Below are 140,317 nucleotides of genomic sequence, written 5' to 3'. Positions count from 1 at the left end.
AGGCGAGGTCCAGCCTGACCCTCGGCTGGAGAGCCGCCTTCGCGTTTGGACGCTGAGCTTTACCTCGTGCGTCTTCGGCGGAGGGGAGAGATGGTCAGATCGGGGTGAAGACAGAGGACAGACGGACCTCCGGCAGGAGGGGGTGACCCGCACCCTGCTACTGCTGGGTCGGGAGCCGGCCTCGCGTGGAGGTGGCCATGGGCGTGGAGAAGGACGGGCGGGACAGCGGCAGCCCCCAGGGCCCGCTCCCCGAGGGAGCCTGGACGGCCCAGGGCAGAGACCGCCTCGCTCTCTCGCCTGTGGAAGTGGAGGTCGGGCGCAGAGCAGACTTAGAGCCTGAACCTTAGGCCCTCCTCTGAAAACGTTTTTAATTTAAATGAAGAGGAGTGCTGAGTAACAGGCAATGGAAGCTGCTATTACAGGGAAGTTTGGGACGGTCTCCAGGCCAGTGACCTGCGTGAACAAGGGACCTTCTGGAGCCTGGGGTGGGGCCAGGGCCACACACCCGTGGGCGGGCACCAGACGGCGGGACAGCAGGCCCGCCCGTCTCAGCCTCCAACCTGCGGCCCAGCCGGCCTTTGCTTGGCTGGAGTTTTTATTGCCGAGTTGTTGTAAAGGTTTCTTTTCCTCCCTTGCTCCTGCAAAATTGATGGTCTTGCCCTCCAGACGGGCTTCAGGCAGAGAGCTGCGTCTGGGGGCGGGGGTGGCTCTGCGGCTGCCTGTTTGCCTCCCCGAGGAGAAGTCACAGGAGCTCAGCTGCGATAACAGAGGCAGGAGACGCGGGAAACACAGCAGCTGTATGCTCCTGAAGCACGTGCCCGGCTTCCCTGGCGGCTCAGACTGTAGAGTCTGCCTGCAATGTGGGAGACCTGGGTTCGATCCCTGGGTTGGGAAGAACCCCTGGAGGAGGGAAAGGCAACCCACTCCAGTATTCTTGCCTGGAGAATCCCACAGACAGAGGAGCCCAGCGGGCTACAGTCCATGGGCTCACAGAGTTGGACACAACTGAGCGACCAACACTTACTTTGGGACTGAGGCCTCTCCTCTCTGCCCAGCGCTGCCCCTTTACAGAGGGTCACCCCCTCCACCCGCCCCCTCCCTCAAAGCCAGATGCTGACTCTCCTCCAGCCAAGCCCGGGGTACCCTGGCATATGAGTGCAGGCCCATCTCTTCCCCAGCTCCCCACCAGCCGTAGCCACTGACCACAGCCTCCGTCCCGCCTCTACCCAACTCCACCAGCAGGCCCAGCCCAGCAGAGCCCTCCAGAGGTGGATGCCCAGTGGATGGACACGGCACTCAGCCCAGCTCCGAGGACACCGCTGCTGGGTCAGCCCCCATCACCCTGGCTCATAGCCACGTGCTAAGCCAAAACCTCTATGCCAGAGGAGGGGGCTCCTCTTTTATCCCCATTTGACGGACAAGGACACTGAGGCCGGGAAACCCAGGGACATGCCTGAGGTCAGGCGGCCAGAGGTGAAACGCATGTCCCTCTCTCTGAACACACATAAATAGCCTGCACAGGCCCCCAGGGCCCATTTAGCTCAGGACAGACGGCAGACAGGGAGACCTGGGTCCTGGCTCAACTCAGACACAAACAGAACCCGTCCTGCATATCAGACACGGGCTCCCGTCGAGGAGAAGAGCCAGGTGATTGAGGAAAGCAGCCTCAGGATGGTCCCCCAAGGGCCCTTGAGGAAAAGGACCAGGGCTGGGACCTGGCTGAGTCGAGGGGCCACTCGAGGGCCCGGTGACCAGGAGGACCCCGAGGAGTGAGTGTGTGACCCCTCAGGGGTCCGGGGACCAGGAAGACCCTGTGGAGTGAGTGTGTGACCCCTCGGGGGCCCAGGGACCGGGAGGATGCCATGGAGTGACTGTGTGACCCCTCGGGGGTCTGGAGACCGGGAGGATACCGTGGAATGGCTGCATGATCCCGGCCATGGCCACACACAAGGGGAAGCCAGCCGCCCTCATCTCCCCAGCAGGACTCTGAACACCGGCACTTGACCCTCAGGTGACCAAGACGCTGTCTGAGTCCTGTCAATGCGAGGATGTGAGGGGAAGCTCTGGCCGCGGCCCCCACACTTCCAAGAGACGTCCAGGAGGCCCGGGGTGCTTGCGGTATCGGCCAGCAGGGTCCCAACCAGGAACACCCCAAACAGCCACCAGGCAGAGTGCAGGGGGCCCGCGAGGAGGCAGGCAGCTGGCCACAGGACGCCCAGGACAGCTGTGCAGTGTGTCTGCGGTCAGACCCAGGACCTTCTGGAGGGTGAGCCCGGCGAGGGACGCCATCCTTCACTGCGCTCTGCAAGCTTCTTCCCCCCACATGCATGCACCTGTCCACACAGGCATCGAGACGCAATGCCCTGCCCCGGCCGCAGACCGGCAGATGGAGCTGCGGCTGACGCCTGCCCTCCTCTGGGCCTCAGGGTCCCCTTTGGTGCCCAGCAGGCCTCACGGGACCAGGCCCCCAGGAGCTGGTGTCAAAGCTCCTGCAGCAGGAGCCCACCTGGCCCCAGTGCCCCAGGCCAGGACCGCAGGGGCCAGGCCTCCAGCGGTGAGGACTGCGGAGTCGGGAGGGAAGGGCCCATCACAGCAGCAGCCCAGGGGCAGGCCCACGTGCAGGGCACTCAGGCAGGCCTCATAGAATCCTCTTGACTCCCCCACCAGATGGATGCTCACATCAGAGATGAGTAGAAATGCTTGATGACAGAGAATTGCAGAGAACCAGGGCAAGCTTCCTGGAGGAGGCCACACCTGAGCTGGTCCCAACCCCACTTGACTCAGGACGGGGCTTCTTTCTCTAAGCCAGGGGTTCTCAAATGGGGGCATTTTGTCCCCCCCTCAAGGAACACTTGGCAATGGCTGGAGACATTTGTGGCTGTCATAGCTGGGGTGGAAAAAAAAACCTTACCAGAGTGAGCTGCCTGGAGCTCCCAGAGCTTAGATGAGGGGCTGGGGTGGGCAGCCCAGGAGGGCCTCCTGGAGGAGGCTGAAGGAGGAGGCACTCAGCTGGAGAGGAAGGCGCATGGTCTGGGAATTCTGAGTCCAGGGTCCCCTCAGCCTGGTCCACCCTAGGGGTCCCCGACCTCTCCAGGTGCCAGACCCTGGGCTGGGTGCTCACGGCTGTCAGGCCCTTAGATCCTTCCAGTAACCTGAGGAGGCCAGCGCTGCTAAGATCCCATTTCACAGAAGGAGAGACTGAGGCTCAGAGCTATGGGAGGCCTGCTCAGGGCCCTAGAGGTCACGGTGGCGTAGCTGAAAAGCAGGTGCCCTCTCGGGGCCCCCAGGCCTGGCACTACCTCCCCTTGGTCAACACAGCCAGCGTTTGTGGAGAGCCCTGCACCAGCCAAGCCTTGGGCCGGGGCCCTGCCCCTGGCTCTCCCAAGAGACAAGACTTCTGTTTGTAAAACAGCGAAAGACCCTAAGGTCAGACTGCAGGGTCCATGTGCTGAACCCAGCAGAATCCAAAGGAGCAAGAAGCTCAGGAGGGCTTCCTGGAGGAAAGGGTGGGGTCAGGAATGGCCTCAGACTGCTCCCTGTGGAAGCCCCCGTCCCACGTTGCTGAGGCCACTTGGGGATAATGCAATCGGGATCTACCCCAGGCTGCACTCACATCCAGCCAGGAGGCCCCCATGCAGGCCGCCCCAGATGGCCCTGCCCCTCCCGCCAAGCTGGGGACAGAGCTGCATCCCGAGTCCACCTCAGGCCAGGCGCACCGAGCCTTCACTATCCTGGCGGACCCCTTGGCCCCTGGCGAGGCCCCTCTGTTGGTGCGTGGTTCTTGGGCTCCCAGGGTGCCTGTGTTTCCCGTGGGGGGATGAGTCCTTCAAGGGGCTCCGAGGAGGGTTTCTGATTAACTAGTTGGCGTCCTGTGTCACCCAGGGGCGAGCCAGCCTTGGTGCCCACCCAGGCAGAGAGACGCCTCAGCACCAGTGCCGTGGAGGGGTTTCGGGGTACCCGCTCCCAAGATCAGGAGCTTCAGTAAATACTCCAGCATCTGCCACATCAGCTGCCCCCCACCAAGAGGACAGTTCACCTCCTGTACCTCCTTGCCGCCCCCCAGCTTCCCCCAAAGAGCTAACGCAGGAATCGGGTCTGTCACCCTGCAGCCAGACCCTGATGGTCATTATCTCATCCCCCCTCTCAGACCCGAGGTCGCACAGGGCAGCGCCTTCTGGGGACTGACCAGGCAGCAGGACTGCCCGACTGACCCCTTCCCGGTGCTCCCACCCCAGCCCAGACCACGGAAAGTCCAGCAGGGAGGCTCGGCCCGACGAGCGGGCAGCCCACTGCCAAAGGCCCGGCCGGCGGCGGGAGGGGGCAGAGAGCTCCCTGCTCAGCAGAACGCTAGCAGCTACTTTCCATGGAAAAAATGTCTTCAGACCCCCAGAGGCCGGGAGGCCCCAGCGCATGAGTCAAGGCTCTGCTGCACCACGGCTGAACCGCGGCCCAGACAGGCAGCCCCGCCCCGCCCCCACCCCGTCCTGAGCCAGGCTGTGCCCCACTCCAGTCACAGCATGGGTCCCCTCCAGGCTGAGCCCCACCCCCGGGCACTGTGGCCCCTGGGCCTCCAGACCGCCCAGCCCCAGCGCCCCGTGCAAGTCCCCCGCACCCCAGGATGCCCACCTCCTCCCCGCAAAGTGGGCCCCTCAGAGTGGGGCTGCTCGGGGGCGACCTGGAGGCTGGCCGCGGGCCCTGGGCCCTTGCCCTCGGGCTTGGCACCGTCGGCTGCCAGCAAATGCGGGTCGATTGGAATCTGCCTTCCTCCAGCCGGCGTCCGCCCAGCCTCACCGTCACCAGGCTTCCCTGCAAGGTTTCTTTCAAAACGCACTTGGGAGAGCAAATGCGGAGACGACAGCTAAGCCAGGCCACCGTGCAGACCCCGGCGGACTCGTGGGGGCCAGGGCATGTGCCCCTGGGGCTCTGCAAGTGGTGGGAGGCCCTTCCTCCCTGGGGGGCCCCACCTCTAGGGACCAAGGGCTCTGAGGCTGCGGCGACCTTGTCCTGAGGCCCAGGTTCTGTCAGGGTTGGGGAGTGTCCACGGAGCCCCTAGAATTGTGGAGAAGGGGGCCTTGTACCCTCTCTTGTGGAACCAGGGCCACATCAGCTCCTGCCGTGTTCCGGGACCCCTGGAGCCCCATCTGGAGGGGCAGGGCTCTCACCGGAGCAGCCCCAAGCAGGAGGGACGGGGTGGGTCTTCCTCACTCCCCCTCCAGTGCCCACGGTAGCTGGGAGTGGCGGACAGACACCGTGAGGGTCCCAGACGTCGGCCCCAAGCTGCAAGGCTGACTTTGCAAAGTGCGGGGGCCTGGGCTTGTCCGGGGGGGAGGGCCCTGAGGCCCAGGACACCCCCACAGCCCAGGGGACACTCCCGACATCGAGGCTGGAGGCCAGCAATGCCAGGATGTTTCTCCGTCCCGGGCCAGCAGCCCTCCACTCTGGGCAGGGCTGAGACACACCGAACTGTTCCAAAGGGGCCCAGGGCCGTGTCACGCGGGCAGTCCCGTGTCCAGAGGTCCCTGGACGTCTTCAGATGCGGGACACTGTGCAGGGCTCCCTCTGACCTTGACCTCTCTCCCATTCACGGTCTCACTATGCCCTCCTCCTGCTCCCCTCCCGTCCCCCCGGGTCAGGCCACGGAGCTGAGGCCGGACAGCCCGGGACGCCCAGAGCGGCGGACCTCGGCCCCTGCCCCTGCGGCTCCTGCCTTTCTGCAAAGACCCCCGTGGGCCATCCGCTGTCCTGGCTCGCGGGCTGGGGGCTTGCTGGGACCGACTTCATGTGGTGTGTGTCCCAGAACCAGGGCGAGCTTCATTTTTTCCCACTGACGTCACCCGGCACGGTTTGAATCCGAAGTGACTTCGAAACCCTCGGAGACATAACTGCAGTTGTCTTTGCAAAGTGGAATCAGATGGTTTTTCCAAACCTCCCCAGCCCCTGCCTCCTCCCCAACTCCCTCTCACCCTCTCTCTCTTTTATTATGTTCCTTGGACGGCGGCCAGATGTTTCCTGCAACAGCAGCCCTCCAAAACGTTACAGAAAGAGCGCGCGGCTTCCTGCCGCTGGGGTGGAAGCAGCGACGTGGCAGGGCGGGGGCGGTGGCCAGGCTGCAGGCTGGGGGGAGGCGTCAGTCTCCAGCCAGGCCCCGGGTCCCAACCCACAGGGCACCGGGGGCAGCGCCCATCCCCGGACGTAGGGCCTGGGCCAGGGCGGGGGCCAAGTGCAGGCCTCGGCCTGGGAAAGAGCAGGGCGCTAAGACCAGGCTCTGGGCAGAGGCTGACCCAGGGGCGCTCCCAGCTCCATGTCTCCATGGCGCACGGGGACCTTCCTGCCCAGCAGCCTCTCCCAGGGCGGGCATCAGGGCCGGCCGCACCTGGACCAGCTCACCTGAACACAGGCGCACAGGCCCATGGGGCGGGCGGTGGGGCCTGGCAGGAGAGCCAGCGTCTGTCCCAGATGGAGGCAGAGGCCGAAAAGCATGGGAGCAGCAGCCTGGACGGATCCAGCGTTGGGGCCTGAGGCACGTCTGGGGGAACTGGCACACAGGGGCCCCCGGAGGGAAGGTCGGGCCTCCCTGATCTTCAGGCCGCCACCAGAGCCTTAGCACGGGCAGCTCAGAGCTTCCCCTGAGCTGGGAGGGCACCCAGAGGCGCAGCCCCGCTCAGCCCCCACCCCAGACAAGGCAGAACGCACACTTGTGCGCGCACACACACACACGGAAACCCGCACACACACGCGTGCACACACACACACAGAAACCCGCACACACACGCGCACACACACATGGAAACCCGCACACACACATACACACGGAAACCCACACACACACACACACACGGAAATCCGCACACACACACACAGACACACACGGAAACCCGCACACACACATGGAAACCCGCACACACACACACACACACACGGAAACCCGCACACACACACACACACACACGGAAACCCGCACACACACACACACACACAGAAACCCGCATACACACACACACACACACACACACGGAAATCCGCACACACACACACAGACACACACGGAAACCCGCACACACACGCGTGCGCACACACACACAGAAACCCGCACACACACGCGCACACACACGGAAACCCGCACACACACACACACACACACACGGAAACCCGCACACACACACACACACACGGAAACCCGCACACACACACACACACACACGGAAACCCGCACACACACCCACACACACACGGAAACCCGCACACACACACACACACACACGGAAATCCGCACACACACACACAGACACACACGGAAACCCGCACACACACGCGTGCGCGCACACACACACAGAAACCCGCACACACACGCGCACACACACACGGAAACCCGCACACACACACACACACACACGGAAATCCGCACACACACACACAGACACACACGGAAACCCGCACACATGTGTGCATGCACACACACACACGGAAACCCACACACACACAGAAACCCGCACACGCACACACAGACAAACACGGAAACCCGCACATATTTGTGCGTGCACACATACATGGAAACCCGCACACATGTGCGCACGCACACACACACACACAGAAACCCGCACACACACACATGCATACACACATGGAAACCCACACACACGCATGTGAGCACACACACACACGGAAACCCACACACACGCACACACATACACACAGAAACCCGCACACGCGCACACACACACGGAAATCCACACACACACACACACGGAAACCCGCACACACACACACAGAAACCCGCACACGCACACACAGACACACATGGAAACCCGCACACACGTGTGCGTGTGCACACACACGGAAACCTGCACACACGCGCGTGCACACACATGGAAGCCTGCACACACATGTGCACACACACACGCGGAAACCCGCACACGCACACACACACATGGAAACCCGCACACACACATGGAAACCCGCACGTGCACACACACACACACGGAAACACGCACGCGTGCACACACACACGGAAACCCACACACGCACACACAGACACACACGGAAACCCGCACACACAGGCGCGGGCTCACACACACGGAAACCCGCACACACGGCGCGTGCAAACACACATGGAAACCCGCACACATGTGCGCGCACACACACACACGGAAACCCGCACATACGTGCGTGTGTACACACACACACACGGAAACCCACACACACACACACATGCACACACATGGAAACCCGCACACAATCGTGCGCACACACACGGAAACCAGCACAAGCACATGCATGCACACGTGTGCATGGAAACCCGCACACACATGCACGTGTACACAAACGGAAACCCCACACAGACACACACGGAAACCAGCACACACATGCGCGTGTACACACACGGAACCCCCCCACACACACACGGAAACCTGCACACACATGCGCATGTACGCACACACATGTGCACACACACACACACGGAAACCCGCACACACGTGCACACACACTGAAACCCACACACGCGTGCACACACACTGAAACCTGCACACACATGCACGTGTACACACACACGGAAACACATACACACACGGAAACCCGCACACACATGCACATGTACACACACACAGAAAGCCGCACACGCACGCATGTGCACACACACACACACACATGGAGCCCGTCTTCTCTGCAGCCCCCCGTCATCCTAGGTGCCTCCAGGTTCAGAATGGGGGGGTGTCAAGGCTGTGCCCCCACCCCAGTCAGCAGGATCCGCACCCAGGGAGGATCCCCCGCCACCAGAAACAGTTCGGTTCTCCCTGGGGAATGTAGGATGCCATGTGGATGCCCAGTGGGCAGAGCTGAGAGCATGGACAGGAGAGAGGAGTCAAGGTCAAAGGTCGAAGAGCCCCAACGTCTGAAGACGTCCTGCTGGGGCCTCTGGACACAAGACTGCCCACGTGACCCGGACGGGACAGGGGCCCCACCTGCCTCAGGGCCAGTCAACAGGGTGGCTGACCCTGCCCCCCAGGGCTCCAGACCACCCTAGGCTCCCAGGAGCCGCTGGAGGGACTCGCAGAACTCAGCCAGGCTGCCGTGCTCATGGTTAAGGGTTATTAGCCCAAACGGACAGAGAAAAACCAGCCCAGGGAGGGTCCGCATGGGGCAGGTGCCAGGGACACCAGGCACCAGCCCCTCCCAGGGGACGTGTGACATCATGGGAGGGGTGCCAGCCAGGGAAGCCCCCCTGAACTTTGGTGCCCCGGTTCTCCTTGCAGGTGGGTCACGAAGACAAGCCTGGCTGTCCACGTAGGTGACTTTAGCTTCCAGCCCCTACAGAGGTCCGGTTGATACCGGGGACCCTGATGCACCCCCCCATAAACCCCATCATTTCACAGACTCCCTGGCGTGGCCTGGAGCAGGTAGACAAAGATGCTTTTATCAGCAGGACGTCCCGAATGTCCAGAGGTCCCTCCCGGGAGCTGAGCCAGGGCCTGGCCTCCCTTGGGCATGCAGGGTGTGGGCAACCTGAGTCTGCTAAGTCTCAGCTCTTTACTGCACAGCGACCGTGACCCACCACGTGCCACCCGGGGAGGCAGTGTGCCCAAATGAGCCCAAGCTGAGGAGACGGAAAGGGAAAAAACCCGCCAGACACAGCAGGTGTGAGGGCAAGGATGTGCTACTGAAACCTCATCTCCCGGGTGAAAATGAACCAGTGAAGTCGCTCAATCATGTCCGACTCTTTGCGATTCCATGGACTGTGGCTACCAATTTCCTCCATCCATGGAATTTTCCAGGCAAGAGCACTGGAGTGGGTTGCCATTTCCTTCTCCAGGGGATCTTCCCAATCCCGGGATCGAACCTGGGTCTCCCGCATTGCTGGCAGACGCTTTACCGTCTGAGCCACTCAGGTGACAGGACAGAGGCAAATCCAGGCTCCCACGCAGCCCACCTCTCAGCAGAGGACCCGGGCCCATGTCTCAGGGGCCACATAAGAGGCCAGGGTTGACCACCCACAGGTTTTTCCCTCAACTTCCCGTGCCAGGAGCACCCTTCACAGTGGTCCCTGCCCCAACCACCCCAGGACCCCCGAGGAGAACGACAGGGACCGCTTCAGTGCCGGAACATGCACTGAGCCTCTGTGAGGGCGAAGGGTGATGCTCAAAAGCCCCAGGACGAAGCCCAGAAGCTCGATTCCAGACAACACAGGAGGGAGGCTTCAGGAAACGGGGGCCTTTCTGCTCCCCCCATCAAGTGGAGCCACAGAGCATCACCCCAGTGGACCCCCTCTCCCTACAGGAAGGAGAGCAGGGGGAATGTGGCTCTGTTCCCACAGAGCTGCCCCACACCGGTCACCTCTCCAGAGATCCCCCCATGAAGGCTCAATCTTTTGACTCTTTGCAGACACATTTGGAAGATTCACTTCTAAAGGTTTTCACGAACACGGCAGCTCTCCAGGCTGGTCCCTGGGGATAGCTGTGGGAGAGGCGGACTCAGAGCAGTCCTGCAAAGCAGCCTCAAAGGGACCCCAACAACAGCAAGAGAGATTTCAGTTAGACCTAAGGAAGACTGCCCGAGTGGGACCCAGGGTTGGCACCTGGTTAGCCAAGTTTCAGGAATCCCCACCTGCATCTCCTTCCCTGTGTGAAGCAAGAGGCACGTGCACCATGGCTCCATAAAGCAGAGGGAGGGCCAGGTAACACCGTCTCAGTGGCCACTGCTGTCTAAGACCTAGATAAGATTTATGTCTGGCCTATTACCCACCCTGGCTTCCCAGGTGACGCAGTAGTGAAGAATCTGCCTGTCTGTGCAGGAGACACAGGTTCCATCCCTGGGTGGGGAAGATCCCCTGGAGGAAATGGCTACCCACTCCAGTGTTCTTGCCTGGAGAATTCCATGGACAGAGGAGCCTGGGGAGCTGCAGCCCATGGGGTTGGAAAGGGCCAGACGCGACTGAGCACACAAGCCTCCTAGTAGCTGAAGCTCTAGGCCTCAGGGTTTGTTACTAGAATATGGAAAAATATCTGCACTGGCCCAGGGGCAGAAAGAAGCGGATTTTTGTTTAATGTTTATTTATTTGGGTCTTAGCTGCACAGTGCAGGGTCTTGGTCCCTGATGAGGGACTGAACCCGGCGCCCTGCACTGGGAACATGGACTTACCCACCGGACCACCAGGGAAGTCCTGAAGTAAGAGGGTGTAAATCAGTGGTTCCTTTAGGAGAATCTGCTGGGAAGTCATTGAAAGTCCTTGATTTCTTCAGACCGTATCTGGGGAACCAGGAACGAAATTAGAAGATTCTTTCCCCTCCTTTGTACATGAAGAACTCCTCTTTACCCTCCCATGCCCAGCCCCAATGCCTCCTCCTCCTGGGAGTCCTCCAAGCCCCTCCCCACTGGCTGTTCCTCCCTCTGAGTTCCCACAGTCCTGTGACCCCTTCCTGGCACAGATCAGCCCTCACTGGCTGCCTGCATGCAGCCCCAGAGCGTGTTCTGGACTCCACTCTCCAGTACGCCAGCCTGGCTGCTTCTGGCTTTTGAGAGCTTGATGTCTGACTTACACAAGCGGGAAAGTGCTGAAAGTGTAAAATACCTACCAAATCTCAGACTTGATAGTAAATGAGTGTAAGATAGCTCATTAATAATTTTTAGATGGCTCGCATGTTGATATGATAATAGGTTGACACACCAGGTTAAATAAAATATATTAAATTTATAAAATTCACAGTTTTTAATGTGGCTACTAGAAAATTTCCAGCCACGTGTTACATTGTATGGGGCAGATGCCGCCCTCCCCAAGCCAGTCCAGGGCAGCGACTGCCGAGCAAATGAACAGATGGATGGGTACTCGGGGCTGACCGCCATTGCCTTTGCCCTGGAGTCTCATGACCCAGGGACCCATGACCATCCTGTCGAAATACAGGCGCCGTGAGAAGACTACTGAATCACAGCTCCCCTCTCTGGAGTCTGCACCCAACCCCGGGTCACATGATGGGCCCCACTGGGCACCTGGCCCTGCACTGGGGTCGCGGGGCACCCCGGGCAGAAGAGGGGGCGCTCCAGGGAGCAAGGCCCATCTGAGGTCTGCAAGCTCGCCCTCCGCCATTCTCACAGGCAGCCCAGCGGGCGGTGCAGGCACAGGGAAGGCTGGGTGCCCGCCTCCCGCTCGGGGTGCGCGTCGTCCAGGCCAAGCTGGCCAGGGAAGCAGGAGGCCGGGCTGTCCTTCCCCAACTTCTCACCGAGGTCCGCCCTGACCGCGCCGTCCAGACAGGCTCCCCACCCACCCCTCACCCTGACTCCTCAGAGCCAGCTGAGACCCATGGCCCTGACCCCCAACCCGATGCAGGTGCTCGACCCCTTCTATGGCTCCTGCGTATCCGTGGCCTCCCTTCTCCCTCTGACTCACTCTGAACTGGGAAGGTGCCCACCTGAGCCTTTCTACAGGCCTCCGGGGACGAGCCTGGGGTGTCATGTTGGGGTCCAAGGTGGTCAAAATTCATCATCACTTCCCGCTGCACAGTCTGGTCACAGAGGGGCTCCCACTGGACAAGGTTCGGAAGCAGCTGGGGTCCCAAACACGCGTGGTCTTCTGCCCGTGGTCCCTGCACTCTGCACCCCCACTCCTCGCCAGCCAAGGCCCCCTCCCCAGCCCACTCCCCTCCACGGGCTGTGAGGGGATCGCTGCCTTTGCACCTGGCCCTGAAATCTCCCTCTCCAGAACAGGAGGTGGGGAAGGCAAGCATTTGGGGGAAAGGAGGGCCCCTCGGCCAAGAGGAAATCAGAGATGCTGTTACTGGGCCCCGGCTGCGTCCAGCACAGTCCATTCGGGCAGCTCCGCTGGCTCAGGCACAGGGAGAGAGAGCAGAGCGGCGGCCCCTGTCCATCACAGAGCAGCGCTCTGCCGGATGCGCGCCGGAAGAGGGAGGGCTGGAGACGGTTGCCAGGGAGACGGCAGGGCTTAGCCAATCAGCCCCGGCCAACAGGCTTGGCGGTGGAGGGCGCTCGGTGGGGCAATGCTGCCCTCTGGTGGTGGACGGGGAAGATGATGGCCCGGCCCCATCTCGGCCATCAAGCCAGCTGGAGGCGCCGGTGATGTTTCCCCTTCATTCCAGGTAAATGAAAGGCATCCAGGCCTTTGATGAAATGCATCTTTCCTTGATTCTGACTTAATTCAAAGTTACAATCCACAAAGTTCTGTGCACAAATAAAGGCATTACTGAACTTGATCAATCAGTAAGTCATTTTGGTTTGATAAATGCTCAAGTTGCAGAATCGAGGAATTTTCCAAAATTGCTGCAGACGGTGACTGCAGCCATGAAGTTAAAAGATGCTTGCTCCTTGGAAAGAAAGCTATGACAAACCTAGACAGCCTATTAAAAAGCAGAGACATCATTTTGCCAACAAAGATCCACATAGCCAAAGCTGTGGTTTTTCCAGTAGTTATGCATGGATGTGAGAGTTGGACTGTAAAGAAAGCTGAGCACCGAAGAATTGATTTGGTGTTGGAGAAGACTCGAGGGAGTCCCTTGGACTGCAGAGATGAAACCAGTCAATCCTAAAGGAAATCAGTTCTGAATATTCATTGGAAGGACTGATGCTGAAGCTAAAACTCCAGTACTTAGGCCACCTGCTGCAAAGAGCCAACTCATTGGAAAAGACCCTGATGCTGGGAAAGATTGAAGGCAGGAGGAGAAGGGGGTGGCAGAGGATGAGATGGTTGGATGGCATCACCGATTCAGTGGACATGAGTTTGAGCAAGTTCCGGGAGAAAGGGAAGGGCAGGGAAGCCTGGCGTGCTGTGATCCATGGAGTTGCAGAGTCTACACAGCTCAGCGACTGTTCAACTACCTGGAATAGTTAGAGAGTGCCACCCACTGTTGACTCAGAGAGCTGCAACCCAGCTTTACCAGCGGTTGTAACTCTTCAAACAGAGGGGCCAGGGGTTTGGCGGGAGTGACTAGAGGAGTAGCAGAGGGTGTCCAAGAACTGGTGGGATTTCTAGAGCCCTAAGAGGTCCTGGTGGGTCCAACAGAAAGAAACCACCAAAGTCGGAGGGAGAGCAGCTGCAGCCAGCCAGCCCCACTCACACACGCTCCGCTGACCCGCTGATGCAGCTACACAGAGGCGGCTCTACCTGGCTGGTGGCCGCGCGGGCTCCAGGCTCCTAAAGCCGCGGCAGAACCAACACTTCACGCCTCTGAATCCTCAGCACGCGCCCCAGGCAGCGTCCACCGTTGGCTGCAGAGGACACACAGCTGGCCCTGGAGAGGAGCCGCTCAGAACAGACCGTCCATCAACTATCTGCTCTGAACTCATTTTCAGTTTTGTCTTGGCTTTTCTTTTAATCAATTTCTTTTTCTTTTAATCAAAGTGTCACTTATTTCTTATACCCAAAGGTCACCGAGTTTGAGCTCACTGGCAAATTCCTAGACCTTTTCCTTCAAACTGTCCTACCCAAGGCCCTCTAAGGCCTCAGGCTCCTCCAGAACCCGATATCCTGGACTTCTACACCCTGGATGGCCACCTGCAGCCCAGGAGGGCCCCACCTTCCATGCCCCCCAGGACATTCTGCTCGGGGGGCAGGGGTGAGGGGGAGCTGATGTGTGTGACTCCAGGGCCCACATTTGTATTCCCAGGGGTGGGGTAGGGGGAAAATAAGGCCCCAGACTGAGTTCCCCGGCTACACCAGCAGCAGGGCACCGGTCTCCTGGCCCCTGGCCTCACGCTGAGACTCTGATAGAGGCTCTGAAGACCCCACTACGGGTTCCATAAGGATACTCCAAGCTCCCCTCTCACACACAGCCCCATCCAGCCCTAGACATATCAGGAAACCTCACCTCTCTATTGGGAAAGTCTCTGGTCCTGAGACCTCCAGCCTGGGTCCTGCTGACCTAGAACTTGCTGGGGAGGGGTGGGGGTGATCTACTGGAAACCTGGAGCTCAGCCCACAAGGGGTAACACACAGTGGGGCCTGGGGGTGCCAAGCTGAGCACCCGCCATCCCCCACGTGTCCACAAACGCCAGGCCACCGGCCACCCGGCGAGCATCGGCTATGAGACAAGACTGGCCTCCGCCGCGGCCCAGCCCTCACCCAAGGTATCCAGGCTGCTCCTCTGTCAGCTGGCTTTGGGGCCTTTCTAATCAAAATACAAAAGCTGAGCTACCGGACGAAAACCTGCCCATGAGGCTCTGTAACTGGGGTCAGGCCCAACTCTGGGGGGCTCTCATTCCTGGGGAAGGGGCTCAGGCAGTACAACAGGGGCCTAGAGAGACCTTGGTGGGGCGGGGAGAGGTGGGAGAGACAGTCAGCCTCCAGGCCAGCCCTTCAGCCCCACCTCAACCCACCGCGGCCCCGCTAGGCTCCCCTCCCCTCCCGCCCTCCCTCGCTCCCCCCATCTCTCCTGAAAACGGGATGTTCAAGACAGGCTGCATGTGCAATCTCTTTAGAAAAGAGCGTCCTATTCACCACAGCTGGGCCATCTCACAAGAGGCCTTCAGTAAACACACTGGTTTCCAAAAGTTAGTGTTCATGCCACAGCTTGCGACATTTTTTTCTTTTTACATATCCATGCTGCTTTAATTTTCTCCATAAACTCTTTTATTTCAGAATCATATTAGATTTACCAGATTTGCAAAGATAGCACAGGGAGTTCCCACAGACCCCTCAGCTAGCTCTCCCCAGTGCTAACATCTTACATTCATCTGGTATGTGTCGTGACTAAGGAACCAGTATGAAAACGTCATCATTAAAGGCAACAGTTCAGAGGCACAGCAGGGACGGCAGGGACGGCAGGTATGGCAGGGACGGCAGGGACGGCAGGGACAGCAGGGACGGCAGGGACGGCAGGTATGGCAGGGACGGCAGGGACGGCAGGTACGGCAGGGACAGCAGGGACAGCAGGCACGAAAGGGACGGCAGGGACGGCAGGGACAGCAGGGACAGCAGGCACGAAAGGGACGGCAGGGACGGCAGGGACAGCAGGCACGAAAGGGACGGCAGGCACGGCAGGGACGGCAGGGACAGCAGGGACAGCAGGGACAGCAGGCACGAAAGGGACGGCAGGGATGGCAGGGACGGCAGGCACGAAAGGGACAGCAGGTACAGCAGGGACAGCAGGGACGGCAGGGACGGCAGGGACAGCAGGCACGAAAGGGACGGCAGGGACGGCAGGGACGGCAGGGGCAGCAGGGACGGCAGGGACGGCAGGGACGGCAGGGACGGCAGGGGCAGCAGGGACGGCAGGGGCAGCAGGGACAGCAGGGACGGCAGGGACGGCAGGGACGGCAGGCACGGCAGGCACGGCAGGGGCAGCAGGGACGGCAGGTCGGCTCCAGGGCACCGCAGTACGTATCACAGGAAAGCCACTCACAGGAGAGTTTTGGTTCCCAGGGCGATAACGGTTCTGTTTACACGGCGCTGTAGTCGATCGGGGCTTCCCTGCTGGCTACAATAGTGTTATGTCTAAGGAAACAATGTACAAATCTCAATTTAAAATATTTCACTGCGAAAACATGCAAACCGCACCTGAGCCGCTGGTGGGACCCCATCTCCTCGCTGGTGGAGGCTGTTCCCTCTACACCGAGCGTCTGCCGTCTAGCGTGGCTCCCCCACGGATGACCTGCTGCGGCTCCTGCGTCAGCATCGCTGCTTCGCCTGCACTTGCTCGTTATGAGACGGCTTCTCCCCCGAACCCTCACGAGCCAACCCTGCCGGGTTCAGAGTTTCCTTCTGCAGCCCCCTCACCCCGCTCAGTCTTCACAGAATTGAAGAGATTAGGGCCCTCCTCTGGATGAGGCTTTGGCTTAAGGGAGTGTTGGGCCGGTTTGATCCTCTATCCAGACCACCCGAACTTTCTCCGTACCAGCAGGAAGGCTGTCTCTCTTTCTTACCATCCGTGTGATCCCTGGAGCAGCACTGTTAATTTCCTTCAAGAGCGCTCTTTGCCTTCACACCTTGGGTAGCTGTTTGGTGCAAGAGGCCTGGCTCCAGGCCCGTCTCAGCTCTGACACGCCTTCCTCACTGAGCTCCACCATTTCTAGCTTTGATTTAAAGTGACAGACGAGCGGCTCTTCCTTTCCCTTGAACACTCGGGGGTCATGGTAGGTTCTTAATCGACCAAATGCCACTGCTCTTGCGTCTCGGGGAAAAGGGAGGCCGGATGAGAGGGGAGAGGCGGGGGATCGGCCGGTCGGTGGAGGCGTCAGAACACACGTTTGTCAGTTCAGTTCACCGTCTTACGGGGGTGCAGCTCGTGGCTTCTCAGATAATGACAAGAGTAACACCAGAGGCCACAGGTCACCACAACGGATCTAACAATGATGAAAATGTTTGAAACACTGGGACAATTCCCAAAATGCAGCACAGACACACAAAACGAGCAACCGCTGTTGGGGAACAGGCACCAAGAGATTCGCTAGACTCGGGTCGCCACTGACCTGCGGTTTGTGAGAAGCACAGCTTCGGCAACAAAGGGAAGACAACAAAACGCGCTCTGCCTGTTCATGTCCACGACGTGAAAGGGTCAGTCACTCAGGCGTGTCCGGCTCTTTGCAGCCCCAGGGACTGGAGCCCGCCAGGCTCCTCTGTCCGTGGGATTCTGGCAAGAACACTGGAGCGGGTTGCCATTTCCTCCTCCAGGGGATCTTCCTGACTCCGGGATCGAACCCAGGTCTCCCACATGGCAGGCAGTGTCTCTACCAGCTGAGCCACCAGGGAAGCCTGATTTGTTCCACTCATCCTGCTTTCCCCCCAACATCCTCCTCTGACCCGGGACCCCACCCAACCCTGAGTTCTCACATCTCCGTGGGCTCCTCTGGGCCACAGTTTCTCAGACTTCCTGTGCTTTGATGACCTTGACAATTCTGAGGAGGATTGCTCAGGGATTCTGTGGAAGGTCCCTCAGCTGGGATTTCTCTGGTGGTTTTCTCATGGTGGGCCTTGATGGGGGGGTTTGGGAGGAAGACCCTGAGGGAGGTGCCCTATTCATGCCACTGTGCCAGGGGTGCAGGCCGGCACCAGGACGCATCACCGCTGGCGCTGGCCTTGAGCCCTGGCCGAGGTCGGGTTTGCCAGGCCGCACCCCTCCCCTGGACCGTTCCTCTCTGTCTCCCTCCCCCGGCAGCCTTCTTTACAAGGTGGTCACTGGGCACAGCTCGCATTCGAGGATGAGGGCTCGGGTTCCAGCTCGTGGAGGGGAGCACACACACAAACCCTCAGGGACTCTTCTGCAGGGAGAGTCGTCTCTCATCCACCACGTGTTTATTTATGCAGTCGTGTGTTTATGCGAGAACAGGCTCACGGGTATTCATGTTGTCCTTGGAGTCATACTCCAATCCGACGTTATTGTTTCTGTCCCAGCCCCGGGTGTCCCGGCCTCGTCCGCGGGGACCGTGCTGGTCACACCCTCTGTCCCCAATGACTGCTGGCGTGCTCCTGTGGTTAATGCATCCCTTCACTTTCACTTTCTAGCACAAGAAGATGCTCCTGGCTCATTCCGGCCGTGTCCGCCCAGCCCTGGCATGGTCCCCCGCAGGACCCCTGGTCCTTGCCTTCGAGAACGGTGTTAGAAACCAAGATCTGGGTGCTGGGGTGCTCAGGGAGCAATCCGGCACTCGCAGTGTCTCCCGGCTGACAAAGCAAGGAAACCGCGTGCACGCCACACGGGCTGTCACACGTGATCCCACGTGTTGCCACGCAGCCGTCTGTACTGAGCTAAACCTGAGTGCACGCTGGGTCTCCAGCTCTCATCCACCACCACGTGGGTCCCTCTCAGCCCAGCAGCGACACGCCAGGGCCCTCCACCCAGCTGCATGGTCGTCTCAGTGAAGACGAGCAGCACCAGAGAGCAGAGCCGTCCGCCTGCAACCCCAGAAACAGCTTCATCACCCCAGGAACAGGCTCCCACGGCAGCACCCTTCACGGCCAGTTTTACAGACCCCAAAGCTGCTAGCTCAGCCGCTGTTGCCTCCACTCCCTCAGGAAGGTTGCCCTGCCAGTCTGCAGGCCACCCTGGGATTCTCCTGACCTCCCAAGTAACTCTCTTTGCAGACAGTAAGGCTCACTGAGCAGAAAGGCCATGTGGTTTGGACAAGTACAGCGTCAGGCTCCCGCCAGAAGAGTTTCACTGCCCTAAAAGCCCTGCATCTCCCCCACTCGCAGCCCACCGGAACCGCAGACTTGTTTACCATCTCCAGAGTGACACCTTTTCCAGAATGCTGCATAAATGGAATCGTGTAGTTTCTCTCTCAGGCTTTTTCACTTAGCGATATGCATTTGTGATTCATCCGTGTCTTTTCGTGGCTGACAGCTCATTTCTTTTTATTGCTAAGAGTGTTCCACTGTCTGGAGGAACCTCAGTCTGCTTATCTATTCAGTTACTGAAGGACATCTTGGTTGCTTCCCATTGTCAGCAGTTACGAATAAAGCTGCTATAAAGGTCCGTGTGCCAGGTTGGGGGCGGACATACATTTTCAAATTGGCTGTATCAACACCTATAGCTGCGGTCACCAGGTGCTGCTGAACTTTGTAAGAAACTGCTTCCCAGAACATGCGACCTCCACTCTCAGGGTGCAAGGGAGGCCCCCCCATCTTGAGAGCCCTGTTGCGGCAGCCTCTCCCCATTCTGCACTCTCCAAGGGCCTTGGCAGCTAAGAGAAGAGCATGGGCCCCTCGCCTAGCCCGGGCCCTACCCCGCCTCCTGAGGGCTTGGCAACGGACGGAAGGGAAGTCCACAGGCACCTCCACCAGTCCCCACCAGCCCCTGGGGCCCCACCTGTCCTACTGGGCAGCCTGGAATCCAGGCAGGCGTCCGGGTGGGCTCACACCTGGCCCTCCCCGGCAGGCACCCGGGCCAGCTCAGGCAGGAGCGCCACCCGGACTTCAGGGGCCTGAGTCCCACTGCTGGAGCTGAAGGTGGGCCGCCACCTCTTCCCCTGGCCTGTTTCCTCCCCGAACAACGGGGCTGCTCATCGTCGGTGATCACGGCTCTGTTCCGCGCCTTCATGGCCCATACTCACTGTGGCTGTCCCCCGTCTGCAGAGGTGAGGCTGAGGCCCAGGAGGGAAACGCTCTGTCCACCCACGTCCAGCTGGGGGCGGACTCCGGGCCCAGTCTCCCGAGCCTCGGGCCTCCCAGATGGCCCCGGCAACCGCTGCACCGAGAGGAATAGGAGGACGGAGGCCCGACCTGGGGGGCAGCTCAGAGACCTTGGGCGCCCCAGGCAGAGTGGGCTTCCGAAGCTGGGTGGGCCCTAACCCGGGGGCAGGGGACCCAGCAAAGCCAAGCCCGGTGATCGTGCCCCTGCCTCCGCAACGAGCCCCTCGGGGCCGTGGGCCAGGATTCCCTAGACGCTCCTGACCCACGTGTGTCTCGGAAGCATGAGAACCAACAGCACTCCTCTGGCGGGACTGGGTTTTTTCCAGCCTCGCTCGTTGGGTGCCGAGCGCCGGTTCCCAGGCTGAGTTGGAGTCTGCAGCCAGCCCCCAGGTTAGGTCAGGGCCCAGGGGCCCTGGTGGGATAGAGAGCCCCTCAGGGTGGAGCTGAGGAAAATGACCCAGGAAGTGGCGACCTCAGGGTCTTTTCTGGATGACTGAGGTCTCGCCCACCTCGGGACAACAGCCCTGGGAGGTGGGGGTGTCTGTCCCTGCCGGGGGAACGGGGAAACTGAGGTCCAGAGAGGACAGGCCCGTAAGTGTGGTCCGTGAGTGTCCGTGAATGAATGAGGAACCAAGGCCCCCACAGCCCGGGATTCCCACCCCCACTGGAGGCTCTGACCTCCCTGGGACTTTCACCGTTAAGGGCATGAAACGCTGACCCTCCTGGTCCCCCGGCCTGGAACTGGCCCACAGCCCCGACCTCCTCCAGATGTGGCCCCAGACTAGAGGTGGAGGGCTCCAGACCCCACGCCTGCCAGGCCTGTTCCCCAGGTGACGGCCTTGTCGTCCCTGGAAAATGACCCAGGAAGTGGCGACCTCAGGGTCTTTTCTGGATGACTGAGGTCTCGCCCACCTCGGGACAACAGCCCTGGGAGGTGGGGGTGTCTGTCCCTGCCGGGGACGGGGAAACTGAGGTCCAGAGAGGACAGGGCCCGCCCACTCCCAGTCCGGGCTCAGCGCGCAGTGGGCTCGGCTGCCCAGCGGGGTGGCCCCACTCCGCCCCAACCCCGACCCTCTGACGTAATCGGACGGGGGCGTGGCCTGGGCCGCGGAGTTCCGAGGCTCCCGGCATTCCGGGGGCCGGGAGTGGGGCACCTGCCCGGCGGGACGCACCCGCGCGGCCTCTGCCCTGCGCGTCCAGCAGGGGGCACTGCTGCCTCGCACCGGGGGCCACCTGCGCGGACACGTCTGTTCCCCGAGCTCCTCCAAACGGGGGTCGGGGGCTGGGCCGGCCCTGCTTCGGGCCCTGCCGTCCATCCGTCCTTCCGTCTCAGGACTCCTCCCCGGGGGTGCGGCCCCTCCAAGCTGCTCTGGGGCCCCCGCATCCTCAGATGGCTTCTGAGGCTGGAGGGCAGCTGGGTAAAATGGCCAGTCCACTCCAACTCTCTGAGCCCTCGAGATCGTCCCCGCCCAGGGACAGGAGGGATGGGAAGTCCGCGTCCAGCCAGGCCGGAGGGCAGCAGCAGCCCGCATTTCAGCTGGGGGTCAGCCCTCGGCACAGCAGAGGAGCCCCAAGCGCGGAGGCAGAGGAGACTGCGTGGGTATTAGGGGGCAGAGGACGAGAATTGCCCTGTGCTCCGTTTCCTGACGCCCTCCACGCTCCAGCCCTTCCTGCCTGAGGTCTCAGCCCCGCTGGCCGCCTCTGCTCAGTTCTCATCACTTGCTGCTGCCGGGCTCAGGCCCAGTGATGACCCCCTGCTTCTGCCCTCTGCGTCCCCTGCTGGGTGTCAGGGCCTCTCTGGGGGCTCACCCCCTCTTCCTAGGACTCCCTCCATTTCCCACACAGGCCCTTTCTCCAACCACACCACTTGCCTGGCAACAGCAGGGCCCACTCTCTCCTGTCACCAGGCCCCAGCACCCAGCTTGGAACCTGCCATACGGGGATGCCTTGCACAGTCCCGTCCAAATGCCCAACCTCGCCTCTGAGGTACCCCAGCCCTGCTCGCTCAGCCCGTCATCACCGGATCCTGAGGCAGATAAACTTATCAAGCCCAGCATCTGTGGTCCAGGGGGACTGCCCTGGGCCGGGGTCACCATGGCAACTGAAGCAGCAGGGGGGCCAGGAGCCAGATTGCCTGGCAGTGGCCGTGGGCAGCTCAGGGCCTCCGCATGACTGGGGCCCTCCAGGGGCACAGCGCTTGGCAAGAGGTCGGGTGTGAGCCCTGCGCCCCGGACTCCTCCTCCTCTCGGACCCCTGCCCACTGGCTCCTCTGCTCTGCTCTTCCAGGATCGGCGCTCCAGCCCAGGGGTGCTACCTCGGGCCTGCATCCTGGACAACATGTGGGGGGCCCTCAGCCTGGGGAGGTCGTCTCAGCCATGGCCCTGCCCTGGTCTTCCCCAGAGACTCCAACAGCCCCTCAGGCCCTGCAGCCATCAGAGGCAGCCCTCCTCGGGGTCCACTTACTCCTGCCAGACGCCCCTGCAGGGTCTGCCCATGGAGACTGTGTCCAGAGCTGGGCCAGGGCCTGCTGAGGCCGGGGTCAATGGCCAGGGAGCCCCTGGGCCAGGGTCCCTCACTGGCGAGGCGACCGTCTGGTTCTCCAGGCCCCCGGGGCTGACTACACTTCCTAGACCAGAAGGGGTCCCCACAGTGGTTATGTTTCGATTTTTATGACAGGAAACCAGAATGGGCTGGTCGCAGAGGTTCGTGGGGGTCTGTCTCCTATGCCCACCCTTCCAGGAGGTACAGGCTGAGCTTCGTGGGCAAGGCCACGCCTGACTCCGCGGGCAGCAGGCCGTGAGGGCTGGGTGTCAGCACCCCGGGCACCGCCTGCAGCCAGCCAGGGCCGGGACAACTGAGTTCGGGTGAGGCCGTGCGTGTCACACGTGCAGGGGCACATTTGTATGTGTGTAAACATGCAAGTCCCGTGCGTACTGTACGCCCACATACAGCGAGTCTTCTGGGGGGCCTGGCTCTCGGGCCGCAGGACTCATCAGGTTCACGCCCGCCCCCGGGAGCCACCTCCGCCCTCAGTACGACATGTCCGTCGCCACCAGGCAGGGCTGTGGGCCTCAGGGCTTCCAGCCCCAGGATGCCCCGGGCCCCAAGACGGTGCCGGCTGGACGGAGGTGCAGGAGAGGGTTCGGGCACCGCAGGCACGCTGCGGCCAGGCCCCGTCTAGCCCCCAGATGGCATGGAGACAAGTGGGAGCAGGTGGGTGCCACTACCTGCCCGTTAATGGGGCAGCCGGATGACACCACTCATCCTGGGGCCATGCGAACCTCCTGCCCGTCTGGGCTGATGCGGACCCAAGGGCCGAGCTCAGCCCACGCCCAGCGCCGAGAGGGCTGAGGGCACCCCTCTTGGGGGGCTTCTGGATGGAGCCCAGGCACGGAGGGGGTGAGTCACCCAAGAGCCCTGAGATGCAGAGCAGACCAGGAGGACGGGCCCAGGAGCCCCAGGTCAGGGTCCTGCTGCCGGTGCCTGGCCGCCACCAGAGTCGGAGGGCAGCTGGGGCGCCTGCTGCGGCCCTCAGGGTGGGGTGAAGGCGGCAGGCCCACCCCCTCCAGGGAAGCCGGAAGCCCCCCGCGTGGCCGGCTTCCAGCCCCGTACAGGAAAGCCCCCCGAACAAAGGCAAGCTGAGGGGGTGTTTTTAAACGCTCATGTTTTGCTTGTTTCTCCTCTCACGTTTTGCTCCGAGTCTCTTCTCCACAATTCTGACACCATTGTTCGCCCGGCACCTGCGGCCGCGATGTTTTGAGAACAGTCCGTGGGGGGAAGTAATTTCACAGTCAGTCCCGGGAAGGCCAGCTGGCCACGGAGAGAGCGCAGAGCGAGGCGTGAACGTTACTCGGAAGGGGAGGAAAACCCTCGAGAGTTCCAGGCCCACCTTCCCGCCCGCAGCAGTGTTGTCCGAGGCCCGCGCGCCCGTCCGAAGTCCGAATGTCGACTCAGAGAGCCTCCACCTCTAGAAGCAGAAACAAAACAAGTCCCCCCTCCCCGCCACATCCTCCAAGTTATACATGAGGGATAAAATTACATTTGTACAAAAATAGATTTTTTTTCTACCTTTCCCGATGCTTTAAATGTCTCCTCTTTTTCTCCGTATGTCATCTCTGTGAGCTACACGTCCCGGCTAAGGCATTGCTAAGGACTGGCAACGGCTAAAGCTGTTTGCTCCAAAGCATCTTAAAATAGATGCGTCTCCTTGCCTCAAGGTATTCATTCGAACCCGGATTTCACCAAAGAAGGGGTCCTTACATACTTGCTTACAACAAGCAAATTTATAGGAAAATGGGGTCGGGGGGAGTCTTGATTAAAAATAAACAGAAAACGCTGGTAACTGGTCTGTGTGTCTGGATGGCGAGCAGGTCTGTGCACGCGGGGTCTCTACAGCACAGGTGTTGTCCACACACACCTGCGTGGGCAGGGACCAAATTCCATGGCGGGAGCAACATCAGCCCGTCACGCTCCGGCTGGACGTTCCGTCTGGCCCCAACCAGGGCCTCCGCGGAGCAGGGAGTGCAGCGTGGTCTCCAGCACTTGCCCCGGGGGGTCTGCCAGCCCAAACCCTCCTGGGACGCCCAGGGCCGGGGGCCGTCCTCCCCCCGGGGTGATGAGGGCCAGCGGCTGACGCGGGTGCCCTCTGCACGGACGTCCCCGAGTAGGCCAGCTTCCAAGGAAACGCCCAGTGGGGGACAAGCCAGAGGCTGGCCTGGCCAACAACTTCCGAACCTGAAAGGCAGTCGTCTTCGCTCCTTGGCCTCGGGAGCCCTGCCTGATGACCGAGCGGGAGGTGATGCTGGGGGGGGCGGGGGGGCGCGTGCCGGAAGCATCCAGTGAGTGGGGACGGCACAGGATGGCCAACGAGCTGACGTTAGTGCTATCTTTAGAAAATTAAAGACTGTCCCACCAAAATAATAATTACCAAAAAAATCACCTTAATTGAACCAGATTGGTCTACTGAAGGTCTGGTTAAAGAAAATGTCTATCTACCGAATAACGTGCCATGTCCCCACCATCACCTTTTCAAACACAGCAAGGACGTTACGATGACAGCACCCGAGGAGAAGGGGGGCTTGGCCCCAGGACGCCACGGGCCTGGCGACGGAGGAGGCCGGGGGCGGGTGCTGGGGGCCCCGAGGCCAGACCCCACAGGGCCCCCTCCTGGGCTCCAGAGCGGTTCAGGGCAGCGGGGCGGGCTGGGCATGGACGGGGTGTGTCCAGCTGCAGAAGGCACTGGGTGCGGGGTGGGGGGCAGACCTACAAACCCACCACCAGGGGGACCCCAGGGGGAGGACCACCAGGGTGCCTGCGTCACTCTGCTGACACCACCATGCCCCCAAAGGCGGCCAAGACTTCCGGGGGCACTGGGCAGGCCCCAGCTCGCCCCACCTCTGCCACAGAGGGCGGATGGGGCAGGTGCCGCGGCGGCTGGGGACGCATCTCCTGGGGGCGGGAATGGGGGGCCCCCAGAGAAAGGAGATGTCTGTGGCATCCTCCACACGGTTGGCCCAGGTGCCTCACGCTCAGCCTGGGCTGGACCCTGGAGGGCAAAGAATGGACACCCTCTTCCCCACAGAGGCCGGAAGGCCGGCCTGTCCTCACCCAGCCTTGGGGGCACCCCCGCACCCCCCCAGGGAGACAGGCTTGGGGGAGCAGCCACAACGCCGACCCCCGACTCCTGCTCCGGGGCCGCTGACGGGGGCGGCAGGACCCCACGCACCCAGTTCCAGCCCCCCCAGCCGACAAACGCCGGGTTTCGGGGCGTGAGACGGAAAAACGGACCGGAGGGAGCGCGCGACGGTGCAGAGGCCTTCACCCTGAGAGACCCGGCCCAGGACCAGAGCGGATGCGGACGGACACACGATGACAGCCCCACCTCAGGGGCCCACGAGACGCCTGCCACCCAAGGGGCCTCCCTGCCCACAGTGCTGCAGGCCCCGGCCAGCTGTCCGCTCCCCGCAGCAGACTGCCCACAGGTCCCGCCAGCTCTGGACCCCGCCTGCCTCCCTCAGCGTGCACGGCCGATTGAGGACCCTCCTCCCCTCCCGTCACCGTGGGCCTCCTGGGTGGGCAGCAGGCCTCCGGTCCACTAGAGATGGGGCGCGCCCTGCAGGAGTGGGGGCCAGCCTCAGCCCTCTGCACAGGCTGGAAGGTTTGGAGGCGGCCTGGACAGGACCACGTGGGACAGGAGCTGAAACCAGGACAACGCAAAGACAGCACGCAGGTGGGGTGGGGTGCGCGGGTGTCCCTGCAGCCTTAGGCGACCCCCAAACCCAGCACAAAGGTCGGCTCCCAATCTGACCGGCCTGGGGAGCAGGTTGAAAGTCATCTTTGGAAAAAGGGGCTGCTCACCCTTCACTCTGAGGGACCAGAGCCCCTCCCGTCCTCCCAGGAGGCGGGTGGGGGTCTTTGGCAGCCCCCCCCCCCACCTGTCCCCTCCTCCCAATCGCGGGTGTTGGGCGGGCAGGGCGCCAGCCAACACAGGAGGCAGAGGGATCCGTGCAAACAGAGGACCTCGCACGGGAGATTTCCAAACCCAGCGACCACAGAACGTGACGGAGCCCAGCCGCCCTCTGAACGCTGCGGCTCCAGGGGCGGCAGCGTGTACCCCGTGAGCCCGCCCGGGTTCCCCCCTCCCGGGGCTCACACCGGCTCCTGCCGCTCTGGCGGCCGCCCCGGGATGCCCGCTGCCGGGTCCAGACGAGTCGTGTGGAAAACGAGGAGGGCGGCCTGCAGCACAGACTCCGCAGCGGCGGGCCACGCCCCCAGGGCCAGGCGGGCAGAGGGCGGGGCGGGCCGGAACCGCGGGCCTAAGTCATCTGGTGTGGGGCCTCCAGCATCTCCATGAGGAAGGTGTCGATGGGCGTGTCCCCGATGAGCTTGAAGAAGAAGAGGTGCTCCAGGCACTTGAGGCCAATGGAGCGCAGGGCGGGCAGGCGCAGCAGCAGCTTGGCGAACCTGCGGATGGAGCCACGTGAGCGCCCGCGGCGCTCCCCAACCCGAGCCCCGTGGCCTGACCGCCTCACCGCCCCAGCCCCCGAGGCTGCCACGGCAGGGGACCTGCCTGAGCCGGGGCCCTTGAACGGGGAGGGGCCAGGGCCCAGGGGCAGAAGACCCCCAAGAGGACACCCCCAGGGCAGAGATTCAGAATAAAGGGCCGGTGGCCGGGCAGGGGCAGGGTGATCAGGGCTTCGAGGGGGACTTTAAAAGGCGGGGCAGGCTTTCTCCAAGGGCAGCAGGAGTCGCAGCAGGATTTTACGCGGGAAGAAAGGCTCTGAAGGCAGATCTGAGCACCAGCAAAGCCCCTGGCCACCGGGCGACCCTCCCTGGGGATGAAGCCGCTCCTGAGCTGGGGGGCAAGTCTGAGCTCCAAGAGGCCTCCAGGGGGGCTCACGCCAGCACCCACCTCGCCCGGAAAGAGCTGCAGCACAGCAGCCCGATGTCGAACAGGGCGGGTGCAGGGAGGGGGAGGGGCTCCGCGGGCTGCGCCTGCCCCACTGCAGAGTCTCTGGGAAGGACGCTGGGCAGCAGAGGAGCAGGGGAGACTTGGTGGGGGGGGCGCCTGGAGCAGGGATGCCAGGCTCCTGCACTCTGTGCCAAGGACAGCTGCCGTGTGGGGACAGGGCCCAATGCCCCACCCGGACGTCCACATCCACCCCTCCCTGGACCCCAGTCCCCACCCCGGGTGCTTCCAGGCCTTCTCCACACGACCCTCGGGGGACCCTGGGACCTCACTAATTATTAACAATGTCTTATTTCAGGGGGAAAGCCCCGGGCTTGGCTGCAACACAACCCACGTTTTAAAGGCAAAAATGCAGCTCAGAGGCTGGAGCGGGGCCAAAGAACGCGCTGTTTTCTGCTGAGCTGGCGAGATGGGCCAGGGCGGGGAGCCAGGAAAAACAGGCGGGCCTGCCACCCCTCCTCCGGGAAGTTTCACTTTAAACCAGATGAGGCTGGTCAGACACTTAACCGTGTGTGTGCCGGCTGGCGAGGCAGGCGAGGGCAGAGCCAGGCCTGGGGTCCTGGGGCCCCACCCGCTCCGGGCAGACAGAGGCCGGTCCCGGAAGAGAGGAGGCAGGAACCTGGACAGCCGGTCTGCAGGCACCTTCTCCCAGAAATCCACTGTGCACCCGGCTCGGGGGACCCGGCAAGGAGGCAAAGCCAGCCCTCCCAGGCCCACGGTCGGCAGGGAGAGAGCCAGGCAGACTGTGCTCAGATCACAGCCATCTGCTCCGCACACGTTTGTAAAGCACCTACTATGTGCTGGCTTTCGTCCCTGCCGGGCAGAGCACAGCAGGGCCCTGCCTCGAGTGGTTTCCTCTGGCGGCAGAGGAAAGCACCGCCTTGGTTTACGCGCTCTAGAGCCACGCGTGCCTACTGTGCGGCAGCATAGGGCCCATCTGTCTGGTGGGGCTGCAGGGAACTGTGAGTGCGCGCCTGCTAGGGTGGAAGAGTGCCTGGGTCCCCCGCTGCCCTGGGTGGGGGAGGGCAGCTGCCCTCTAACCCACAGGAGTGTCTGAAGGGCTGGGGCAGGCCTGCCGCAGCCCCCGAGGCCCACCTTCCTGGCTGCTCGGGGTACTTGTGTTTGCAGTACGCCTCCAGGGACGCATAGACCTTCTCGCGAAGCGCCTCCACCTCGGCTGGGTTTGAGAGCCCCTTGGAGTCTGCAGGGGAGAAGGGGCCACAGGTCAGAGCCCGGCCCTGGGAAGTGGGGACCCAGAGCCCCGGCCCGGATGAGGCGGCCCCGTGCACGCACCCTGCCTGCTGCGTACCGGCCACTCGACCTTGGGCCTGTCCCCTAACCTCTCGCCACCCCACTACCCCATCAGGAAGGTGGAACAGGCCTGCTTCCCCCACCCCTGGTTACCACAGCAACCACGTCACCTCCAGAGGCCTCAGTGCACTGGGTCTCAGCCCCTCTGAGCCAATGTAGGCGCCAAACCTTCTCCTGTCTGAAACAGCCAAACCCACGCTGTGGGGGCCGAAGCCACCCTGAGCCCTGGGACCCTGGCAGCAGCAGCCTGGTCTGGAAGGGGCTCTGCCTGTGGACAGAGATGCCTGGGACCAGGGCCACCAAAACCCCAGGGCCCAGGGGTGAGGACTGAGGCGCACGGGCTGCCCTGGGTCATCTGGGCAGCAGTCACAGGCCTCCCTGAGGCAGTGAGAGCTCTCCAGTCGGGCAAAGCTAAGCCCCTCTCTGCTCCTTCGTCTTCGAAGTCACCCCGCAAACTGACACCTGACAAGCCTCTCTCCACTGACCCCCAACAGCAGCCCCCTTTGGGCACTGGGATTCGGGTCCCTGCCCTGAGTGCGGCCCCAGACAGGCATGGTCCACCCTGATGGTTTAGGGGGCAGAGGCTGGAGCCCTCCTGCTGCCCATCTGAAGCCAGGGCAGCCCTGGGGACAGGCCTGCTCTTGGGTGGCCTCTGAGCTCCAGGCCAGGGGCCCCCACACCAGCCCTGCCCCGGCTGTCTGACATGCCAGCAGGGGCACCGTGCCCAGCGTGAATGCCACAGTGGCCTGGGGTCCTGGGCACCTCGGGAAATGCAGACTCCTCTGCAGCTGGGCCCCCGGTCCCCCTATACCTGGGCCTGTGCCAGCTCTGGCCACCTCCCTTCTGCCCCTGGCAATCCCAAGTCTGGGCCCCAGCAGGTAAAGCAGTGCCGGCAGTCAAGTCACGCTCGACTTCAAGGGGCCCCACCGGGCAGGGCTGTGTTGCCAGGGTCATGGGCTCATGCACAGGCCTGGGGACAAATGCCCCTGGAAACGGGCTGTCTCCACTAGGGGACCCCATCTTCACCCCAGCCTGACCCTCAGCACTGGAGCCTACGGAGGGTAAGGACTCAGGAGCCCTGCCGCTGCCCCGCCCTCCCACCGCTAGCACTTCCCCAAGAAGGCTCAGAGCCCGCCCCTGCCCCGGTGCTCCCCCAGCACCCCCAGACCAGCCGGGCTCCAAATCTCTGGCAGCGGAGCCCATTGCAAGGGAGAGAGGCAGGCTCAGAGGAGGAGCAGGGGGCCGACACCGCCCTATCAGTGGGATGTGGGGCTGCGGTGGGCGCCCCGCTGCCTTGGCCCCTTGGGGGGCAGACACCAGGCCTGGACGGCAGGCAGTACCGGGGTTGAAGAGGACGATGGCGCGCAGGCAGCCCAGCTCCGTCTTGTCCATCTGCATGTCCCGCATCTTGGACACCAGCTCCGTCAGCACCCTGTGTGCGTGGGGGGAGGGGGGCAGGCAAACATCAACATCCAAGCCAGACCGTGCCCTTCCCGGGGCCCCCCAGAAACACCCCCAAAGGACTCTGTGCAGGCCTGGAGGGCAGCTGAGAAGGGTAAGGCGATTCAGATCGGGTAGGACAGTCCCTGCGCCCAGCCAGTCCCCTCCAGCCCCTAGCGGGGAGGGGGCTCCTCTCCTCCAGCTCCAGGAGCTCAGCGTTGTGGGATTTTATTCCAGGAACCCGGAGACTAAAGGGGCACCGCGTGACAGCAGAGTGAGCCAGGGTCCTGGACGTCAGGGGCGAAGTCCACCGGCACACGTCCCTGCTTGGCTGCAGACCAGGCCAAGGCCCGGACGCGCATCCCTGCCACTCCCTACGTCCGCGGAAAGGCGCCTCCCCAGCTCTTGGCTTTCCTGCTCCTGGCTCGCTGCCAGAGGGGGCTCCGTGCCACTTCCCATCACCAGGCACCTCCCGAGCACCTGGGCCCCCGGAGCTGTCAGCTGGGCGCAAGGCCGGGGAGGGACAGGCTTGCTAAAGAAGCCATCTGTGAGCAATACGATCCTCTGGAGAAGGAAATGGCAACCCACTCCAGTATTCCTGCCTGGAGAACCCCACAGACAGGGGAGCCTGGCGGGCTACAGTCCATGGGGTTGCACAGAGTCGGACACGGCTGAGCAGCTAAGTATGTAAGCAATAAACCCAGCACCCCACAGCCCCCTCTCCGAGTTTACTGAACAAAGACACGCCCTACACTGTCTGCATCAGGGCCTGCCCAGGGTGCCTGGTGCAGGCGGGTGGGGTGGAGCAGTCAGGAGCCGCCCCAGTTCTTCCTGCGCTGTCCCACGTCCCACGTGGCAGCACGCTCCGCATTTGTCCCCAGGGGGCTACAGTAGGGGTCTCTGCTGCTCCCCTCCCTCCCACTGTAAGGCTCTTGTACTCAGGGGCTCGGGCTTCCCCGGTGGCTCAGTTGGAAAAGAATCCGCCTGCAACGTGGGAGACCTGGGTTCGATCCCTGGGCTGGGAAGATTCCTGGAGAAGAGAAAGGCTCCCCACTCCAGTATTCTGGCCTGGAGAATTCCATAGACCGTATACAGTCCATGGAGTCGCGGAGTCAGACACAACTGAGCGACTCTCTTCACTCAGGGGCTCACCTGGGACCCTACCCATTGCCTCCCCTCCCTGGGGTCCACTCACCCTGTGCTGAAGCCCCCCCTGCCCAAGGGACCCCCCCACAGCCCTCCCCAGCCCCTTCAGCTCTGGCTGGCTGAGCTGACACCCCGGTCTCCAGAAGGCCCAGGTGCTCTGACCTGGGCTCACAGGCAAAGCCAGCCAGGGATGGGAACAGGCATCCCAGTGACCCTGCCAGTGGAGACTTGACAAGTCGTGATTTTGGAGCCTGAGAAGAGTCGCCTGACCACCGCCCAGCACCGGCCGCCTGGGTGTGTGCCGAGAGAGGCGGGAGCAGAGAGCAGTGTCCCCATCGGGGACAGCCCGGAGCGGTGCTGGGACGTGGCCATGCGCCCGGGGCCAGGCCGCACGCAGGTTCATGGAACCACAACACGTAAGAGGAGTCCTCGCCAGCTCCCATGGAACAGCACCACCGTCTACTTCTGCTTTAAAGATGGGGCCACTTTCCTTCCCACACACGGATGTGGAGGGAAAGACACCGCAGTGGGAGCTGGGGTACACGGGCGGCCCCAGGGATTTTAATCTTAAGGAAGTTGCTTAGTTGTTGTCCGACTCTTAGCGACCTCATGGACTGTAGCCCACCAGGCTCCTCCGTCCATGGGATTCTCCAGGCAAGAATACTGCAATGGGTTGCCATTCCCTTCTCCAGGGGATCTTCCCGACCCAGGGATCGAACCCGGGTCTCCCGTGCTGCGGGCATACACTTTACCCTCTGAGCCACCCGGGACTTAGTCCTGGGGCCCTTCTGCTGTCTCCACAAGCGTAACCTCCATGCACAGCACAGAGGCCACGCGGGGGGCCCCACCTGTCGAAAATGGCGCCCACGCCCGCGCTGTGGGCACTGTTGCGGTGTACGTGCAGCCCGGTGGCCAGGAGGATGCCATCCTTCACGGCGATGGAGCGGTGCGAGAAGGAGGCGATGAGCAGCTCGTTCCAGCCTGCGGGGGCGGGGGCACGGGGTCACCGTGGTCTCCAGGCCCCGCCCGCCTCCTCACCCCTAGGACCACCCCCCCCCACTGAGCAGGAGCAGGGACTCGTCCACCTGCAGGGCTCTGGGGCCCTACCCCACCCCACCCCGCCCCGCCCCGACCCCCACCAGGCCCCCCCGGAGGCAGCTCGCACCCTCTCAAGGCAGGGCCTCCATGGAACCCCGAGCCCGTGACCCTGCCACAGAAGGGTGGTTCCCGAGCACTGACCCTAAAGTCCTGCACAGAGCAGCTCCTGCAGCTGCTTCACCCGGGCCCTCCACACTCAGGTGCCCGGGAAGTCCCTCTCTCTACGCCACTGGTGCCAAAGAGTGCGAGGGAGCCCCCAGACCCTCTTGGGCAGCCCCCAATGCAGACTCCCAGAGCTGACGTTTTGGGGGTGCCACAAAACAGTACATGATGGAACCCAGGAGTGTTGGAGCCAAAGGGAGACTGCCACTCTCTCTCTGAGAGTCCCTGGCACCCGCGGCATGGGCGCAGGGCTGAGGGAGGGCAGAGAAAAGACCCCGTGCGCATGCACTCCTGCAAACCGGACGCGCGAGCCATCTCCAGAGCGTCGCTAGCGACCGTCTCAGACCCCAGCCCGGAGCCCACGGAGCACTCGGCAGTGGTGGCTGTGGCCGTCACCGCTGCCCCAGAGGCTCCGGGCTGGTGGCTGTGACCGTGTCACAACGGTGATCCTGTTCAGTCATGACTCAACCCCAGGAAGCTCGTATTGGCCTCACTTTACGCAGAGGAAAACTGAGAGCCCGGGAGACAAAAGGGCTGCCCGCTCAGCGCGAGGACCCAGGGCCCCGCCCCACCCCGCAGGTCGGCATCTTTTCCTGTCGGCTCTGGGGTTGAAGTCTGTGCCCCAGTCAGAGTGAAAGCTCTTCCAGGGACCGTCTCCCCTACCCCTGGGCCCATCGTGGACCGACACCCGCTGGCCAGACACCAGGGCTCAGGAGGCTGAGGAGGAGACCTCATCAAGGGGCAGAACCGGGCCCCCAGCAAGACTGCCCTCCTCTGAGGCCCCGTCCCCAGCCCTGTGTCCCCAGGCCTTCTCCCCAGCAGCCCCCCGGCCCTTCCCCAGCAGGGCCCCCCACCCCCCTCCCTATGCCCCGTGCCCCGTGCCCCGTGCCTCTAGGACCCCACTGAGCAAGAGCAGGGCCCCGCCCTCGCCCCGCCCCTCGCCCCGCCCCGCCCCTCAGGCCCCGCCCATCGCCCCTGCCCACCCCTCGCCCCGCCCCCACCAGGCCCGCCGCTCACCTGCTCGCAGCAGGATGACCTGGTCGTCCAGGGGCAGCTCGGAGAAGTGCGGGATCCGCTTGGCCCACTCCACCAGCGTGAAGAGCTGCTTGTCAGCTGCTTGGCAGATGTTGGTGACGGGGTCGTTGGGCTGGGGAGGGGCACCGTGGTGAGCACCGTGCATTGAACAGAGCCCCTGATCAGGCCCCCACACGCCCGACCCAGCAGCGGGGGCTGACCAACGCCCCCACGACCCCCACGATCTCAGCCCCCGAACCCCAGCACAAAGGAATCGGCGAGCACGGCTGAGTGAAGGGTTCTGATGGGAGGTGACCCTGGAAGGTGTGGGTGGGCCCGGGGTCATCACAGAGCCCCTGCTGGGGGGGAGGACATGAGGGCCGAGGCCAAGGTCAAGGAGGGAAGAGCTGCCGGCAGACGTGGAAGAAGGGCCGGAGCCGGGGCCCGGGGCGCCGCCCCCACCCCCACGCCTCCGAGGGCCAGCCCTGCCGGTGCCCTGACTTAGCCCAGGGGCACAGATCTCAGACTTGGGCCTCGAGAAGCGTGAGGTGGTGAGATCTGGGCTGTTTTAGGCCCTCCGTTTGCTGTCACCGTGTCATGACCCATTCGGTCCCCACCGCGGCCCTTGGGCCAATGCCGGGTGACCTCGTGTTGCGGACCAGGCGTGGGGAGGGCGTGGGCAGTGCCAGCTCCTCTGGTGGTGGTGCTTCCTCCCAAATTTGGACGTGGCAACACACGAGGGAGCACCCGAAGCCCTTCTGGAAAGTTCCGGTCAGAAGGGGCGTGCGTGCGTGCTCACTCATGTAGTCGTGTCTGGCTCTTGAGACCCCATGGGCTGTAGCCCACCAGGCTCTTCTGTCCATGGGATTCTCCAGGCAAGAACACTGGAGTGGGTTGCCATTTCCTCCTCCAGGGCATCTTTCTGACCCAGGGATCGAACCCATGTCTTCTGCAGTGCAGGCGGATTCATTACCACTAAGCCACCTGGGAAGCCCCTAGCCAGAAGGGGACGCCCAGGCATCCTCACAAACGGGGGAACCCCGGGCAGCCTCAGTGGCTCCAGGCTCCAGCCCACGGGGCTCCGATGGAGAACCAGGCCCTGGGGGGTGGGGCCGAGGCAGCGTAAGCGGAAGCGCCTCATTCCAGGAACCACGTGGGCCAGGCATTCCCCACCCCCCCCACCGACGGCGTGGGGAGGCTGGAGGAGCTTCCCTGATAGAAACCATGTGCCCTCCTGCGGCGCGCAGTCTAAACAATCCAGCCGTGAAGGGCCGGCTGAGGGCTCTCTTGGGAGGCCTGTGACAGAGGGGCATGGAGGCCGGCGTGCAGAAGGAGTACCTGGGGCCGCGGGAGAAGCGGCTTCCAGGGCGCACAGCCAGTCAGGGGAAAGGGGTGGAAGGCACCAGCGCCCAGACGCCCCCAAAGTCACCGTCACACCGAGGCCCCAGGGGGCCAGCCCCACAGCATTCCCGCCTCCACCCAGGAGCACTCACCAGAAGCCCAGCACTCAGGGCGCCCAGACGCCACGTGCCCAAGCCCAGCACACCCTCTGGGCATCGCACACCCATCCCGGCCGCCGGATGACCGCAGCCACGAGCAGAGCCAGCCTGCACCGGGGACCCGGCTCACCCGAGCGACACACCCAGCGCCTAGCGAGCCAGAGCCTGGGGCCAGGCTCCAGTCCTCAGGGACTTTGCTCCGAGCCCTTCCAGCCCACAGCTGGGAGGCCAAGCTTGACGGCGGGGGTCCGGGGAGCTGCACTGAGGGGGGCAGAAGGCGTGGGGAAGACCGACAAGTCCCGGGCTGAAGCCCCAGAGGTCGGGCCTTCTCTAGTCACTAGCGGGAGCCCCCCCAAGCCCCCAAGGGGCCCAGCGCAGGCCTGGTGGAGTGGGCCAGGGCCTCGGAGGCAGGTGCCGGGTCATACCTAATAAGCTGGAGGCAAAGGTTACCTGCACCAGAGGTGCGGTGCTGGCCTGGAGGGAGGGGGTTCCCCCGGGGGAGGAGCTCGAACTCTACCAGGCTCCATCCTCTGAGCCTCATTCCCACAAAAAGACAAAACAGGCCTCATTCAACAGCAGTTTCCTGAGCTCTGGCCCCTTGCCGGAGAGGGCAGAGCCTTCCCTGTCCTAGGAATGGACCGCAGGGCCCCCAGGCTGGGACCTGAGGCTCCCCCGGGACAGACAGGTGTCCCTGGTCTGGGGGAAGGGGCTGAACGAGCCAGCCCCAGAGGGGGACCCAGGCCAATCCACCAGGAGCGGCCACAGCAGGGCAGAGCCCCCGCCAGCCAGCCCACCAGCCTGTCCCCTAAATCGCCCGCCTGTTCTGCATTCCCGGAGCACGCAGAGGGCAGACTCGTTTCCTCCCAGATGGTGTCCTCACTGGACAAGAGTAAAACCTGGCAGATGGTTGTCGATCCCTGACTTTTCCTTCAGGGTTTCTGCTCAATCGTGAGGCCCTTGCTGCCACTCTGGCTCCCCACTGGGACTAGAGAAGCCATCAGGTGGGGTCGGGCCACAGACCAGAGGGACTGTCGAGGGTCAAACTGGCGGCGGGCGGGGGGTGGTCACTGCACACAAGAGGCAACACGGCGGGGCAGCCAGCGTGGGGGTCTGAGAGGGGCTGCAGCCTGGGGTGCTCCATTGCAGGGGGACAAGGAAGCAGGGTGTCCTGAGACCGCAGGCAGGACGGGACCCCCACGCTCTGAGACTGGGGGGCCGTGAACAAGCACCTACGGGCGGCAGGGTCCTGTCCCTGACCGCAGCCGGGCACGGGGAACCGTCCGACGGCCAGGATGGAGAACAAACCACCACACTCGCCGCGCAGTGACCCCCAAGCGTCAGGGGCGCTGAGCCCCCATGATGGGGGCACAAGGCAGTCGAGAGGGAAAGGGCTCCCTGAGGAAAGCACACTTTGCAAGGCTGAAGCCGGAAGAGGAACGGTGGAAACCAAACGAGCAAGGGCCCTGGGGCGGGGGTGGGCGGGGCGTCCGGGCCACGTGAGGCAGGGACAGAACGGAGGGGAAAAGCCAGGAGGACCCCCGGGCCGCCCTGAACCCACACGGGAGACACAGATCATGCTAAGACCCAGTGTTGCCCACAGGCCTGGCTGCACGATGGGCCAGAGGTAACAGGAAGCTGGAAGGGAGCCGTAAAGTCCTGGGCTTTGAGCCCAACAACCGAAAACTCGCCCACCTGACTGGCAGCAGAGCCTCATGGAGGTGCAGGGGCATGGGCGGGTGACAGGGTCCCCCTCCAGGCAGGGGTGTGATGACGGGGCCCCTCCCAGGCGTGCTCCCAGGGCCTCCGTCCCCAGAGCAGAGCAGATGGACATGGGCGGGGGCGCTCACCGAGCTGGGGTTCAGCCCCACGTTCGCCTCCACGTAGGTCTCGGTCTTGGGCTCGACGGCCAGCTCGGCCTCCAGGATCTTCTCCACTGGCATGTCCTCGTTGGCGCTGCTGGTGGACTCCACCTCGCTCTCGCCCCGGTCCTTGCCCCGCTGCCGCTCCTCCTGCACGGCTGAGGCGGGGTAGGGGGTCACTGGTCAGCCCGCAGCTCCCGCGGCAGCCTCTGCCCCCGGGACCCAAGCAGCGCGCCTGCCAGCCAGCCAGGGCCAGGGAGAGCGAGGCTGCTCGGGGCCGGCCAGACCGCAGCCCCGTCTCTGCCCCAAGCCTGGCCTCCCGCTCCCGGGGCGGGGCTGTGCACTCTGAGAACAGAGCGCGCCGCCTCTCGCTAATTCATTCAACCACGGTTCACACCAGGACCACCCAGGGCCAAGGCAGACAGGGCCCCGCTCTCAGGAAGCCAACGGCTCAGCAGGGATCCCGAAGTGGAGTGAGAAGGGCTTTCATGGGCTATGGACGCAGGCACAGCCAGGATGGCTTCCCGGAAGAAGCGGCAGTGCAGTTGAAGAGACAGAAAGGCAGGGACGGCAGCTCAGGCAGGGGCAGGGCACGTGCCGAGGCAGAGGGGGTGTCCAGCATGAGGCTGGAGGACTGGGCAGATGGGGGCAGCATGGTCTCTGGGAACCAGGGAGAGAGGGAAGGGTTTATTTCAACACGCCCCAAGGAGACCCACGCGGAGGAAGGCCGAGGGGACCAGGCACCCCACGCTGGGCGTTCACAGACCCTCGATCTCAGAGCCCATGTAGCTCAGGCCGCCCTCTCCTAAGAGGGGCTGAGACCTCCCTGAGGTCACCCCGCAGGCCAATGGGACACTGAGCCACAGCCCAGCTGTGGACCCCACCCAGAGCCCCGCAAAGCCCCGAGGGGCTCCTGCAGTCCTGGGCTGACCCCACCACCCCAACTCTGCTGGGGACAGCAAGGACCCCGGACCAGAGCAGCAGGGGGAGTCCCCAGCGGGGAGAAGCCTAGTCCAAGGCCAGAGGGGCTGCCACAGAGCCCAGCACCCTCACAGCGGAGCCCTGGGCGTATCGGGCAGAGCCCCACGGACGGCCAGACAGCCCTGGGGGACAGCAGGAGCACCAGGACTGGGCGGCACCCCCGCCCGCCAGCCCCATCCCACCCTCCCGTGGTCCTGCCCTGCTGAGCCAGAGCGGGCCCAGGCATCCCCTTGACACCCCAGGTGCCCTCAGCACCCACCTCAGACAGAGCTTCACAGGGGCCCTGGGGACCCCAGCACAGGGGGGAGCTTGTGCAAGCCCACTCCCGGGCGCCGTGGTGCACACATGGCCGCCGCGCTGTGCGGAAGGGCCTGCTCGCAGCCCCTCACCCCAGGGGCCAGGGGAGCCTCCGTTCTCGAGCCTGGGGTCCCCGGGCCCCACACAGCTCCGTAACAGCCCACGTCGAGCCCTCTCCACCACGCCGACCCCTCTCCACCACACCAGCCCCACCGACGACCGTTCGGAGATGCCAGGACCCAGCGGTGCCCTTCTCCGGGCCATGGGGCGTCCTGAGGGCCAGCCTGACCTCCTTCCTGCCTCCACAGACGGCTGCTCACAGCTGCCCCCCCGCCAGGGGCTTCACTCTCCGAGCCCAAATGCTGACTCAAGTGAGGGACTTTCCGTTGGTGCAGCCGGACTCCAGACGGGCCGGCCGACGCTGCGGACCGGACCAGCTGGGCCACGGAGCCAGGCAGAAGGCTTCGGGCCAGAGCTTTTGCAAGCCTGGCGCTTCTGCAAAGTCTGACAGCTGGTGGGGCTGGGTGGGAAGCTCAAGCTGGCTGGCCTGGTCCCCGCTACCCCCACCCACAGCGGATGCTGGGCTGGGCCGGGCACCTCCTCAGGTCACCATCTGTGCAGGAGACTGGATCACAGGCCAGAAGGGTGGACCCAGAGCGAGGCAGCCACACGGGCCCATCTGGACCACAGCCAAGTGATGGGAACTCAGAACCCTGGTGAGCAGTGTCCCCGAGACCCTGAGAGTAGGGTCCCTGGGGTCTGTGCTCTAGACAGAGCTGAGAGGCCCATTTTACCAAGTGGGGAAACTGAGGCCCAGAGCACCCCTCATGGCTGAGCCCTCAGGAGAGCAGGCAGCTCAGGAGTCAGACCTGCTCTGCCTCGGGTGAGCCCCAAGCCTCTCTGGGCCCCAGCACCGCCCCCCACCCGCAGTGAGACTGACGACACCCGCCTCCTGGGGGTCCACAGGCACTGTCCTCCATCTGCTCATGACTCCCGCCCCACGCCCCCCACGCCGTGGCCCAGTTACAGGGATGCCCGCACTCGAGAAGGCCCTGGGCACAGGGGTGCCGACCGGGGGGCCTTGGGTGTGGGGCGGGGGGGGCAGAATTAAGTAGCAAAGCTCTGTGAGCACCCTCACTATAAATATTATGGTTTTACTTACAGACAGCGGCGGGAGGGGGGTGGCTAGGACTCTTGCTGGACCAGGTCAGCCGTCGTTTACACGTGGTTGGCGGGAGGCCTCAGGCAGGAGGGGCAGCCAAGACAGGGCCTTGTCCTCCTCCCAGCCCAGGGTGGGGGCGGGGGGCTGCATGGCGGGGGGTGGGGGGACGTTGCCATGAGAGCAGAGCTGGCAGGCCGCCTGCTGGGATCCCCAGGAAAACCCTGGGGCCAGCGCTCCCCAGCAGTCAAGCCAGCGCCTGGAGGGGCGCTAAACACCCCAACACGGCCAGGGTCCCCGCAGTCAGCGACTCCGGCCTGGGACCCCTCTCTGGCACGGTGCTTGCTGCCGGCCCCCTGGGGAGCCGAGAGGTCGGAGGGGGCATCTGGGTAGGGGAACCCAGGCCTGCTGCCTCCTTCGCTTTGGGCACTTCCCCTGTCCCTTGCAGGACCCGAGGGGCAGGAAGGATGGGATTTCACCAGCAGCCCTGGCCCGGCTGCCCCTTCTCAAGGGCAGAGGGGGATTCCCTGCCAGAGGCCACAGGGCAAGTTAGGTGCCTCCAGCTCAGAGGACCCGGCCCTCCTTCCCCTCAGTCTGCACACGAGAACGGTTATGTGCATATAATCACACATGCACACAGGCTCACACCCATACATGCACATCAGCACTCACATAGACTCACACGCACACACACACACGCACACACACACACATGTGCACACAGGCTCACACAAAGACGCACACATGTGCACACAGGCTCACATGCACACCAGTACTCACACACACACACTCACATGCACCCACACAGGCACAAAAGCTCACACCCACACATGCACACACTCACACATGCACCCACACGGGCACACAGGCTCACACACAGGCGCACACACACATGCACACAGGCCTACACCCACGCACCCGCACCAGCACAGACTCACACGCACACACACACACATACACACACACACATGCACGCACACACACGTGTACACAGATGCACACACACATGCACACAGGTTCACACCCACACATGCACACCAGCACTCACACAGACTCACATGCACACACACGCACACACACACACGTGCACACAGGCTCACACACAGACGCACACACACGTGCACACAGGCCTACACCCACGCACCCACACCAGCACTCACACAGACTCACATGCACACTCACAGACACACCCACACGTGTACACAGGCTCACATGCACACCAGCACACACGTGCACACACAGATTCACACACACGTGCACACAGGCTTGCACCCACACATGCACACCAGCACTCACACAGACTCACGTACACTCACACACTCACACACACACAGACGCACACACACACGTACCCATCTTGTGGCCGCCAGTTTCTCCCCCGCCCCCCATGCCCCCCACCACATCCCTCCCTTGGGGGAGCTTGCCAACACCCCCATGCACAGGTGAGGACACCGAGGCTGGGAGAAGCGAGGCCACGCGCCCCAGGGGACGGGGTGGGGGCCCGGCTGGGGCTCTCTCCGCAGTGACACCTGGTGCCACGCCCGCCTGCACACACACGTGCGCGCACACACACACCAGGCACCGTCTCCACACCCCTCGCTCAGAGCCAGCAAAGGGACGCAGGCAGGAAGCAGGGAGAGGCCTTCCCAAGGGAGGGGGCCGAGCAGGGAGGTGGGGCAGCGGGGCGGCCCCTGCAGCCTGGGGCTCTCACCCCAGACGGGGGCCGCGTCTCCCCCTCAGTCCGCGAAGCCCCGCGCACTGGCCTGTGCCCTCTTCAGACGGAAGTGCCCACAGGCCCTCGAGGGCGGCTGCACACCCAGCGGACAGGCCCAGCCCAGCTGGGGAGGCCTAGCCCGCGGGCACTTCCCACCCGGGGCCCCGGCCCTGCGGGCCCGACACGAAGCCGTCACCTGCCGCGTCACTCGCTAGCCAGCCCTCCCTGCGGTCAGCCAGTCAGGTGCCAGCCCCGAGCCTGCATCCCCACTGCACCAGAAGCGACCAGAAGCCTCTCACGTGGGTCGTGTCGTGTGGGGCCGGCTGGCATGGCTGCCCACCACCGGGCAGCACCTAGGAGGGCTCGGGCTGGCCCTGGGGGCCTACAGCGTACACGCTCCTGGACAGGGCTGGGGTGGCACGCTGGGCCCCCATCGCAGGGCACTGCACTGCCCCAAGTCATGCTGCTAAAGCCCTGCCCCCGCTGGGGAGCCCTCCTGGCAGGGCTCACACCCCGGGGTGGGGGCAGAGAGGAAGGAGCCTGGCGTGCACCTCGCTGACCCATAGAGCCCTCTGCAGGGCCGGCACCGTGGCCACACAGGGTCTACCACTCACCCCTCCGGAGGGCAAGGCGGTGGGGCTGCCCCCGCAGCAGCGGGGGGCCAGACGACGCTGCACCCGCGGCCAGACGGAGCCGCCTCCCACCGCCCCGCGGCTCTCAGGCCAGCGAAGAGTTCAACGTTGTGTTGGGAGCACGAGGGGACCGTGTAGGAGGGTTTTTACTGCCTGCTCGTGACTTATAAATCCAGCAGGAGGCGAGGGGAGGTGGGTCCTGATGGAATCAGGTATTTATCTAATGGCCCATAAATCAGGCCTCGAGGGCCGCGGTGCCTCAGGACGGCGCCCAACGCTCCAGACTCATGCATCAGATGGAGAGCGCGGGCATACGGCCCTGCAGGCTCGGCCCCTGAGGCCTCCTCCCTGCCCCCGAGCCCCCTCCCTGGCCACCAGGCCCGCTTCCTACCCCCAAGGCCTCCTCCCTCCCTGGGGGAGCTGTGCGGACAGTCATGGCACCACGGGTGGGTGAGTGTACGTGACCAGCAGGGACCCCAAAGAGGCTCCGGGCACAGCAGGCACCCCTAACAGCCACTAGTGGGCAAGCGCAGGGGGGTCAGAGCCGCTGGCCCCAGACCGGAGGCTGCAGCTGCATTGGGACAGGAGGCGCTGTCCCCACTCTCCCCAGACCTTGGGGGTCAGATCACTGGGGTGTCCCCCAGGCCCACAAGCAGAAAGCCTGAGACGACCTTAGGAGAAGGCCAGTGTTTACTGGACTGGACAGCCCTGGGGACCTGTGTTCGGTCACTCTGTGGGGCCCCCAGGTCTCGGCCTCTGCACATGCTGTCCCTGCCATCCAGACACGTGGTCTGCTGAACACCCCTCCACTCTTCAGGGGTCAGCTGGACACCTGTCCACCAAGTGCTGTCCAATGCCCACAGCAGGGCCGGGGCCTCCTCTGGGTTCCCACAGGCCCCAGGCTTCCCCAAAGGCCACACTGACCACTCCCAGGGGGCCCTTCCTGGCTGTGAGATGGTCACTTTCAATGGGCAGATGGCCACGGCTCACTGACCCACACCAAAGTGCAGACTGATCTGCCCACCACGTGCTTGCCCCCGCTCAAGTTTCCATCCTTCAGGAACAACACTGCACTCATCACCTCCAGGAAGCCCACCCTGACTACATGGGGCAGCCAGAGGAACTGGGGCCGGACACAGGCCTCCCCACACCAGGCATATGCTTCCTCTGGCCTCCTGCTGGCCTTGAGGAAGAAGGTCAGCACTGGAAGCCAGAGCCCGGTTCCAGCCCAACATGTGACTGTGGCCGAGCCCCAGACCCTCTGGGCCTCAGCTTCTCCACCCGCACACAGAAGGGGGGGCCAATGTCTCTATAGAACATGCGCCCTCATCAGGAAGGCTGGGTGGGCAGACCAAGGCCTAGGCCGGCCCCCCAGCTCACGCTGGAGCCCAGGAGGCACCGCTCTGCGGGGTCCATGGGCACACTGCCCCTCGCCAGCGCCGAAACTCCCAGCCCATCACTGCCTCTTGGCCTCAAGGCACAGATCCTGCAGGACCACTGGCCCAGCTGAGGTCTCGGGTTGTCAGCAAGAAGGCCTGGGGCCCAGGAGATAAACGAAGGAGATGGAGATTGCAGACTCCACAAGAGGGCAGTCCCCAGGGACGAGACAGCTGCCGGCTCCCCCATGGGATGGTGTGGGGGAGGGTGCGCACACACCAGCCTGTGGGGGCCATGGAGCAGATACAGTGCAGGAGGGACATGCAGACCCTCACCCCAGGGACAGAACCTCCCAGCCAGGAGCCCCCAAGCCTGGGCCAGGGAAACCAAGGCCCAAAGACAGCACGGGGCTGTGAGGAGCCCGCCCCAAGCCCAGGCCCTGGCCAGCGGGACAGTTTCAGTGACCCCCTGGGAGCAGCCTTCCATGTTCCCTGCCCCACCGCCCGACACACACCTGCTGTCAACGAAACCCGGCCCCAGTCCCAAGGCCGAGAGGCCTGCAGCCCAAGTCTCTCTACTGTGAGGATCTGGGTCGCGAGGCACCCCCACCCCATCTGCGGGAGGAAGCAGAGCCCAGGACAACCCAGCGCCCAGCATGCTTCAGTTGTCCTGATGGTCTCCAGAGCTCCTTACCCGCGCCCCCCCAGCCCCAGGTCTCCTGGACCGTCCTACTGAGCCGCAACAAGCAGGCCCCAGGACCGGCCTGTACACTCCCTGGGGTTCGTTCCAGGTGGAGCCCCCACCTCCCACCGCAGCCCCCAAGAGCCCACGTGCTCAGCAGGGCCCACCAGGACCTCGGAGAGGTTCTGATGGATGCCTGTCGCCAGTGGGGCTGGGAACTGCCAGCAGGCAGGACCAAGGGTGTCCCTCCCGTAACCCCAGAGCCTGGCGCGAAACTGGTGCTCAGACAAGTCAGCGAGTGAGAGACCCCAGCCCCCAGGGATGAGTGCCAACGCAGCAGCGGCGGAGGCCTCTGGAGGGAGTGAGAGCCCCGTCATCAGAAGTATGCAAAGGAGCTGCGAGCAGGGAGGGCCGCGCGCCAGCAGCCTACCTTCGCGCTTCATGCCCATGGCCAGGCACTTCTGGTAGCGGCAGTACTGGCAGCGGTTGCGCTGCCGCTTGTCAATCAGGCAGTCCTTGTTGTCCCGGCAGGTGTAGGTCAGGTCCTTGCGCACCGTCCGCTTGAAGAAACCCTTGCAGCCCTCGCAGCTGTACACCCCGTAGTGCTTGCCTGCGGGCGGGGCGGCCGTGAGCGCCACGCGCGGCCTGCATGAGGGGCGCGCGGACTCGGACACAGGGCCCTCGCCCTCTCCAGGTCCGGGCCGGCGCCCCGAAGGACTCAGCCGACCTGCCAGCGGGGCTGCGGTGCTGCTGGGCTCGGGGGGAGGCGTGCGAGGGGCCCTTGGCCCCGGGCACAGCACAGCGGCTCCCTGGCCGGCGTCTCCACTGGAGCCACCCGCCCCGCTCCCCGGCCACCATCTCCTGGACTTGGAAGCGCTAAGAGGTCCAGGGTGAGCGGCTGGGAGCTCCGGTGGCCCCTCGCTGGCAAAGCCGGGCTCCTGCCACCCCCCACCCCAGCACCCGCACGGGGTCCTGCAGCCCCGCCCCGCCCTTGGCCCCGCCCCGCCCCACCCCGCCCCTCCAGGGGGTCCTGCAGCCCCCGCCCCGCCCCTCCGGGGGGTCCTGCAGCCCCCGCCCCGCCCCTCCGGGGGGTCCTGCAGCCCCCGCCCCGCCCCTCCGGGGGGTCCGGCAACCCCGCCCAGCCCTCGGAGGCCCACCTGAGGAGCGGTCCCCGCAGATGGCACAGATGTGCTTGGTGAAGGACGCCATGTTCCCTGAGGGGTGGGCCGGCACTTTGAGGACACCATTGAGGCCCAGTGGGGGCTTGATGTCCTCGCTGCTGCTCACGGGGTTCATGGGCGAGCTGAGCTGCGGAGGGAAAGCGGGGTCGGCCCTGGCAGGCGCTGCAGGGCATCCGCGGGGCAAGGAAGGCGCTGCCACGCCCCCCTCCACGGAGAGAGAAACCGGGGCTCGGAGGGGGCCTCGCTGACCCCCAGCCCTGTGGCCCAACAGGCCCAGCCCCACGGAGCCCGGCAGGATGTCCACCCGGTCGGCCTGGCCAGGCTAGAGGAGGCCGTCCTGCCCCCAGGGCCCCAGCTCCCACGGAACCCCAGGCTCGGAGGACCCGGCTTCCACCCCTATCCCTCGTCCGCCTAAGTGAGAACTGCCTGCCACCCCGGGTGCTGCCCCCAGCGGTCAGCCAGAGCTCTGGGACCCGCTGGTGTGGCCGGCGCTTTAGGGACCCCAACCCATGGATGGACACCGAAGCCTGACCCCAGAGAGGAGGGAGGGGAGAGGGAGGAGACAGGACCCCTACACACACACACACACACACACACACACAATCCTCACACACACAGCCTCACACACATCCTCACACACACACACACAATCCTCAAACACACACACACACACGGACACACACACACACGGCATGGTGGCGGTCTCGGATCCTGCAACCCGAGGAGAGAGGGAGGAAACGGCACCCCTACACACACACACATCCTCCACCATCACACACACACACACACACACACACACAATCCTTACACACACACCTCACACACACACATCCTCCGCCATCTCACACACACACACAATCCTCACACACTCACCTCACACACATACACACACAACCTCCACCATCACACACACAATCCTCACAAACACATCCTCCGCCATCACACACACACAATCTTCACACACACACACACACACACACACACCTCACACACACACCTCTCACACACACATCCTGTCATCACACACACACAAATCCTCACACACACCTCACACACACACATCCTCACACACACACCCCCTCCGCCCCTCCCATCACACACACACACACACACATCCTCACACAGACACACATCCTCCGCCCCTCCCACCATCACGCACACACACACACAATCCTTACACACACACACACACATCCTCACCCACACACACACCCCCTCCGCCCCTCCCGCCATCCTGACGCTGCGCCAGGAGGAAGCGTGGGAAACTCACCGGTCACCGTGGCAACAGCTGCCGGCAGTGACACAGCAGTTTTGGTTCCGCTGCGCCCACCCCAGCTCTCCCCTCAGCGCCCAGGGCCCAGGGGTGCTTCCCACCGCACCCTGCAAGCCAGCGCACCCCACAGGCGCCAGGGCGCCAGCTGGCAGCCCCCCAGCACCCTCACTTCTGCAAAGCCCTGACCGAGGCGGAAGTCAGGTCCTGCAGCTCCTCTGGACGGACCGCGGCCGCTGCGCTGCCCCTGGGTCTCCCCGGGCTGGGCTCCTCCTGCACACGGGAGCCTCACCCCCTTTCCTCCCTGTGGGCCCCGATTCCCATCCCCCTCCTCCCAGGACAGGAGGAGCTGGTGCTCAACGTGCACAGAGCACTCGCTGAGCACCTGCGGGGGCTCTTCCAGCCCTGGACGTCTGGGCTCGCCTGCCCAGGTGGCCACCTGGTTCCTTGAGGACGCTGAAGCCCATGGGACTCAGGGGGCTGCAGGGAGGCCGGGAGGCCAGCTCCGGCCATGTGGGGCTGTCAGGACCCAAGGGGAGAGGTGAGGGGTGTCCAGAGGACCCCACTGCCTCCAAGAATACCCCCCACCCCCCAGCACAGTCTGCAGGCTTCAGGAGCATCTCCCAGAAGACGGTCAACTCAGCGGGGGCCCCAGCTATTTGCTGAGTGCCATCGGGCTGCGCCCCATGGGAAGCCCTGAGTGAGCGGGGAGAGCCGCCCACCCACCTCCAGAGTGGATGCAGCGGCGAGCCAGGGGCACACGGCTTTAAGGGGTGACGCAGGTGTGAGCTCGGGCCTCTGGGAGTCTGAGGGACTCCCTGCATGCTGCAGAAAGAGTGTCCAGGGCCCCAGGAACAGGCCAGCCCAGAGCCGCGAGACCGTCCACCGAGCACCCGGCCAGGCACCCAAGGCCACGGAGAACACCCCCTGCCCAGCCCGTGGGGCTTGCCAGGAGGTGGGGGGGTCGGCCACAGCTGACCATGAGGATTCTGCCTCCTCCGTTCCCTGAGTGACTTTGGGGGAGCTATCTAACCGCCCTGGGCCTGAGGCTTCTCGTGTAAAAACCAGAGAAACAGGAGTGCCTCCGTCCGAAAGTCGCCGTTGGGATGATAGAGCAATCTGGGGGCCAGGCTGACAGCAGAGCCCCTGAAGCCAGCTCGGGGCACAGCAAGCGGCCTCTGCACGAGCACCGGGGCCTCCGGGGCCGGCCCCAGGCCGGCTGGGCTGCGGATGACGGAAGGCAGCTCCCAGCCAGAGGGCACCGCTAAGCACGTGCTTGGAGAAGGGCACACCAAAGGACTGCTGGGAAAAGGGCAGGAGACCGGGGTGGCCAGTCAGCAGCAGAGGCCAAGGGAGGGCCCCAGGGGCCCCGAGGACACCGTGTGGGCCAGAGGCTGGGCCCGAGGCCTCCCGCGGGCTGTGGGAGCCCGGCTACAACCCTGAACAGCTGGATCCGCTGGGCGGCACCCCAGAAAGGAACTCGGGCACTTCCTCTGTGGCTGTCCAAACCATGCTGGGTGGGTAGGGGCCACCTGTCCTGTCCCCCAGGCCCCCACAGGCAGGCCCTCGGGACCGGTGTCCACCCTCCATAACCTGAGGCGGGCCTTAGTACCAGGGACAGAGCCCTCAGGTACGGTCAGCGTCAGTGGCGGCTCCGCGGAGTGCCCAGGGTGGGGGCCCATCCCATTTCCCCTTTCACATCCTTGGCATTCACCTCAGTTTCCGCGGAGCCTTCAGGACTCACTGAGATAACCACCCGGCTCCATCGGGGCCCCAGATCTCCAGTCTCTTGCCGCCCCTCGTCCACGCCCACCACACCCTTCCTTTCCAGCCCTCGCGGGTGAGGCCAATCACCCCCGTCAGCATGGGGTGGGAGGCCCCTGGACCCCACCGGCCTCTGCCTACCCATCGAGGCTGGGGGCAAACCCCTACACGTGGCCTGGTGGACGTAGCTTCACGGCCGCGGTGCCCACAGCAAGGACAGGCAGGGCCCACGCGGGTCCTGCCCAGGGAGGCTCATCAGGGTGGCGAGGCCAGGGCGCCAAGGTGCCCATACATGCCCAGCACTGCAGGTGAGCTCTGGGCCGAGGTGGGGAACATCCCCTGGGCTGATGGAGCCCCTGAACCAGGGGAGAGGAGGGGCAGCTCAGCCCACGGTGCCCGCGGCCCGGCCCAGTTCTGCCCAGAGCCCCCAGCACCGCCCGCATCCACTTCCCTGCAGGGCGCGGTCGAGTCAGGGGCCATCCCCGCCAGCAGCAGGAGTCAGACCACCTCACTGGTTCCGGCCCCATGACTCCGCGGTTGTGGTTTTGAGGCGGAGGTGGGGGGATGCCCCCCCGAACTCCACCCACACTTCCATGAATATGGGGAACCCCAAGTTTTTAAGACAAACTGCTGAAGCTTAGAAGCTGAACTTGGCTCCCGGGGAAGGAGTTATGGGGGGCAGGGTGGTGGGGACTGAGGCCTTCCCAGGAATGGTGGCCAGAGGCTGATCCCAGGGCTCGGACCACGGCTAAACCACCTGCGGCCCGACTGACCTACAGAAGGACAGGCGGACAGCTGAGCAGTGGGTCGCGGTGAACGTCCAGGGACACACCCGCCCCCTCCACTCCCTGAGCCCCGGCATCAGGCTCGGGACCTGCGGCTCCTCGCTCACAAGCACCTGCACTCAAAGCGCCCATCGCGTGCCGGGAGCTCGCTGTGTGCCGGCGGCAGCAGAAGGGGACAGACAAGGCCACGAACCCCCACCCCCAGCACCGCCCCCCCAGACAGGCTAACCCCAAGGCTTGGGGGGCATCACCGCACCCCCCAGCACCGCCCCCCCAGACAGGCTAACCCCAAGGCTTGGGGGGCATCACCGCACCCCCCAGCACCGCCCCCCCAGACAGGCTAACCCCAAGGCTTGGGGGGCATCACCGCACCCCCCAGCACCGCCCCCCCAGACAGGCTAACCCCAAGGCTTGGGGGGCATCACCGCACCCCTCAGCACCGCCCCCCCAGACAGGCTAACCCCAAGGCTTGGGGGGCATCACCGCACCCCCCAGCACCGCCCCCCCAGACAGGCTAACCCCAAGGCTTGGGGGCATCACTGCACCCCCCAGCACCACCCCCCCAGACAGGCTAACCCCAAGGCTTGGGGGGCATCACCGCACCCCCCAGCACCGCCCCCCCCAGACAGGCTAACCCCAAGGCTTGGGGGGCATCACTGCACCCCCCAGCACCGCCCCCCCAGACAGGCTAACCCCAAGGCTTGGGGGACATCACCGCACCCCCCAGCACCGCCCCCCCAGACAGGCTAACCCCAAGGCTTGGGGGCATCACCGCACCCCCCAGCACCGCCCCCCCCAGACAGGCTAACCCCAAGGCTTGGGGGCATCACTGCACCCCCCAGCACCGGCCCCCCAGACAGGCTAACCCCAAGGCTTGGGGGCATCACTGACACCCTCGGGCCCTACCCCGCAGAGCCCCCACTCCAGACTCGCACCCAGGCTCCTCCGCACAGGAGCCCTGGAGGCGTGCAGGGCCGGTACCAGGCCAGGGGGCAGCAAGGAGCTTCGCAGGCCTGAGAGCCAGCAGGTGCTGCCTCTGGCCCGGTTCCCAGGGCACAGGTGCAGGCCGGGCCTCGTCTGCCTCTCGCTGAGCAGCAGGCACCCTGCAGCCAGCGAGGATCGGGGTGTGCTGGTTACGCTCCAAAGAACACGGCCAGGCCCGGGAAGCTGGGACCCCTCACGCCAACCCTCCAGCCTTCTGTCTGTTTCTGGAAGGCCTGGGAAGCTGGGACCCCTCGCACCAACCCTCCAGCCTTCTGTCTGTTTCTGGAAGGCCAGGGGACACAAGGGAGCACGGGCTCCCCAGGAACAAAGGGGCTGATGAGGGGCCTGGAAGAGCCAGAGGGGTGCTCCACCGAGACCAGCTCCGGACAGGCCCAGCCGACAGGCAGGGGGCAGGCTCCAGACCTCAAAGGCATGCCAGGAGTGGAGAGTCCTGGAGGCAGGGCCGCTCCCGAGCAGCAGGGAGCCCGCAGGACACGCTGACACCGTTAGCCACACGTCTCTGGGCAGGGGGGCCTGTGCTGGAGTCCCTCTCGAGACGGCTGTCCTGCCCCCCTCAGGGAGACAGCTCCCAGAGCTCCTGTCATAGGGCCCTCCTCTACTGGGGCCTCCTTGATGGACAGGCCTTCATCCACAGGGGCCTCCTCTACTGGGGCCTCCTTGATGGGAGGGGCTTTCCTCTATGGGGGGCCTCCTCTACTGGGATGCGGGTGCCTTCGTCTACTGGTGGGCCCTCCTCTACAAGGGACCTCCCTCTATGGGGGCAGTGCTTTCTCTATGGGAGGCCTCTCTCTATGGGGAGCCTCCCTCTATGGGGGCCTCCTCTACTGGGGTGGGGGTGCCTTCCTTTATGGGGGGCCTCCCTCTGTGGGGTTGGCCTTTCTCTTCCGGGACCTTCCTCCACAAAGATGACAGCTGATCCCAGACATGAATGACACGCAGCAAAGGGGAACTCAGCTCTGTCAGGAAGGACAGTCTGAGCCCCAGAAACAAGGAGAACCCTTGGGATTCAAGCAGAACTCCCAGGCATTCAGCAAAAAATCCCACCAGGAGACCATCAGAGCCAGGAGACAAGATGAGCAGCTGGGGCCCTGGGCACCCCGGGCAGCTCTGTCGGGGTTCAGACAAGAAGCACCCACATTGGGCGGGTTGGTGGAGGTGGGTGGTGGACCAGGCCTCAGGGGTCCCCCAGACAAGAGCTGGCTCTGCCAGGTGCCAGCTGCCTCCTGATCTGGACACAACCCCAAAAGACAGACTGTTCCGAGAAGTATCTGAGCAAACTGGACCATGGAGACCACCAAGCCCAGGAGGTCATCTCTGAGACGGCTTCCAGAGACAGAAGGTTTAAGTGATGGCACCTGCTTCCCAGGGGCCATAGAAACTGAAAGTGAAGTCGCTCAGGAGCGCCTGACTCTTTGCGACCCCACAGACAGTAGCCTGCACTAGGCTCCCCCGTCCAGGGGATTTTCTAGGCAAGAGTACTGGAGTGGGTTGCCATTTCCTTCTCCAGGGAATCTTCCCGACCCAGGGATCGAACCCAGGTCTCCCGCATTATAGACAGCCGTTTTACTATCTGAGCCAACATAGAAGGTGCAGGTAAAGTCAGCCCCTGCCCCCTGGTCCGGGCCCCGCCCCCGGTCCGGGCCCCGCCCCTGGCCCAGGCCCCGCCCCTTAGTCCAGGCCCCGCCCCTTAGTCCAGGCCCCGCCCCTGGCCCAGGCCCCGCCCCTTAGTCCAGGCCCTGCCCCTGGCCCAGGCCCCAATCCCTGGTCCAGGCCCCTCCCCGCACTTACCTGGGGGCTGCCGGTGCCAAAGCCCAGGGTGGGTGTGGTGGGCACCGACATGGAGTGCGGGCCCATGGGGGAACTGATGACCGAGAAGGGCGGGCCCATGCCGTTGATGGGCGAGCTGAGGGTGCTGATGGGTGAGTGCAGCTGTCCCGGAGAGCCGAGCGAGGAGCCGATGCTGGGCCCCAGGGAGGGGTGCAGCGAGGGGGCGGCCATAGAGCTGCGCGCTGTGGGGGAGCTGAGGGAGGAGGAGTTCACCTGCGTGGAGAAGTCTGCAAGACAAGAAGCCACAGGAGGCCGGTCAGGAGCCCACAACGGCGACCCGCTACCCTCTGGGCCACGGCGACCACGCCAGGTTGTGAATGGCAAGGGACGGCCCTGGGCAGGGCCCCACCCGCCAGGGAGGCCAGGCCAGGCACGCCCGGAGCTCCCCTCCGGGCACCAGCCCCACCTGGCCCAACTCTGAGGTTCAGGCTGGGCCCGAGGCAGACGTAGGAAGGGCAGGCTGACAGCCTACCCGGGCAGGGAGGCCAGATGGCTGCCCCTCGAACCCGCAGCACCCCAAGCCCATCCACCTGGAATGCCCGGTGGTCTGGAGTTGCCAGCCTCTCTTCCCATCTACTCAAGGGGTCAAGGTGAAAGCTGACGTTTCCACCACACCCACTGTGCAGCAGAAACAGTCCATGTCCTTAGTGTGGATGAGCGAGTGAAGTTGCGAGGTAAACGGCAGGTCCCCTGACCCCATTTTACAGACGGGGAACTTCCGAGGCCCCGCGTGCTTCCAACTGCCCACGCACGGTGGGCCCAGCACACTGCACAGGCCTGCTCAGGGACCCAAGCAGCGGTGGCCGAGACACCACACCCCCAGGCCCTCTAACACATGGGGCCCTGGAGAGGTACACTTCCTGTGTGCCCGGGGCCTGGTGGCCTGTGGCCCGGGGGCGGGGAGCTTCCTAGTGGGCCTGGTGGAGGGGCCCTGGCGTGCGCCAGGCCTGGACACAGGCAGCCTACAGAGGCTGCAGTGAGAGACCCAGACCTCCCACACGCCAGTCTTTCATCCCAGGGTTTTCCAAGTCCCGTCAAGCACTAATTGGGCCTCCCTTCCCCACCCCGAGGGCTCAGCGAGAAGCTTCCACAGGAGGGAGGCTCTCCGGGGTGAAACTGCCGCCCGAGGGCCTGAGCAGACCACGGGAACTCAGAGAGGCCCAAACAAGGCCGCTGGAGCCAGAGCTGCATGCCACAGCAAACCCTGCCTCTGTCTGGCAGGGTCCCCTGAGCACACCAGGACCCCACCCCCCACGCCACCCGGGCCTCAGCCTTCCCATCTGAAAATTGGTCTCTGGGTCTTCCAGCCAGGCCTGTGGTGATCACACAAGCTTCTGGCAAGTCGAGCAGGCCAGGGGTGCAATGCAGTGACCCTCTCCAGGCACTCCCAGGTTGGGGGGACACTCTGCGTGGACCACCCAACAACCCCAGGAGGATTCGCGTGCCCGAACCTGAGAGCAGCCGTGCCCAGAGCGCCAGGCTCAGAGCAGGAAGAAGCCTTGTCTGGGCATTGCCCCCAAGTCCTCCCCCCACATCGGTCACCAGTACCAACAGTCCTGGGGTCACGCTGCAGGACACTACCACCTCCAGGCACGGCCAGGCAGGCCTGACTTTGGCCAGAGCCGAGCTCTCACCCAGGGCCTTCTGAACTTGTCCATGGAGGTGCTGGGCAGCCCACAGAGTGGGGTGGTCCTCCCCCCAGGCACACAGGAGGCTCTGCCAACCCTGAGGACCCCCTTCTCTGGGAGCTCTTACCCATTTCCTTCCCGCAGCCCCCAGCTTGCTGGGCACCCCGTCCCTCACTTGCCCTCTGAGGGAGGAGGGGCATGACAAGGGGGCCTTGAATTCCACGCCAAGGAGTAGGGGCCCATCTGCCACTGCACCAGCAAGACAGCCTCATCAAAAACCCTTGCCATTCACAGAAAGGAGCATAAACCGTTTCACTGAAAGTAAGAGCTTATGGAGTCCAGGTCCAGATGGCGGCACCTACTGGCATAGATGGGAAATGCAGTCCAGCCCTATGAGCCATTAAGCTTCCGGCACCCACATCTGGGGGCTTCTCTGACAGCTCAGCTGGTCAAGAATCCACCTGCAATGCGGGAGATCCCGCTTCCATTCCTGGGTCGGGAAGATCCCCTGGAGAAGGGAAAGGTTACCTACTCCAGTATTCCTGGGCTTCCCTTGTGGCTCAGCTGGTAAAGAATCTGCCCACAATGCAGGAGACCTGGGTTTGATTTCCGGGTCGGGAAGATCCCCTGGATAAGGGATAGGCTACCCACTCCAGCAGGACTTCCCTGGTGGCTCAGGCAGTAAAGCATCTGTCTACAATGAGGGAGACCTGGGTTCGATCCCTGGGTTGGGAAGATTCCCCTGGAGAAGGAAATGGCAATCCACTCCAGTACTACTGCCAGGAAAATCCCATGGACACAGGAGCCTGGTAGGCTACAGTCCATGGGGTTGCAGAGTCGGACACGACTGAACGACTTCACTACCCACTCCAGTATCCTGGCCTGGAGAATTCCACGGACTGTACAGTCCATGGGGTCGCAGAGAGTTGGACACGACAGAGCGACTTTCACACACGACCCACAAGACGATGCCTGCAACCTGTGTGTCCAGAGATCTTCCCCAGGGGTTGGCGAGAGCAGGCAGGCTGCAGGAAGGGAAGCAGACACGAGGTCTGGCTGCCCGCCCTTGACCTCAGTGAAGGCCCGTGACCTTGTCCACCCACCTGTGACAGACAAGCAAACGCGCAGCAGGCACGCTCCCCCAAACCTGCAGCTGCCCCCAGGCCCACGGTCACTGCTCTTTCCCCACGGCCCCTGGGATGCCCACTTCACCAGCCCTCGCCACCCCCTCCCTGCGTGAGAAACCCTGCCTCAGCCCACGCTGCAAGGTGCAGGCTACCACAGGCCCCTCCCCATCACTGAGTCCCAAGAAGCACCTTTCTGACCTCTGGGGGACGGGGGCGGGGGGAGCAAGATGGACATTACAACATCCATTTTGCAGGCATGGTCCCCAGAAAGCATAGCAGCTACCGCTGGGGCCACAGATCACGTGAGCGTTCCGACCTCCACATCAAGAAGCCCGAGGGCCTGGCCTCCTGAGGGGAGCCGCCCACTGTTCTCCTCTGGAAACGAGACGGGGGTCTGAAGCCAAGAGGGAGACATCACCCCGGGGTTCCTGCAGTTTCCCCACCTCCACTTGGCCAGCCTGGGGATATGGAGAGCTTCAGACTGGAGGAGAAGACAAAGGGGCTTCTCAGAGGTGGCTGCCCGTAAGGGGCGGAGTGCAGACGGCAGGGTCGGGGGGTCCCCTGCTGCTGGCCGGCCATGCCCGCGGGGCAGGGCCGCAGAGCTCCCCACTCCCACAGCTGCAGACACTTGCGGGTGTGAGCTGGGCCTGCCGGGCCTGAGCCGCTGGCTTGTTTGTTTGTTTGCTGCTCCCTGGCAGGAAGGGGCGGGAGAGGCAGGAGAAAGCTCTGGCCGGAAGGAAGGAGGGAAGTGGCCTGTTTGGCTGCCAGCTGCCAGGCGGCACCCCAAGTATGAGAACCGCGAGGAGGGGGAGCCAGGCGGTGGAAAACTGGGCAGGAGAGCCTGGCACCAGGAAGGGGGGCACTGGGAGAAAGAGGAGACGGGGGAGCAGCGGTCCTGGGTACAGCCCACCCCCCAGATGTGAAGGGAGGGCCTGGTTCCCCAGGCAGGCTCCCAGGCTCACGTGTACACCAACCGCTCCAGGCCAGGGGGCTCCGGCCCCGGGGAGGGGCCACCCCAGCCCAGGCCCACCTCGGCAACCCCCAAGGCCCCCAGACTCCCACTTAGGGCCCTTCCTGTTGACACACAACGCCCACAGTGGACACTTTCCTGGAGCCCGGGTGACAATGCCCTGGGTGTATCTTCTGGAGTCTTCTAGAGTCTCCTGGAGTCTGGCCAGGCAGGGAACATTAGAAAGAAAAGTGCCTGAACACCCCCTGCTCCACGTGTACGGAGCCTGTTTCTTCCGGGCCAGTACGTGTCCCACCCTCTGATAAGCAGTGGCTACGATAAGGGCTCTTCTTGAAGTCACACTTTGGACTTGCAGGGGCCTTGCCACCAGCGGTCACTACATGCCTATCTGATCCTGGGCTGCAGGGCTCAAGGCTCAGGCCCAGACCCCACCCTGGGAGCTGCTGACGCCCAACCCTCCCACCCACGAGGACCCAGGCCACTCCGGGGGAGGGACAAAGCCCAACTTCCGAATCTCCCTGCCCAGAACCTGGGCCGGGCCCAGGACCGCCCTCCGCTGACACCCTCCCAGCCCCTGCGGACCAGCAGCAATCCGTGAAACCAGGCCTCGGAAGGAGGCCTGGGCCTGGGAGTACACAGGGACCTCCAAGAAGAGGCAGGCAGCTCCGACCCGGGCAAAGGGACAGAAGAGCTGCCAGGTTCGGGTCAGGAAGGCCTGCCTGGCAGAGTGAGGGACCGACCTCCTTCTTGGCACAGAAAGCGTTTCAGGCCATAAAACTGATGCTAAACGCAAACATCTGAGGGCCAGAAACGGATGCCACGGGGCAGAGACGAAATGCCCAGAAGGCTCAGCGTCCAGAGCACAGCAGTGCCCACAGGGCCCCGGGGCAGGGGTGCAAGGTCACACTCAGCAAAGTCAGAAACTGTTCCCACGGTACAGGCACAGGCCACTTCTTGAGGTGGTGAGCTCCCCGTGGGAGCTGTATGCAAGCTCGGGCATGGCCGAGCAGGAGGCCCTGGGCTCCCTCTGGGGGCCGGGGGGCATTCCCCCAGCTGACAGCCCCCAACTGCATGGGCTCCCTCCTCCAGAAAGCCCTCCAGGACCCTCCTGCCTCCCTCCCCGCCCGGGCCCTCCAGAAGGAAGCCGGGGAACCCCCACCAACTCCCTTCCGGCCTCTGCCAGGGAAGGCGGGGGAGGCGACAGGAAATGCCAGCCCAAGGCGAGCCTCACAGCCTCGCGGCCAGCAGACCCCCAACCCTCGGAAAGCAGAGCTGGGGGGCTCCACCACTCTCCCAAACCTGCAGGGCCCAGCAGGGCAGGGTCCGAGCAGGCCCCAAGCTGGGGTCCAGAGCCCAGGCCGCATATCCTGGGGGCCAGGAGGGCACCAGGCCCGGCCAAGCAGGAAGCCCAGCAGAGGCAAGGGAGCGTGGGGAGGGGCCCCGGGCAGGAACTGGGCAGGGGGCAGAAACAGACGGGCACGGGGTGGGGCGGGCGAGAAGAGCCCCAGGGAGCCAGCCCCCGACCCGACCAGAACCAAGCCAGGCTCTGAGCACGGGTGTCCGCTCCCCCACCCCTGCCTGAGGACCACCCTCCCCCAGCCCCCCGGAACCGAAACCCTTGGCGGGGAGCTGGCAGGCCCTCTGGAGCTTCCTGGGACGCCCACCCCCAGCCCCCGCCTTCCGGAAGGACTGCTTCCCCTGGCACCCGCGGGAGGCAGAAGTGGCAGCCGTGGGGCCTGTGGCAGGACCACGGCGCGCCGGGGTTTGGGGGAGGCGGGGGGCAGGGAGGCAGGAAGGTCCACAGGCCCCACGGGGATGAGGCTCTCAGGAACGGGGGCAGTGTCCCTTCTATAAGTGGGCGCACCTGCTGTGCAGAGAGCCCCTGCAGGGCAGGGTTCCAGTCCGAGCCAGGGGCCTGCAGAGGGTGGGCCAGGAAACACGACCAGCCCATGGCCTCCGCCCCGGGGCTCAGGTGGCCTGGACTGCGGCTGCTCTGGGGTAACATGGCCCCTTCCCCAACAACGCCCCAAACCTCAGCTCCAGCGTGGAGGACACGGGTCACCTCGGCCTCCACCTCGGGGCCTCAGAAGAGGGCCGAGCCCAGCAGGCAGGCGGCCTCAGGGGCCCTAGGGAGGGGCCTCCCCACCGGCCAGAAGGGTCCCAGGCCCAGGAGGCCATCGACGTCAGGGGCCACACCAGAGCCCAGGGCAGCCCCGACCCTCCAGACCCCGGAGGAGACAGGCGCGGGGACACAGTGATCCAAGACACGCGTCTCCTTCACCCCTCGCCCACCACTCAGACACCCCCGACACCCGACAGGGCTCCACCCTAGCAGGCCGCGTGGAAGGCAGGCGGCTGCCAGCTGCTGCTTCCTGGCACTGCCCTTCCCAGCCTCTGTGACACCTGGGGGAGGGGGAGGAGAGGGCAGGCAGAGTGGACGCTGAGGGGCCAGCAGGACGCTGCTGAGTGAGGAGCAGACAGCACGACTGCACCGGTGTCAAGGCTGCGCCAGGGCCCAGAGGGGCCGCTGCGGACTCGGTGGACGGAAGCTCCAGCCTCATCGCCTCCATCGGCCTCACCACCACCACTGAGGCCAGCATCACCACCATCAGCACCACCACCCAAGGCACCACTTGCCCTGCCCCCCGAGGCGGCAGATGCTGACCCTGGGTGGCTTCTGCCACGAGTGACAAAGGGAAGACGCTTCGGGGTTCTGACGGCGGTCCTGAGCTGGCCGGGGCTGGCCAGGGGCAGGGGAGGAAGGGGAAGTGGTGGGCCCGCCCTCGCTGGCACACTGGCCCAGTCTGGGGGTACTGCGGTTGGGCCCAGTGGTGGCAGGTGCGGCTGGAGCCCGGCCGCCATGGTGGAAGTGGGGAGCACAAGCGGGAGGCAGGGGTGGGGCAGACGGGGCTCCCGGGGCTGGCCAGCCGGCACCTGGACCTCCAGGTCCACAAGAGAGCTCAGGCTAACAGTGCCAGGGCCCTAGGTGGGGCGCTCGGGCCAGGGTCTTGGCAGGAGGCTGCCCCCCAGCCCCACCCCCGGAAGCTCACAGTCCCAGGGGGCTGGGGTCCAGCCTGCATGCCAGGCCAAGCAAGAGCACCAACCCGGCGTGTCTGCGCCAGCTTCCCCCCAGTTCCTGCAGCACCCGGACAGGCACCCATGGAGGGCACTCCTTGGGGGCACCCTAGGGGCTGAGGGGCATGCTGAAGCTGGAGGGAGCACTGCTCCGGCTGAGTACCAGAGCCCCGTTCACCCTAACTTTCCATGGCTCGGGGAGCCGGGCTCGCCGGCGCAGGGAACACACCTGGCCAGATCCCCAGGATGCTGGGGCCAGACCACAGCGGAGCCCTGCAGCTCTGGCCCAGGCCCCTGGCTGCAAGACGCCCCCTCTGCCAGGGTGCTAAGACCACCACACAGGCTGCTCAGAGCCTTGGAATAACGGGTCATGCTGCACGGATACCACCCCCCACCCCTCCTGCACACTGCAGGTGCCCTGAAGGCTGGCTCCCGAAATGCCAGCTCGCCACCCTCCTGTCCCCTGCCCCCATGACTCCAGGGCCTCCTGGACCTCGGGGCTCGGCCGGTTCTTCAGCCAGGTGACCCCAGACGGACCAATCCCTAGGTCAGCCCAGCAGGCGGGCCTGTCCCCAGAGCCCTTGGTGAAGTTGGGGGTTGGGGGCGTTTAGGGTCAGGGCTGGCAATGACTGGATGGCGGCCATGGCATTCGGAGACCCCGCCCAGGGCCAGGCTCCTACCCGGGCACCATTTCTCCATCTGCCCAGCAAGGTGCCCACCCCACGGCACAGGCCACAGAGCCACCAGCTGGGGCCCACCCCGGAGATGGCTGGGGACGACGAGGATCCAGGTGACCTCAGTAACAGGGCCCCCCGCCCACCCTGGGGTCATTCCTCCTGCTCAGCGGCCAGACAGGAGCTGCCCCGGGGGGAGTCCAGGGAGGGGCCAAACCCGAACCCCCAGGCCTGCCGGAATCCCCGGGAGGAGGCACAGAAGCGGGGCGGGGGGCCATAGGGAGGGGGCCACGGGGCAGCTGAGGCTGTGCTCAGCCCCTCAGTCTGTCCGACTCTTGAAGACCCCGAGGACTGTAGCCTGCCAGGTTCCTCTGTGCATGGGGATTCCTGGGCCAGAATACTGGAGTGGGCTGCCATTTCCTTCTCCAGGGGATCTTCCTGATGCAGGAACCAAACCTGCGTCTCCTGCACTGGCAGGCGGATTCTTTACCACGAGCACCATTGAACCTGCGTGCGACGCCGTCACCGCCGCGGCCTCTGCAAAGCGGAGATCCCCAAACACAGGGCCCGCTGGCGGACGGTAGCCTGTGCACCTCCCGCTCCTGCCCCCGCCCCCGCCTGAAATCAGAGCATCCTCGAGGCAAAGCTCAAGTCTGGGGAACAGCCCCGGTGGCCGCCCTGCCCTCTGAGAGCCTGGGGACTCGAGCAGCCCGTTGTCCCACCCGCGGGTGAAGAAGGGGCTGGGAGGGCGGGGTGCTCCCCTCCCAGCGCCAGAGCCAGCTCTCCCCCGGACGCCCAGCACCCCTCACTCTCACGCAGAGACCCCAGGCCAGCCCGGGAGGCCAGCCCCGAGTTTCAGGCCGGACCTGCTGCCGGCAGGGATGCCCACCGTGGGGACGACGAGCGCGGGCATCTGGGAGCACGCTCACCTCTCCGGGGCCCGGCAGGGGCTCCCAGGCACCACAGCCTCCCGTCCAGGCAGCACCCCTGAACCTTCCCCAGCACCTCCGGGGCGCCAGCCCGGACGGCGGAGGAGGGGACACGGGGAGTGGGGGAATTCCTGATGAAACCCCGCCTGCCCCATGGCCGTCTGGGGGGCAAGGGGGCCCCCCAAGCCCGCGGGCTGGCTGAGGCGGTTTCTCTTCAACAGGAAAAGAAGTGATGCTTGTTTCATTTTGAGCCACATCGCTCCGCAGGCTCAGGGGCCGCCACCCAGCTCTGTCGTGGAACGCGGGTGCCTCCACCCCCGGCCTGTCTGCTGCTCTGCATTTTCCGCAGCCCCGCGGCATCGGGGACACCCAGCAGATACTCAGGCCTCCTGTGCTGGATACGGGGGCAGCCGTCCCAGTGGCCCTCCCGCCCCAGGATGCCGGGCGGTCAGGGAGCAGGGCAGCTCCTCGGGGCCCGACGTGGGCTGGCCTCTACCGGGACGTCCCCAGCCCTCCCACCGCCCTCAAGCATTGCCATTTCTCGGCACCTCGGATGCTCGGCACCTCCAGAGCCACGCGAGGGGTGCGGCAGGGCCAAGCTTGAGACCTGGGGGTGCAGAGAGCCAGCTCGGCACCCAAGGGGCTCCTGGGGGGCTTCTGGAGACTCCACCACCGCAATGTGCTTTGAGCCTGGCCCCTCGGTGTCCTCCCAGGGCAGAGGCTCACCCCCACCCCCGACACTGACTCAGCCGGAGTCACCAGGCCAGTGCTTGTCATGAGCGGAGGCGCGGGCGGCAGGGCCTCTGCAGACGGAGGCAGGGCTGCTCCCGTGAGACAGACCGAGAACTGGAGCGGGGCTTCCCCGTCTCCGCCGCGGCGGGGGCACCTCCCGCCTGGGCCAGCACGGTGGCCCCCACATAGTCCAGCTCGTCACCCCACTCACCCCTGCTAAAAGCCTGGTGGGAGGCTCGCACGGACTGCACCTCGGCACCCCTTGGGCTACGTCCCACCGAGCCGGCCCACCTGGGGCTCACGAGCTGGTAGGACTGTCCCCAAGCTGAGATCTGACCTCCACCCCGGCCACCCCTTGGGGACCTGCTGATGCCAGGCTGTTTCTCCAGTCCCCGCCCCAGGCCCCCAGCAAGTGCAGGGACAGGACTGGGGGGTCCCCACTCTGCACTGGGGGACCAAAGCCCTGGAGGCCCTAGAACCTCATCCCGTCCTCACAGAGGATCGAGCACCCTGACCTCACAGAGCACCCTGCCCTAATGCCTCGCTCCTGACGCACCTCGCGGGCCAGCGGCCAGGAGGCCGAGACCCTCCACAACCCGCAGAGGAGAAGCTGGCGGAAGCCCCCCGCAGTGAGGGTATGCAAGAGACACAGGGACAGGCCGCATCCGCACCCCATGAGCCTCGGCAACCTGCACAGCAGCGTCCAGCCCAGCCACCCAGCCCACGGGCCTCCAGGCAGGGGCGGACGGACCGGCTGGCAGCTGGAAAGCCTCCCTGGGCCTGGATGACCGTGACCTCCGTGAGGGCCCCATCAGCCCCTCTGTACAGACAGAGCCTCAAGCGGCCACGCTCGGATCTGGCCGCGGCAGGCCCCAGTGGCTCGCTCAGCGTGCCCTCCCCACCCTGCGGCAGCCCGCGCACTGGTCACTCGGCAGTAGGACCCCCGCGCCCTCAACCACCACCAGAGCCTCCCACGATGCCCACCACGCCCCTCAATCCCAAAGCCCACCCTCTCCTTGCCTCCCCAGCACCCCTGCCTTGCTCTGGGGCCCTGGGGCCGGGGCCTCTGGCCCTACACCCGCTGCCTCGGTGCCCCTTCCTGGCCTTCTTGGCCTCGCCAACAACCACAAACAGCCTCCAGGAGGGGCCAAGACCAGGGTTGACGGTGTGGGAGGGGGACCTGGGGACTGTACGTTTCCACCGCTGGTGCCTGCCCTCGGGACGCGGGCAGATAGCCTCCACGAGCTGCAAGCCCCGGGCAGCTCTGGACGGGAGGTGGGGGGCGGGGCTGCTGATCACCATCCAGCCAGATGGCTGACACGCACCCCCAGGGCAGCATCACGCCGAGGGGCCGCAGTGACCAGACCCTGGCCCAGGGCTGCTGGACTCCAGGAGGCCCAGCTTCCGGGGCGGGGCCACACCAAGGCCGGGGGCCGCAAGCCAGGCAGGGGTCTCCAGCTCTCACGGCTGCCCGCCCGCCTGCCTGCCCGGCACATGACACAGAGTAGCAGGGACCCAGAACCATGCCTCTGGAGGCTCCAAACCCATCCTGATTCCCCAAACCCACACGCCGTCCACAGAGCTTGTGGGTCCCCTCCGCCAAGGAGACGAGCAGCGTGCCTGCTGGACACTCAGAATGTCCGGCCCAGCCACCAAACACGATGACACCTTGTCACACGAGGGCTGCAACAGAAGTGCCCGCCACACACACACACACTCACTGCTTCTACGTAAGAACTCCGGACTAAGGGTCAACACATCCCACACCCTCTACGAGCACAGAGCCACCCAGGCCAGCCCAGGACATTTTCCGTGTGAAGGTGGCTTCACGTGACTTTGAATGTTCTGTCGCGTCAAGAGACAAACCGACCTGGAAAATTCTCTTCCCTGCACCCACTTTACAGACAAGAAAACCACAGCCGCGCTGAAGAGGCCTGTCCAGGCCAGCCTGTCGGGCTGCCCAGTACTTGCCCTCGAGGGACAGCTGCTGGAGGGGTGTGGACACAGACCCCCACCAACGCCTCCAGATCAGGAAGGCAGAGCCCCCCGCTGTGCAGGGCTGTCCGCTGCAGGACGCGGCCTTCGAGAAACCTTGGGCTCGGAGACCTGGACCTGGAGCCAGCCTTCGCGGTCACTCGGCAAGGGTGGGCGACGCCAGCCCCAGGACGCGTGCGTGGCACCAGCACTCCTGGGTGCCCACCGCTGAAGTCCTGACTGCGCAGAACATGGGCAAGGCTTGTAAAGGGCAGGGGAGGGCAGGCAGCCCCCAGCCAAGGCAGCCCGGTACCCCGCTCTCCAGCAGGCTCTTGTTTCAGATGCCCACTCCAACACCGTGTGGCTGCCGGAGGCGGCCTGGAGCAGCCTCGCCTGGCACCCATCACCATCCAGGCCGGCGAGACACCCTAGACTTGGGGGCAGGACCCTGGCCAATCACAACAGCAGGGACTCAGGAGGCCTGGACAGGCAAAGTGCTCCTGGCTCCCCCGCGTGCCGCCAAGTCCCTTCCCTGAACCGCCGTGTGGCTCTGGGACAGTCACATCATGTCTCTGGACCTTGGCGCCCCCTCAAAACCGGGCACAGAGAAGCGAGTCCTTACAGGAGCACTGGCAAAGTGTGGCGAGTGACCACAGCGGGCCCTGGCACAGGGTGGGTGTGACAGAACAGAGCGCCTTGCAGCCAAAACAAAGGCAGGAGGCCGTGAGGTGGGCCAGGCGGGAACGGGTGCTGGCCCGCCCTGCACGATGCAGGGGCTGGGACCCCCTGGGATTCCAGCCTCCTCCAGGCCTCCCTGCCCACCCCACGGGAGCCGAGACACAGGGCGGAGCCAGGGCCAGGGCCAGCTGTCCATCCCAGGCCGGCCCTGGGCAGCCCAAACCCCACGGAGCTTCCTCGGCGGGTCCAGGGCCTCCCGCAGCTAGACAAGCTCTGCCCGCCACGGCCTCAGTTTCCTCGTGTGAAGAAGGGCCAAGCCACACCCCAAGAGGCCTTCATCCAGGGAGCCTCGGGGCGAGGAGACACAAGAGGCGGTCCTCCTCTCCTCCCACCCAACACCTGCTGTGCAGACACCAGGGGAAGACTCAGGACCCGACGAGAAGCCCTGAGCACGCCCGGCTCCAGGCACGTGCTGGATGACCACGACGGGGCCCGGGAAGGTCACGGGCTGCGGGGACACGCCTGGCCCCCACCCAGCTGTCCTCACCTGCCCCTGCCTGGCCCAGACACCCGCCAGGAACGCCACACCCCTCAGGGGAGACCCTGGCCCCTCCCAGGCCCCCAGCGCCCCCCACCCACCCCAGCCTGGCCCTACCTGCCAGCCACCTGCGGTCCCCCGCCCACCAGGCCAGGCCGCCTCCAGAAAGAGAGGCCAGCAGGTGCAGCCTCATAGCCAGGGCAGGCGAGAGGTCCCACCACGGGGGCGGCCGCACCGGCCCCCGGCCGGCCGGCCTGGGGTCCCGCGGCCCCTGGCGCTGCAGTGTGGAGGCGAGCTGGCCGCGGAAGCCTGGGAAGGGGCCCAGGAGGCCAGCGTCTCCGCCAGGCAGCTGGGAACTCGCCAGAGTGGCCAAGTTCCCCTTTCCCAGGACCGCCCGGCCCCCAACCCTCGCCCAGACACCTGTGACCACAGGCCACTCCCATTGGCCGAAGCACAGGCTGCTTAGAGGAGGACGGGGACCCCAGCCTCGTTTCCTCAATCTGAGCTCAGCCTCGGCCTGCACACAGCACCGTGCATGGGACCCGGGCCCAGCCAGGGGCCAGCAGAGGCCGAGGGCAAGGCCCGGGCCGCCGTTCAAACCTGCTCACGGCTGCCAGCTGCCGGGGTGCGGGCCGGCCAAGCGGGCTGGCTGAGCCCAGCGCCCGAGCTGCAGGCTGGCATGAGGATGCAGGGATGGGGCGACAGCTCCCGATGCGGGGCCGGCTGTTGCCCCCGGACACTCAACCCCCCGGGTGCACTGACCTAGCCGGGGCGCTGGAGCAAGCCGACACAGCCTTCATGAGGGCCACAGACCCCCGGCCACCGAGCCTCAGGTCTCCACCTGGCCCAGCTGCTCGCCGGCAGCGAAGGTCATGCAGGAGGGGCAGCAGAGGCCCAGGCTGAGCCCAGGACGGGCCAGCGGGCCTGGAGAGGGCGATGGGTGGACAGCAGGACTCTGACTGCCGGGCGGCGGGGGGAGCCACGAGGCGCCCCCGGCCCGGAAAGCAGAGCCCTGGCAGGAGCAGCTGGGCCCCAGGTGGGGCTCTGCCCCCAAGAGGGGGGCAAGCAGGAAGTTGGGAAGGAAGGAAGCCATCGTGGCTCCCGGCCACCCTCCAGCCACACAACGGGGTCATTCTTCCGGGGCACAGAATGCCTTTTGTAGGCCAGCGGCCAGCGGCCCAGCCCCGGGGACGGCAGTGGCGGGAGGGGGCGGGGGGCGCGGGGGCTGCATCACAGGGCCCCCTGCTGCTCCCGCACAGGCGCGTGCAGGGTCCTCAGTCCCGGGCCCCCGCCCCCGGAGGCCTGAGGTCCAGCCAGCTGTACACATCCGGCCTCACAGGCCGGCTGCCCCGGCGGCTCTGGCTGCACACGCTGCGTGCACACTGCCTGCTCTGCAGCAGCTGGCGGGCACACTGGCAGCCCTGCCTGCCCGTGGGCACATGGAAACCCTGCTGCCCATGTGGGGCCCAGGCAGCCTCCCTCCTCTCCCAGGACTCCTCCAGAAGGGCCGGGGTACCCCTGCCCAGGCTGACCCAGCAGCAGCCCCCTGCCCGCGTCTCCCGCGCACCCCACACCCTCGGGCACACGCTGGCCCCAACTGTAGTTTCCACCTGAAACCCAACCTACCGTGGGACCGGGTGGGAGGTGAGGGGTCCATCCCCATCCCACCCCACCCTGCCCGAAAAGGTCCATGCTCATGGGAACCCAGCCAGGTGGGGGCTCGGCGAGGAAGAGGGGGCTCCCCGGGGTCAGAGGGGCAAGTGGAGACTCGAGGTCGCTCGGCCGTGGGGTGGGAGGTGGGGCGTCCCTTCCTACCTCGCCTGGCTCGGGCGTCTGCCAAGCGCACGTGGTGTGGTTTTCACGATAAGGACACAGACAGCCTCTGCGGAGGCGGGTTTTAGCAGGATCCTGGCCCAACGGGCCGAGGCTGCGGCCGCCCCTCCTCCGCATGGGCTGGGATTCCCCGCTTCGCTCCTCCTTGCGGCTCCCTGCTCGTCCGGTTCTGGACCTGGGAGCGCGCCGCGCTGAACTCGCCAGGTGGACGGGGGTGTGGCGGGGCCTGCCTGCCCGCGGCGAGGATCCCAGCCCAGCCCAGTCTAGGGGCAGGCCAGGCCAACTCAGCTGTGGCTGGTGGTCAACCGTGACACTGCCTGACGGCCCGGCCGGGCAGCCGGGGTCCGGGACACCCAGGACGCGGCTGGGAGGCGCCTGTGACGTCCACAGGGCCCTCGCCCAACTGACTCAGTTCGTTTGCAGCCAACAAGCCCCGTCACGTGAACGCTACCTCCAGCCACCACCCCCAGGCCCGCTCACGCTCAGCCCCACAGGTGGCAGGCGGGGCCGCCTCTCAGAGTCACCGCAGACTCACTCCCAGCAGCGCCAGTCGAGCCCAGGGCACCGTCTGGCTGACAGCTGGCCCCCACCCGCCACGCCCCTCAGCCCCAGACCGCAGCAGCAGCCCACGCGTGGACAGTGCCCGCTCGTGGCCTCCCCCACCCAGTGCATCCCCCCACGCCCTCAGAGCAAGTGGGGCTGGCCAGGCGCTGGGCCGCCCCACGGGCTGGGGCCTCGGCCGTGATGCTCCCTGCGCAAGTGACCCACCTGTGCAGAGACGCCCGCAGGGCTCTCGCAGGACCGGGCGTTCACAGGGCTCGACTCTGGCCACCTCACCTCCGTGCGCACACACGAGCCACACCTGTGGGTCCCCTCGGCCTGCAAGTCTGAGCGGGCCCTGAGAGTCCCACCAACCAGGCCCTGCCCCTGGCCAGGCCCGGCCAAAGGCGCCCAGAGTGTGCGGGGCTGAGCCCAACCCCGAGCTGCAGTGCTTCTGGGTGGGCAGAAAAGGAGGGGCCCCGGGGAGCCGACCCACAGAGGCTGAACCAGCCGGGAGCAGCCCATGGCGCTCACGTCTCTTCCCCAGCCATGCTCATCAACATCACATCTGCGGCCTAGGCCGGCCACAGCAGGAGAGTCTGCCCCCCGGAGAGCAGAGCAAGCCACAGACCGCAGGCCCCCAGCCCCGAGCCCCAGGCTGCCCCCTGCTCAGCCTCGGCGTCCACCCAGATGTAGCTGGAGGGGGTCAGCAGGGGGCCTGAAAGGTCCCTCCCCTCGCCCCCAGCACCCCTCACCCCGAGACCTACTGTTCCTTCCCAGCACTGGGGCCGGTCCTGACCTCGCTTCTGGGCCGCCCAGCTGGTCCAGCAACAGTGAGGACGTTCGTTGGTGCGGGGCTCGCCCCGGGGGCAGCCTCTCACTCCCACCAGCTGTCCTAGACCTGCCTCGGTGCCCGCCTCCCGGCCTCCAGGAGGCCCCCCAGCCCCACTGCAGACCCCTGCCTCTCCCAGGCCTCTCACCCTGGCAGTCAAGGTGCTGGCAGCCAGAGGACGGGCCCTACCCAGGGGCCCCAGAGCCCAGGCAAAAACAAACACACACACCACCCAGCCCTCCGCTTCCTTCCTCCCCGCACGGCCAGTGGTGAGAACAGCAGGCAAGGGCCGGGGTGGGCGGAGGCGGCCGCACCAGGGCCACGCGGAGCCCCCAGCTGCCCCAGGCCCGGCCCGCGGCCCCTCCCTCTCGTTCACATCCTGGCAGGGGCAGGGCACGCAGGGGTGCAGCACAGAGACCAAGGCCCTCCGGGCCCAGCCTGGGGGTGGGGGCAGGGGCAGAGGACCCGCAGCTGCCACACCCGGCGGCGGGCGCAGAGGCTGGGTCTCTCCACCTGCAGCCCCCCCACCCGCCGCAGGACCACTTGCCTGTTCCTGTCCCCACTCCCAGGAAGCACCGCGGAACACCACGGAAGTCAGGGGCTTGGTGTGCAGGGAAGCCACCCCACAGCCCAGAACAGGGCCCCCAGCCCTTTGCTGACCGTTATCTTGGAAAAGATTCGCCAGAGGTCTCCACCCGTCACTGCCAGCAAGCCCAGCCCCATCTCCCTCCCGCAGACCCAGCCTGCCCCACACAGGCCTCAGCGCCCAGCACCCCAGCCCCCTCCAGTTGGTGTGGCCCTCCACCCCTCTCGGTCCCAGCCCTGGCCCTCGGAGTAGACACAATCATTCATTCCCCTTGCGTCTTCCTGCCAGGGACACCCCCTCCTGGAAGCCCTCCTCATGCCAGTGCAGGGAGCTCAGGACAGAGGCCCAGCCCTGTGGATGCCAGCTCAGGTCTAAGCCCCCGCCCCGGAGGACGGGCAGGGTCCCCACCCCAGGCGTACTGCCTTCTCAGGCCCCTGCCACCTCTGCCCTGCTCCAGCCCCGCGCCCCACCGCCCCCAAGACCTGGGAGACCAGCCCAGCCCACCAGCCACCCCTCACAGCGGTGCCCACACCGGCCCTGGAAGGCGGGACTTCTCCAGGCCCAGACCTGGCTCCTTCTCCAGCCTGCACAGCCAGCCCCCCACCCACCATGGGCCCCGACTCTCACTCCTCCGGGGCTCCGCTGCTCTGCCGCCAAGCAGAAAAGAAGGGTGCTGACCCTCAGGAGGACGGGAACCCGTGAGGCTCTAAGTGCCCCCGCCCCGACTGAAGCACTGCAGGGCCCTCCTCTGGCCTCTGACCCCCAAGACCCGGGAGCCGGGGGCCGCAGGCGCTCAGCGGGACGCGGCCACGCCTGCCAGACAGGACGGGACATCCCCGGCACAGAGGACCAGGGCCTGGCCTGGAGGTGCTCTGGACACGGAACCCCTGGACCTCGGGCCTGGACGCCACGGCTGTCTGCCTCCCCACCTACCCTCCCCCAGCAGGTTCTAGGCCCACGCAGAGGGTGGGCATAGGGGGGTGGGGGCCACAGGGTCCCTCTCAGGCACGGCCTGGTCCACAGGCAGGAAAGCGCTGCCCCCTAGGCGTGCGGAGACCCCGCGCCCAGGACTGGGCCTGTCCCAGCTCCTCCAGGAGGCCACACGCAGCCCCCAGCCCCCCACCGCCCCCGGGGCCGCGGCCGGTTCCCAGGCCCGGCCGGCAGCGTGCCCCATCACGCCAGCCCGCAGCCCGGCCCCCACCACCCCCGCGCCCAGGCTCGGGGTGACTCACGGGGCTGGCACGCTGCCTCCGGCACCCCCCTGCGGGCAGCCGCCCTGAACACACACACACCTGTCCGGACTTGATGCCGCAGGCCGGCGGAGGGGCCTGGGAACTGCGGGCGGGGCCAGCCGGGCTCTGGGCCAGGAGGGGCCCCCGGGAGGGGCCTAGGAAAGCTGCACTCAGGCAGACGGCCAGGAACTGCAGCCCGACCCCAGAGACCCCACAGGCCCAGGAACCGCAGCCTGACCCCAGAGACCCCACGGGCCCAGGGGAGCGGTTCGGGGAAGGGCCTGGGAGCTGCACTCCTGCCCACCCCACGTCAGCGGCCCAGACGCCAGCGTGCCAACCGACCGACCAGGGAGGGCGCCAAGCCCTGCAAATCCAGGCCCGGACCACCACCCTCCCTCTGTGAGGCCAAGCGTCACCCTGGAGGCCGGGCAGGCCGATGGGCCCTGACAGGCCACGGATCTCAGGCTCTGGCAGGTGGCACTTGGAGAAGCCCACCACAAGGATGGGCTTCAGTTCAGTCACTCAGTCGTGTCCGACTCTTTGGACTGCAGCACGCCAGGCCTCCCTGTCCATCACCGACCCCTGGGGCTTGCTCAAACTTGTCCATGACGTCAGTGATGCCATCCAACCATCTCATCCTCTGTCGTCCCCTTCTCCTCCTGCCTTCAATCTTTCCCAGCGTCAGGGTCTTTTCCAATGAATCAACTCTTTGCATCAGGTGGCCAAAGTATTGGAGTTTCAGCTTCAGCACCAGTCTTTCCAATGAATATTCAAGACTGATTTCCTTTAGGATGGACTGGCTGGATCTCTTTGCAGTCCAAGGGAGTCTCAAGAGTCTTCCCTAACACCAGTTCGAAAGCGTCAGTTCTTCAGCACTTAGCCTTCTTTGTGGTCCAACTCACATCCATGGGGAGGGGGGTCTGAGCTGGGGCCTTACTTCTGTTGAGGCCAGGCCCGAGGTCTCAAACACCTATCAGGGCTGTCCTGTAACCTCCCAGAAACCAGAGGGGCCAAGAAGGGGTCATGACAGCAGGGAGCCAAGGCCCTGCCAGCTGTCAGGGGAGCGCGGCAAAGGCCTCCAAGGGGGCGGCCACACAGCAACTGCAGGGGCCAGAGCAGGCCTCCGACGCAGAAGGGCAGTGTCCACCCACGTCCATCCACCACCCCAGCAGGGCCCCCTCAGGCTTCCCTACTGCACCTCCACGGCCCCCCAGGAGCCCACCAGGCCAGGCGCCCACTTTGAGGTGGCCTTTGCCCCTCCGGCCCCCAGGCAAGGGTCAGCACTCCTGCACAGGAGGCAGGAAGCCCCGAGGCCCAGGGCCCGGCCAGTGCAGGTGAGCGGGGCAGGGTCTGCTGGGGAGACTAAGAGAGAGGGCCCATGGGACGGCGCAAAGGGGGTCCTGCTGTGTGGGGTGGGCGGGAGGCCTGGGACCCAGTCCTAGGACCCAGTCCCCCCCCTGGTGGCGGGATAGTGGCCGGCACTGCCCGCATTCGCTGACCGACTGCTGGACGGGCAATGTTGGCATGGGCCCTGCCAGAGGGAAGGTGCGGGGCACGGCTGCCCCTACTCACAGCAGAGGCAGACCCGCTGCCGGGCACAGGATGGCGCTGGACAGCCTGACACAGCCACAGGCAGGCGAGGCCTGGCTCTCCCTGCACCCGCCCAAGGAGGCTCCAGGGCGGCGCGGCCGGGCCCGCACGGACGCCTGCGGGCTGATGACGCACGGTCAGGCTGCGGTCCCGCTGGGGTCCAGAGCCCTGGCGGTGCCAGAACCCGCCTCCCTCAGCGAAGCCGGCTCCGGGCCGCCCCACAGAGCAGAGCGGGGCGAGCACGAGGGGGTCGGAGCACCCCACCTCCAGGTGCAGCACAGCTCCCCACGGGCCCGTGAACCACGGCTGAGCCCGCAGGGAGACAGGGAGAGCCACAGCGCCCCGCCTGCCCCGGCCGGGAGGGCACGGGCTGCCATCCCCGGAGAGTGCCTTGTGTGTCCCTCGGCCACGGCTCCCCACCCGGCCACGGTCCTCACCCAGCCACGGTCCCCACCCGGCCACGGTCCCCACCCGGCCACGGTCCCCCACCACCATGATCCCCCCACAGGCCACAGTCTCCACCCAAGCCATGGTCCTCCCCTCGGCCACAGTCCCCCAGGCCACAGTCCCCCCCCAGCCACGGTCCCCCACCACCATGATCCCCCTACCACCATGATCCCCCCAGGTCACAGTCCCCACCTGGCCATGATCCCCCCAGGCCACGGTCCCCAAGGGCCACAGGACCTCCGGCCACGGTCCCCCCACCATCATGATCCCCCCACAGGCCACAGTCCCCGCCCAAGCCACGGTCCTCCCCTCGGCCACAGTCCCCCCGGCCACAGCTCCCCCCACAGGCCACAGTCCCCACCCAAGCCATGGTCCCCACCTGGCCACGGCTGCCCACCATCATGATCCCCCCACAGGCCACAATCCCTGCCCAAGCCACAGTCCTCCCCTCGGCCACGGTCCCCCAGGGCCACAGGACCTCCGGCCACGGTCCCCCCACCACCATGATCCCCCCACTGGCCACAGTCCCCACCCAAGCCATGGTCCTCCCCTCGGCCACAGTCCCTCTGGCCACAGCTCCCCCCACAGGCCACAGTCCCCCCTGGCCACAGTCCCCCCAGCCACGGTTCCCCCCACAGGCCACAGTCCCTGCCCAAGCCATGGTCCCCACCCGGCCACGGCTCCCCACCACCATGATCCCCCCACAGGCCATAGTCCCTGCCCAAGCCACCGTCCTCCCCTCGGCCACGGTCCTGCAGGGCCACAGGACCCCCGACCACGGTCCCCCCCAGGCCATGATTCTCCCCCCAGGCCATGATCCTCCCCCAAGGCCACGGTCCCCCCCGCCACAGTCCCCACCCGGCCACGATCCCCGCAATCATGGTCCCCCAGGGCCACAGGACCCCCGACCAAGGTCCCCCCAAGGCCATGATTCTCCCCCCAGGCCATGGCCCCCCGGGGAGTGCCACCTCTCCCTCGTCCACCTTCTGGAGACAGGAGTGGGCAGCCCCTCAGGAGGCAAGAGAGAGACTGCTTGGGGGCTAGAACTGCCCCCAACACAGCCAAGCCCTGGGTGGTCTGGCTCCCCACCCTGCCCCCTGCGACCCCAGCCCCTCCCCATGCAGAAGGCGCCCCTGAAGCAGCCCCGGGGGGCCCGCACCCCGCCGCCCCCCCAAACTCAGGGCCCTGCTCGCCCACACCCTCGGCCCCTCCCTGCCTCGCCCAGAAGGCATGGCGGCTGCCAACTTCCTGCCAGCGGCTCCGAACCCGCCGTCGGTGTAAGGCCTGCTCAGCACCCAGGGCGGCTGCGAGGGCAGCGTGCAGGAAGGACCGTGTGCGGGGGCAGGGGAGGCCGCGTGTGGGGAGGAACGCAGGCGGGGGAGGGCCGCAGGCCTTAAGCCCCGGGTGGCCGGGGCCCCTGCAGCCCTGAGGCAGCCCAGCCACACGGCGCCTCCCCAACACACCGCCCCCACCCAAGGGGCTGGGACACGGGTGGGTCTGGGAATCAGGGCCCATGACCCTGAAGACACACACACGCAGAGGGTCAGAAAAAGGAGGGACTCAGACTCCGGGGTGAACTTTTTAAATCTCAGGAGAACGGGGGGCTCCTCACACCCCCAAATCCAGCACAGGTTGGTAAGTTCTCACTCTGGGCCCCTGAACAAGGGCAATGCGTGTGTCTCACTGAGAGTGCATGGACCCCGGAGCTCGGGGCAAGCTCCAAGCGAGGCCTGCCTGCCCCACGGAGGGGCCCGCCCAGGGACCCGGCCCCGCTCTGGGCCTCCACCGATGGCCCTGCAGGCGGAGGGGCCGGGCTACCCCCGTTCTCACCTGCTCACTGGCCGGGCATCTCCAGGACAGGCCGTGACCCCCGTGCTGGGGAACACAGGGAGGGCGGCCAGTTAGCCCATCAGGGGCCCAGCGGCTGACCTCCCAGGCCAACGGAGAGCTGAGTGCCGACCCTGCTCAGGGCCCCAGGGAACTGGGCAGGACTCCCTGGCCCCGCAGCTCAGAAGCAGCCAGTTTGGGCTTCTGTCCTCAACCAGGTCAAGTCAGGCCGGGCCCCTGCCGCTCGCAGGGCTCATCCTAGGCCAGGGGCCGCGAGGCCACCAACAAGGACCCCACGGTTCAGGTTGGGAACAGCAGCAGCGGGCCTTCATGGGGTGGACAGGGGGCGCGAGGCAAGCACGCACAGGCCGCCCTGAACTCAGAGATGCGCATGGCTGTCCGCCCAGCAGCCAGCCTCAGGGGGGTGCAAGCATCCCACACCCGCCCCCACCAGGGACCCCTGGGGGCTCAGCACCCAAACCCCTCACTGGTCTCAAGCACAGGGAGCCCGGGACCCCCGGCAAGCTGTCTGGCCCCCATGGCCCACCCGCACACACCAACCAGGCAGGGGCACAACCAGTGTTTCCTGAGCCCCCCGTGCCCGGGAGCCCGCCCTGAGCACTTCGGAACATGCGTCTCATCCCACACGTTCAGAAACCCTACAGGCATTGCTGTCTTCTTGCAGAAGGGGAAGCGAGGCTTGGACACCAAGCTCAACCTGCCCGCGGCCACCCACTGGTCAGCGCAGGGGCAACGGGGGCCCGAGGCCGCTCGGGCACATGGGACAGGGGTGAGGGAGGCGAGCGGAGCCGGTCAGCAGAGGGACAGTCAAGGGGCGAAGGTGGGATCCTCTGTCCCACAGGGGATGGAGACACGGAGACGGGTGTCACACACACACACACACACACGTCAAGGCGTGTGCACACACACGCCGACACACGCCCTGCTGGGGGCCCAGAAGCCCCTGAACGCCCTCCGACCCCCAGCAATGCCCTCAGGGCAGTCAGCACAGCTGGGCAGCCGGGGGTGGGTGGGCAGGGGGGGCGGGGTGCTGTGCCTGGTGCAGAACCCTGGGCTCTGGGTCCAGAATCTCCTAGAAAATGCTCTCTCCTCCACCGGTCGTGGGAGGGCCGACCTCCCCCAAAGACCTCCTCCTCCTCCTCCTCCTCATCACCAGAGGCCTGTTGAAAATCTGTATTCCGTTTTTACTTAGAAAATAATAAAGGCCGAGAGAGGCCGTTATCTGTCTGCAGGCGCAGGGCAAAGGCGGCCGGCGCACTAACCTTGGGCGAGCGGGACTCTGGCTGGTTTCCACTCTCTCTGCTTGGCTTTGGTAACAGAGTTGCAGGGCAGCTAGTTTATTCTCTTTAGTGGGGCCAGGGCGGGGTGAGGGGGTACTTTACAGAATCTTAGCAGTTCCCTTCATCAGCCACGTGCACAAACTCTCCCACTGAAAGCGCTCTCCAAGCCAAATGCAGATTCCATTTTCTCACGACATAGCCCACCCCTGAGCCCTTCAAAGGCTCCTGCACGTGGGCTGGAAGGGGCCCGAGAGGGCAGGGGGCTCCCTGCGCAGCCCCGCACCCACTCGCCATCCCAGCATGTCCTGGGCCGAAAGATGAGACAGCTGACCCGCCTTGCTCAGGCCCAAGCCTTAACGCCAGCCCATCCGGTGGTCCCCGGGCTGACCCCGAGATGAACCGGGCTTTCCTCTGGGCCGGGACCTGCCTGAAGGGCCCCCAGCCGCCTAGACTCAGCTCGCCTCTGCACCCCAACCCCAGGGCTCCAGAAAGGGCCGAGGCCCACCCGCAGACCCTTCACATTGGAGCTCGGTCGCTCAGTCATGTCCAACTCTTTCGTGATCCCATGGACTGCAGCACGCCAGGCTCCTCTCTCTGTGGGATTTCCCAGGCAAGAACCCTGCAGGGGGTTGTCACTCCCTTCAGGGGCTTTTCCGACCCAGGGACTGAACCCAAGACCCCTGGTGGCCCTGCACTGGTGGGAGCACTCCTCACCGCTGAGCCACCTGGGGAGCCTGGGGACCTCTCGGCTTCCCTTTAAGAAGCCTGCCACCCCCCAGATCAGGACTGAGCCAGGTGAGCCCCAGCTGCCGCTGTGATCCGGGAGAAGGACGTTCACCTGGGCACCCAGCACCCACCTCTAGCCCTGCTCCTTGCCAGCCCTCAGGGCGCCCTGGCCCGCCCCAATCTGGGTCTACCCCCAGGCATGGGAACCAGGTCATTTCCAGGAACACATCAGCTTTCTCGCCTCGAGGACATGCTGTTCCCTGGGCCTGAAACTCTGCCTGCACCTCTCCCCAATCCAGTTTAAATAAAACCCACCTCCAGGAAGCCCTCCTGATTTCTCCCAATCAGGGCAGTGGTGCCTTCTACAACACACCCTCAACAGGGCACTCCCCACCACAGGGTGCCCCCAGCCCCCAAAGTCCAGGAGGTCTGAGGGCGGGAGCTGCAGCCGGCTCATCAGGCAGCCCTGGGCCTGGCCTTACCCTGGTATACAGCCAGCACAAATAAAGACTAAATGGATAAGCGGAGTGGGGATGAGGGAGCTAGGAATGGGCTGACAGAAGCCGTGGGACTCACCATGGTCCTTAAGAACCAGCTGAGTAAGGACCAAGTTTCAAAGAGAAGGACCAACTTTCAAAGAGACCCTAAGGTGCTAACAAGCTGTGCAAACTGAAGCAGGCTGAACCACCTCTCTGAGCCTTTATTTCCTCTTCTGCAATAAGACATCACATAAGAAGAAAGCAGCCAGGAGGCCGTGACCATGAGGCTGGCCTGTCCCTGGCCATCCCCGAGGTGACGAGGTGAGCGCAGGTGTGCACACAACCTGCGGACCTGGGCTTGAGGCCTGCCTGCACGACCCACGGCCGGCCCAACCACGCTGGGTCTAAGCATCCTCGTCCTCAGAGAGGCCCCCTCTGGGTATGTATCACAGAGCCCTCCCGAGTGGGTGGCCTACCCACACAGCCTCTATTGTGCTGGGAACAGGTGGATAATCCAGGCCAGGCCCTGCCAGGGACAGCCAGGCCGCGCAGCCAGAGGACTCTCCGGAGCCCAGAGAGCCCAGCCGGTCAGGGACGTGACGGGAGGGAGGGCGCTGTCTGGGCACAGGCATCAAGGAGGGCTTCCTGTGGGAGGCACCACCCGCCTCCCTCCAGCTGTAACTTAGAGGACGCCCCCAGCTCCCGCCGCACACCAAGCCCTGGGCTCCCCACGCACAGCTGGGAGGACAGGACCCAACTGCATGCACGCCCACCGTGAGGACCGCCAGCCCTGCCAGAGTCCCAGGGAGGGCTACAGAGTCACACAGCGGACCCCTGGTGCCAAGTGTGCAGCCAGGGGCCAAGTGCACCCCACCTCCTGACCGAGCACCACAGCACACCACGTGGCCACTCGGCTCCAATGTTCTCGTCTGCAAAATGGGCTAACGATCTGTCCGGACAGGGTCGTCTGAGGACACCGACGCCGTGCTTGTGCACGGAGCAGATGTCACCCACAGTTCCGGGACACAGCAGGCCCTCGGGGGTCCCTGCACCCCCATCAGTCCCTCCCAGCCCCAGAGAAAGCGCTGAGCGCCACGGGCCGGAGCCCACAGAGTCCTCCCCAACCCCTCTGAAACGCCCACCTTACCAGGAAAGGTCTCAGGCATGGGTCTCCTGATGACCCGTCTCCACAGGCCCCTGGCTCAGCACCCGCCTCGCTGTGTGGCCCCAGCTCGGCCCCACACCCTCTCTGAGCGTTCACTTCCTCATCCAAAAGAGACGTGTCTCCAGGGCCCCTCCCCTGCTGGCAGGCAACAGGCCAACACCACAGCCGGGGAGAGGCCTGACCACAGGTTCCCAGAGCCCCAGCCCCACCCCGCGGGGGTCAGGGCTGGGGTCTGTGGTGGCGCCCGGCCGGGAAGGCGGGCCCGAGACCCTCTCCTCCTCCCCTTCACCCAGAGCCTGCAGGGTCCCCTCGGGGGATCAAGGAGTCTGGGCTGTGTGCCCGAGGCTGCACAGCTCAGCACGGCAGGGCCTGGACCCGCCGCTGGGCTGGGGGTGGACTTTCCTGCTGTATCATCTCCTCCTAGATGGACCCAGCAGAATCCTAGAAAAAATTGGGCAGCCTGGACACCAGCTCCCTGCCCACTGCTGTGTGCCCCCCAGCAGGTCACTTGGCCTCTCTGGGCCCCAGCTTCCTCCATAAGCAGTGAGCGTAAGAAAGCCCACCCGGGGAGGTCACAGGCAGGGCTCCGTGACTCCGGAAGCCTAGTGCCTGCCGCACTGCGGATGGTCAATCAATCTGCGGTCCTCACAGGGCAGCCCCGGAGTCAAGCCTGAGGTCAGCAGAAGAAAAAGGGGGCCACCTGGCCCAACCTAAGGCTCCCCGCTCCTACCCGCTCCCAGAGGTGGGCCGCTCAGTAAAGGGCTCACAGCCCCACCCGGGGCAGTCTCTCGGGGGACACGGGGGCTTGGGCCCTTGGCCACAGCCCACTGCCACCAGACAGGCGTGTGCCTCCCAGGAGGGCAGATGCCCGCCCCCGCCTCCTGCCCAGCACACAGCCTCAGCGCAGCCTCGAGTTCTGGATTCGAATCCTGCCCTCCACTCCAACGCCTCCTGACTTCCATACAACAGGCAGGTCACCAGGATGACAAGAGCTCGCGCCCTCTGCCCTGCCCGGGTGGAGGTGGGGGAGCGGCGGTCTCTCCTGGTCTCCCGGGGGAGAGAACGGGGCGCCGGGCACCCCAAGAGAAGGGCCCGGCCGGGCCTGGAACCCGGCTCCTGACACCCGGTCCTGTGACGGCGGCAGGATGTTGGGAAACCCGCAAACACTTGTTTCAACACCGCGGCCACGTCAGCGGCCGGTTTCGACACGCAGCGGCGCCCGGGAGGCCTCGGCCTGCTCGTCCTCGGGGCGCATGGACCGGCTGGGCCATCGTGAAGGTACAGAGGCCGCCGCCACAGGCCCTCGCAGGTCCGCTCCGCCCCGAGCTTCGCGCAGCCCTGACCGACCTGGCGCTCGGGGAGAGCATGTCCCGGAGAGCGAGCGCGCCCCTCGGCTGGGGCCCCCCAGCAGTCCCGGGGCGCAAAGCCAGGTCAGGAGGACGTGGCCCGGCCCACCCAGGCTTCACAGTCAGCACGGGGTCCGGCCGAGCCTGCATGCGGCCACATGCCTTGGCTGAACATCGAGGGAAAACGAGAGAAGCCCAGGGCAGCAGCTGCCACAAGGGCACCCCTGCTGCCCAGAAGGGACCTGCTGAGCCCGCCTCAGAGGGCACCGAGCCCCAGCGAGGGCAAGGCACCCAGGCCGCACCCGAAGGAGCAGTGCGGCGGGGACCCCCCCCCAACGGGCCCCCACCCGGCCGGCGGGAGGGGAGGCTGTGAGTTGGGGTGGGGGTCAGCATCGGGGGGAAATCCCTCTCCCTGTGCCCTGTGCCTCCGGGGCTGAGCGGGCACTCTGCCCACATGCCCAAGGGCCCAGCCCCTGCAGACCCCAGGAGCCTGTCCGCCCCCCAGCGCCGGGGACCGAGGGCCCCAGCACAGGCCCCACGGTGCAGGCCTGGCACGGCCTCGCCCTGGGCCCTCGGGACACATCCAGGACCAGTCGGGGGTGGGGGGGACACGGCAGCGCTCCCCCCACAGTGACTCCACCCTCACCCGGCCACCCGGTCTGGCAGTGCCCCTGGGCAGCATTGCCTCTCAGCACATGTGGCCCAGCAGCTGCCAGGCTCCCTCTGCAGAGCACGCCCTCCGGGGTCTCAACTCTGCCCGCCCTGCAGACTCGCCACACAGGGGGCTCCACAGGCCAGCACGTCCACCCAGGTGCCCCACCAGCCGCCAGCATGACGCCCAGCCGGCTCTCAGGGGCAGCTCAGGGGCAACCAGCAAGGACGATGGCTCTGAATCCCTAAAGGCTCACCGTGGCCGGCGGCGCCCACAGAGACGCAGACTTTCAAACCTGCACCCCTCATCAGGGGGCCCAGGCACCTTCTCAACACGGGGTGCTGCTCTAGATCCGGGGACACGGCAGATCGCCCACTGGGGGTACGGAGAGCAAACCCACACAGAAACGTGGATGGTAATCAGGGGACGCCCGGTCTGGACGCAGTGGCGGGCGAGGCCCGGAGGAGGCCCCTCGCCCCAAGGAGCGGGAATGCCAGCCAGAGGGCTCTCCTGTGGGGGAGCGCGGGGCCGGCCAGGGCTCAGGCTCCCCCAGGGCCCGCAGAGGATGGGTATCACCCCACATACCCTCGGAAGCCCCTGCAGACATTCCCTCCCTGTCCCCAGGCGAGATGACCAGGATGCCCTCCCCAAGTGCCCAGGAGCCCCACCCAGCACCCCGCTTCAGACCAGCAGGATCCAGACACCGAGAGGGACGAGGGACGCGCCATCCTTGGCAGGATGCAGCACTGTGGACACCGCGCTCGCCGCACGGGCAGACGTGGCTGTCTGCACAGGCCTGCACGCACGCACGACTGTCCTAAGAGGCAAGGGCAAGCCTCCAGGTTAAACGGGCCTCGCGCCTGGCCCCTGCCTCCCTTCCCACCTCTGAACCGCGAGGCTGCAGGAGACGGGGCCCGCCCAGCACGAGAGGGGATGGGACTTCCTGAGGTCGCTCAGCCGCCCCCGGCTGGACCTCGGAGCCAGGCCTGGAGTCCCGAAACCTCTGCAGCCCCTGAGGGGTTGGGGGTGCTTGGCAGCGGGAGTGGGGACCTCACAGGGATAGGACAACAGGGCCCCAGACACCACAGTCTCCCAGGCGCCCACACGTGTGCACCACCCACAGGACAGAGCCCCGTTTCACTCGGTAAAACAACCAGCTCTCTGCACCTTCTGCCACCAGGCCCTGACACCGAGAGGGGCTCGTCTAGCGCACCCCAGTACCCGGCGGTCCCCCAGGCAGGGGCCGACTGGCCTCGGGGTGGGGGGAGCCCCTGGACCTTGCGGGCAAACCCGTCAGAGCCCTGAGACAGACTGGCAGCTGTGCCCCCGTGCCCACAGGGGCCTCGCCTCCTCCGGGAGCCTGGTCGTGCCTCTGTCGAGCCCCCCGCTGACCGTCTGCTGAGCCCAGGGGGGCACCAGAAACTGGGAATCAAGAGTCCAGACTGAGCAGGGCCACACTGTCGGGTCGTCCTCCACGGGGAGGTGGCCGCTGCGGGGACAGGGGTTCCTGGAGACACGGCCGGGGGAGAGGGTTTCCATTTCAGGCCTCTGCCACCCGCGCGTCGTGTAAGCGACGAAGGAGAAGGCGCCTCCGTGACTGAAGGACTGAGAACCAGGTGAGACGGTGGCTGCTCCCAGGCTGAAGGCCTGCGCTTCCTGCAACCGTGAACCCGTGACTCAGGCCAGCGAAGCTCCTGCCACCGCCCCTCAGATGGCAGGAAGAGTCCCGAGAGGGCGGCGGAGACCCCAGCCCACCCCCACTGCAGCCGCACTTGGGCGGCCAGAGCGTGGAGCCCAGCCCACACGCTGGCACCTCCGCGGTGAGAGCGAGCCGGCCTGGTGAGCGACGGAAGACACCAGCCGGCGGGGAGGCTCGGTGCCGAGGCACTCCGGCAGGGTGGGCCCGCGGCTGATGTCGGGGAGCTGGAGCACCATTAGCTGAATCAGCAGCTCCTGCAGATCAGCAGGGCCAGCTGAGCGGGGCCCGGAGCCCAGTCCCTGGGCAACACCTGGCAAGGGAGAGGAGCCCAGAGGCAGCACACGGGCTCCCACGGGCCCACCGCGCAGGCGGGCACCCGAGGCCTGGAAGGCAGTCCTCGGGCAAGCTCAACAGTCCAGGGAACGCCGGGAAGGCCCACCGGGGGAAGCCCACCACACCCAGCCCCTCTGGTGGCCCACAGCTGGGCAGAACTCAAACTGCCCACACGTGGCTGCTCTGAGCCCCCCGCCCTGGACACCCGAAACCACCATCTGGCCACCCCTCCAGGGCACTGAGGCAGGGGGCAGACCTTGGTCCCGGGGCCGGGCGAGCAACTCTCCGCTCCGGCCTCAGCCGCCCCTGCGTCCAAGCAGGGACCCCCTGCCCTCCAGACCCCAAGACCACATCTCCTCCCAGGCACTGATTCTGGAGCAGGAAGACCAGCCCTGCCCAGCCCGCTCGTAGGGGACACTCGACGCCCGCCCCCCCCCACAGCAGGCCCTGCCACGCTGGCCCCAGGCAGGCCACAGGCCTCATGCTGCCCAAGGGGGCTCAGGCTGGAGGAGGGTCGGCGGCCCCGTCCCGGGAGCCGGCCGTAGGGGCCGCTCTGCCGCTGACACCAGGGGTAACAAGTTCCAGATGGGCTGGGGCAGGGGCGGGGGCGGGGACAGCCTGCTGAGGAAGCCCAACATCCGAGATAAGGCGGATTTCTGAGCCCCGGCCAAGCCCCTGCACCCAGGGGGCGGCCGGCCCTGCAGAGAAGAGCCCGCGCCCGCCCCGTGCATGTGGGTGTGTGCCAGGGACCACCCAGGCGGTGCCGGCTCCGGAGACTCCCCCCACAGGACCACGGACCCTCCCCGGCCACCTCCCCCCGGGGCTTGGCGCCTCGCAGCCTCAGTCTCCCTGTGCGACTGGTCACCACACGGCCCCCGAGGCCCAGCCCAAAAGACAGTGACCCAGTACCAGCCCGTTGGCCCCACCGGAGAGAAAGGGGTGCCAGAAGCAGGCACCAGACCCATCAGACAAAACCCCAGACGTTAAGACTCAGGCCAAGAAGGAACCACGCTCCTAGAAGTCACTCACCTGACCCTGACCCCTGACCCGCCACCTCCAGGCCACCCCTCAGGCTCACGCAGAGGGTCCAGCTTCATCAAGGCTGGGTGTTTGTGTGTGCCTCCCTCACCAGACAAGCCCCCCACCCACCCCCGGCATGGGACCCCTCCTCCAGCGTGGGCCTGACAGAGGCAGGATGGGTGGGGGGACCTGTGAACGGAGCAGTGAGTTCCGCCCTAAGCACCTTCCCTTCCGTCCACAGAGCCTGCTGACCCCTCCCCAAGCCCACGCTAGGCCCTCGACCCCCCACCCCGGGAGCACCAAGAGCAGATGTGAAACCGCCTCACCTGCCCCGCCCCAGGCCCTCTGAGGGACGGCAGGGCCCGCGTCCACACGTCCAGCAAAGCCACGGCCATGTCCCCCACAGCAGAGTCCCCAGCAAGGGGAAGAGGGCCCCGCCACGTTCAGCACAGGGCCCACCGTCCACACCGGGGCAACGTAAGGCCCGCAGAGGGGCCGGGACGCCCGGCCTCCCCCTGGGGCTGACACGCCGGCCAAAGCCCGTCCTCGGAGACCAGGTCGGCCCACCCTGAGCGCACTCAGGGCTGGGGACCCACATGCCCGTCACTGCCCAGGTGCCCCTGCCCTGGGGGCTGTCGGCCGGGGGCCAGCAGGCTCCCGTGTGTGACCCTGAGTCCCCGCCCCGTCTTTACAGCGGAGGTCCCCGAAAGGACCCTGGGAGACGACACACGCAGTGGGGGGCTTTCCTGCGGTCTGCGCACAGCTGGCTGTCGTAGGGGCCACCCCGCCTCCTCCGTCTCTGCACCCCGAGTCCGGCTACACGGCCCACCCGACGCTCACAGCCTTTACCATGGGAAGTGCCCCCCGATGCTGAGGGCGGCCCGCCCCCCCACAGGGTGACCACGGACGGGCACAGCCCTCTCCAGTCTCAGCCTCCTCCTGTGTAAGGGGATGGGGCGGAAGGAGGAAAGGAATCGGAGACCCTCATCTGTAATGTCCACAAGCCGGGCGGCGAGCCCAGAGCAGACGTCCCCGCCAGGACACACGGGTTCCCGCCCCACAGTGTCTGCACCAGAATCTGTGCAAGACGCTGTGCGCCTCGGAAACTCAGCTCAGCTTGAGATTTAGGGGGAAAGACCCGTCATGCCGTCCTGGTAGAAGAATCTAGAAAGTGGGAGGAGGGGGTTGGGAGAGGAGGGGCAGAGAAGACCCACTGCGGCCGGGGTGCACCCGGCAACCACCCCCACCTCGCCACCTGCCCGCTTTCCGGGGATGTGCTGTTCTCTTCTCAGGCCGCCAAGTTCTCAGGAAAGGCTTCTCCCCCTAAACTGCTAAAGTAAGTGGAAGTGGCAGGGCGTCATCGCCCGAGGTTTCCGCTAAGGGCGGCATGACTATGTTTACCCAAAACGCACACCACCTGCGTCTGCCCGAAAGCCGGGGCCCTGCCCGCCCCTGCATCTGCTGGCAGCGGGCGTCGCCCCGGGACCAGGAGGCCAGGGGCCCCCAGGACCCGGCATCCTCATGCCTCCGAGGGCTGGGCCGAGGTGGACGGGGCTGCGCCGAGTCAGCTGGGCGTCAGCGTCGTTCGGTCGCGCGGTCGTGTCCACCTCTTTGTGGCCCCATGGACTGCAGCCCGCCAGGCTCCTCTGTCCAAGGGATTTCCCGGCAGGAACACTGGGGCGGGTTGCCATCCCCCTCTCCAGGGTGTCTTCCTAACCCAGGGATCGAACCTGCGCCTTCTGCGTTGCAGGCGGGCTCTCTCCTGCTGAGCCCCCAGGGAATGCGCCTGGCCGAGCGGAACCGTGCCTGGTGCGGCCCAGGACATGGGCTCCCAGAGGTGTGCTCGCCGCAGCCTCGCCACACGACCCTCTGTGCCCGCGCACCGTCCACATCTTCCTGGGTGTAGCGCCAGGGAGTCACAGACGCCAGACCGCGGCCACAGGCACCCCCACAGGGCGAGGAGCGAGGAGCCCGCCGACACGCACCCAGTAGAGCGGCCGCGGGGCCCACCCCAGGCCCACTGGGGCCAGCGCTTAGATGGGAAACTAGTGAGCTGTGAAATTGGCTGATCACCTAAGTGGACACCTTCCACCTCTCCCCTCCGGCAGGGAGGAGGGTGGGCAGACGAGGCGGGAGTCCCTGGGGCCTACCGTGTGTCTCCCGCTGAGGGGCCCCTCTGAGGTCGCCCTGCCGCCCCTAGGCTGTGTGGGGGCAGGGGGCAGCAAGGTCCTGCTGCCCATTTGCCCGCAGCCACCACTCTCAGAACATCATCACCCCAGGAGGCTCCCCACCGCAGACACAGCCCTTCAGAAAACAAGCGCCCAGCACCCTGGGGGCTGACCATCCGTCCCCGACCCGCCATGAAGAAGGGGGTGGGGTGCCAGCTCTGTGGCCGCCCCTCCTCCTCTAAAGACAGCTCCCAGCCACAGACACCTCAGGCTCCCCCGAACACGGTGTGGGAAAGCCAGGCTGCAGCGGGAGCCAGGGCTGCTGGCGGAGGAGACCTCCCGCCCCCACCTCCCGCTTGGAACCCAGGAGCCAGCCACAGCCATGCCAGAGACAAGGGGCTCAACACAGACCCTGAGGCTCACCCCTGGGGACCTCCCATCTCTCCTGCTCGGGGACAACTCGCGTGACCCCAGGCCCAGCCCCGCACCCAGGCTTGGGTAGGGCCACCCCCCCCTCCACCCCAGGGATGAAAGGTGGCTCTCAGTCAGCACACCCACGGAGGCCAGCTCCAGCTGGCGCTGGGCACACCCTGGAGACATGGCCAGCTCCACGGCCACCCTCTCAAGCCCAGCCGGGCAGGGCCGGGGGAGGTGGGGAGGCCCCTGCACGTGTCAGACCAGGAGGAAGCCCAAAGCACTTGGACTGAGAGCTTGTTCTGGAACCTTCCATCTCCACCTGGCCATGTGGGCAGTCGGTGGATCAACCCTGAGAACCTATGGGCCTGCTCCCAAACCAGGAACCTCCACCGTGCCCCAGATTTTAACCAGATCCATCAGGCACTTGCTCAGCAATTCAGTCGCTCAGTCGTGCCCGGCTCTTTGCAACCCCAAGGACCGCAGCACGCCGGGCGGGACTCAATTTACAGCCCCAGAAGCTCACCACCGACAGACGGAGGCAGACCCGGCGGCTCCCGGCTCCCGGTGCACCGCGGGGGCTAGAAGCGTCTCAGCCCCGTGGCCTCCTGGCCACGGCTGTCCCAGCCCCGCCAGGGCGGACTTGGGGTGGGGAGAGTGAGGGGCAGTGGGTGGCCATGCGGGGAGGGACCGCAGGGCCAGACGCCACAGGCCAGACCCTGAAACGGGCCTCGGCACACAAGGGCCTGCAGCCCAGAGCGTCACAGGCCCGGGGCAGCCGCCCGGCCCCGAGCGAGGCCTGCGTCTTCCCAGCCCTGTCACTGAGCTCTCCAAGCTCCCTCTTGGCTCTGAGACCAGGTGCCAGGCCCAGAGAAAGCTCCAGACGTAATTAGTCGAATGAATTAGCAGCACGGTCACTGCGTTACCCTGATGAGTCAGATGGCGCGGCATGTGGGAAAGTCGAGCCTGACACCGCGAGGCCGCGGGCTCCCATCAGACAAAACCCCAGCAGAGCCCAGGCGAGAGGCACTAGCCACGGCGGGCTCGAATGGAGCCAGGCCTTCCCAAACCCCCCACCCCGGGGTGTCTCCCCAACCCCAGACCAGGGCCAGCGTGGGGCTTGCCTGGGGCTCTGATGGCCCCTGGAGACGGGCCGACTCCCAGCCCAGGACCCCGTCCCCCAGCCGCCCAACAGCACAGCTCAGCGTCCACCTCAGTGCATGTGACCACCGTCCCCCCAGGCTGAGGTCCCAGGTCTTGGCCAGGCCGGGGGCAGCCCCCACACCCAGGATCCCCAGGCCTTGGATGGGGCTATTCCTTCCAGGAGGTGCTGGTCAGAACTCCCCCCGCCCCGGGTGGTTCCAGATCCCAGGCTGCCCCCTAGACAAAGCAGCCCCGTGGCTGAGGCGCCTGTTTGCAGGGCGGAGAGAGACCGCTCAGTGGGTTTGAGAGCGGCTCAGACCGGGGCCCGGGGCGGGCGCTACACCACGCGGGCCCACCGCCAGGCCCCTGGGGAAGGAAGCAGACGCAAGGATGCAGGCTTGAACTTGGGACTTCTGCAAGACCAGGGCCAAGCCGGGCTCACGGTCACAGCGCGGTCCCGTGACCAGCAGGCAGGGAGGGGAAGGAACAGCTGCTTCCTGCCAACTCCGCCCCAGCCCGACGACAGGGAGTCTGCAGGCTGTCAGCGGCTCGGGCAGTGGCCGGATGCCGACCCTGTGCCCCACGGCCTGGGCAAGGCCACCGAGGGCGGCAAGTGGCTGTCAGCCCGGCCAGCAACCCTGGACCCCCCCGCCCAGGCAAGACGACGAAAGCAGGGGCTTTGGGCCAGAGCTGGGGGCTCCAGCCCAGATGGCGGGGCTGAAGGACAGAGCACGCCGCCCCGCCAGGCACCCGCCCCCTCCCCAGCTCCACCTCCACGCCCCTTTCCAGCCCGGGATCCCAGGGTCCCCAGACCTTCCGCCTGTCCCCCGGTGGGGGCAACAAGGCGTCTCAGAGCGTGAGCCCCTTTCCTTCACAGGCCAGGCCCACCAGAGCCCCCAGGTGGCCCTGCTCAGCCAGACATCCAGCCAGAGGCAGCCCACGAGGGAAACGGACAGGGCGCAGGCCCTCCAGAGCCTCGGCCGTATGTTTGGACGGGTGGACACAGAGGAGGGGCCACCTGCCTCCCACCCCCACAAGGGCCCCACCGTGGCCCGTCCAACCCCCGGCCACATGTACCTGCCCCCTGTGGGAATCCAGCCACAAATGCTGACTGGGTTTATTATTATTATTTATAGCAGAGGGAGCAAGGAGTCTATCTTAACCAACCAGTCCTCAGGAAAACTCAAATCCAGGCCCACTAATGGGGCTGGGAAGGCCAGGAAAAGGGACCACCCTCCCCAGCCCAGCACCCTCCAAACACAGCTGCATTGCGTCCCCTGAGAAGGTGTGGAGCCGGGAAGAGAACGAGGACGCAGACTTACAGAAGTCATTTTCCATGGGGCTGGGGGGCCAGGGGGCCAGGGGCTGGGGACTGGGGGGCTGGGGGCTGGGGTGCCGGGGGCTGGGTGCTGGGGGGCTGGGGGCCGGGTGCTGGGGAGCCAGGAGCCAGGGGCTGGGGGCCAGAAGTGTGGCGAGGCGGGGCCAGGTAAGTGGGTGCCAGGCAGGAGCACCAGGGAGCCAAGAGGGATGAGGGGGAGAGGAGCAAAGACCGAAGAGAAGGGCACTGGGGCTGGGGGGCTGGGCGGCCAGCTGCCCCTCGGCTCAGCAGCTGGCTGCTGGTGAACAATGACCACAAGGTGCCCTCCCCAAACGGAGCCCACGGGCACCCCGACACGGAGCCCACCGAAGCCGCCGGGCCCCGCAGCCCTCCCAGGCTCTGAACGGCCTCAGGCACCCACTGCCAGGACTCAGTTTCCGCGGGGGCATAGTGGGAACGACGGCTTCCAAGTCTGGTTCCAAGACACTCTTGCTCAGGAGGGCTGGGGACCCCCAGTCTGGACCCAACAGCATTGCCACGGCCTCCCTTCCTGTCCCGAGGACAGACAGGGCACCCCTGCCCAGCCCCCCGGTCTCCGCTGCTGGCCCCGCAGCCTCCTGGCCTCACCTGGAGCCTCTCTTTACCAGGAGCTGCTCACACGCCCTCTGCACCCAAGCCTGCTCCTGCTGAAGTGTGAGCCACCAGGCCATTCCAGCGTGGCCCCCAGGGGGCTCCCCCTGCACCCCTTATTTCCTTGTGGCTTCCTGGGCTCCAGAGGATCCTGGGGCCACTTCCTGAGCCCACGGCAGTGAACGGTGAATGCAGGGCCTGGTCTTCTGCCCACGTGCACATCACGCTCACACGAAGACCAAGCTCAGACCTGCCGACACGCCAAGGCCAGCCCACGGCCTTGCGGACACCCCGGCCCCGGCCCCACCGCCCCATCCTGCGCACAGCAGGGCGGGACAGGGATACTCAGGGCAAACAGCACCCGCAAGGCCGCCTCCTGCAGAGGACGCGGCCTGGGCGCCCAGGAGCTCGAGTCAGACCCCACAAAGCCCTGTGGGGCCCGCCATGACCCCCCTTGCCCTCAGGTCTGGCCTCCCCGCAAGAACCCAGAACTCCTCTTTCGTCTCCTGGCCCCCACCCTCTGCCTTATCTAGACTGCAGGTTGCTGCCTCCTCCAGGAAGGCTTCCTCCAAGCTCTACCCCAGCCCAGGCAGATGGAGGCCCTTTCACCCTGGACAGCAGCTGCCCACGTCCTGCCCCTTACCCCAAGTCAGCCCTGAGCCCTCACCAACCTCCTGCTTGAAAGCAGCCGCTGACAGCGTGACGAGCCTCCTGTCCAGCCCAGAGCCCAGCAGGCCGGGACACTCACAGGCGAGGACACGCAGGCTGGGCAGGACAGAACCCGGCAACCTGGTCTCTGACCTGGGAACGGGGTTACAGCTGGCTCCTTCCTCGGCCGGGGCCACTCTTATAAGTGACACACGGCCTCCCACGGGGACCCCTCTGAAGGACACGGTCCTTGGGTGGGCAGGCAACCAGAGTCTGTCCACAGAAATACACGTGGGGGTCACACCTCCCTCCCGTCACGCGCCCAAAGGATCTCACGCCCCCCACACTCCAGGCCCCCCACCCCAGCCCACCTCCCTGTGTTCCCCAGTATCGTGGACACCTGTGGCCACCCCGGGCTCCTCCTTGGCTGGCACTTCTCCCACTGACCGCTCCCTGCCCCAAGCTGCCCCACGTCTCGTACTCTGATAACTCAGGTCACAGGCTGCAGGAGCAAAACTGATCATTGTCCGGACAAAGCACCGTTTTCAGTCCATTTTCTAGGAACGCGCGCTCCGCCCCAAGCGTGGCCCTCACTGCTTACTTCTGGCACATGTCTGCGTCCTGGAAGGTCCCAGCTAACAGAAACCTGAGGTCTGCTGGGGAGAAGCACTCCTTCCCTCCACCCTGCTCAGGGTTGTGTCCCCCACAGCACCCCGAGCTCTCAGGGCCTGGCCTGCACGACCCCTGCACACAGACCCCCCCACTTCCAACCCCACCCCAGGAGCCGAGGAGGAAACTGAGGTGGGGGGGCGGGGGGTCCTGACGTCACACAGCTGCGCGACGAGGGCGGAGGGGAGGTCCTCCTCATGCAGGCTCCCCGCCCGGCCCCCAGAGCCCCCTCTCCCTGGAACAGGGCCAGGACGCAGGCAGGAGGATGCAGGCCAGTTTCTCCTTGGGGAGGAGGGAGCAGGCCCTCCACCAGGGGCAGGATCCAAACCCGTCCAACCGCCCCAGACGACTATCTCTCGATCGCATTTCTCAACCCAGCCCCGAGCGAGCAATTGCGACAGGCAGGCCCGGGGACCAGATAAGGAGGCGTGGGGGTGCGGGCTGGGGGCTGGGGGCAGACTTTTGCTTTGCTTTGTTGTGTCTTATTTCTGCCCCTGCTGCACCCTCTCCGTGCCCCAACCCTCCCCGAGGCTTTCTGGGGCTTCCTGAGATTCGGGGCCGCCTGCAGGGCGGGGAGGGAGGCAGGTGAGGGGCGGCCTCTCCCAGCCGCATGGGCACAGGTGCGGCCGCCCAAGCTGTGACCGCACCCCAGCAGGACCCTGGTAGACTCCACCCTTCCCGTGTGAAGCCCCGCGGGGTCTAGTCCAAGAACCAGTGAGCAGGAGCGTGTGCCCCTGCAGCGGACAGTCGGGGGCAGGGAGGCCCCAACCCCACCCCGCAGGCCCCCACTCTGCACAGGGGCCGCCCTCCTCGGCAGGGCTGTGTGCCCGGCACCCTCTCCTCCCCTTGGACCGACCTCCAGGGAGTCTTCCCATACCCAGTACCGTGAGTCCGGCCCAAGGCCAGGTCCAGGGACCCCAGGCCCCGCTGCCACGCGCTGACTTCCCACGTGAGCCAGGCCGATCCCAGCGCCGCACAGAGAACCAGCAACACAGCAGTACTTTATCCTGCCCACTTCAGCGACCAGGCAGCTGAGGCTCGGAGCGGGACGGGGGGGTGAAGGAGCTTGCCCACAGGCCCCCTGCTCCCAAGTGGGGTGACCCACAGAAGCCTGACACTGCCCCCAACTCGAGACAAGTCTAGCCAGCCCCACAGAGCTGGGATGGAGAAGCTGGGTGAAGACAGGCCCCTCCTAGAAGGCCCCCAGCCCTCCGGGGGAGGCAGGGGAAGGAGCAAAAGCCAGCGGGTCCACGCTTCCGGTCAGCGGGGAAAGGAGATGGCCTGAGCCAGTGACAGCTCTGGGGGACTCCGCTCTGGCTCCCCGTGGACACACGACCTTGCCCCTCTTCAGGGACATCAAAGCCCAGCAGCCATCCCAGACCTCGCCCCCCTCCAACCTAACTGTGGTCAACCCCTGCCCCGCCCCGCCCCCACCACCGCCAAGGGCTTATCTGACACCTGGGAGCAGCCCAGCCTCTGCCCCTCTGGGACTAGATCGCAGCCAAGCTTTCCAAAAAATGCAGACTCCGGGGCAGAGCAGAGGCAGGGCGCTGGGAGGAATTCCCCACACAGCTACAGGTTGCACAACGGGCCAGGCCCCTACCTGCCTCCGCTGTGTTGCAAGGACCCGCCGCCCTTCAGGCTGGGGAACAGGGCGAGGGCGGAGGTGGCCCGGGCGGTGGGCAGGGGTCCAGGCCTCCCCGACCCCGGGCACTTGCCTCGGCCACGGAGGACCCTATGCAAACTTCCCCGGGCAGCCACCACCTGTCCCTTCTCTCTCGGGCTCTGCTGGCCCCCGCACTCTGGGCCTGCCCCCCCTCACCCCGCCGGAGAGGAGAAGCCCAAACAAGCAGAGATCAAAACCTAAACTAACAGGCAGCAGGGCCCGCGGCCGGCTGACCGTGAGAGCCCCTTGCCTTCCCCGCCTCCCAAGGCCAGATCAGGAAACGGGTGGGGGTGCCCGACGTCTCCCTGACCCACAGTGAGGGTCCCACTTGCCTTCATCATCTGTCCTTTGGTTGACAGGGTTCCCAGCACCCGCCTGGCCCAGCCCCCTGACCACTGCTCCCACTGACCCTGGGGACCCACAGCCCCCTGGGGACCTGGGCCTGCAGTTCCCCAGGTGAGGAAGAGCCCCGGGGCAGAGACAGGGAGGGGGGAGCCAGGCACGGTGTCGGGGGGGTCATGCCTGCAGGGAGTGCGGCCCCAGCCGCCCGGAACCCCAGAGGCCGAGAGAGGACGCGCACCCCTCCTGCAGTCACAGGTACCGGCACTGCTGGAACACAGACCCAGCTCTTGAGCTCCCTGCGGGCAGGGCAGCCAGCCCCAGGAATCCCCCTGGTCCGGACACCCCACAGCGCTGGGGCAGGCCCATGCTCATCGCCAGCCTGGGAGGCCCACGGGCACTGGAAGGGGAGTCGGAGTGCACAGGCCCAGGGGACGGGAGCCAAGATCAGGGACTCAGATAAGCATCGCCTGAGGAGCCAGGAGGGCCCGGGGCGCAGGGCGTGGCCTGACCCAGATCTGAGACTTTCAGCAACAGCAGAGCTCCCAAAGATCCAGATCTCCTGGGAACCACACATACCCGCCCCCACCACACACACGCGCGCACACACACACACACACACACACGCCCACACACACACACACACAAGCACGCGCACACACGCACGCACACACGCGCACACACCCACACACGCACGCACACACACACGCATGCACATACACACGCACGCATGCACACGCACTCACATGCATGCACACAGCTACAGGAAGGGCACCGGGAGCTCCTGGCCCAGCTGCACAGCAGCGTCACCAGGGGCCACTGGGGAGCCCAGCGTCAAGGCTGCCGACCTCCTTGGTCTGGGCCATGGTCCGGACACCACGGTTCTGAAAGCTCCCCTCTTTCAAACGTGGGCAGCCCAGGGGGGACACCCTAACTGGGTCAGAGCTATAGCTAACTCAGCCCCACACTTCACCGAGCCCACAGGCCTTCTCACGCCAGGCCGACAGCTCAGGAGGGCAGACACAGTAACCCGTGGCGGCACCTGGCTACAAATTCCGCAGAAGTAACCAGGAACACGGCCTTGTCACTCAGCTCCTGGAGACAGAGCTCAGTTCCACTAGTTGTGGACAATGGCAGAGCCCAGGTCAGAACGGCCCGGCATGCGCCTCCACCCCACGGTCCCCCGCCCCCCACGGCCACAGCTTCCCGAGGCCCCCAGCCCCCAGGGCCGCACCTTCCCGAGACCCCAGGCGGCCACGGCAGCCGACCAGGGAGGCCTGCGGGCAAGGCCAGCCTGAGTCCCTGCTCCGGGGCCTCGAGATCTCTGCTCCCCGAACGGCAGGCCCCAACCCGCCCCCCGTGGTCCCTTGGGGACCATCCACCTGCTGCACATGCAGCTTTCTCAGGGTGTCCCCGGTGAGGCTTAGAGGGGCGATTGGCACTGCCCCTGAGTCCTGCCAGCCCCGTCAGGGAGAGGTCAGGAAGCCCAGGTTACAGACGGCTCGGCTCACCCAGCCCTGGACACCAACGGCCCTCCGAAGGTACCAGGAGGCTTCTGGGACAAAAGGCCCTTCCTTGCCCGAGGCCAGGCATCACTGCCGGACAGAGGGCACCTCAACCCTCCCGCCCTGGGGAGGGGCAGGGGGACAAGGCAGATGACCCTCGGGTCTGGAGGAGACGGGCTGTGTCCAGCCCACGCCTTCGGGAGGACTGGCACATGGACACACTGGGGCACACAGCCTCCCAGAAGCAGACGGAGCCCCCCGGCCATCAGAGCCCTTCCCCACACAGGGGAAGGTTTGCTGAGGGCGGGCAGTGCCCTGGGCAGCCACGTGAATGGACGCCACCCTGACGCCGCCATGCGTGCCCAGAGGCACACACACACACACCAGGCCCCCTCCAGCTCGGTCCGCCCGGCCCGGGCCTCCCACACCCAGGGCTGTCAGAAATTCCGCCTTGTGGGGACATTCACGAGCACCGTTCCAGCAGCCTTTAAATCATCTAAGAAAATAAACACAGCTCCTCCCCAGCTGAGCTCGCTTCCTGGGGCCCCAAAACTCCAGGTGCAGCCCGCCCCCCCCCCCAAGAGACATCCCCCAAGGCGGCAGGCACCCTGCTCTCCAGGAGGACCGTGCCTGATGCAAGGGCCCTGTCCACCCCACCACGGCGTGCAGGCGAGGCTGAGGACCGACGGGGAGCCGCCCCGAGCCGGCCCCTCCCTCAGCCCCTCGGACGACCCCACGACACCCACACCCCAACTCTGTCTCGCCGGGGTAACTGCCGCTGAGCCGGGCGGGAGCCGCCGACGCAGCCAGGGCACGCGGCGCCCAGCGCCCGCCGGCAGCCGGGGATCAGCGCCGGCCCCGCCAAAGGAAAACACGGAGGCCCGGCAGAGGGAGGCTGGAGGCTGGGTGGTCCAGACGCGCCGCCCCTCACGGTCTGCTCCTGGCGGGCGGCCACCTCTGCCCGCCAGTGGGCGGGTGCAGTGAGGAGGAGCCAGGCAGCGCTGCCCAGCGCCGGGCCTCCATCCGCGGGCCTTGGAGGGGACCCCTGCTGCCACCCTGGGGCCTGAGACACACCCGCGGGCCTCGACGCAGCCCCACAAACCCGTGGGTCCCGGTGAGCGACCACCTGGCTGGACCCCCCAGCCCAGCCCCTGCCCACCCGGAGCGGCACTGTCCACCCACGTCCAGGCTCCCCGACGGCCTGGGAGGCCTGGGGGCTCACCGATCCTGGCTCGCCAAGCACCCAGCACACGCCTGGGCAGACCCAAGCCCAGAGCTGTCCCCACAGCACCCAAGCCCCTCGCGTCACTCACGAGACCCTCGAGACCGCCAGGGCTCCCCCCGCCCCCATGTCAGGCCTGACCTCAGCCCCTGGGTGTGCCCATCCTGACCCGCAAACACACGGAGCCAGAGTCTGCACCCCCCAGCCCCACACACAGACCAGGACGACCCTGCCAACACACGCCAGACACACACACACCCCACCAACACATGCCAGACACATAACCCCTCATCAACACACACCAAACATACACCCCCCACCAACATGTGCCAGACACACACACACACACACACCCCACACACATACAAACCAACACACCAAATACACACGCCCTACAGACACACACCACACACCCCCTCATCAACACACACCAAACACACACACCCCTGACCAACACACGCCAGACACACCCCCACCAACACTCCCCACCAACACACACCAAACACACACCTCCACCAACACACGCCAGACACACACATCCCACCACCAACACACACCAGACACACACCCCCCACCAACATGTGCCAGACACGCGCACACACACACATACCCCACCAACACACGCCAGACACACGCCCCCACCAGCACACGCCAGACACACACACACCCCACCAACGCACGCCAGACACACACCCCCTCATCAACACACACCAAACACACACATCCCCCACCAACACACACCAGATACACAGCCCCACCAACACATGCCAAACAAACACACACACCTCCACCAACACACTCCAGACACACAGCCCCCCACCAACACGCGCCAGACACACACACACCCCACCAATGCACGCCAGACACACACCCCCTCATCAACACACACCAAACACACACCCCTCACCAACACACGCCAAACACACACACCTCCACCAACAGACACCAAATACACACCCCACACCAACATGTGTCAGACACACCCCCAACACTCCCCACCAACACACACCAAACACACACATCCCCCACCAACACACACCAGATACACAGCCCCACCAACCCCACACTAACACATGCCAGCCACAGACCCCACCAACACGTGTCAGACACCCTCACCAACACACAAACACACACACACACACACACACCCCCAACAAACACCCCCTCATCAACACACACCAAACACACACACCCCCGACCAACACACACCACACACCCTCCTGCCAACACACACCACACACACCCCCAACCAACACACACCACACACCCTCCCACCAACACACACCAAACACACACACCCCCAACCAACACATGCCAGACACACCCCCACCAACACACACCAAACACACACATCCCCCAGCAACACACGTCAGACACACACCCTCACCCACACAGACAAAACACACACACACACCCACCAACACGTGCCAGACACACACACCCCCAACCAACACATGCCAGACACACACCCCCTCACCAACACACACCAAATACACATCCCCCTAACCAACACACATCAGACACACCCCCACCAACATACGCCAGACACACACACACCAACACACGCCAAACACACACACACCCCCACCAACACACACCAGACACACACACACCCCACAAACACACGCCAGAGACACACACCCCACCACCAACACACACCAAACACACACATGCCATCACCAACACAGGCCAGATGCCCCCGCCTGGCCAGCACCACCGCCCCCACGAATTTCTGAGGCCCCCCGGCACACCCACCCTGACAAACCCCGCTGGACACCGGTCACCCCTCATTCGGATGGTTAAAAATTCATTCACGGCAGCAGATTGGTTATTACATCTCGGCCTTAATTAAAGAGGGCCGCACAGCGGCATTTTAAACAGCAATGTCACTTTCTAATTGACAAGGCTCCATTATCGAGAGAAAGACTCAGACGGGCCTGAAACGGAGCCAGCGCCCCGCCTCCACCCTCCCGGGGTGGGGGATGATGGTTCGGCTTCAATTTTTAATCCACTGATGAAATATTCACAGGCCAGGGAGGGGATCACGTTTCCCGGGGCGTCGGATCCCTGCCCCGCCGGGGGCTCCCGTGCTGGGAGGGAGCCAAGTTTGGGGTGACGCGGTCAGGTCAGGGCGGGGGCTGGACACCTGCCCGCGCACAGTCAGCTCCGTCCCATCGCCTGGCCACGCACGCCTCCCTGCCCAGTGCCCTGCCCTGGGCCCACAGACCCCGACAAGGGTGAGCCCCCGGAGGGGAGCAAGGGACCCGAGGCCACCAGCAGCTTCCCCGACCTCCTGTTTCCAGCCCTGCCTTGTCTGGACCTCCACGGCCGGCCCGTGCCCAGAAGAGTCAGCTCCGTCCCCAGAGCCATCACTTCCTAAGGGGACCACAGAGAGCAGCCTCCGCCGCCAGCATCTGCTCACGAGCCGGCAGGCGGACCTCACGGGGCAGACGCTCCTCCCGACCGCTGCATCGGCTGCCCCCGCTTTACAGGCGGGGACGCTGAGGCAGGAGGCCCTGCCGGCCCTCGCGGGGCATCTGCCCACCCTGACCCGGGAGCAGGGAAAGGCCCGCTGAGAACACGGATGAGGACAGAGGGGACCCGGGACCCTCAGCCCCCCTGCAACACGGCCCCAGGTGCTGTGGGGCGGGCGCGGAGCCTGGCCCACCTCCCTCCCGCCTGCCTCCCGACCCAGGAGGAAAACATCCGGGGTGAGCCGCCACCCGGGGTGGGAGGGACAGTCCACGAGGCCCCACACAGCCAGCCAGGTGCCCACATGGCAACCCCGGCTGCAGGTCTGGGAGCGTCCATCAGCTGCGTGCCCGCTGGGCCTCCAAGGAGGAAGACCCTGTGTGGAAACTGCCGGCCTCCAAGGAGCAGGAGCCCATGGCAGGTGCCCCCGGGGGCCCAGGCCACCCACCAGCCGCCAGGGGCCTCTGCTCCGCCCAGGTGCGAGGGCATGACGGGCAGCCACCTCCACAGACGAGGGGCTTGAGGCTCAGAGGGGCCAGGGGCCAGGGCCAGGGCGGGCAAGTGGGGCAGGCCAGGGTGTCTGACTCCAGCGGCATGTCTGACTCTCCACCCCGCAGCGCCTGCCCCCAAGGCTCCCGGCGGCCCCTGCTCTCCCCCGCCGTCCACCACCCCACCCCCGCCGCAGCGGGCAGCGTCCACACATCCTGCTGTGCGAGCTGACACTGACCAGCTGCCCAGCCGGCCCGGACAGGTCGTTTAATCACAGCCCGCGATCAGCACGGCATCTCCTGGTATCGCTGGGCAGGCACACCCGCCCGGCCATCTGGACACCCACCCCTCCTGACCCCGGACCCGTGCATACCCTGGGCGGAGGCGTGTGCCCGGGGAGGGCAGCAGGGTCCCTGCCAACAAGAAAATAGGAGAGAATGGAGAGTATGATCATTTATACACCAGATTTTGAGCAGGGCAGGAGGGGGCAAGCGTTCCTGGCAGGACGCTGGCATGAATTCCCCCCAATCCACAGAGCCAGCCTCAGTGCCCTTCCCAGACCCCCAGAAGGCCGCGAGTCCCTGTCTGCTGGCTCCTCCTCCACCAGGCGTGCACCCCAGCCCCAAGCCCACCGAGCCCTCCCCCAGCAGGGTCGCCCCTGCCAGAGCCGTCCTGCCCAGGTGTGCAGACACAGCCACATCGGCAGGGGGCAGCCCCAGGTCCAGACCCCTCTCCTGGGAGAGCCCCCATGCGGGCCCTCCGGGACTGGAGCAGGGCTCAGGGGACCCCCATCCCCGCCGTGAGCCCAGGGCCGACGCGAGCCCCCTCGTCAGCCCCCCTCAGCACGGGCACTGCCCGGAGACGCTCTGCCCGCGGGCGCAAAACGGCGGCTCCCAGGCACGCTGGCGGAGCCGGAGTCTGGGGCAAGCCGGAGTCTGGGGCAAAGCCGGAGTCCGGGGCGAGGCCGGGCTGAGGTCCCCAAGGCTGGGGGTTGGCAGGCATTTCAGGGCCACTCTCGGGATTCCGCTCTCCCCACCCAGGTCCCAGCTGCCCCCCAGCCCGGCCATCAAGCGTCCAGGCCCAGCGGGACGCCTCCCAGGGATGGACTCTGGGACAGGGCAGGGGTACAGACGTGCAGAAGCGCCCCCCTCGCAGGAAGGCAGGCCCACAGCCAAGACGGGGCCAGCCAGCAGCACCGGGCTCCCCCAGCCCTTGACCCACTGACCTGCGGCGGGGACCCCTAGAGTGCCCTGTGCTCAGGGAGCATCCCCGCCCCCCCGGGGAGCGTGCTGCCCAGCACCCGCCCACCGGCCGATGCCGAGCTCCCCGCATCTGCCAAGGCCGCGCCGACGCCCCGCCACCTGCCCCCACCCTCAAGCCCCGGGGTTGTGCTGACCAAACGCCGCCCTGAGGACACCCCAGGCTCTGACCGCAGGCCCCAGGTTCCCAGGCTCCGTCCCCAGCTCGGGTGCCTGTGCTCCCAGGCCCTCCCGCCTCCATGAGACCCCGCGTGGCCCAACCGACCGCCTGCGGCTCCAGCACCCCCCCACCACGACCCCACAAACAGCACCACCGCTCAGACGCAAACCTCAGGGCACCCCCTTCCCAGAGTGCACCCCGGTTCCCAGCACCCCCAGTCCTGGCCTGTGGGATATGGCTCTAACCGCAGCCTAGCCCCACCGCGCCCCCACCTCTAAGACTACCACCTCTCGGGGGCTCGGGACCCCACCCTGACCCCAGGCCCCATCTCTGCAGCAGCAGGGATTCCCATGGCTGCCCCCCTGCCCACCACACTGCCATCAACCCGTGCCCCTGCGCTGATCCCCTCCCCGGGCCGGCCTCGCCCCCACCCTGGGGCCCCTGGACGGCTGCCCCGAGCCCCCACCAGCGCCTCCTGGCCACCCGTCTCGTCCAACAGCACGTCTCCAGCATCACCCCACGTACCCAGGACGCGACCATCGTCACCGCAGGCCCCGCACTCCTCTGGACGTGGGGGTGGGGCAGTCAGAGGGGAGCCCAGCTCCGAGCCGCCCCCCCGGGGGCCCTGCGTTCGGTGGACACCCCAACACCGCGAGGGCCGCCCCCCGCCCCCCAGTGCCCGTCCATCGGGGCGGAGGCACCGGGCTCCATGCGGGGGGCGCAGACAAAGGCAGGCCGGCCACCCCAAGCCCACGGTTCACCTCGGTCAACACCACGGCCAGCCGGGGCGTCCTCCGCCCAGCAATTTACATTTTTATCAAATTACACGGGAAAATTAGAAACATTATTACTTCCCTCGGCCCTTAACTCTTTCTCCTCTCTGCAGCAGCACGGTCCATCTCTCGGGGACACCCCAGCCCCCACCCCAGCTCCACCTGCCCGTCGCCTCCCAGTGCCAGCCCCAGTCCCCCCCCAGCTCGCGGGGATCCCCCCAAAGCACAGAGCCTCCCCCACGGCCAAGGTCCTCTTGCAGGGCCCTGGTTCTTCTCCCCTGCCCCCCAGCGCTGCGTCGGGCAGAGCGCCTCCCCCAGGCCCGGTCCTCCCATCCTGTGACCCGGGGTCTCGGCTGTCACCACCCCCCCGCCCCGTGCCCACGTGGGAGGCCGCCCGAGCTCCCACCACCCCAGCTCTGCAAGCTCACCTGGGGAGGACGCGGGGAGTGGGGGTGGCAGCCCCCAGAAGCCCCCATCCCCGCCCTCAGCCACGTTCCTCCTGCACTCCCTGTGTGAAGACCCGCAGGGAGTTGAGGGGGCACAGCCCCTGGGACCCCCGCAGACGCAGAACTCGGGCCCCAGTCGAGGGTCGGGACGGGGGCCCCTCCAGCGAACCACGTGCAGACGCAGAGCCTCAGAAGAAAGGGCAGACTCGAGGGCAGAGGATGACGGTGGGGGCAGCCAGGACTGTGGCGACCGCCCAGGGTCTGCGGGGGCGACCCCCACGCGGGGCGGGGAGGGGCTGTCGGGGAGGGAGGTTTCAGGGCAGGCACAGCACGTGCTCCAATGTTCCAGCAGCAGGAAGCGGAGCGGGAAGGCTGGTCCCGCGGGAGCACGGACGCGTGCCAGCCCTGGAGCTGCGGCTTCACCCCAAGGACCACGCGCAGCGGGGGAGGGACGGCAGAACGACAGCGCGACTGGTCGGGCGTTCCGGGACGGGTGAGTGAGCGCCGCAAGCAAGCACCAGCCCCGCGACCCACGCCCACCTGCAGCCACCCCCTGCTCCCCACACAGTCCCTACGCGGCAGGCGGGGGTAAGACACGCCAGATGCACAAGGCAAGGGCCGTGGGTGTGGAGGGGCCCCTCCCGGGGGGGTCATCTGGGAGGGCTTCCTGTAGGAAGGGGCGTCCGGGCGCCGCCTGCGAGCAGGTGCGGCAGCACCGTGGCCGGCCCGCCTCTGCGCCAGGAGGTGACCTAGATCCAGTCACGAATGAACGGGGCTGGGGGTGAGCCTCCAACGCTTCTCCACTTCCCGGCCGTGCACAGAGGTGGCAGGGGAGCAGGCACAGAGGGGAGCACGGCCCGCGATTAACAACCCCCACAAAAGGCCGCGTCCATTCTGGCCCCAGGGCTGGGCAGGAAGGGCCCCGAGCCCACCAGGTGCCCCCACTGCTGCTGGCCCAGGGGACACGGAGCCTCCATCTGCACACCTGGCTCCTTCCCTGGGCACACGCTCAGGTCGTGCCAACATCGGCTCTGAGACACCCCAGGGGGAGAGGCTGTGCCCCCCGACAGGCAAGGAGATGCTGCCCGAGGCCCTGAGCCTGGGCGCTCACGATGGCCCCTGGGGCCACCCACTCCCGTTTTCCAGGCAGAGGGGCCCCCGAACACCACCAGGCAAAGGGCCCTCCCATTCAAGCAGCCGAAGCAACAGGCTCTGTGAACACTAGACCCTGGCCCTCCACGCGGCCAGGGCCCCAGGAGGTGGCCCCAACCCCGCACTCGCCGTCTGACCATCGGCCAGCACTGATGGGGGGGGCTCCGAGGCCACACTCCTTCCAGGGGATGAGACTCTGGCACCGTGACAGTGAGGAGAGAGGACCTAACCCAGGGGGGCTTCCTGGAGGAAGGACACACCTGCAGACACCTGACGGAGCAGGAAGGTGGGCAGGACCCGGAGGACGGGGCAGGCATGGCTCCTGAGGACCAAGGGACCCGGGGCGGGGGGCGGGGGGTCACAGGAGAGCAGAGCCAGGCAGCAGCAGAGCCACGTGCTGCGGGCACTGGGGAGCCACAGAGGGTGGTGCCCAGGGGAAGGGCAGTCCAGCCGGGCCGGGAGGGGCGGCAGCGCAGGGCCCCAGGGCCCAGAGCCGACTCCAGCCCCACCCCATCCTCCGCTGGGAACCCAGACAGGAACCCGGGGCTCGACTTCCCACCTTCGCAAAAGAAATCTGGGCCATGGGTGCCCCAGGCTGGGGTTTTTTTGTCGAGAAATCCGGTCTCCCCCACCTCCACCCGACCCTGTGGCTGCTGAGTCAGGAGCCCGGGGCGGGGGAGGGGGGGCCAAATCACAGCCCCTTCCAGCAGCAGCGTGGGCAGGAAGCAAGATCGCTGAAGCCCGGCTCCCGCCCCCAGGCCCAGCCCGGCCCGCGGGACCAGCACCCCTGCCACGGGACCACAGCATCCTCTCTGCCCGTCAGCACAGGAAGGGACCCACTCGGGGCTGGGGACACCGAGGCCTGGGGCAGGACAGGCTGGGTGCATGTGTGGTTGGCCAGATCCCCTCCTGGGGCACAGAGCAGACGCGGGCTCGGGCCTGGGGACGGTTTCGAGGTGGAGGGGCGCGGGAATCAGGCTGCAGGGACGAAGAACTGGGGGAGGGCAGGGCAGGCCTGCCCGGCAGCGGGAACGGCGAGAGCGAAGGCTCAGAGGTGCAGATGTACAGCGCACACGGCAAGCAGGGACCCTTCGGGGCTCCGCTCTGCGGGGGGCACCTCCCTGACCAGGCCTGACCACCCACCCACCCTTCCGGCCACGGGCCCGTGAGTGTCACGGGCGGGAGTACAGAAGGGCGAGAGGGCGCCAGGGACGTCACATCTGCTGACCGAGCCCCCGCCCCCCCACCCGCGTTTGGGGAGGAAATGCTCTTTCCCACAGTTTCGAAAGATCCTCTTTGCTTGAAGGAAGAGAGGCACCCAGAATCACACCATTCCACGGCCTGGGCCGTGCTCGCTGGGGGTGCGGGTTGCGGGGCGCGGCGGGCCCCCCGAGCCCGGCCACCAGGGAGCCGCCCACCAGAACACACGCCCCTGCCCAGGCCACTAGGGGGCAAGGCCAGTGAGGACGGGACAAAGCATGAAGTGTGCCCCCCCACGTCCGCATCAAGGTGGCACCCGGCAAGGGGGCTTCCTTCCTGGTCCTGGGGGGTTCCTGGGCCCCAGAAGAGTCTGCAACCGCCCCTTCCAGGAAAACTCTTCCCTCCTAGGGGGGCGAATTCCCACGTCTCCCCCTACAGCCCAGCCCGCCGCTGGGTGCCGCGGGCACTGTAGGGCAGGCCTCCACAGTGAGGACTCCTCTCCCCAACCTGCAGACGAGGACTCCGAGGGTCAGAGCAGCCCCCAGAGCTGCAGGTTCACCCCTACGACCACCCCCAAGTGTCACCAGGCCCCTCCACAGAGAACAAAGCCCAGGCTCAGACAGACACACTGCTCCAGGTCACTCAGCTGCAAAGGGCCGAATGGGCACCCAGACGAGGCTCAGGACGGCTGCCCCCGCAGGGCCACCCAGCCCGCACGTGGCTTCCCCAGGCTCCTGGGAGGAGTCCCTCCTCCCAGCAGTGACAAGGCAGCCCCGCCAGCCAGATACCCTCTGCCCACGCCGCCTCTGCAGGGCGGGGTGCGTAGAAATCTTGTGTTCTCCAAGGAAGAGGTGTCCCCCACCCGCCTCAGCCATAGGATTCAATGTTCTAGCCTCTGACGAAGGGACTCCCCACGGTCTCGGCACCCACCTGCCAGCAGCAGCGGGCACCTCCTGGAGGGGGCCAGCCACATCCCTCAGCCCGGAAGGAAGGCCACCTCCTGCAGGACAGCAGCCACCAGGGAGGCCAGGTGAGCCAGCCAGAGCATGATGGGCCAGAACAAGGCCGGGCCGGTTCCTCCCTGGGAGCCTCCACGGGCCCCTTGGGTCAGAATCCCAGACCTACCAGGTGGGTCTGGGCACTGTTGCCCAAGCCCACCCAGGAAGCCCACCCAGCACCTTCGGAGTGGCAGAGGGTCCGGGCACGAGTGGGCTCAGCAGCAGCGCCCAGGCTCACCCAGCTGCTTGGCACCTGCATGACTGCCAACAGATGGAGCAGCGGGCACGGAGCGGGCCCCCCGGGCACAGAGCGGGACGGGGCTGGGCCCGAGTGTCCTCCGTCCATCCCACTCACAGCCCTTCCTGACCATACCGCCCTGCGTCCTCAGGCGCCCGACTGGGGTCTCGCCCAGACTTGCTGGTCCATCTCTGACGTGGACACTGGAGGGCTGGTGAGATGGACGTGCCTCTGTGTCCCCGTCCCGGCCTTCCGTTCTGACCCCACGGCCCCCTACTAGTCCCACAGCGAGCCCTGGATAAACCCTGCCACCCTGGCCTGTCCGGCCCTCCCCTCCACACGGAAGGCCTGGGGCCGACAGCACGATGCAGGGTGCCCAGCCCGGGCACCTCAGTCTCCTGCTGTGCAGAATGCTCGGGACTGGTGGCCCCACACCCGCAACCCGAGAGGCCTCAAGGGTCCTCCGAGCCCGCCCGCACCCGTAGACAGGGGGTGCGGCAGGCTGGGCACAGGCCGGCCCCAGGCCAGGGGCTGGACTGCAGCCCACAAGCTCTCCACCTGAGCCCCAGGCCCACCCAGGCCTGACCCAGGAGGCCAGCACCCACCCCCGAATGCCAGATGCCAGCACAAGGCCCAGCTTCACCCACGTAGGCAGGCCAGGGCCCCCTCCCCCAGGCTGGGTGGTAAGCCCCCCAACCCGGGGTTCCCACGTCCCCACACCCATCGCAGAAAGACCTCAGCTGGCCAGAACCTCCAACGCCTCCCCTGCCACCCCACAGCAGGCTGCTCCCTCAGTGAGTCGGGCCTGGGCCCAACAGATGCAGTCTGCAGGAAGCCAAGTCCAGGCCTGCCCTAGGCACACCCTGCCCAGCCAGGTCCGAGGCAGACACACTGCTCACCTGGGTGTCCCCAGCCCACTCCGCCCAGCAAACACGCCCACGCTGATCACCCTTCCTCCTCCGTCACGGCCACCCCCAACCTCAACTTCCAGCAGAGAACCAAGGCAGGGAGTCAAGACACGGGCCCGTGAGCCCAGGGGCACACCCACGGCCACGGCCCACTCCCCACGACGGGCCCCCGGGGATGGGAAGAGGCCTCCTCTCATGACTACCTGGGGAGAAACGAGCTCCCCGCCACCAGGCGTGTGCGAGCCACGCAGCTGAGCCAGGGTCTCGCACACTCACACTTGGCTTCCCGAGGCCCCAGGGCCGCGCCAGGAAGCCGGGTGGAGACTGGAGGGCGGGGGCCTATCTAACCCAGCGTTTCTAAAAAGAGCCAACGGGGAAGTAAAAATAGGAAATAAAAATAAAATTGCTCCAGCCAGCCCTGGTTGTTTGTGTAGGAAACAAGGCATCTCCCCCCGGCAGGGCGTCCACGCTGCGCCTCTCCTGGACGAGGAATGTCTCCCCCCACCCAGCCTCCAGCCACCCCAGGAGGCCAGCTCTGCGCCCTGCGCAGGGAAGGCCCAAGAGGGATCCTGAGAGCCAGGTTCAGATCTCAGCGCTGCCGCTGACCGGCCAGGTGACCCCGGGCGAGGGGCTGAGGCCCTGTGGGCCTCGGACGCAGACCCCCACCCCGCCCACGGCTCCGGCCCACCACCTCCTTCTGCCGGGAACCCCCCCACCCGGGACCCTCACCATCAGCAGAGCTCACCATAAGCGGACGCGAGGGGCCGGCCTGGCTCTCGGAGCGGCTCAGACCTGTGTCCTTGTGCGCACGACGCGAGGAAGGCTTCCACACCCCCCTTCCCTGCGGCACCTGCAGGGCTGGCGTCAGGCTCACTCGCACTAAAGTGTGCGTGACTGACCTGGCTTCAAGGCCGGCCCGTTCTCCCAGGGTGCAGGATCGCTCGGAGGAGAAGACAGCCCAGCCAGAGGGCACGAGAAGGGGGCTGGGGCTCCCTCATCTCACCGCCCCCCAACTCTGGCAGGGCAGGGACCCTCCACCACCCGCCTCGTCCAGGGAGGCCCTCCCTTGCTGGGTCAGGCTCATCGACCGTCTGAGCCTGCCCGGGGCGCCCGCTGAAAGGGCGCGTGAGCGCTGCTGACCGTGGTCGCCACAGCGCGGGCCCACGGCAGCGGGACAGGGGCCGCGGAGGAGCCCCTGCCCACCGCAGGCCTTTTCAGAGCATCCTCGTCCCTCCTGGGGTCCCTTTCGCCCCCACCCCTGGGTCTAACCTTCATCTGACCCCTCCCCCACGCCTGGAACCAGGGGGAGCTCCAGGGGGCTAGCCGAGGAGACTGGGGGTGACATTGGCGGTCTGACCCAGGACCCACTGGCCAGAGACCCCCCTCCGCACAGCCCCGTGGTCTTCCTCCAGCATACATCTGCCCACAGACCCCCGTCCCCCAGTCCTCCCCGTCGGGGCCTCCCCATCCCCCAGCCCTCGGGAGAAACCCCAGTATCCTGCACAGCGCACTTGTCCCTCGGGCCCCCTGCCCCTCAGACCGGCCCGTCTTGCCACACACACCCCGGGCACTGCCCACGCCTGCCGCTCAGCTGGGCTCCCAGCCCTCAGGGCCCACAAGGACTGTGGGTGCATCTCCAGGCCGGACATGCCCATGTGGGCACACGCGATCCACTCAGGCACACAGAGGCTCACACGTGCGCTCTGGCCCCAGAACCCGGCCACAGGGGTGATCCGACCCTGTCTCTGTGCTCCACGGGGTCCTGGCTCCAAGTCCCCAAGGAGGGTCTGGGCAGAATGGGGTCCCTGAGGACAGGGGGGCCCAAACACATGCCACTCGCAGTCCTGGCCTCTCTGTCCAGCAGCCACTGGCTCCAGACCCCTGAGCAGGCCGGAGCATGCGAGGCGGGGGTCCCATGAGTGGGAACAGAGGATGACCGGGCAGACCCCGGGGCCCCCTGGCCTCTCAGTCCTGAGGGCCAAGTCCAAGGGACCCACGGCCAGCAGGGACCCACCCAATACGGGCACGTGAGCCGAGGGCCACCAGGCTCCAAGCAGGGCGTCCAGACGGCTGGGACACGCCGGCAGCGACAGCAGGGAGGGGGGCGCCCATGCGCACGCATGTGTGTGTGGGGCCTGCACCAGGAGGGGCCGAGGGTAAGCGGGGAGGCAGGCCCAGGCAGGCCACCTCCAGAACCCCGGAGGGTCTCCCTACAAGGCCCACTTGCTACCCCAAGGCCATGATCTGCCTGCCCCGTGTCCAGCCCCAGGGGCCGGGGGTCCCTGGCTGCCCCCGCGATAACGACTCTGTAGCTTATCAGCCCCTTCCAGGACCAGCGTAGGCGCGAGAGCCATTCCACGCCCCCGTCAGCCGGCCATGAGAGTGCCCCACTGCCCAAAGGGGAGACACGGGGACTGTCCACAGCAGGCAGCTGGCAGCAATGAGCTGCGGGCAGGGCGACACAGAGACACACAGGAGCCGGCCTGTCTCCCAAGGAACGCAGCCAGTGAGGGCCTGGGAGGTGTGACCTTGCCCCATGACCCTGGGACTGCGGGCGGGAAGGGTGCCAGCCGGGGTCAGAGGGGCGGCACCTGGACTGGGGGCTGGCCAACCAAGAACCAGAACTGCCCACGGTCCTGCACCCAGACCGCGCCTGGGCAGAGGAGGCCTGTGCCCCGAACTAGCCACAGAGCTGGGAGGAAGTCAGCAGGCACCAAACGCCCCGTGGGAGCCCAGCTCAGGCCAGGGGCTGTGCCCGGACACCTGCCCGCCCTTCCAGCCTGTGAGGGAGGCCCAGAAAGGCCTCGGATGCTCTCGGACACCCCGGGCTCTGCGGTGCACTTGGCCTGCGGATTCTCACGTCCCCCTGGGCGCCCATTTGCAATGGTGGCCCACGGCACGAGCTCCAGCCCGCCCAGCCGCCTGGGTCCAGGCAGTAGCGGCCAGATGCCAGGCTGCACCCACACCAAAGTCCTAACGCCCCCAAACCCGCCCCCGCTACGATCTCCTCAGTGGGTAAAGGGCACAGCCCCTCTTACGCTCAGGGCCAAAGCCCCGGACTGCTTCTGCCTAGGTCACCAGGCCCCTGCCCTGCCCACCGGCCCCTCCTCACACACAACCCAGATGCCACCCCCCTAGCCCAGGACCCTCCAACGGCTCCACCTCCTGGGACAAAAGTTCAGAGGCTTCTCTGGGCTCTCTGATTCCATCTCTACCCTTCCCCCTGGCTGGTTCAGCTCCAGCCACACAGGAGATGCAAGCAGCTCTGGGGGGGAGGCCTCAGACACGTTAGTCAGACGAACTAAGGCGCAAACCTGAGGATGCAGAAGCTGGCGTCTCCCAGGCAAACTCCTGTGCGTCCTTCACGACCCCCTCCAGAGAGCCCGACCCAGTGACACCAGGGCAAACCGGTGATGCTTCTGCTGCGCCCGCGCTGCCTCCTGCGGTCCTCCCACACCCCACTCAGGCCATACCCTCCCTGACAGCAAAGGCAGGCGTGACCACGCCTGTCAACCACGAGCGACCGACCCTGCCACGCTTTATCAGCCCCACTTTACGGAGAAGGCCCAGAGGGGATTTCAGACTCTGGTCTAAAGTGACAGATGGTGGTGCCGGGGCCCACCCAGTCCCTCGGACCCCGAGCACCACTCGCCAGCCTGGGGGCTGGGCCTCACACAGCCCTGCCACGCCAGCGACCCCAGGAGCCAAGCGTCCGCAGACAGCCAGCCAGTCAGACGGACGGAGGGACAGACAGATGACGGCAGGCAGGAGGGAGGTTAGCTCTGAACCTCTCGCCCCACCGGCCAGGTTTCAACAAGACAGCCTCAGCTGCAGAGGAAGGAACCAGGTCTCAACACAGGGCATCGCCTGGGGCTGAGGGCCCCCCACGCTGCATCCGGGCACTGGGTCCAAGGGAAACCCGGGTTCTGTCCAGCAGCGGGAGGCGGCGGCCTCTGCGGCACTCAGAGCGGACGTGGGGGGACAGGAACACACACCGCCCCGGCCCTGGCCTCAGGCTCCCTCGAGGGCTGCTCCACGCCCAGGAGAAGGCCCCGGGGTGGACAGACACGCACAGCAGGGCTCCCCTCCCCTGGGAGTCGGGACAGACCCCCAGAGGGGCATCCAACGAGGACGACTCTGAGTCTCAAGTGGAGGGAGCAGGCAGATGTGTTTTCGGAAAACACTAACTCAGCCCACAAACACTTTCCGAGGCCACAGCGGCACCTGCCGCTCTGCGTTTAGCAGCAAACGAGGCCTCCGGCCAAGCCCACCGAGGTCTCGGGGTCCCCCTGCCCCAGGAGCAAGAGCCCGCCCGACCGGTGGTGTCGGCCAAGGGTCCCAGCGGGGAGCAGCACTTCCATCTCTGATGCGGCCCAACATCCTTCCTTCCATTTCACCAACGAGGAAACCGAGATAAACAGGGAGGAAGTAACACGCTCCAAGTCACAAAGTTCACGCGGCAAGGCCGGGGCGGGCAGGCCAGGGGGCTCTGAGCAACCCCTGGCCGTCGCTGGCACCCACCTTCTGTCCAGGGAGACAGACGAGGGAAGCGGGGAGGCCCTGGCTCTCCTCCCCACGTCCGAGACCCTCCAGCTGGACCCTGGAAGGTCGTGGCCCACCCAGCCTCCGTCTGAGCCCAGAGTGGCCTGGCACTCGGCACCGAAGGCCCCCACCTCCTGCCCTCCCACCCCCCCGCCCCGACCTTGATCCTGGGCAGAAAGTCCGGGAGCAGGGGTGGGGCAGGGGCGGCTCTGCCACCTCCCGTGGACTCTGGCCCCAATCAGAGCTCTTTTTCCTCAATCCAGGCGAGGAGGGGGTAAGTGAGGAGCCATCAGGCAGACCAGCGCTCCCGCAGGAGGCTCCATGTGGGGGGCGGGGGCACCCTGGCGATGGACCAGGGATGGAGGACAGACAGGCGACGGAGGAAAGGACCTCCAGCTACTCCACGTGGAGAGGGGCCCAGCTCCGGCCACCCCCTTCCCCAGGAGCCGGGGCTGGTGTAAGCTCACGAGGAGGGCCAGCGTGGTCACGTTCCAGACCAGCACGTTCCAGGCCCAGGCAGCAGAGGGGACGTCAGGTCAGCAGGAACGGGCCCAGAGGGGCTGCCTGCTGCCAGGTGCCGGCCAGGCCCATTCCCGGCCTCCCCTCCTTCCAAGGTTAATTATTCCTAGAGCAGCTGACCACACCCCCCATGCTCCTTGGCGCCTCACCAGCAGATGGGCCACCCAGCCAGAGGCCAGCGGAGGAGCCTGGCTGTGCCGTCAGATCCTTCTGAAACCTGCCAGGGTGGGTCCTGACCCACCGCCCACCCAGCAAACTCTAGCTTATCCCTTAAAGCCTAACAACATCACCTCCTCTTTGCAGCCTCCCTGACTTCCCCAGGCAGTGAGAGGTGAGGCAACTGAGACCTGGAAAGGTGACTGGCCAGCCCAGGGACACCCGGCCTCCCCGCTCAGAGCTGACACTCGTTCTCACCGATCAGCTCCGAACACGAAAAAGCCAGAAAGCAGAATGAGTGGCGCTGAATGCATGGGAAGGGGGTGAGGGTCACAGGATCCTGAGCAGTGGCCCGAGGCCCATGCCGGGGCATCCCACGGAGGATGCGCATCCCATGGATGCACCAGCCCCACGGAGAATCCCAGGGCACAGGGTACGAACTGGCCTCAGGGCACCCGCAGGCCCCACCCAACCTCCATCTGCAACGCTCCAGACTCCCCCTCATGCTGCTCACCCCCAAACGGCCTCACCAGCACACCCCAGGTGTGAACCAGAGCTGGGCAGCTGGGCCCGCCGGGAGTGACCGTCCGGCCAACCCTCAGCCGACTTCCCAGCTCCCACAGCCCCGGGCCTGCCCCCTCAGCAGGGAGAGGACGGGGGCCATTTCCTGAGGAGCGGTCCCCAGCTCAGGGGAAGGAGGCTAAGGGCGAGAGACCGACAATTCCAGCAGCCAGAGGGCCCCAGGGAAACCACGGCAGGGGAGACGAGATCTGCCCGGACACGCAGCGAGCTGGCCAGAGAGCAAACTGGACTGTCCACACGGCCTGGGCTGCAGCCCTGCGGGACACGGGCTCTCCTGACCCATGCAGGTGGGGTGGGGGCGACCACCTGCCCACCCAGGTGTGGCAACCACAGAGGGGCTTAGGGATCCCCAAGAGCTCAATCAGGCATCTCCAGGAAGCGGCAACCTCTACTGAGGGCACCCCAAAGCTGCTCCAGACAAAGCTGGGTCACGGGGGTGCACAGCAGGCGTGTCCCCAAGAAGGAGGCCCACCACCGCTCGGACCCCAGCGTTGGCCTTCTTCTGGGCCCTCATCAGCCAGGGCACCTTAGGCACATCCCTCAAGCTCCCCAAGTCTGAAAGCCCCATCCCCAAAACGTGGACCGCAGGGCCCCTCCGCTTGAGGGGCAGCTCAGCCAGGTCACCACCGTGCGACCACTGCTGCCCAGTAACCCCAGCACCCGGCCTGGCCTCTCAGGGCCCAACGGCCGGCAAGGTGGGTGCTCTGGACAAGAGGCCGGGATTCTCCGGAGAGCGGGGCCAGGCTGGCCCACCAGCCCCGGACAAGGCCCTGGGCGCGCCCTCCAAGCTGCGGGGTGAGCGGCCACAACAGCAGCTGCTGGTGACCTCCACCCCCTCCTCAACCCCCAGCACGTTCCTGGGCGGCGTGGGGCCATGCGTGCTCCCGGCCAGCCCTCCGCTGCTTCTCCCAGGCAACGCTGTCACCCCACGCCCAAGCCCAGCACCCCGTCCCAGCACCCACCGCCCTGCGTCCTGCGCACACACACATGAGGGGGCGACTGGGGACGGCCTGGCTGGAGCTGACCGGGGACAGCACGCAGCTTCTGGAGGACACAGGCCCATAGACGGGCACGGAAGGGACTGGGACAGGGACCCCCAGGTGGGGGCTCGGGGCCAGCCGCCCAACTGGTGCCCACTCCCAAGGCCCGAGCAGAAGGCAGCCGTCCGTCAGGGGCCCGTGAGCGCAGCGACTCCGGCCACCTGGGCTGTCACCACCCGACCTCTGCCCAGGGCCAGCGCGGACACTTAAGCTAAATTGGTCAATTACGGGCCACTTAGACCCGTCCTGGGGCTCCCGGCCTCCCTCTGCTCAGCTCGGCAGCACCAGGAAGCCGGTTGAATCAGTAACCTCATTACAGCCCCGCAGCCACACCCGGGGCCAGCTTTGAACTCCGCGGGGCGGATCCGTGGCTGCTGCAGGGTTTACACGCGGCTGGCCCAGGCCCAGCTCGCTCCCCCCTCCATCCCCTCCCCTCCGCGCCAGAGGCTCCAGACTCAAGACAGCCGCAGCCTCCACGAGGACCCGTCACAGCAGCCCCGTGCCCCGCGCCCAGCCAGGGAGACTGAGGCCCAGCCAGAGACCGTGCAGCTCGGATAAGCCCGCACGAGGGCCTGGGTCCTCTCCTGGGCCCATGCGCAAGGAAGGCACAGCTAACTCCAGCCCAGGGGCCCAGCCTGAGCCCCCAGGAAGCCACGTGGGGTCCCCAACCCCGGCCCAGGCTCGGGCCCACTCACAGGGGCACCGGCCACGTCGGGCTCCAAGCCCACCCAGGACCCTCCCCACTCCAGCCCCTGCCTGCCGCCGGCTCACCCTCTGCACAGAGCTGGCGGCCTAATCCCGATCCCCCACGGCCCCGGGGCCCCTCCCTGTCCCAGGGTCAACCAGCCGCCTCTCACACAGTAGTGCCTCTCCCAGCTTAGGCCACACAGGCCCGGGGGCCAGGCCTCTGGGCGCTGGTCTCAGCTGACCGTGCTCCATAGGGCCCACCCCCACACCTGTTGCAAGCCCGCCTCCCCGCCAGAGTCCGCGCCAGAACCGGCTCCAGCAGGAAGCCTGGCCACCCCCACCGCTCACGCCCAGCTCTGCGAGGCGGCGGGGCCCGGCCAGCACCGGGCAGGTGCTCCCCGGGCGCTGAGTGGACCAGAGCCAGCCAGCAGGCCCGAGGCCTTCTAAGGAAGACCTCATGAGGACTGTGCTGGATCCAGCTGGGGAGGCCGGGCCTGGGTGCGTGTGTGCACACGCGTGTGCAGCTGTTCATATACATGGATGCGTGTACGCCTCTGCACCTTTGTGCATGGACGCATGGGGCGTGCAGTCACGAGCACGTGTGTGTGTGTGTGTGTGTGTGTGTGTGTGTTCGGGGTAGGGAACATGGCGATAAGTGAGGCCCCGCCCTGCCCTGGGGACCAGGTGTGGCTGCCCCCCCCAGCACCCACTGGGGCCCTCAGGGATTTACTGCGGACAGCTCCGCCCTGGGGGGAGGACCCCAGGCCACAGGGGTCCTGAGGCTGCGCCTCGAGCTGTGACCCAGCCCATGGTTCTCCACCCTCGGCTCTGGCCCTACCCCCAGCCAGGGACAACCCGGGAGGAGGACCTTCCAGGGAGAACGGGAGAGGAGGGTAGTGAAGCTTCAACCCCCGTCAGGTCTCCCAGAACAGAACGCTCACTCGAGGGCCCGGGACACCTAACAGGGCTCCCGGGGAAGCAGGACAGGGCACAGATGCAGGGCCCACCAGGCAGGTGGTTTCTGAAGACGCCCCTTGAGAATCAGGCGGTCGGGGCCCGTCCCAGGACACGGGCCCGACCGGAGCTGAGAAAAGGCAGGCAGAACTGCCCAGAGGCGAGCCCAGCCCGACGGCCCCCACAGCTCCACGGGCCCGTCCCTGAGAGGACGTCACGGGGCTAGAAACCCAGGCCCGGGGATGCAGCGGGCACCCAGGGGATGGCACCACTGTGTCCTCAGGTGGGCAGCACAGGGCTCTGGACGTGTCATACGGGGCATTCAGAGACATGGGGCAGATGGGGCTACGGATGAAAGGGGAACCTGCGCAGGCCCCGGGCTCACCTGCCCGCTCGCGTGGGACGCAGGAACACACAGACGACGCGGGACAGCCGGCAGGTGGGCCGGGCGGCCGGGGCGCGGCACACAGGGCCGCGGCGCGCGCGTCCCCACTCTCCCCTGCGTCGGCCCGGGCCAATTTTATTTAGCTGCTTTCTGCTCCATTTCACGCTCATTCCGCTGCTGAGCTAGACAATTGCTCTGTAACTCTAGGGTGCAATTTCCCAGTCTGTGAGGCGCTGGGGCACGACTGCTCGAACATCCCGCACCAGGCTCTCAGTGGGCGCGCAAGCCAGGCCCTCGCCCACCCCCTCCCAGGGGCCGGGGAGCAGGGCCCCAGCCGGCTGCGGGAGCCCAGACCAGACGCCTCGCCAGTGCTCCGAGCGTGGAGGACGGGGCGGGGCCGCCCCCTTTCCCGCGTCTGCTGCGGCCGCAGCAGCACCTACGCCTCTGCTTCATGGTCCTGTTTTGCTCCATCACTGGACACCCAGGCCCCCTGACCCCCGTCATCAACCCAGACAGGGCACACAGGGAGGCTCTGACCACAGGCCGCACCTCTGAAGGAGGCCGTCAGGGAGACACAATCGACTGCCTTCCCCTGCATCCAGCAAGGGCCAGCGCGCGCGTCCATTTTACAGATGAACGGTTGAGGCTCAGATAGGCCGGCAGGCAGGACACACACACAGGCAGCAAGGACGGGGGACCCGATCTCCAGAGGCCTGGCCACCAGCCCACAAGAAGACACAGCCCCCCAGGAAGGGGCAGCTCCAGGGTCCCCGGGATACACCAGGTCACTCGAGAGGGTGCAGGTCGGGGGAGCAAGGGACAGAGGAGCCTGCGGACGGGAGAGTGAATCCGGAGCTGTCCCGGCATGAGTAGGGCAGGCGGGGAGAGGGAAGGGGACTGGCCCTGCCCCCTGACCGCAGCGTCCAGGACACAGACCTGCTCAGTGCACGCCAGGGCAAAAGGCTCGAGGGGCGCCCACCGGCGGACACCAGCCCCACCAGGCACCAGGGCCCGCGAGGGTCCAGGCCCCTGCCCGTACCTGAGCCTGCCAGCAGCCGGCTCCCATGGGAACAGACCGGTAGGCTGGGCACCTCAAGCCCCTGGCCACTAGGGCCAGCTACCATGAACCCTGACAAAACCAGGGGCAGGCAGAAGAGGGAAGGAGGGTCAGGTCTGGTCCTGGGCCAGCTCACGGGCCTCTGCCCTGGCCTGTGCACAGCGGCTGAGTCAAGCCCGGGAGCTCTCTGCTCCTACGGGACGCGCCAAGCTCGAGACCACCACCCGCTGCGGAAACAGGCCAACTGTGGAAAGAGCCCAGGCAAGCCGGGAAGGTGGAACTCTGCAGGCGGCTTCCGCAGGCTCTGGGCGGGCCTTCGGGGCCTTCGCCCCCGCACACACACACCACCCCCCAAGTCTGTCCCACCCCGACTCGCCAAGGGCCCTGTCCTGATGCCGGATGCCACGCACACCCGCCCCATTCTGCACGCACAGCGATTCCACAACCAGCCCCTGGGGCCTCCTCTCCCACGACGACAGACAAGGACCACCACCGGAAACCCGCCCCAGAGCCACACGGAGGCGGGGGCCAGGGCAGGGGAGGCCAGGGAGGGCAGGCGGAGGGCCTCCTGGAGGAGGCGCAGCTCCCTGCAGGCCCTGAAGGACAGGCACAGCTGGACGAGCTGGTAGAGCTGGAGCCGGCCCCCAGCGGCCACCCCGGTGTGCGCACGGCTGCCCGTTCAGCTCTGCCAAGCCCCAGCTCAGAGCCGCCCGGCCCGCCCCCCGTGGCCCTTCCCGAGGGTCCCCAGCGCGTCCCACCGCGTCCAGGCAGAGTGGGTAAGGGCTAGAGGCACTGGGCCCAGGCGCAGCGGACAGGCGTCCAAGTCCAGGCCGGCAAGGCGACGGCCACAGCCACGGCCAAGCCCATCCAAGGGCTGTTTTTCTCACCCTGACACTTCCCCCATCAACACACAGAGCCCCCTCTGGAGTTTACCAAAACAAACGCCCCAACAGTCCCAGGGGCCAGGCCAAGACGGGACTGCCTCGGCAGGCCGGCCTCCAAGCCCGGCCTCCGCAGAGTCACGTGACCCTGTTATTTCGGGAGGCCCGAGAATGTGCTCTATTTTGGGTCCCGAGGGCTCTGATGTTACCAGATGCCCCTCATCCGGGATCCAAGTTCTCCCAGGTCCCCAAGAGCTGCCCAGAGAGCGATCAGTGGACCTACTGTGCTGTTACTGCGCCCCCCACCCATCCCCAGGCAAACGGGCCATGAGCAGCCAGGAGTCCGGGGTCTGAGGCCTCGAGACCGCAGACTCAGCCTTGCAGCCCCACCGGCCAGGCTGGTGCCAGCACAGGCCTTCTCTCAACTAGCAGAGGCGCTAGTCAGCCGTGGGCAGCAGGGGCTGCCGTGGACAAGTTCTTGGGCCCAGATCCGTACCTCGGGCTCGTCCCTGCCCTGCCCTGCCCTCACGGGGAGGCTTGGCAGCTGGGAGACTCCCGGGCAGGTAAGAGCAAGGACCCAGGCCCGCCACACCCCAGGCAGTAGGTACTGGAAGGACCAGGCCCTCTGCCCGAGGCCCCGAAAGTGGACGGACAACCGTTAAGGGGCAATGCCGCCTACCCAACTGCTCCAGATCTGCCCTGGGCAGCCAGCCACGCCTGGACAGGCCGGGCCTTCCGACACTCACCCCCCACGAGGGATTAGGCCGTGTTGACAAAAGGGCTTAGGCAAGTAGCCGCTTAAATGGACCTTCAACTCCACTGGACTTCAGAGCTGGTCACAAGCTTAGAAAAAAAATAAAGTGTAATCAGAGTCCAGGGCTGTCTGCTCAGGCCTGGGGCATGGGCTGCCTGGGAGGCCGCAGGCCAGGTCAGAGAGAAGCCCCCACCCCCAGCCTCCTTGCCGCGGTGGGAGGGCTGGGGGGAACATGACACCCGTCCAGGTTCCTGGGACACAACTTTTCCTCCCTGTGGGGACTCCAGCACAGCCAGCCTGCGGCCGGGGCCCTCCAGGGGCCCACTCCTAGGACCCTGCCAGCATGTCAGGGACGGGGACCCGTCCGGCTCCACGCACCCAGGCAGGGCCCTGCCTCATCGGGGGGCCTGGGAGAAGAGCAAAGACAGAGTTGAGCGCTCCTGTCCCAGGGGGCGCCTCTGTGTGTGTGTACACATATGTGTAAGACTTTAATAGGCGACAGGAGAGGTTGTTGGCCTACATAGGACCCCCCCACCCCCAGCCAGGCCCAGCAGCAGCGAGTCAGAATCAACTCAGCTTTCAATCCATACACACGGCACCACCACGGGCTGGGGCTTCAAACCCCAAACCATCACTTTGTAGCCGCTGGTCTCAACCGGTTGTCTCATCCGCAAAATGGACGTGCGTGCCCGCCCTGGAGGCTCTGAGGAGGAAGGAGAGCGCCCAGCCTGGCGCCTGCGGAGGTCTGGACTGCGCAGGGTCACGGAAAGAGTCTTCTTGGACCCGGCAAACTTGGAAGCCCACCCCGGTCACCATGTCACACGCCCCTCTGCGCGCCTGCCAGGAGTGCTCAGACCCTCACCCAGCCATCCCGGGAAGCCCGGCCGGCTCCACGCGGCTCCCCTCCACCTCCCCATCTCAACAAACGTCCCCGCAGCTGCGCCACGTTCTGGCGGCCAACCGGGTGGCCAAACTGCACCCCAGGCTGCCAGGGGGTGGGCAGGCAGGAGCGGCAACAGACCGCGGGTTTCATTCATAATCAGCTGTTTTAATTTCCATTCAGCACAAATCCTTCACCCAGCCTGACAGCCCGGCTGCCGGCCCCACCGCCAAATTAATATCCTTCCCGGGCTCATTTATAAAGTCTCCCCACCCCCTCCCCCTCCCCTGCCTCTCACTGGTTCCCAAACCCGCGTTAGGACAGTGGGCTGGGGGCACCTGGCCATGCCCCCTCCTCCTTTGTGGGGCCAGAACTGGAGCTGGAGAGTGGTCCAGGGCAAGGGAGCCACTGGGCGCGATGGCAGCGGGAGGACAGGGAAGCCGGCCCTCAGACCCTCCAGGGTGTCCACCCCAAGTGCAGGGCCAGCTCCAGGGAACGCCAGGAGAACACTCGCGTGCGCCAGAGTGAGGGTCCCCGTTTCTGGAAGGGGGCCTCCCCGGGTTTGATGGTCCCGGTCTTAAGGCCCTTCGGCGACCCTGCCCACTGGCGCCCGGGCGGCTCTGGGGGAGGAGGGGTCCCGAGCGTTCCAGGGCCGGCGGCCTGCTGGACTCCGCAGCCCGGGCGGCGGCGCAGAGGCCGTCCCGATGCCAGGGCGGCCGGAGGCTGGGAGCGCACAAGTTGCGCCACCCCGCTGGAGCTGGGCGCCCGGGCGGGGGGCGCCAGCTAACGCCGGGCGGGGCCGGGAGTCCCCCCCGCCCCGGTCCAGCCGACCGGCCGCCCCTCCGGCCCCGCTGCCCGCCCGCTGCCCGCTCCAAGTCGGCGGCCCGCCGCGGCCCGCGAGCTGCCCGCCGCCCTCGCCCGCTCCGCGCCCAGCCGGCCCGGGGAAAAGTTGCCCGGCCCACCCGCTCCCGGCCCCGCGCCCCAACTCCGCGCGGGCCGGCCGGGGGGCGCGGGGCCGGGCGGGGCGGGCCGGGGGCCCCGCGCGCGCCGGGGACGCGCCCCGCCGCCGCCCGCGATCACTCACCGAGCGGCAGGAAATGTTTGGTGTCCATGTCTGCGGCGACCTCGCGGCGGCCCCCGGCGCGGCCGGCCGGGCCCGGGCGGCGGGAGCCGGCGGCGGCGGCGGCGGCGGCGGCGCGCGGAGGCCGCGGCGCGGCGAGTTGTTGCAAAAGTCGCCCAACAATGTAAACTACTTGTGCCGCGCGCCCCCGCCGCGCGCGCGCCCGCCCGCGCCCCCGCCGCGCGCGCCCGCGCCCCGCTCCGACCGCGGCGGCGCCGGCGGGGGGGCGGCGGGGGGCCCGCGACGGGCGCGGACTCGGCGCAGCGCCGCCACCCTCCCGCCCGGCCTGCGCGCGCGCCCAGCCCCGCCCGCCCGGAGCGCGCCCCCCGCCGGCCCCCCGCCCCCACCCGCCCTCCCGGAGCGCACCCGCCCTGCGCCCCTCTGCCGTCCGGAGCGCGCCCAGCCCCGCCCGCCCGGAGCGCACCCCCCTCCGCCCCCCCCGCCCCCTGCGCGCCCCCCCCTCCGCCGTCCGGAGCGCGCCCCCTTCCCCCGCGCCGCCCGCCCCGCCGCCGAGTTGCAGGCGAGGGAGCGCGGTGCAAACTTGCAAGTTTTCCTCCGCCAGGGGTTCCCGGGAGTCGCTCGGGGGCAGCGGCGCGGGGGCGGGGGGGGGCGCGGGCGGGGCGGGAGCAGAATTCCCTCCCCGGCCTGCCACCCCCCCCCCAAAAAAAAAAAAAGCCACCGGGCGGAGCAGGCGGACAGCGGCCGGGCCATTGTCTGGGCGGCCACACAAAGCGGCCAGCCGCGCGGCGCGCAGAGCCTGCCTGGCGCCTGGGGAAACTGAGGCCCCGGGCGGCACAGGCTCGGCTCCGGCGTCTAGTGTGGGGTTTCATTTTCTGGAGCCCCCATCCGGCCCCCACTCCCACACTCCGGGCGCCCCCAGCCCCGCCCCCACGGACGGCCAGCTAGGCTCCCCCCACCCCGGGAAGGGGGGCTGGGTGGGAAGGGGGCGCCCCGGCTTCTGGGAGCACCAGGCTGGGTACCAGGCGCGGCAAGCTGGGTGCTGACTCTGTGGCCAGGTGGCTATTTTTACGCCTTGGACAGTTCTCTGCCCTGACTTTTAAATTCATGACGTGTTTGTTTAAAAGCGAAAGGACGGATGCCCGTCCTGACAGCTCGGGGCAGCTGGAGTTGGGGCTCCTGTGTGAGTTACCTGCGTGGACCTGGGTCTCCTGACCCCGGCCCCACCCCAGGCCCGCTGCCCTGCTAGGTCCACTCCCCGAGGCGCTTCCCCACGACACCCGGGCCGCACATGTGGCCCCTGGGCCAGGGGCGCTGATGGGAGGGCCCAGTCGGCGGCTCAGGGACAGACACAGCCCTGGGCTACAGGGGGGCCCTCCTGCCTCGGGCACCATTGCCACCTATGTGACCTCCAGCCTGCCTCTCCAGCCCCCTTCTGGGCTTCACTTTCCCCTCTGTGCAATGGGCACACAACAGGACCGCCTCCCCATGGACAGCCAGGGGCTGGATCCCACAAGGCCACTGAGACCTGTCCTGCTGCAGAGAGAGGCCCCTGGGCCACTGGGAGCATCCTGGGCTGGGGGGGTCAGGTAAGTGCTGGTTGGGGAGCCCTCCCTCCCCCGGCACAACCACAGGCCATGGCCCAGGCTTGCCCTGTCCCCCTGGCTCCTGTCTGATCCCTGCCTGCCTTCCTCCCCTACTCGAGAAAGTCTGGTTTTTGCTGGCTCCTGAGCCCCCTGCCCATCTGCCCTTGCCTCCAGCCGTGGCCGGTGTAAGACTGGTCCTCGTCACTGTCGTCCCAGCAAACCCACTCCCCTCTTCGCCCCACTGGGCACCCACTTCTAAAGCCTGTTTCCCTCCGCCAGGGCTGGGGGCGGGCAAGCATGCAGGATGAGCAGGAGCGAACACGGGTGCTGACACGTCTGGGGTGCACGCCGCGTGCCAGCCCCCGTCTTCGGGCCTGTCTCCATTGCCCCTGGCACGGCCTTCCCTCTGTGCACCATCAGTGGCCCGTCTGAACTCCATCCTCCCGGCCTGTCCTCCTGACCTGAGTCAGACCTCGCCACTGCCGCCGGAGATGAAGAGGCCCTCGCCACTCGGGAGAGGAGACCACCCAGTACCATGGCACCCACTTCTTGGCTGGGCAGTGGGCACCACTAGCCTACCTGACTGAGGAGGACAGCCAAGGCCGGGAGAGATGACGGCGTGGAGCACCGTCACTCTGCCGCGAGGATGAAGCCAGCGTTTTGGGAACGTCTGGGCCAGCGAGGGTGTGGACCCACACAGGCCCCCAGCCCCGGTGGCCTCTGTGCAGCGCTGCCTTTGCGCCACGTCCCATGCAGACAGCCAGCCATGCTCTGCGAGCGGGGCCAGGGTGCCAAAGAGACGTGAACTGTTCCTGCGTCCATTGCCATGGGTCGGTCACTCATTCGACAAACATCTCTTCAGCCCTTGCCAAGGGGCGAGACCGTGTGCTCCAGTCTAGGTAGTCAGGCGGAGGTGTGGTCCCAGGTGAACAGGCATGGGCTGGCTCCCAGTTCTTCCTATTCCCAGCCGTGTGACCTGGCCAGGTCCCTCCTTCCCTGTGCCTCAGTCTCCTCTTCTGTAGAGTGGGCACGGTCACTCTGTGCCACTGAGTCACGGGAAGACTGAATGAGATGAGGCAGGGAGAGTCACGTAATCACGTGGACCACAGCCTTGTCTAACTCAATGAAACTATGAGCCGTGCCGTGTAGGGCCACCCAAGATGGATGGGTCATGGTGGAGAATTCTGACAAAATGTGGTCCACTGGAGAAGGGAATGGCAAACCGCTTCAGTATTCTTGCCTTAAGAACCCCACGAACAGAGGATGAGATGGTGGGATGGCATCACGGACTCAATGGACATGAGTTTGAGCAAGCTCCGGGAGTCGGTGATGGACAGGGAGGGATGGCGTGCTGCAGTTCCAAAGAGTCGGACGCGACTGAGCGACTGAACTGAACTGAGGGAGAGTCTGGCCCCAGGAGAAGGAGCTTAGTCCTGAGAGTTCCTCCCACTGCAGTTATCAATATGATTATGAGATGATGAAGTGGGCACTCTGGGAGCCCCAGCACAGGATGGGGAACCTAAGAGGCACCCACAAGGGGGTGGGAAGTGGTGGACAGGCCGGAAGTGTTAGGACAGTGACCGAAGGGCCAGGACGTGTCAGGCCAGGGGCCCACAGCTTCTGGGCATGACTGTTTCTTGGGCTGGGTTTGAAGAAGGGAGGTTTTCATCGGATCGAGACAGGGCTGAGGGCACTCCAGACAGAAGGACCAGCATAAGTTCTCGCCCGGGGTGGGGAGGTAGCCAGCCTGTTGAAGGAACAGCCTTCAACAGCCTTGGCAGGCAGGTCGGAACACGCCGGGCGCTCATAGGCAAGCTGGTCCTAGAGGCCTCGAAGCCTGAGTTCGAGCACCTGAAGTCGCCTGCCTGTGACAGAAGACTTCCTGGGCTTTCCAGTCCTCCCCCAGCCCCTTGCCCCAGGAAACTCAGAGACTCCGTTTGGAACTACTGGCGCCTGGAGCCAGGGAGACAGGCACAGGCGAGCTTCCACGTGGGTTCCTCGGGGCCTCTGTTCCCAGGAGAGACCTCCGACGGTGTCTCCAAGCCCCAGCCTCAGCAGGACCCCCGGAGACCGCGGGGGCAGTGGAGCGCGCGTGTCCGGAGTCCCACAGCTGCCACGCAGCTCTCAGCCTCATCTTGCCCTTGGCAGGGGGCCGGGAGTGGGGTGCAAGGGTGCTGCAGGAGCTGGCGGGCTTGGAAGGGGAGGGGAGCGGCCGCGGAGGGAGGCAAACACCCAGCCTCCTTGATGGAAAATGTGCTTGCCCTTGTTATTTCTGGTCCTCGCTCCCCCCTCGAGCGGGGGCTCTTTGGTGCAAACGATCCCACAGGGCCCCGCCCGGGACGGTGGCTGCCCCATTTGGAGTCTCCAGGTCCCAGCTAACCATGGAAAAAACCGCCCCCAGCCTTCCCGCCGTGTGTTTCTGCAGCCAAAAGTATTTTTATAGTAATATCCATCTATTTACAACCTGGGATCTGAGAGGGTTTTGTTTTTTGTTTGGGTTTTTTTTTTTCTTTTTTTTTTTTCCCTCCCTGAAGGATGCTTTTTAAGGTGCTTTGGCCTACTCCCGGTGCCTGTCTCAGCTCAGGCTTGTAAACAGTCTCCAGAATCACTTGGTGAATAGTATTTTTAAAGGCCACTGTCTGCCAGGCAGGGCCCAGGAGACTGGCGTCTGGGTGGACGGCTCCCGACAGTTCCTGGGGCACCGGGGCGCACCTTGGCTGCTTCTGGGGCCTTCCCTCCAAGGAGGGTCCATGTGATCCTGGGCTAATGACCAGCAGGATCTCACAGACGGGGTGGGGCCCTGACCCCCATAAACAGGGCAGGGGCTCAGGCACCCCAGCCTGTTCTCAAATCCCCCACCTGGAGGGCACTCTCTTACCTCCTGTGGGGGTGACCCTCTCTGTCGCTGGTGATAGCTGACTCAAGCTGGCAGGTGAGGAGGAAGCCCAGAGGGGCAGAGGGGCAACCGAGCTCGCCCAACAAGGTGGACAGAGCTGTTCCGAGTCCCGCCCTGTCTCTGCATCGTGTGGGAGAGCTCGGGAAAGCCACTGGTCTGCACTCAGCCTGTCCTGCCTAGTGGGGAGAAGCGAGCGGACCGGGTGGAGGGACATGGTGGAGGAGGAGACGCCTTCTGCGAAGCCTCATCGCCCTGCAGGCTCTTGACCACTCCCGTCCACAGCAGTGGCCAGCCCTGCACAGCCAGACAAGCGCGGCCGGACAGAGGTTAGGCTTCATCCCCATCAGATGCTCTGAAGGCAGGCTGCTCCCCTCCATCGTGTGGGAGCCTCATCCCAATCCTCTGGAAGCTGAAAGGCGGTTTGGCCAAACCAGTCCGTGTGATACAGGCCTAAGGGGATGGAGCTAACTTTGTAGAGAAAGACTGGGGTTTCAGGGCAGCTCCCCACAAGGGCTGGCGGGATCCTTCCATGCTAGGTCACTTCCATCGTGTCCAATTCTGCGACCCCAGGGACCATAGCCCGCCAGGCTCCTCTGTCCGTGGGATTCTCCGGGCAAGAAGACTGGAGTGGGTTGCCATGCCCTCCTCCAGGGGATCTTCCTGATCCAGGGATCAAACCCATGTCTCCTACGTCTCCTGCATTGGCGGGCGGGTTCTTTACCGGTAGCGCCACCTGGGAACCCCCGGAATCCTTCCAGAGGTCTCCAAAGAGATGGCCCCTCCAAACCCCAAGGGCACTTGGAAGGAGTCACAGATGCCCAGGCGGGGGACAGAAGGAGTGAGGGGCAGCTTGCAGGGGTCCAGAGAGTTCCGAGTCAGCAGAGGAAGATGCTGCTGTTTCCTGGGGTCATGAAGCCCCAGCCACCCCGTCTGCCAACTCCGGCCCCAAAGACAGATTCCTGTTCCCCCGGTTCACCAGAGGCTATACAAAAACCCAGGGGAGCGAAGACTGGCTCCAGGTCATGCAGCAGCCCCAGCACCAAGGCCAACAGATTCACAATAAGGGTTAATGTTCGGACACCCACCCCCGCTTAGGGACAACCACTCACTCGGGCTTCCAGCGAACTGCCCCATCTCCCTGCTTCTCACAGGTGTGCAGATGCTAAGACCAGGTGCAGAGAGAAGGGCTAGGCAGCAGAGTTGGAAACCTGGGTGCCAGGGTGGGTACCAGGAGTGGGGAGGCTGTGCCTGGCTCAGCCACCGGCTCTCCCATGGCCCTCTCTGAACCTCAGTTTCTTCTTTAAGATGGAAGAAAAGAGCCAGCTAACCATAGAGATTTTTTTTATTTTTAACGTGAAATGAGACCATCAACAGGGAAATCAGTGTTGATGGATCCCAGGAGCAGAGGAGAAGGGCTCAGGCCGAGAGGCGCATCCTGGGGTGCCGACCCCGTCCCAGGCCTGGCTCCGAAGATGGCACGCCCCTCCCTGACTCCTCTTCCTCATGCCCTCTCCAGACGCCGCCCACCAAGCAAGAAGATAATGTGTTTTACCGGGAGCATTTATTATCGACAATTGCTCCATAAATCTCCCTCTATACACATACATATACATAAGAGGCGGATAAATACGCAGGGCAGAGCTGCCGTGCGCAATCTCCCTGATGTAGTCAACTTGCCCCCATAAAGATAACGGGAAATGATTCATAATATTTATTTGACAGACATGATATGAACCGTAATAGCCTGTTGGGATTAAAAATATCCGTACGTCTCTGTCACCCACCAATGTGGTTTAAATATTATATATGTGGCCACTGCAGCAACCGGGAGAAGGGAGCGGTTATTGATGGCAGCCGTGAAGGGGAGTTGCGGTGCGCTGCGGGATGGGAGCGTGGCGACGGAGTTCGCCTGGGGCTCCTCGTGCCTGTGTCCAGAGAAGCTAGCCCGGGAAACATTTCCCCGCACCTGGCTTACCCGCAGACCACCCGCCAGCCGGGCCACAGTTGCCCTCAGCCAGCGGCATCCCAGGAGGGCCTGGCTGCAGCTCGGGGTCCAAGGAAGCGGCCACCCAGCGGAGGGCAGAGCCCTGCCACCCCACGCCCAGCAGGTTAAAAACCCTTTCCTGCTCCCCATCGCCCTCGGGATAAAGTCCAAACTCATAAGAAAACCGGCCAGGCCCTCCCTTCCTGCCCTGAGTCATCTCCCTCCTGCCGGCACCCAGCCCTGCCCACAAAGCTGCCCGATCCTGGGCAGACGGCAGCTCTGGACCGCTGTCCACACCGGCCACTCCACATTCCATCGAAGGCCCGGCCCCACCGTGGCCCCTGTGGGCAGCTGGCTGACAGCTCCCAACACGCACGCCCCAAAGCCGGGTGAGCCTCCTCTGCCGCACCAATAGCCCACACCCTCCCAGTGCTTCCGGGAGTCGTTTCCTGGATGTCCCCACCGGCCTGAGAGCCTGTCGAGGCTGGGGACCTGGGCGTGGGACCACCAACTTTCCATTGCCCTACCTGGGACATCGTGGGAGCTCACGATACTCATGGAGGGGGGGCAAGGAAGGAAGTATGGTGTTGTTTTCACAGGGCTGGCTTCCTCTCTGAGCCTGTGGATGGGCTCTCAGGGTCCCTATTTACATCCCAGAACTTTTGTACTTACGAAAACACCCTTTCCCTTTCGGGGCCTCAGCTTGCCCATCAGTACAATGGGTCTCCAGTCCCTGAGTCAGGAATGTTCTCTGAGAAAGCCTTTTAGGGTTTGCTTTGGGGAAAACCCAGAGACAGCACTGAGAAAATCTCCAGGGGATTTGAACTCCCTCCTCCGTCACTCCCAGCTTGCCCTATCCTTCCTGGTCCCACCACCAGCCCCAGAGCCCCCTTCAGGGCACCCCCATCCTCAGGTCGATGATGACTATTGGCGTTTGTTTCTCCCACTGAAGAGGGTCCATGCCCCCCAGAGGAGCCATGTCTGAGCTAAAAAAAAAAAAAAAAAAAAAAAAAAAACTGCCCAGAGAAAAGGGGCTGCCCTGGAAACGCAGTCGCCCAGGAGGATAGTCAGACTTAGCTGCCTACAGGGGGCCAGCCTCAGCATCCCGCCTCCCCGGGATGCGCAGCATCACCCTCACAGGCAGGACGGGAAGGTGAGCCCCGGCCCACACACTGTCGACGAGCCAAAGGAGACGGCGCTCCTCCTCGGCCACGGGCGTGGACCTCCACTCACCGCCCCTGGGGACACCCGCTCCTGGTGGGCCCCTGTCGGCCACTTTGCCCGCCTCCTGCTTCCAGGCGGTGCTGGCCACGTGTGGGACATGCCGGGCACCTCCACCAGCACATCCCCAGGACAGGGCTCTCTGCTTTGTCCTGGACCGCCCCACCTCGCCCCCAGAGTGCCCAGACCCTGCATGCATGGGCTGCCCTCACCTCGCCTGGCCACTCCGCCCTCGCCTCCCCCTGGGACGTGAGCGTGGAGTTCCCACCTTCTCTGGGGTGAAGGAGACGCAGGATGGGGGGTGGAAACCTGGCAGTCACGGGCCCCCTGCACGGCCTGGACAGCTGCCCAGGTCCAGGAGCTGCAAGTGGGCTTAGCGGCAAGGCCCTTTCCTGCAAGGCCTTTGCTGTGGAGGGCACGGGGGCAAGGCAGGGGCGGGGCCATGCACTGGTTCAGTCCCCTTCCCCTGAGAGGCCAGCCCGACTCTGCAGAGCCACAGACCCTCGAGTCAAGAGGGGACCCCCAGCGGGGGGCAAAGACAGGGCTGATCCTGGGCGCCCAGGGTGGTCTGAAGGAGTCAAGTCACAGATAGCCCGCCCTGGATGAGCCACGAGGAAACCACTGGGGTGACCCGGTCATCAAGCCACACCCAGCCCAGCCTCCAGGGTCACCGCCAGGGTCATCTCACACCCCAGGTCCTCCAGGGGCTCTGCCCAGGGGAGGTCCCAGCATTGCCCGGTTTAAGCCTCGTGGCCAGACGTTTCCAGATCGTCCCGGCGTTTATATGTGGGTTTCTGTTGTCACAGGAGACTGGGCCTCTCGGCAGGGACAAGCCCGTTTCAGCCGAGTCTGCCCACACCTTGCCCACAGCTGGAGATTCGGCCACGGCTGGGTCCCTGGAGCTGAGCTGGGTGAGGGCCCGTCCCCATGAGCTATGCCCTGCTGGCTCGGCCCCTGGCTCTCAGGACTTAAGCGCTCGCTCAGGAGGGCAGAGGGGCCTCCCAGCGGGCCCTCAGGGCCACTCAGAGCTGCCTGGGAGGCCACACAGACACCAGCAAAGGCAAGCTCACACCTTGCCAGCTGCACACCTGCCACCCTGGGCAGAGAAGGAGAGTCACGGCACCTGGGGAAGCCGCGGTCCCCACACAGCACCACCCAAGCCTGTGTCAGGCTGTCTGCAAGAGCCGGCCGGCCCGGCTAGCCCCGCGAGTACCTGGCACGCAGCAGCCCGCCCGCTGGCCCTCTCGGCTCACCCAGCTCAGAGAAACTTTAGCCGCCCGGGGACACTGTCACCCTGATAGCCTGACCGGTGTCACTCACTGGGGTTCAGACTCAGGGGTGCCCCTGACAGCTCATCCTCCGTGCCGGCTGGCCGTCCTCTCCCCAGCCTCGGCTTCCTCCGCTGTAACATAAGCCTGCCTCCCGCAACCCGCTGGTGAGTGATTCCCCAAGCCCTGCCCCAGGCATGCCCCAGCCGCCAGCGCCTCTGCGGTGCCCGGAGCTGAGCTGGCTGCGCTCCATCCTAAGGAAACAAAACTCAGGAGATGGAGTGAGGAAAGGGAGGCCCCGTGGCCATCCAGAAGGTGGGCAGCCTTGACAGACACCAGCGATCGTCTCTTAAATAATACAGGATCAGCCCCGAAAGAACACACTCGCGTGCTGGAGATAAAAATGCTGGTGGTGGGAAAAGACTCCGATTATAAACGCATCCACAAAATCAGGAAAGAAGCCCCTTGCCCCGTTTGCTGCTGGTGGGGAGCCAGGTGCTTACCCACCCTCCTTTGTAATGTTCTTCATTTTTCTATTATGAGTCTTTATCACATTTAAAATCAGAAAGAAAAAGAAATAGAGTTAACAAAAGCCTGTCTGAATGCATCTGAAACTTGACTCCTGTTGCTGAAGTAACAGGTCCCGTCTCCAGCTCAGAACACCCCAGCCCACCCCCGGGCCTGTGCCGCCCCCCACCCCCGCCCTGTGCCACCCCCCACCCCTGCCCTGTGTCGCCCCCCACTTCCGCCCCGTGCTGCCCCCAACTCCCGAGACAGCCTCCTGAGCCCCGGAAGCCAGGGGTCTCATCTCCTCTCTAAGCTCACCTGCCTCCTACCCTCCTCACTGTGGGGACCCCCCCCAGTCCCCACTACCGGGCCACCCGCACCCCCCGCCCCGCACCCACCCCAGGCGGCCCCTCCTCCACCCACATCCAGCCGGAAGCACCCGCGTCCACGTTGTGCCGATAAGGATATGCTCCCACTCGCCAGATCGGCTGCGAGGTTATGTATCTGATCTGCCCGCCTTGTCACTGGGCCAGGTGGGAGTAATAACACACTTAATTTCACAAGCACAGAAGGCTGCGTGTAAGTGGGCAAAATATTTGGACCACAGAGTGACAAGTGAGATCATTTCAGTGGTTTTAAAGGCTGACGCAGAAGCCACTTGGCTTTTGTTCCTGGCTGTCTGTTGCCAACACAGCTGAATGGCTGGCTTCATCCAAGACGTCCTGAGCTGCAGGACGAAGCCCTGGGCCCCAGCACCCCACAAACAGCACCCTCGCTCAGCGGTGCCTCCTGGGAGTCAGCGGTCAAGGGTCAAAGGGGACCGGCAGCAAGGAAGGGAACAGCCGGTGGTCCGGGCCCCCTTTCCCTCCATCTGCAGGTGGCACCGTGGGGTGACACAGGCTCAGGTGGGCCAGACACTTAGACCGGAGAGCGGACGCGACAGGAAGCCCAGGAGAAACGCAGACGAGGGCTCAGAGAGCCAGCAGGGCTCCTGGGCTCTCTGACCAGGCGTCAGGGCTCGGGGTCTGCAGGGACCTGGATGTGGGGCAGTTCTGGGGGGACAGGAGAGGGCAGAGCCTCCTGTTGGGGAGGTCGGATGGCTGGGGGCAACCACAGGGGCTGGTGGGTGGGGCTCAGCATGCTCGGCGGTGCTCAGCGGGGAGCGGTGATTCTGCCCCAGCAAGTTGGGTTTGAAAGGCCCTCCATCTCTGTGGACAGAGTGGGTGGGAGCCCAGGGAGGGGGCTCTGGGCCTGGGGGACCGCCCTCCTGACTGTGAGCTCCTCCAGGAGCACGCTCATTCTCACACGGAGACAAATGCCACGGTGGGCCCTGTTCTGCAGGGGAGCCAGGTCGGGATGCTGTGACTTGCTTTCCATCATGGCTCCCCAGGGGGAACTCCCCAGCCGCGGTCCAGGCTGGTCTGTAGCTGGAGCCTGATTCCCAGAGGGAGAAGCTGATCAACCTGGCTGGTGGAGCAGGTTGCAGGCTCCCACCCCCACTTACCCCAGGTCCCCTCCCATCCCACCCCGGGTCCCCTCCTGCCCCCATCCCACCCCAGGTCCCCTCCTACCCCAGTCTACCCCAGGTCCCCCCCACCTCACCCCGGGTCCCCCCCGCCCCCACTCCACCCCGGGTCCCCTCCCACCCCAGTCTACCCCAGGTCCCCCTCCTGCCCCAGTCTACCCCAGGTCCCCCCCTCATCCCACTCTGAGCCCTCCCTGTGCCCCAGTCTACCCCGGGTCCACCCCCGTCCCCACTCCACCCCGGGTCCCCTCCCGCCCCCATCCCACCCCAGGTCCCCTCCTGCCCCAGTCTACCCCAGGTCCCCCCCTCATCCCACTCTGAGCCCTCCCTGTGCCCCAGTCTACCCCGGGTCCACCCCCGTCCCCACCCCACCCCGGGTCCCCCCCAGCCCCCATCCAACCCCAGATCCCCTCCCACCCCCAGTCTACCCCAGGTCAGCCCAGCTGCAGGGCCCCCGCTGCCCTGGTGGCAAGACAGCCTGTGGCCTCACCCTGCCCCGACCACCTCCAGAGGACTGGCAAGTCAAGTGTGCCAGGCAGGATTCAGGAAGCCCCCAGACCACCTGATCCCTGGGAGGTCTTCTCCCCCTCCCGCAATTTTACACACAGGACCCTGGGGCCCAGAAGAAGGGAGGGGCTCGCCCAAGGCCGGCTGCCAGGACTTGGACCCTCAGACGCTTCCAGCAGGCCCTGGAGCTGCAGGGGCTCAGCCCTCTACGCTCCAGCAGGCCTCAGGGATCAGCCCCTCTCTGGGGTCCCTGCTGCCTGCCCTCCCTGAATGTGAGCTCTTCATCACGCCCGCAGCCCCCAGGAGCGGCTTTGTCTGGACGCCGCGTGACAGCCAGAGCTGAGCGGAGGACTAACAGGATTTCTCAGCCCTGTCACTCCAGCGATCACCCCCTTCGGCCATCTGAAGACGAATTAGTGTTGACTCCCCTCCCTCCGCCCAGACGGCCAGCCCTGAGCTGCTCCCGGTGTGTCTGCATCTTCCAGTCAAGCTCAGAGCTAAGCTGGATTTCAGGCTCCGTGGGCCCAGCTCCCTGGACAGACAGCTCTCTGTGAGCCAGGCCGCCCTCTGCCCGGCTACTGGGAGCCTGTGGGGTGGGCGTGCAGAGAGGACTGGGCCTTCTAAGCCGCCCGCGGTTGGATCCCTGGTGTAACAGCTCACACGTCCTTGGGGCCCAGCACCTGGGCTGCTCTGTCCCTGTTTCATCCCCACTAAGGTAAGGGCCTCAGAACCTTCCTAGTGGGCCCTTGAAAGAGTCAGAGATGCAGCCTGCAGAGTGTCAGGCCTATAGTAGGTGGCAATACCTGCTAAGTGTCCCTGCTGTGCCTGGACCCGTGATGCCTACAAAGGGGGCTGGTTAGCTGAGTCTCTTTCTAGTGGACCCTTTAATGGACACTGGGTTTTCTGGGTCCCATGAGGAAAGGTACTCATTGGAACTGCCTCCAGAAGAGTCTAGGATGTCTGTCTGGGGTGCCAAGACGTCCCGGGTCAGCACCTGGATGGCCAACAAGGCTGCACTGGCCTCGACTGGCCCAGGGGACACCCTTTAGGGTGCTGATGGCTTCAGCCCTAAGGAGCGACCTTAGGGTCTCTGTCAGCTGCGTTCTCCAGGGACGCTCCCGGCCGGGGTGGGAAGACCTGTGGCACGTCCTGCGCGGCCTGGCAGACCTGGGCTCTGACTGTTCTCTGAGCCTCAGTTTCCTCAGCTGTAAAATGGGAACCAGTAATGGCACCAACCCCACCCCCTCGGGGGGTCTTGGGGTCAAAGAATGGGCAGAGCACACGATGAATACATCTGCTTTAAAAGTAAATAAATGAAACTCGACTGTAGGAAGACGAAACAGAGGCTCCCAGAGGCTCCCCAAATTATCCTCGTGGCTGGTTCTCTCCTGTAAGCAGTGTGCCCACACTTCTGAGCCACACCTCCACCATCTGGCTGGCCTGCCATCCTCGCTGGCGTGTTTTCAAGAGGAGGCGGCCCCACTGGAGCAGGGGGTCCGGCCCCACCCCGACAGCACTGCCAGCTGGAAGCGAGAGCACAGCACCACTGCCGGCCCGGAGCGCGTGCAGCCGGCCCGGCTCCGTCATCTCTCTGGGCATCGGGGGACCTGGGTCGGATCTCCTGCCCCTCCCAAGATCAGCCCCGTGACTGGAGCCTGGACGAGACCCCAGCACACCCAAACCTCCTTTCCATCCTTAATGGGGTGACAGTCTCTGCCAGGATGGCAGCGAGGAGACGGGAGCATGGCACGTTGGGCTGTTGCCGTGATTATCAGGCTTCCAGCAGCGACCCGCCACCTAGACAAGGAGAGAGACAGATTTCTAAGTTCATAGAAGGAGGGACCATTGGCAATCGCGAGGGCCAAGCATGAAGTCGGAGGTCCAGAGAGATGAACGGATGCCAGTTTGACCTGGACCTGGAGCGATGGCACAAGGGGAACGCAAGGCAGGCGGTGCCGCTGGAAGAGCAGGGATGGACAGACGGCCCGGGCAGAGGCGGGCGGGATGGCTGGGAGAGGCAGAGCGGTGAGTCTGAGATGGGCGGGCGGCGGAGCCCTCAGGAGGGTCCAGGCAGCCCACCGCCCTTTCCGCAACAGGCCAAGGAGTCTGCTGCCTCATGGGCTGGTTTCTGTCCTCCTGTCCAGAAATGAAATTATAGGTCTGACTCCTGGATCCATCCTGTTCTCTCTAGATATCTGGAACAAAGCTGCTGTCTAACAATGACCCCACGTATCAAAGGTCATGGGATGCAACTAAAGCAGTTCTTAGAGGAATTCATGATTTTAAATAATTATATTAGAAAAGAAGGAAGACCTGAAATCAATGACCTAAGGTTTCCCCTTAGGATGATAGACTAAATCCAAAGTAAACAGAATGAGGGATAAAGAAAGATAACAACAGAAAATCACAACATAGAAATAAAGCACAGAGAAAACTGATGAAGCCAAAAACTGGGTCTTTGAACACATCCAGAAACTGACAAGCCCCACCTAGGATGATCAAGAAAACAGGGAGCGCACGAAGATAACCAGTGTTAAAAGGTCAGCAGTATCCAAGTGAAAAGGGAGTTACTACTACAGGTCCTACAGATACTGATAACATAAAAGAGAACTTTGTGTATACAATTTGATACCCAAAAATATGACAGTGTAGGGGAAATGGGCATATTTCTTAGAACAGACAGCATACCAAAGTTGACAGAAGGAATAGAAAATCTGATCAATCCTCCAGCTAGTAAAGAAATTCAGTTGATCAGTTCAGTTCAGTTCAGTCACTCAGTCGTGTCTGACTCTTTGCGACCCCATGAATCGCAGCACGCCATGCCTCCCTGTCCATCACCATCTCCCGGAGTTCACTCAAACTCATGTCCATCGAGTCGGTGATGCCATCCAGCCATCTCATCCTCTGTCGTCCCCTTCTCCTCCTGCCCCCAATCCCTCCCAGCATCAGAGTCTTTTCCAATGAGTCAACTCTTCACATGAGGTGGCCAAAGTACTGGAGTTTCAGCTTTAGCATCAGTCCTTCCAAAGAACACCCAGGACTGATCTCCTTTAGAATGGACTGGTTGGCGCTCCTTGCAGTCCAAGGGACTCTCAAGAGTCTTCTCCAACACCACAGTTCAAAACCATCAATTCTTCGGTGCTCAGCTTTCTTCACAGTCCAACTCTCACATCCATACATGACCACTGGAAAAACCATAGCCTTGACTAGACGGACCTTTGTTGGCAAAGTAATGTCTCTGCTTTTGAATATGCTATCTAGCTTGGTCATAACTTTCTTTCCAAGCGTCTTTTAATTTCATGGCTGCAGTCACCATCTGCAGTGATTTTGGAAATAACCCCAAAACTCCTGGCCCAGATGGGTTTCGTTGATGCATTCTAGCAATTATTCAAATCTTACATCAAATGTTGAATAAAAATATTTTTCAAAGATTTAATCAAATATCAAAATGTTAACAAATTAAATCCAGCCACATTTAAAAAGGGATACTACCTCATTGAGGTAATAGCTCAATCCCTGAGACTTATCTCAGAAATACATTGTTGGTTCAATGTTTGGAAAACAATAGAATTCGTGATATTAACAGGCTAGTGGAGGAAAATCATATTATTTCAAAAGAAAACATGATTACTTCAAAAGATTCAGAAAAAGCACTTGACAAAATTCACTACTCATTCATTATAAAAACTCTCAGTTAACTAGGCATAGTCAGACGCCTCCTCAAGCTGACGGAGGGAATCGGCCACTTGTAGCCAACATCACCCTCAGCAGTGAGAAGCTGGCTCGCTTCCCCGGGTCTGGGAACAGAGCTGTTTTCTTGCTGCCCCCGTTCAACCTGGCGCTGGCGGCCTGACACTGCTATGAGCCAAGATGGGAGAAACGAAAGGCAAAGCTCAGAAAAGGGGCAAAACCGTGCCCGTTTGCAGATGATGGGATTATTTACGTAGAAGACTCCCAGAAATGTACAAAACAACCATGAGAACCAATAAACGAATTTAGTGAAGTCGCAGGATACAAAGTTAATATAAAAACATCTACCATACTCACATGTTAGCAGCAAATAATGGAAAAATAAAGTCTTGAAAATTCCGCTTAGGATAGCACAAAAAAGGAAAGTGCTCAGGAATAAATCTAGCAACGTTTGTCCAAGATTTTTACATTAAAAAAATCACAAAACAGTGCTGAGGGAAGAAAATAAAAATCTAAATAAATGGAAGGATGTACCATGTTCATGGATTGTAAGGCTGAATACTGGATAAGATATATTTCCCTGCGATGGTTTGACACAATCCCAGTCAAAATTTCATTGGTTTCTGTAGAAGTTGACCACTAACCAGAGTCGGAGCCTCGGGACGCTGGCACCCCTTGCCCTCCCTCCCCCCTCCCTGCCCCTCTCTCCCTCAGGGCAGCCCGTCAACGGGCCAGGACCCCCAGCGAGCCCCCTAGAAGCAGGGCCTGGCGGGAGCACACGCCAGGCTGAGGTCAGCACGGGAACCGCCGGGAGCTGCCTGGGTGGCCCCCTCCAGTCAGGCTTGTCCTTCAGGGCCGTCCTGCCCTTGGGGTGGACAGGCTTGGGGCCGCAGGTGGGGCCCCACCAGGGAGCTCTCAGCTCACACTGCGCCAGGGTCTGTCCAGGCCCACCCAGGGCCTTCTGTCTGGGACTTTTCACAGCTCTGTAAGCACTAGCTTCAAAATACACCTGCCTTCCCCCTTGCTGAGAAATTAGCGTGAACTTTCTTTGTCTGAAGTGGACCCTGTAGTAGGGCGAGGTCCCCGGCAGGGACTCAGATGTGTGGCACCAAGCCAAGCAGCCGCCCGCAGACACATGTTCATCCAGGAAGTGGCTGAGAACCGGAACCAGCCAGTCCCAGGCGGCTACTGCCGCCTTACACGCTGCCCCCACATGGAGCAGCTCGCGACATTCTCTTCGTTTGGTTTGAAGATTGTGTGGGTCAGGAACCCCTTTGGGGGTCAGCCAGGCAGCTCTCCTGCTCCAGGGAACACTGGCGGGCTTGCGTGGCGGCCTTCAGCTGACAGCCGGGCTGGTCCGCGCGGCTTTATTCGCAGTCTGGCCCCTCCCTGCGTGACTGGAGGGCTGGGCTCAGGGGGACTGCCGCCCAGTCCACCTTTCCAGTGGGGTGCCCGCAGGGCAGCTAGACTTATGCATGGCCGAGGGTTCCCGGAATGTCCTAGCAGGTCTGCGGGGCAGGAGGGCTGCAAAACGTCATCTGACCTAGACTTGGGAGTCACATGGCATCGTTTCCGCAGAGCTGTCTTGGTTAAGCAAGCCGTGGGGTCCAGATTCAAGAGAAGAGGATTTGACTCCACTTCCCTGTGGGGGAGGGATTACCTTGAAAGGACTCTGCGGTTAAGAATGTTTCCTTGGTTGGCGTGTAGTCAGCCCATAAGAATGGTGTTTTATCATCTCCATCCCACCGTCCCCATGACCACCACCATCGTCACCTTCATCCCCATGACCGCTATCAGCGTCTTCATCTTCTTTACCCCACCATCGCCATCAACACAACCACCACCACCATCGTCCCCGCCCGCATCCCCCCTTTACCGTCTTCACAGCATCATCACCCTCCAGACCTGTGCTCGTGCCTCTCTAAGGCTCAGGCCGTTACGATCCCCGTGGAACAGACGGAGAAACCCAGACACAGAGCACTTTGCTCACGCTGACCCGGTAGAAGGGAGTCCCCACGAAATACACGCGTTTCAAGCGCCTAAAGTCATGGAGGGTGAAAAGAAGGCAGCTCCCCAGGATGCAGGTGGGTCTGCATCACCCCCGCCCACACGCGCTGCCTGTGAAGCCAGCTCCCCCGTCTACCCAGAGCTCCCGCCGAGGTCAGCCCACACGGCCTCACCACAGACTTGTGGGGGAAGCTCTGTCACCCCCAGACTAGAGTCAGGGCAGCCGGAGCGCAGAGAGGCCCAGTCTCCTGCTCCCAACATTCTCTCTCCTCTGCCGCAGCTGCCTAAGCTCAGGAAATGGGCGGAAGTGGGTATGCTGAGCAGACATTGGCGGTTCTGTCTACACTAATCAAGTTAATTGGATAATTGCCACTTCATGGTGTTTGGTGTTGACACAACCTTGAACTTGGCTTTTTTACAGAAGGTTTCTTCGGAGCCTCTCCGGGAGGCCCCACTGGCTGGTGAATAAAGCCTCCTGCTCTGCAGGCCAGGGGCGCCGGGGGCTCCTTCTCCAGCCTCTGGGGCTGAGGGGAGGAACTGGCAGACAAGAAAGGCTAAACAACTGTCTCAGGTCACGAAGCCAACCGTGGATGAGGTGACAAGAGAAGCCCCCGTCTGCCCAGCGCCTCCCGCTCTGACAGCTAAATCGCCCCAAAGAGGCGAGTGTGATTTCATTCTGTTCCATCTGCAGGAGGGAATCAATGTTTGCTAAATGAAAAGGAAAAAGATCGGCAGGAGGAAAATGCATGTTCAACTTTTAATAGGGTGTCCCTGACGATGGCAGGGCCAGAGGAGACTGGCAGGCCACCGGCTGCAGGCGCGGCTGTGCTGGGGACACAGTCTCTGTGGCCAGGAGCCGGGGGCGGCGGGGCACACTGGGAAGGGGCACACGTTTCACAGCCCTCCGCCAAGCCTGGGGTGGCGGCGGCCGCCTTTGAGGGGGCTTTATCTGGAGGAACCCTAATGGGCCAAGATGGGGGCCCACTGGGTGAGCAGGAGGAGCCCTCTCTGCTGGGGGCGGATCTGGGAAAGTCGCGGGCTTCCTGCAGAGTCCATGCCCGGCTCGGGCCACGCCACTTGGCACAGAAGAGCCCGGGGGACTGGGACGAGGGTTCCTAAGGCAGGAAGGACACCGCCCGCTCAGGACCCCCGTGTGCGCTGCAGAGACCTGTGCCAGGCGCCTGTCAGGGCCACGCGGCTTGGCCAGGGCCTGCTTCCAGTCCTTTCTCGACTCTGGTGTTTATTTAGGGAGAAGGTGTTGAGTATCTCCTGAGCAGTGGGCACCCAGCCCGGTGCTGGAGATCCAGGGGTGACCAGGGCAGAGCCTGTCCGCGGGGTTCTGGTCTGGTGATACAGGGAGAGATGAGAGTGTTAGGCAAGGGCAGGGGAGTGATGGGCCAGGGGTGGGGCACCACCCTGGCCTAATCCACCCAGGGGGCTACAGGGGGCTCCCAAGGTAGGGGTGCAACATAAGTCTCATAGGAAGCATGTTTCCGGCTGAAGGAGCCGGGAGAGGGAGCCAGGGAGGCCGAAGAACGGACCAGACTCCCCGGGTCCAGCTCCAGGTAAGAGGGGTGAGCCCTGGGCCGGAGGGGTCATGCCCAGGGGCCGCCTCTGCCCTCTCTGCCCAGGAACCCTCCGGGGACTCAGACAGGCATCCATGTCAAGGCTTTGCACGGCAGGGAGCGGGCACAGATCGCAGGCCTCTTGAAGAAAGCAAACACAGAGCCAGGTGCAGGGATCAGGCGCGGACCCTGCAAATGTGACGATCACGCACCCTCAGCCCCCGGCACCCCTGGAATCGATACACCTTCAGTTCCCCCACGATTTCTCTTAACCCGTTTCCTTTCCGACCACCCGGTAGCCCTCTCGACTGCAATCACCAGGCTTAGCTGACCCTGACCTTATCGGGACCGTCCGGCCACCCTTTGCCGCCCATCCGTCTCCCGGTGCCGTCATTTTGATTCGGTTCTTGGTGACTTTTTGGAGCTTTCGTTGCTGTTGTTCTGTGGGGTTTGGGGTTTGTCTTTTGAGGCTTTTAGGCCGCGCCATGTGGCTTGCAGGATCTCAGCTTCCCAACCAGGGAACCCGCGCCCTGGGCAGTGAAGGCGCGGAGTCCTAACCGCTGCGCCACCAGCAAGGTCCGTCCTCCGCAGCCTTAGGTGTGCAGTGAGTTTACATTTCCTGGGGACTTGCGGCTGCACTGCTGTCCCCGCCAGCTCCCCAGCCAATGGCAGCTCAGCTCAGGACTCAGGACCCTGAGGTGTGACTTCCTTGTCTTGAGCAGACCTCGGTGTCGTCTTGCAGAGCAACAGAGCTCACAAGAAGAGCGTTTGGAAGGAATCAGGCTGGCGTGGGTGCGGCGGGCGGGGCGGGGGTGCATTCTGAACCAGTCTGAGGGGGACGGATAACCGACAGAGAGATGGGCTGGAGCCGGCTGTGACCACAGCCACCCCCCCGCAAGCCGCCCCAGCGATGATTCAGGGAGAGGCATCTGGGAACTATCGAGCGCAGTGCACACGTGATCGGGGCGAGATGCTGTCACGCGACGCCGTCTGCCCCTCATGACTTCTGTCTGTACTGGTCCTTCTCAGTGTGCGTTTTTAAGTCATTTCCTTGGTGACTCAGATGGTAAAGAATCTGCCTGCAGTGCAGGAGACCCGGGTTCGATCCCTGCGCTGGGAAGATCCCCTGGAGAAGGGAACAGCCTACCCACTCCAGCATTCTTGCCTGGAGGATTCCATGGACAGGGCAGCCTGGTGGGCTACAGTCCATGGGGTTGCAAAAGAGTCGGGCATGACTGAGCGGCTAATGTAACACTTTCTAAACAAACAAATAAACAAGTAATTCCTTTGGGAAAGTCTGGAGAATGTAGAAAGCTAAACGATAAGAGGCAAAATTAAAACACCAATAATCCCAGCATGAAGAAATAATCATTATTAGTACTTTGGCTTTTCCCACTAGTCTTTTTTTTTCTCTGTGAATCAGTTCAGTTCAGTTGCTCAGTTGTTTCCGACTCTTTGCAACCCCATGGACTACAGCACGTCAGGCCTCCCTGTCCACCACCAACTCCCAGAGTTTACTCAAACTCATGTCCATCGAGTCAGTGATGCCATCCAACCATCTCTTCCTCTGTCGTCCCCTTCTCCATCTGCCTTCAATCTTTCCCAGCACCAGGGTCTTTTCCAGTGAGTCAGTTTTCCAATCAGGCGGCCAAAGTATTGGAGTTTCAGCTTCAACATCAGTCCTTCCAATGAATATTCAGGACTGATTTCCTTTAGGACTGGTTGGATCTCCTTGCAGTTCAAGGGACTCTCAAGAGTCTTCTCCAACACCACAGTCCAAAAGCATCAATTCTTCGGTGCTCAGCTTTCTTCACAGTCCAACTCTCACATCCATACGTGACCACAGGAAAAACCATAGCCTTGACTAGACGGACTTTGTTGGCAAAGTAATGTCTCTGCTTTTCAATATGCTATCTAGATTGGCCATAACTTTTTTTCCAAGGAGTAAGCATCTTTTAATTTCATGGCTGCAGTCACCATCTGCAGTGATTTTGGAGCCCAAGAAATAAAGTCTGTCACTGTTTCCATTGTTTCCCCATCTATTTGCCATGAAGTGATGGGACCAGATGCCATGATCTTAGTTTTCCTAATGTTGAGCTTTAAGCCAACTTTTTCACTCTCCTCTTTCACTTTCTGTGAATATATATACATTAAACCTAGAGATCATACTATATTTACTATTTTGTGCTCTTGTTTTTCTATTAAAATTATATCATAGACATTTTCTTGTCTCATTGAATACTCAAGTTATCATTTATAATGGTGACGTCGGGGCATGGCAGGCAAATTTAGATTAATTTATTCAACTCTTTCTAGAATCAAGGGCATCTGGTGAATGTCCTCTGTACCTGTGTGCATGTTAAGTCGCTTCAGTCAGGCTCTGTGTGACCCCACGGACCGCAGCCCGCCAGGCTCCCCTGTGCATGGGATTCTCCAGGCAAGAAGACTGGAGTGGGTGGCCGTGCCCTCCTCCAGGGGATCTTCTTGATATCTTCAGTTGTTCCCAACTCCCCGCCCCCTGGAGGAGCACTCACTGCCAGGCTGGACACCTGCCGCCCAGTGGCCGTGAATCCAGCCCTGGCCCCTGGTCCAGCTGTGCCCACGTAGCCTGGTGAGCCAGGAAGGGACCAGCACCCACTATGTTCTTAGATAATTTTTGTGTCTTCTTGGAGTTTTAATGAAAGGCGTGTGAACACTGCCTCCTGGCCTCATTGTCTACAGTACTGAGCACCAACTCAGTGGACATGAGTGTGAGCAGGCCCGGGAGACGGTGAAGGACAGGGAAGCCTGGCACACTGCAGTCCATGGGGTTGCAATAAGTCAGACGTGACTGAGTGACTGAACCCCAGCAATACTGATGGGAACTCTGCCTCTCCTTGCGAAGAGATGGACTTTCCTGGAAGAGCGGGAGGAGCTTGCTGGCTGTCCTTTGCCCATTCTCCCCTTCAGAGGCACGTCAGTTAGGGGGCCTCTTGTTGCTGCTCTCAGGCAGAGGAATTTGAGGACTGCTTACAAACCAGAGTTTGCAAAAGCGAGAGAAACTGCAAGATGCTGGCCGCAAGAGCCAGGATAGGAAGCAGGGACTGTCCCCACCCTAGGCTTGGAGAAGCAAGGGGGACAGGTGGGTGTGGTGACCTGAACCCAGAGGCAGAGAGGGCTTGGGATGGGGGCACCTGGCAGGCACTGGCCTCCTGGAGAGAAATCAACACCCTGACCAGAATTGCTACACCCCTCTGAAGCTGGTTTACCCTGGTAGCTGAGGTTGTGAAGAGTCTGCCTGCAATGCAGGAGACCGGGGTTCGATCCCTGGGTTGGAAAGATCCCCTGGAGAAGGGAATGGCAACCCACTCCAGGATTCTTGCCTGGAGAATTCCATGGATAGAGGAGCCTGGAGGGCTTCAGTCCGTGGGGTCACAAGAGCTGGACAGAGCTTAGTGGCAGCCACCACCGTCTAAAGCTGGAGGAGGGGGAGGCCTGGATTCCATCAGTAGGGTCAGCCTCTGAGAACACAGAGCCACCTGGAAATAAAAGAAGAGGGCTCCCCGGGAGCAGCAGTTCTCTCTCCTTCTAATTATTGGTGCTGTTGTTTAGTGGCCTTAGTCATGTCTGACTCTCTGGGACCCCATAGACTGCAGCCACCAGGCTCCACTGTCCATAGGATTTCCTAGGCAAGAATACTGGAATGGGTTGCCACTTCCTACTCCAAGGGATCTTCTGGACCCAGGGATCGAACCCTCATCTCCCGAGTCTCCTGCATTTGCAGGTGGATCCTATACCACTGCACCACCTGGGATGCCCTTTTCACTTTTATTGACTAATTTTTTGGCTGCGGGATTCGTTCCCCGACCAGGGCTGGAGCCCAGGCCCCCGGCAGTGGAAGCGCAGAGTCCACTGGGCTGCTGGGGAAGTCCCGGCATTTCTCACTGATTTGTGGACCCTCCTGATATCATACTGTGGGCCCTTCCGCCAGCACAGAGCTTCCATGGCACAGTCCACTTTGTCTTCCCTGCCCGTCATTGGCCGCCGCGCACAGGATGGGACGCGCCTGGGGGTGTTTTCACCATCAGGGCTCAGGTCTGCCGGTCTTCCTGCCTGCTAAAGAGACCGTGTCAGGCAGCTTTAAAAATATCACCTCAGCCGAGAGATGGTCCCGGGAATCCATGCAGCAGGGGCAATCACAGTGAATTATCGTCAGTTTATTTGGAAGGACTAAAAACAGCAAGATCAAAGGGTTGGAGAGGTTGCACGCACCAGCTCCAGAAAGGTTTTGATTTTCAGTGTGAACTTCACAAGTTCGGGCAATCATCCCCTTGTCGGCCCCAGTGACCCCGCCTCTAGCCCTCAGGTGGTCCCCTCCCATGGGGAGCAGAGGTGGGCATCGTGTGGTCCTGATGGAGAGTGGCTTCTGAGGCCCGTTCTAAGACCCCTGGCTTCTGCCCGGCTTGCTCTCAGACCACCAGCTCTGGGGAAGCTGCCACCGTGCTGTGGGGATGCCCCGCGGAGCATCCACGTGGGGAGGAACTGAGGCCTCCTGGCCACCGCGGGCACCGACTTGCCAGTG

General features: G+C 64.9%; 1 protein-coding gene across 2 annotated transcripts; it reads right to left on the bottom strand.

The window, feature by feature from the left end:
- Positions 1 to 25,034: 25,034 nt before the first annotated feature.
- On the bottom strand, positions 25,035 to 117,127 carry RXRA (retinoid X receptor alpha). Of its 2 annotated transcripts, none has more exons than XM_055541607.1 (10): positions 117,007 to 117,127; positions 51,697 to 51,962; positions 45,061 to 45,211; positions 44,334 to 44,513; positions 37,051 to 37,220; positions 33,708 to 33,837; positions 32,279 to 32,411; positions 30,185 to 30,276; positions 28,629 to 28,734; positions 25,035 to 27,028 (listed from the first exon to the last, which is right to left on the bottom strand). In XM_055541607.1, exons 1-10 carry the CDS (start codon positions 117,032 to 117,034, stop codon positions 26,881 to 26,883), a joined length of 1,404 nt encoding a protein of 467 aa, XP_055397582.1. In that variant the 5' UTR covers positions 117,035 to 117,127; the 3' UTR covers positions 25,035 to 26,880. The 2 variants fall into 2 exon arrangements, with proteins under 2 accessions (XP_055397582.1, XP_055397583.1); XM_055541608.1 differs by lacking the exon at positions 117,007 to 117,127 and adding an exon at positions 53,726 to 53,858.
- Positions 117,128 to 140,317: the final 23,190 nt, after the last annotated feature.

This window comes from Bubalus kerabau, chromosome 11 (genome assembly GCF_029407905.1).
Source record: "Bubalus kerabau isolate K-KA32 ecotype Philippines breed swamp buffalo chromosome 11, PCC_UOA_SB_1v2, whole genome shotgun sequence".
In the NCBI taxonomy this organism is placed as follows: Eukaryota; Metazoa; Chordata; class Mammalia; order Artiodactyla; family Bovidae; genus Bubalus; species Bubalus kerabau.
This window is presented reverse-complemented; position numbering and strand designations above follow the sequence as displayed.

Excerpts from the sequence above, each read along its gene's own strand:
- RXRA (XM_055541607.1), bottom strand. The coding sequence starts at position 117,034 with ATGGACACCAAACATTTCCTGCCGCTCG. Across the intron at positions 44,514-45,060 it reads CTGCGGGGACCGCTCCTCAG|GCAAGCACTACGGGGTGTAC; the intron begins GTGGGCCTCCGA and ends CCCCGCCCGCAG. Across the intron at positions 28,735-30,184 it reads CATCGTCCTCTTCAACCCCG|ACTCCAAGGGGCTCTCAAAC; the intron begins GTACTGCCTGCC and ends TCTCCCCTGCAG.